Source organism: Salvelinus fontinalis, chromosome 28, assembly GCF_029448725.1.
Source record: "Salvelinus fontinalis isolate EN_2023a chromosome 28, ASM2944872v1, whole genome shotgun sequence".
Classification (NCBI taxonomy): domain Eukaryota; kingdom Metazoa; phylum Chordata; class Actinopteri; order Salmoniformes; family Salmonidae; genus Salvelinus; species Salvelinus fontinalis.
In genome coordinates, this window is record NC_074692.1 from 4,018,340 (window position 1) to 4,131,572 (window position 113,233).

Below are 113,233 nucleotides of genomic sequence, written 5' to 3' on the forward strand. Positions count from 1 at the left end.
TTATAATTTAGCAAACATTTCTAAAAACCTCTTTTTGCTTCGTCATTATGGGGTATTGTGTATAGATTGATCAGGAGAAAAAAAACAATTTAATCAAATTTACAACAAAGCCGTAACGTAACAAAATGTAACAAAAAGTCAAGGGGTCTGAATACTTTTCCCGAAGGCACTGTATATGCGGTACCAGTACCGAGTCGATGTGCAGGGTTGCAAGGAATTTGAGTTAGATATGTACATTTATGTAAGGGTAAAGTGACTAGGCAACAGGATAGATAATAGACAGTAGCAGCAGAATGTGTTGGCGTGTCAGTGTAAGTACTGTATGTGTGAGTGTGTGGGCATACTGTCTGAGTTATTGCAAAAAGGGTAAACTATTTAGCAGTCTTATGACTTGGGGGAAGAAGCTGTTCAGGAGCCTTTTGGTCCTAGACTTGCTGTGCGGTAGCAGAGAGAACAGTCTGTGACTTTGGTGACTGCAGTCGGACAATTTTTAGGGCCTTACTATGACACCAGCTGGTATAGAGATCCTGGATGGCAGGGAGTTCGGCCCCCGTGGTGTACAGGACTGTACGCACTACCCTGTGCAGCGCCTTGCGGTCATCTGCCGAGCAGTTGCCATATCAAGCAGTGATGCAGCCAGTTAAGATGCACTCAATGGTGCAACTGTAGAACTTTTTGAGGATCTGAGGGCCCATGTTTTCAGCCTCCTGAGGGGGAAGTGGCATTGTTGTGCCCTCGTCACGACTGTGTTGGTGTGTGTGGACCACGATAGGACAATGATCGGCAGACTTGATGATGGTGTTGGAGTCGTGCGCAGTCACTCAGTCGTGTGTGAACAGGAAGTACAGGAGGGGACTAAGCACGCACCCATGAAGGGCCCCCGTGTTGAGGGTCAGTGTGGCGGATGTGTTGTTGCTTACCGTCACCACTTGGGGTCATCCCTTCAGGAAATCCAGGATCCAGTTGCAGAGGGAGGTGTTCAGTCCCAGGAACCTTAGCTTAGTGATGAGCTTGGAGGCCACTATTTGTTGTTGTAAGCTGAGCTGTAATCAATGAACAGCATTCTCACATAGGTGTTCCATTTGTCCAGGGGAGAAATTGAGATTGCCTCATCTGTGGATCTGTTTGGGCGGTATGTGAATTGGAGTGGGTCAAGGGTTTCTGGGATGATGGTTTTGATATGAGCCATGACCAGCCTTTCAAAGCATTTCATGGCTACAGATGTGAGTGCCAGGGGCAATAGTCATTTATATAGGTTACCTTGGCATTCTTCAGCACAGGGACAATGGTGGTCTGCTTAAAACATGTAGGTATTACAGACTGCGTCAGGGAAAGGTTGAAAATGTCAGTGAAGAAAGGCACTTGCCAGCTGGTCAGTGCATGATCTGAGTACGCATCCTGTTAATCCGTCTGGCCCTGCGGCCTTGTGAATGTTAACCTGTTTAAAGATCTTACTCACATCGGCAAAGGAGAGCGTGATCAGCTGGTGCTCTCACACATGGTTCAGTGTTGCTTGCCTCGAAGCGAGTATAGAAAGCATTTCGCTCGTCTGCTAAGCTCATAAACTAAATAACAAAATTGGTTAGGAGCCCGATAATTGCGGCTATGCATCCAAGCGCCACCTTTATACAACAATTAGCAACTAAATTAGCGGGTTAGCATTTATTGAGATGACTCATGTACTGGATGCAGCTATGCAGTGGTCACAAGCTGCATAGCCACAAAGTCATAAAATCTGATTTTAAACCTAACCCTAACCACAATGTTAAACCCCAATGTCTAACACTTACAGTACCTTAAATTAAGTCCAAAAAGCACATTTTCGTTTTACGATATAGCTATTTTTGACTTTCCAGCTGGTCCGTCGAGCAGAAACCGCTCATTTCTGCCTCCAGGGCAAGACTCATGCCAATAAATGTCAAACTGAACTAAATTGTTCCTTCTTTGTGTGATTTTAAAATAATCAATTCAAGGTCATACATTTGGTGTATTAGAAGGAACTTTTGGTAACATGATTGTCTTTCAAACATTTATTTTATTTACACAAAGATTGACCACGAAGATCACCTTTTTAAAATCACTATAATAGGGGATACTGTTCTGTTCTAACGATGCCTGCAGTACCTGCGGTTGCCCTTGAACCTCCGTGGTTTCAATGAGGGGGCAGTTGCTTTCCCCTGACACGACACACACACACATTTTACTATCCTAGTGAGGACCAAACAACTGATTCACATTCAGAATCCTATTTTCCCTAATCCCTAATCCTAGCTCCTAAACCTAATTCTAACCCTAACTCCTAAGCCTAAAATAGCCTGTTTCCTTGTGGGTACCGGTGAAATGTTCCCACTTGTCTCACACACACACACACACACACACACACACACACACACACACACACACACACACACACACACACACACACACACACACACACACTTTCTAAAACATTTCTGTGCACAAGAAGCATCATTGAGAATTGATATAGAACAATAGGCTCAAAAGACAAAAGGACAAATAGATCATACTTTCTTAGGGTTTAATTAAAAGCCAGGTGAAACATTAAAATACTGAAACGGCAAAAAAATTATACTTTGTTTCCTTTTTCATTTCATTTTTTTTACAAATCAGTGGTTAAAAAATATTACAAAGGATTATTCAAAACATTTTTGCAAAAGCAGCAAAACATTCTGATTGTTGTCTTTTAAAAAAGCCCTTAATATTGTGTGTATGTGGTGTGTTGTGTGTTGTCTGTGTGCTTTTTCAGTTTCATAAACATATTAACACAAGCAGTTAATATCAATATTCATTTGAAATGAGAAGAGGGAAGCAAAAGTGCATATTAATACAATGTATAAGTCACACTGAAAATGTCACAGAGCAGAGATACACCTACAACCTACCAAGGCTTCTGTCCCTCCCCCTCCCAGCTCTCTCTGTCCTGGGCTAATGACGCCTTCATGTGCTAATTGGAACTATTAAAACTCTAAAATGTGCCACTTGCTAACTGGTTGTAGTTATACACGTGCCCCGTTCCACAAGTTAGCAAGTCGGAAATTTCGGAGTTTCCGAGTTCCGACTAGCAAGTGAACAAGTAACACACAGTTTTGGGTCAAACAAGTGGAGATTAGGTTTACAAAATTAACTGTAGAGTATCATTGCGGCAGAGGAGCAGTTCCGCCATTTTGTGTAAAAAAAATGGTAGACACTGTAGTGCTCAACATCACATGTTGTGGATGCTGTCTCCTTCTTTATTGGTGGGACTCCCCGCCCTACACCTTGGGAAGGTTCACAACATCTCTAATGAATAGCCCAGTTCTACACTAGTGCCATCTCTGCCACAAGGAGAGAGAGAGCGAGAGAGCAGGAGCCAGAGTTGGGTTGAAGCCATTTGTGACTGCTGAGGCAAGCTGGTAAAACTTGGTTTAATAATCCATTAGTACACACACGGTGTAAACTTAAGGCTACATAATAAACAGAAAGTGCATGCCTCGACAGACTGCCACGTGCAAAAGATCCGTGTGTTCATGAACCTGAAATCTGTTGGTTCTCAATGTCTTCTCAACAATTTAGTATCTACAGCCTAGCTTGGTTTGGATGATGTGACGACAAGGTTTGGGTGACATATTTGTAAAGCTCCAAGTCAGGGGCCTTATGCACTGTGTACCCCACAGCTACCGTAGACTACTGTAGGCCTCAACAACATATAGCTCCTTTGGTACACAGCATAGGATGGTAGAATCATTGGTCAATCCACAGGCACTAAGAGACAAGGAGGAAACCTGCCTGTGCTCATGTGTTTTTAGCCTGCATGGTGGGTGCCAACCTGAACCCAGAAGGCAGTGGTTTGGAGGCCCCTCCTCATATGTACAGTGAGCCTACAGAGTACCATGCTATGAGTCATAATCGTTTTTCCACCATTCATTTTTACCATGTTATGTATTATGTACTATGTAAACTGTCTTGTGCATGTTTTAAATTGACACAAAACCAGTTAGCAAAGGTGTCAGTTATAGATGACGTGCAGGAGCTTGCAGGGATTTGTAGTCTTGCATGATGTCTACTTTGATGCGGATTAGAAGTTTCGAGTCTGAAAGTAAACAGAGCTAAATATTAGTGATAAATGTTACCTTGTCCGACAGATATTTACATGGTTATCAAAACGCCAAGGCGGGGTAAGCCTAAACGAAACACAGCCCTTATTTTAAGTGTTTCTAAAATTCCCGAACAGAAAAATGAATGGTGGAAAAAACGATTGGAACCGTTTCCCTGTTTGACCGCTAGAGGCTCTACAGGAGGGCTAAGGGAGACAGGCAACAGCACGAGGTTATCTCGAAAGGCACAGGAGACGCCAGACTAGGGGCAAACAAAAAGAACAAGGGGTTCTCTGTCAGTAACCTTACAAATTAAGGTGATGTGAAAGTGACATCAAAAGAGTCTGGATTTAACGTTATGTTTCAAATTATAGTTACAGAAATAGGCCAATAGGGGGCAATGTGGGTCAACTATTGATAGCTGTTCAAAGCCAAACGGTAATTTGTTTCCTTGTGCATACATGCATTTCAGCCCAATCAAAATATTCCTCTCACTGTAGCTCCCAAGGCTGCCCGATTTATAAATAGGACATTCCCAAGGTGTATGAATTCATAGAGTGTTAGAACGTGAGCAGAAAATACGTACTCTACTGGCACCCGAGATGTCAAATCCTGTGGAAACCATGGTCCCACACCTGGTAAAATACTGCTTTAACACGGTACAAGAAGCAACACATCTTGCTAACGTCCATAACTACTGTCATTAGTTATTGACATGTACACATATTCCTGTGTACCCCTCAATGTTGTAATGAGATCCCAATGATGTTACATTTGGGCTGTACTCAACCCAACTGAACGTATGATGATAATATTATATACAATTACGATAGTATGATTGACTTGAGAGGCGTCACACATAATAGACAGAGGCTTCCATTTCAGCCACTAATACTACGATACTACAGCTGAGCACAGTTTGCCTTTGCATGTGAGCATGACGAGACAGATACACACTCAATAAAGCCCAGAAAGCCACATGGACAGTTAAGGGAGAAAGGAAGATCCCCATGCTACAAAATATCACATTTTTAAAAAACAACCTCGTTAAAGAATTGTCCACGCCAAGCACAAAAAGTCAGAGCTAAAAAGACACAAAAGGAAGGAGAGTGCAATCCGACACTGAAAACCTGCCAAAAGTGCCATTACAAAACCAAGATTAGGCCATGACGCAAAAATAATAACCACATCCCACAAGTGTTGAACAGCATTCACACAAGGCAACTAGTATTCTCATAGTAAGCTTTAGCATCCCCTAGATCACAGGTGTCTAAACCTTGGTCACTAGGGCATTACAGAGGGTAATCTGCTGGTTTGTAGTGGCAGACTAAATCAGTTTCCCCAAACAGAAACAGACTGAGAGACCTTACAATACTGACAGCCCCTTCACCTACTAACGTAAAGCCTGTGTTTTCACTGACCACCTCGAAGACCCAGAGACCCTCCGGGAGCAGCGCTGGGGTCTGCAGCCCCGGAGGGAGACTCAGACGTGGGAGGAAGACGAGGGAGAGACCTGCCTCTCTGGCCTGGGTGGGTGAGACTGGGTGTGTAAGCATTACCAGAGACTGAATCAATCAGCTCTACTATTATCCTTTGCAGAACCTGTCTGCAACTGTATACCACTACCCTACACTGTACATTTTGAGTATACTCCGCTTCCTAATAGTGGATGTGCACTTCCATGAGGGAAGGCTTTGTAGGGCATGTCTACCATTAGTAAGACAACTTTAATAGCTCATCCTAGGGGCATTGAAAGGTGTCATGGAAGTCAAATATCTCTATGTCCCCAAGTCAACCCCAGATGAATGTTCCAATATCCTAGTCCGAAATAGGGGCGTCAGGACTATTTCCGTGTTCCAATTCCAAATATGCAGGTTTGCAGGTTTTTTGGGGGGGTAAAAATCAGCCCAATTCTCACTTGGGTCTCGTGAGATCCTATCGCATAGCTATTTCAGTAGCTGTTGATGACTAGAACACGCATCCCGTGAAGAAAAGCTAAAAAAAAAAGAGCCACGCTTCACGCCATCCATCTATCTCCCACAGACACCTGGGTAAAGCCGGGGGGGGGGGGGGAGGTGGAAATCTCAAACCTGCAAATAGAACGACGGTGGTAAAGAAAAACGTGTCACAAAGTCTCCTCTTTTTCACATAACTACCACTTTTGTGCAAAAAGGCGGCAACAAAATACAGTAATAATGCTTTGTTAGTTATCGTTTTCTTCTTCTAACATGCCTGTTGTAATACACGATGTCTTGGATTGATTAAGATCTTGAAGGTGCAGCGGGTTATTGAGATGTGCGCAGCCGTCCGAAATCCAACTCCATAGCATTCAACTGAAAGATGGAGCTACACATTCCCTTTGTGAACAAATGGCTGAAACGGCACACTCCCTCACAATGAAAACAGAACCGCACTCCGCGGCGCAAGAAATTGAAAGCGAGTGAAATATTTGGTCTAATACAGCATTTGAAAACGACAGCATGTGGTTAAATAGATGGAAAGATTCAACTTTAAAGCATAGCTCTACTCATACTGAAAAGGCCAACAACTGAAATTCATAATACTATGAATATATTCACTATCCTAAAGTCTATTAGACACCTTTGAGTAAGAAAAAAAATAACCCTAGTGCATCACATCTGAACGTAACACTATATGTGTAGATTGAAAGATTTCCGTATATTAACACTGACGAAGGACTGGGCAGACATAAACCCCCCCCAAAAATTGTGGACCGAAAAGACAGGTACAAGTGTAAATTGTGTGTGTGTATGTATGTATGTTTAAAGTGTGTGTGTCATAAACATACTGTCATTTTAGTGGACATCCTGAGTACCATTTTCAATTCCAGCTAAAGGAGTAGAAGTCCTGCAGTGACACCTGGGTTTTACCTGACATTGCAGCTTTATAAAAACATGCTGAGGGGGATCAAAAAGTTATCTTCCTCTATTCCTAATACCTTATTCCCTTCCTCCCCATATTTGCCATGTTATGGAGGAGGCAAGGAGAGGATGGCAAGGAGACACAAGGGAGAGAACATGTCCCCAGCTTCATTTTTTTGGTATAATACATGTGCTTTCAACACTCAGTTGAGGACAAAAGACTACAGTTGACTTTCAAATACAGCTGTAATAAAATAAAGTTAAAAGAAACTAGAATTAAGGATATACGCAGGCAGGGGAGAAAACTCCTGTTTGCTCCCGGTGAGGGTCGATGATGGAACCCTGAGCAGTGCTGCCCCCTGTGGTACGGGGGAGTTAAGGCAGGCTGGCTGAGCGACACCCTAGTGGTCAATTAAGACAGAGCAAGAAGAAATCTGTTCAGTTCGGCTTCTTACTCCCTCCCATGGCAGTGGTATAAAAAAGCCCTCTGATCCAGAATTGCTATCAAGTGTTCACTTTGAATGTCATTGAGGGGGATTTGTTCAGCACTGTTGGCCTCTCCTCTTGGTGTTATGTGGGGGATCACGATGGGTGCTTGAACCGCAAACCACCACCTTTGCTTGAGCAGGTACCTAAACCCAGACTACCACGTCTACTGCCCCTCCCTTGCACAGCTGATTCTAGAACAGTCTAGGGCAACATTTGGGAATCAAACCTCCAACATGGAGCTTCACTGGGATGAAACCTGGGAGAAAACAAAAATGGTGTCAAACCTATCCAAAGTGGAGGACAAAGTCTCTGGAAGAGAAGTCAGACAGGCATAGGTGGTGGTCAGAGACTCTGAGGCAAAACACCCAACTCTGGGATGGGCTCTACTCTCATGTCAAATCCCTAAGCGAAATAAAACCAAACAAAGCATCCATCCGTGTATATTGAAGCAGAGCTGGCGCCCCCTGGCTGCTGGTCTTGTCCAGTGCGCTAACAGTCTAATAGACGTGAAGGCAGAGGTAACCTCCCCATAGGGGAGTCTTAGCAGTGGTCTGTGGAATGGTCTTTAGCTTCTGTGTGACTGAGGGGCAGAGAGAGAGAGAGCCCTTTTGTTCCCAGTCTCGTCACCCCCAGGCTGGGGGGTGGATCTCAGGGGGAGGAGGCAGCACTGGACTGGTCACTGAGGCCCAGCGAGGTGAGACCATCTTGGGCACAGAGAACTGCCCAAGCCTGGTCTATAACCACCCACTCACACACAATCGTACAGAAGGGAGACTTGGCTCTCCCGTCATGGAGAGGTGCTAGACTCATAGCTGGCTTCCTCAGTCTGGGGTGAGGGGTGAGAGGTCAGAAGCAGGAGGGGTCATGGAGGGGTGACAGCCTCAGGAGACGTGGGGCGAGGAGGACGGGTGTCTCGAGAAGCACCAGCCTCTCTTGGTGCGCAGCTTGCGTAGGATCTCCTCCTCGCGCTCGCGCTCCTTCTGAGAGCGCAGGTAGCGGTCCTCCTCCTTCAGGAACCACACTGGAGGCCACCGCTGCTTCTCAAAGTGCCTCTGGTTATCTACATGCAGAGAGAGAGAGGGGGGAGAGAACGTAAGAGACACATAAATAGATATAGAAAGAGAAAGAAAGCGTGAATATAAGGGACCAAAAAGTAACGTGAGAGACAAGTGAGAGATGGGGAGCGAAGTTGGGGATTGGAGGTGGGACTGGAGGTACAAAAGAGATGAAAAATGTAGAATAGAGCGGACGAGGAGACACACAAAGACGTAGACAAGAGAGAGGGAATGAGGTCTGTACCTGGAGACATGACCTTCATGTCTTTAGGGAACTTGCGACAGACGCTGTTGTAGTTGGTGCAGATGTGATGGAGACACCAGGCATACAACTGCTTGGCATTGTGGAACTGCAAGGGATGAATGAATAGGTGATCAGTCCATCAAAAAGGTCCAATGAAAAAAAAGACCTCAAACTTTCTTACTTTACAAATAAGAAAGATGAACTTGAATGGGAAGTGGACAAATGACTTTTAAAGATGAATGTCACCTGTCATTGTAGAACAAAGTTTTCTACAGTTGGGTATCTGATATAGGCCTGAACTATAGGGTGGTCCGATCCTTCTTGGATATCAATTAGAATGTTCTCTCCAGTGAAATAGTATTTTCCAAAACAACAAAATGTTGTATTTGTATTATGTGTATTGCAGTAACAGTGTCATCAGTACAACTGTCATTCAGAGTATACGGTACGTGTAAAGACTCACCTGAGCCAACTCCAGGTAAGCCAGCACCTGTCCGTCGATGTCCACTCCCTTCATCGCCCACTGGAGCAGCTCATTCACAGCATGCTGCTCTGTGAGGGCAACAAGGCGTGGCAGACACAGCCGGTTGGATAGAACGATAAGCTCAATAGGCTCCAGGTCAGGACAGGGCGAAAGCAGCCCACTGTACATGAACTCCAACACTGCACGCATACAGGAGCTACTGGTGTCAGGGATGGACACCTGGAGGAGGAGGAGAAGGGAGAGAAAGTTGGATAGAGAGATTCAAATTTTGTGAATTAGAAAATAATAATACTATATCTTCTAAACTCAGCAAAAAAAGAAACGTCTTCTCACTGTCAACTGCGTTTATTTTCAGCAAACTTAACACGTGTAAATATTTGTATGAACATAACAAGATTCAACAATTGAGACATAAACTGGACAAGTTGCACAGACATGTGACTAACAGAAATTAAATAATGTGTCCCTGAACAAAGGGGGGGGGGGGGGAAATCAAGTAACAGTCAGTATCTGGTGTGGCCACCAGCTGCATTAAGTACTGAGGTGCATCTCCTCCTCATGGACTGCACCAGATTTGCCAGTTCTTGCCGCAAGATGTTATCCCACTCTTCCACCAAGGCACACCTGCAAGTTCCCTGACATTTCTGGGGGGAATGGCACTAGCCCTCACCCTCCTATTCATCTGGTCCCAGACGTGCTCAATGGGGATCCGGGCTCTTCGCTGGCCATGGCAGAACACTGACATTCCTGTCTTGCAGGAAGGAAATCACAGAACGAGCAGTATGGCTGTTGGCATTGTCATGCTGGAGGGTCATGTCAGGATGAGCCTGCAGGAAGGGTACCACATGAGGGAGGAGGATGTCTTCCGTGTAACGCACAGCGTTGAGATTGCCTGCAATGACAACAAGCTCAGTCCGGTGATGCTGTGACACACCGCCCCAGACCATGAAGGACCCTCCACCTCCAAATCGATCCCACTCCAGAGTACAGGCCTCGGTGTAATGCTCATTCCTTTGACGAAAAACGCGAATCCGACCATCACCCCTGGTGAGACAAAACGGCGACTAGTCAGCATCACTACTCTGGACGGTTCTGACTTAGGTATTTGTAGTTGTCCACATATTCTAGGTGTCTGGTTAGACTGTAAACTCTCCTTTCAGACTCACATCGAACATCTCCAATCCAAAGTTAAATCTAGAATTGGCTTCCTATTTCGCAACAAAGCATCCTTCACTCATGCTGCCAAACACCCTCGTAAAACTGACCATCCTACCAATCCTCGACTTCGGCGATGTAATTTACAAAATAGCCCCCTACTCAATAAATTGGATGCAGTCTATCACAGTGCCATCTGTTTTGTCACCAAAGCCCCATATACTACCCACCACTGCGACCTGTACGCTCTTGTTGGAGCACGCGCTCCAGCAGATATATCTCTCTGGTCACTCCCAAAACCAATTCCTCCTTTGGCCGCCTCTCCTTCCAGTTCTCTGCTGCCAATGACTGGAACGAACTACAAAAATCTCTGAAGCTGGAAACACTTATCTCCCTCACTAGCTTTAAGCACCAGCTGTCAGAGCAGCTCACAGATTACTGCACCTGTACATAGCCCATCTATAATTTAGCCCAAACAACTACCACTTCCCCTAATGTATTTATTTAGCTCCTTTGCACCCCATTATTTCTATTTCTACTTTGCACATTCTTCCACTGCAAATCTACCATTCCAGTGGTTTACTTGCTATATTGTATTTACTTCGCCACCATGGCCTTTTTTTGCCTTTACCTCCCTTATCTCACATCATTTGCTCACATTGTATATAGACTTATTTTTCTACTGCATTATTGACTGTATGTTTGTTTTACTTCATGTGTAACTCTGTGTTGTTGTATGTGTCGAACTGCTTTGCTTAATCTTGGCCAGATCGCAATTGTAAATGAGAACTTGTTCTCAACTTGCCTACCTGGTTAAATAAAGGTGAAAAAAAAGCATTTTTTGCCAGTCCTCTCTGGTCCAGCGACGGTGGGTTTGTGCCCATACGCAACGTTGTTGCCTGTGATGTCTGGTGAGGACCTGCCTTACAACAGGCCTAAGAGCCCTCAGTCCAGCCTCTCTCAGTCTACTGTGGACAGTCTGAGCACTGATGGAGAGATTGTGCGTTCCTGGTGTAACTCGAGCAGTTGTTGTTGCCATCCTGTACCTGTCCTGCAGGTGTGATGTTCGGATGCACCGATCCTGTGCAGGTGTTATTACACATGGTCTGCTGCCACTGCGAGGACGATCAGCTGTCCTTCCTGTCTCCCTGTAGCGCTGTCTTAGGCGTCTCACAGTACGGACATTGAAATGTATTGCCCTGGACACATCTGCAGTCCTCATGCCTCCTTGCAGAATGCCTAAGGCACGTTCATTCAGATGAGCAGGGACCTTAGGCATCTTTCTTTTGGTGTTTTTCCAGAGTCAGTAGAAAGGCCTATTTAGTGTACTAAGTTTTCATAATTGTGACCTTAATTGCCTACCGTCTGTAAACTGTTAGTGTCTTAACGACCGTTCCACAGGTACATGTTTATTAATTGTTTATGGTTCATTGAACAAGCATGGGAAACAGTGTTTAAACCCTTTACAGTGAAGATCTGTGGAGTTATTTGGATTTTTACGAATAACCTTTGAAAGACAGGATGCTGAAAAAGGGCAGTTTCTTAGTTTAGTAGTTATTTAAGTGATAATGCCAGAGAAGCCGGTGTTTGGAGGATATATTTGCATGGGTGTTGTTAGGCCCGAGACTAAGTTTATGAGAACAACTTTGTTTACATCCCTGTTATTGTGCATTTCTCCTTCGCCAAGATAATCCATCCAGTTGACAGGTGTGACATATCATGAAACTGATTAAACAGCATGATCATTACACAGGTGCACCTTGTGCTGGGGGCAATAAAAGGCCCCTCTAAAATGTGCAGTTTTGTCACACAATAATGTGTGACAATACCTCAAGATGCCTCAAGTTCTGGTGGACATTCCTGATCACTGAAGGAATGTCCACCAGAACTGTTGCCAGAGAATTGAATGTTAATTTCTCTACCATAGGACCACCAAATCTGGCTTCTTTACCTGCGGGATCATCTGAGACCAGCCACCCGGACAGTTCATGAAACTGAGGAGTATTTCTGTCTGTAATAAAGCCCTTTTGTAAGGAAAAACTCCTTCTGATTGGCTCATGTGAAATCCATAGATTAGGGCCTATTAAATGTATTTCAATTGACATATTTCCTTATATGAACTGTAACTCAGTAAAATCGTTGAGATTGGTTCATGTTGCATTTATATTTTTGTTCAGTATAGATTGATATATAGTCCTATACTGTATATAGATGTCCTATCCTACCTCTTTCAGGTAATACATTCAATGCAGCATTAGCCTTATATTTAGCTAATTCATGATTGGTTATGAATAATAAGCTTCTAACGTATAGCCTCTGTCTCTTGCGCAATACACAAGCGCCTGTTCTCCGCTGGCCTCTCCTTAAAAAACACTCCTTAGCTCTTGGAGTCCCATGCAGGAAAAGCTAGACTAGAATAGCTTGCTGGACATCATTTATTTATTATTTTTTTCATTTCTTATACCAAGACTATTCCAAGGGAAGCACGCTCTGTTGTTTGCTGAATGTTAAATACAGTAGCCCAGTAGAACTCACGGGTAGTTTGAAAGAAGAACGAACGCGCGATGGCGGTAGGCTATAGCAGTTATTTATTCAGACCCATAGCCATTCCATCTTCGTTTAGAGAAGTGATCGACATCTGCATCTAATTCTAGCACTATATTGTAAGAATGTCATTAGAATGATGGACAAGGACAACACAACATATTCCATTTAACTGTTGAAAGCGAGGAAGGAAAGAAGCAACAAGAGACAGAAAGAGGAGGTAGGCTAATAGCATTAGGGGAAAAATTATGAAAAAGGTATATATGCGTCAACCTACTAATTATACAAATAGGCCCTATCATATTTCAAAATTAATATCAAATTCAATAGCCTATATTTGTAACTTTGTAGACAGCATGTGCTAAACCAGAATTGCGTGTTTTCTTCTGCTTTACCATGGTTTGAACGACGTGCGTAATTCCAGCCCATACAATACAGTAATACAGTTCACACTCAAAAATTAGCCTACTGGAGATGGTTTCATGTATTTACCCAGGAGAGATAGCCACATCTATGTGATTTTATGTTTTTCTTTGTGCAGTAGCCGAATGTGCAGTAGCCTACATCATATACAGTGCAATCGGAAAGTATTCAGACCCCTACATTTTTCCACATTTTGTTACGTCACAGCCTTATTCTAGAAGGGATTACATATTTTCTTCACCTCAATATACACATATTACCCCATAATGACAAAACAGAAAGAGATTATTTTTTTGCAAATGTAATAAACTGAAAAATGACATTTACATAAGTGCTTCACCATAGGGATGGTGCCAGATTTCCTCCAGACGTGACACTTTGCATTCAGGCCAAAGAGTTCAATCTTGGTTTCATCAGACCAGAGAATCTTGTTTCTCATGTTCTGAGAGTCTTTAGGTGACTTTTGACAAACTCCAAGCAGGCTGTCACGTGCCTTTTACTGAAGAGTGGCTTCCGTCAGGCCACTCTACCATAAAGGCCTGATTGGTGGAGTGCTGCAGAGATGGTTGTCCTTCTGGAAGGTTCTCCCTTCTCCGCAGAGGAACTTTGGGGATCTGTCAGATTGACCATCAGGTTCTTGGTCACCTGCCTGACCAAGGCCCTTCTCCCCCGATTGCTCATGGTGGTTCCAAACTTCTTCCATAAGAATGAGGGAGGCCACTGTGTTCTTGGGAACCTTCAATGCTGCAGAAATGTCTTGATACCCTTCCCCAGATCTATGCCTCGACACAATCTATGGACAATTTCTTTGACTTCATAGCTTGGTTTTTGCTGACATGCACTGTCAACTGTGGGTCCTTACATAGACAGGTGTGTGCCTTTCCAAATCATGTCCAATCAATTGAATTTACCACAGGTGGACTCCAATCAAGTCGTAGAAACATCTCAAGGATGATCAATGGAAACAGGATGCACCTGAGCTCAATTTGAAGTCTCATAGCAGAGGGTCTGATTACTTATGTAAATAAGATATATCTTTAAACATTTTAATACATTTGCAAAATTGTCTACAAACCTGTTTTTGGTTATGGGGAATTATGTGTAGGCTCTGTACTGTATTTGGTCTTTTTTGGGCTTGTGCTCATTAAATACCATTAATGTAGGGCTCATAAAATGTATTTAATATATGGCTCATCAGGCTCAGGTAGCATCAGGTTTGAATTTTTATGCTCTCATCAAATCCAGACATATTTATATGCTTTAATGCTTTTTAATGACATTTCCTGTTTTTGCGGGATATCTCGGGTTACCCGGGAGAAAAGTGATTTATTCTCGGGATGGAACATTTGCAATATCCCAGGAAAATATTCAACTATAACTTCAACCCTCAATATAAGGGCATTGGTGGGTGGATCTCGTAAGTAAAGTGATGTCAGAGTGATGTCACAGGAAGTAGCGTGGGTGAATGGGGTTGTGCAAGGTGAAGGGCAGTCCGTCTCCAGTTCGAGTAGAACCTTTTGATCCTGCCAGAGATGAAAGCCCCGGCCTGCCAGGGGGGCGTTGAAGCTAGCTAGCGCTGTAGCTAAGGGTAACAACCTCAAAGCACCCCAGAATAACCACACTGGGCCAGTTGCCGCACGTGGCATAGATGGCTTGGATGTCATTGTGGGACAGAGCTTGAAGCAGAGCTGTGGGATGGACCGAGGAGAAAACACCTCTGACTGGACCATTTATGTAAGCCCATCCAAAATGGAGCAGTACACACAAAACGAAAAGGCTAATGTGTCCCCACATCCGGATAAAACAAGTAGAAAAGTACAGCTACAGAAAATAAGGTAATATTCGCTCGCTGTTTGCTTCTCACTGTGTCCTGCTCCAATAAGATTGTCTGTTGTTGGAGCAGTAGCACACAGGCTGATCAGAGCTACCCATACAGGCAGAATGGGCTGGGCTGAGGTGCAATAGACATGTGGCTGTGTGGTTCTTTGAAGAGTTCGGTTCAGGAAAACATTTAACCTCATGCACACCGGATCAGTGTTAATTTTGTCAACAATAGTCATGATGAAAGATACTCGTCTACAACCTATTTTTCCTGACTAAAACTATGGCGACAATCAGACGAAATGCCCTGCAAAAAAACGATTACAAATCACTTCTCATTTTAGTTGACGAACATCTAACGAGACGAGAATTCCATGCGAGATCAGTGGACATATCAATTGACATGAAGCTGCTTTTCATCAGTTTTGTCCAATCCTAAACATGCATGCAGAACATCCTCTCATTGGCAGAATTGACATCTTTCAGCTGCAGGGTCAGATTGAGCTGATCTGCCCAGCCCTCCTACACAGCCCCCAGGTGGCCACTTATGTCACCCGTCAATCTTTTGAACTGATGCGAAGCCAGGACATTTGACTTGTAACTAACCTCAACTATACTTAACAAAAATATAAACGCAACATGTAAAGTGTTGGTCCCATGTTTCATGAGCTGAAATAAAAGACCCCAGTAATTTTTCATACGCACAAAAAGCTTATTTCTCTAAAATTTTGTGGACGAATTTGTTTACATCCCTGTTAGTGAGCATTTCTGGTTTGCAAAGATAAGGCACCGTCATTGAAATTGTTGCATGTCGCAATTTATATTTTTGTTAATATTTTTGTTCAGTATAGAAACAATGTTTAACCTCTCTCTTACTTTCATGTAGGCTATTTTCGCTTTGATCACATCCGAAGTTCTACTTTTCCATGTGAGCTTCTATTCATTAATCTGTGTTGCCGCTCTCGAGCTGCAGTCCTCGAATGCGAGTTGCGGTTGCCTTATTCTACTGGGAAAATGAATGCTATTTGCTGAATATTAGGAGGACAGTAATAGCGTTGGAATTTTTGGAAAGCTCAAATTCTACCCCTTAAGGAAACCGACTTATTTACCCCCTTGTTGGTTATGGCGGGGTGAAAATCAGAGCTGTTAATTGTATAACCTGTAGCCAAGGCTTTAAGCCTATATGGTTAACTATGGCTGGCATTAGTTACAATATCTATCTATACGAGGGGATAGTAGGCCTAGTTGGACAAGGCCATCTGCCTAAATATTCATTATTTAATAGAAAAAAATACATTGACTATTATGTGACTAAAATGGTTGTGACTAAAACTAGCCAAAAATGGTCTAGTTTTAGTCGACTCATAATGACTAAAACTAACAATGGATGAAATGACTAAAATGTGACTAAGACTAAAAGGTATTTTAAGACTAAAACTAAATCAGCTGCCAAAATGAACACTGCCACTGGAGAAAAGTGTCCGAGGAGAAGTTCTGTTAAGAAAATACCAGATTCCTGAAGACTACTCTATCCTTAGTGCAGTGTATTAGTTGACGATAGGCCATGACCCCCCCCCCTCCATCTTGAAACTTGTTCAGAACCTGGAGAGGGTCCAAGTGTGTTTCTCTCCTGAGAGGAGAGCAAACAAAAGGCACACTTATTCCCACTGCCACAGTGACGGCCAAGGAGTTTACAGGGGGCGATTTTGGGAGGGATAGAAAGAAAACTGCTGGGACTGCAGATTGCAACATCGGACCATTGTAAACCCCTTCTCTTCATCTTCTCCCACCCGCCCTCACACATATGCGCACACACATTTTAAAAAACGTTGCACCACTCTGAACGCTAGGGGTTGTTAAGCAATAAGGCACAAGGGGGTGCGGTATATGGCCAATATACCACGGCTAAGGGCTGTATCCAGGCACTTCGCAACATATGGTGGTGGTAAAAGTACCCAATTATCATACTTGAGTAAAAGTAAAGATATCTTAATAGAAAATGACTCAAGGTAAAGTGAAAGTCACCCAGTAAAAGTCTAAAAGTATTTGGTTTTAAATATACGTAAGTATAAAAGTAAAAGTATAAATAATTTAAAATTGCTTATAATATGCACATCAGACAAATTTTTTACAGATAGCCAGGGGCACACTACAATACGCAGACAAAGTATTTGTGTTTAGTGAGATCTGAGGCAGTAGGGATGACCACTCACTCTTGATAAGTGAGAGAATTGGACCATTTTCCTGTCCTGCTAAGCATTGAAAATTAAAAAGGTCATTTTGGGTGTCAGGGAAAATGTATGGAGTAAAAAGTACATTATTTTCTTTAGGAATGTAGTGGAGTAAAAGTACAAGTTGTCAAAAATATAAATAGTATAGTACAGATATAAAAAAAACTACTTGAGTATTTCTTACGTTTTATTTTATTTAACTAGGCAAGTCAGTTAAGAACAAATTCTTATTTACAATGACGGCCTACGCCGGCCAAACCTGGAAGACGCTGGACCAATTGTGCGCCGCCCTCTGGCACTCCCAATCACGGCCGGATGTGATGCAGCCTGGATTCGAACCAGGGACAACCCCCGAGGTGCCTTATTGCTATTAAAAACTGGTTATCAACGTAATTAGACCAGCAAAAATAAATGTTTATAATACATTATAACTGTGCTTAGCGTCAGGTAAGTTCTGACCAAGGTAGTGATTCAATTACATTTTCTGTTTTACATTTCATCCTTTCAGCTCAATATGTTGGTCAAAAGGTTGTATTAAAAGAACAACACATTTTATAAAGTCTCAGAGCAGTCTCAACACCACTATTGAGCAATGCCATGTGGTCTAGCCAGGACAGGGTTAGAGGTGGGTAGAGCTATGGGAACCACAGGGGTCCTTCCTCAGTCCCAGGGGTGCCCCTCACCTGCCTGTCTCTGTGCCAATTAGGAGAATGTCAGCATGGCAGTGACCCTTTATTATGGAGGAAAGTTCAAGGTAGAGACACAGGTGGACGCTCCTGTTCAAAGTTCTCTCGCCCAGACAGAGGAGCGGGGGAATGAAGGGACACAGCGCTAGGTCACCAGAGACACAGAGACAGGGAGACACAGGGAACGTTATGGGGGCCCAGGGCATTTTAGGGATGAGCTAGATTTTTCTGTCATTCAGCATCCTTTCCCTACTCACCCTCGTTGGTTTAAGAAGTGATTGGTTGACAGAAAAAGAGGAAATGGAGACAAGTAACTTTAGAGAACACGACAGAGAAAAGGTAGCCGGGGGGGGGGGGGGGGGGGTTGAAGTAAGCGGTGTCAAAATGTCAAACGGCACGTCGACAGAAACCAAACCGCCGTTACCACCACGAGAAAGATTTTGAAAGAGAAAGAGAGGAGAGAGAGGAGAGCAAGAGGAGCTGGAGCGTGGTGGCAGAAACGCCTCCTACCATTATACTTCTGTTGCAAACGTACCCTGTCTCTCCCTCCCTTCCTTCACCCCTTTCATCGTGTCTCCTGTAACTGTTAGTCTTGTGTGAGAGGAATGTGACAGGCTTTCACACTGAACTAGCCAGAGATAAGCCACTGGGGCACACAGACTCATATGGAAAACCACAGGAAGTTATTATAGTTTAGTGATTTTTCTATTAGCTTTAATTTCTATTCGTTTTTAAGATTTTTATTTTAAATTCTGTTGAGTTTCAGTTAGTTTTCAAACCTGATTTACTCGTTTTTATTTAGTTTGAGTTTTATAAAATAATTTCAATTTATTTTTTATTTTTTAGTGTTATGGACAGAAAGTACCCTTACATGCTGACCAGACAGGACACGTCGCATGCGCGAGCGTCGCAAAATACATTTAGAAATCCATGTTATTCAATTATTGCGCCCACACTGCTGGCGCGCGCCAACGAGCGTCTGCGACACCAAGGGCTAAAAATAGAAGTCTTTCCTATTTCTGACGCAGATCGCACTGAAAGTCATCTCCTCATTGGTTTATAGAAGCAGGTACCCACGTGCCATCTCCTCATTGGTTATACCCACGTGGGTGATTGAAAGACGAACTTTGTTGCCGGTTGTCGTGGTAATACAATGAAAGTTTAGATGCGGTCACCATATAAGTTCAAAGATGAAAAAGCCTGGAAGGAGGGAGAGATAACTAGAAACGATTCGGTTGGCCGTTTTATGTGTGGATTAATTGTCGGAGTAGATGTCCTTGTGCATTTCAGGTAAAATAAAAAACTCAATGTTTATATCCCAGGACAAATTAGCTAGCAACAGCAAGCTAGCTAAATAGGACACATTAACGTTAGCTAGCAAGTGCAAGCTAGCTAGCTAAGTTGCCATACATGTTTAATGCTTTTCGACCTGTCCCCAAATTAATGTCATTGGTTCAGTTTGTTTTGATATTTTAACCTGCGTGTCGTGATCGCGTTTGGTGTGGGGGGGACAAAATCAATGTATGCACGATGGCACACGCGCGCAGCCGGTTTGGGTTACGTGTGGGAGGCTAGGAGTCATTTATGTGTCGTAGGCCTATAAATGTCACTTCTTGCCACTGGGCGATGGGTCAAGTCATAAGTTTGGTTCGTAAAAAATACTAAGAGCTGATCCGGGAGGACCATGAACAATGAGCAGTAGGTACCAGTGTATATGGTTCCACTGCCACAGGTCTGTCCAGCAAGAACAAGTCCAGATGTCTTTAGAAAACATTTATTACAGATAACGGTTCTTTAATGGATTATTATTGTGACCGCACATTCTGTAGTGGTTGCTACCGGCCTTAAGCCAGCAACTAAGGTTTCTTATTACATTTATGGTCCTTTGACTCTCTACAACCTAACCCTATTTTCCAGTTAGGTTTAAATTATAAATCAATCTTAAACGTGACTTGGATGTAAAAGGATAATCGTCATTGTCCAACTAAGATTCAGACATTTCTGCCACGCCGTTCAAAGCTATGGCCAGCTCTGGAGGTTGAGCGATGCATGCTGTGCCTTGTTGGAGGAGGGGTGATAGAAGCAGGCTGATATGCCCATAAGCGAAACAGTCAGTCCTTTCTTGATCCATCGGTCTACACACAGGGTTATTTTTCATGGCTCTTTCAAGAATCTCATTAACTAACTGAGTTGCTGTATCCATTTGCAAAACAATCAACTCATTTACTCTAGCAGTGACAGGACTTTTACATTTGGGACCAAGTGTTTGGTAGAATTTTCTGAAGGCTGGCTAATCTTGTGGACTTGCCAGACTGGAAGAATAAATTAACCAGTGCTTCTTCTCTTTTTCAAACTAATTTGAATTAGGTTGTCATGTTTCTGCTCTTTAATTGCAAACTGCTAAAGTTGGTTGTCCTGACATGCAGCTACTAAAAACTTGTCGTTATCCTGCAATTGTTTGTATGATTCTTTGTGGGTGCTGTTCAGATGAACTTTGATGAACTCCTTACTCATCATCAGAAGGGCATTCAAACCAAACTATCCAATCAGGGAGGGGCTTATTGAGTTAATTGTTGGCAGGACCAGAATAGCAGTGTTTTCACAGCACTGCATGAACACGAAGAGTGAGTCTAAAATTACGTGTGAAGGAAGTGAAAGTGGAGTGTGGCGAGACAACTCAAAGAGAAAGGTGTTAAAGAAAGCACTGTGTCGGCTAATGGCAGACAGATAGAAATCCAGTCTCGCTCAAACAGAGGACAATTTTTTGTTGTTGTTGCTTTGCTTAGCAGCAAGGTCCTGGAACGACAGTTTTTTCAGGCTCCGCTCTATTCAGGAGGAAAAGAACTCCGAGGGGTGGTCAGGCTTGAAAAGAAGAAAGAAGAAGTGAAACTCGACACACTTTGAAACAGAGGCGCGAGATGAGTCACGGTACAGTACACGGTTTGGTCAGAGACTCCAAAGACGCACGCTTCTCCACGCGCAACCGTCGCTCTGACAAGTGCTCTGCCTCCCACGCCCTTTTTCAGAAGTCTCTTTTCAACCTCTCGCTCGTTTTGTTTTCCTTTCACTAGTCGAGCTTCACTTCTTCTTTCTTCTTTTCAACCCTGACCCCCTCTGAGTTATTTTCCTCCTGAATAGAGAGGAGCCTGAAAAACTGTCATTCCAGGGCCTTGCTGCCTAGCAAAGCAACAACAACAAAAAATCCCTCCTTTTGAGCGTCTGTGTTGAGTGCTACATCAAGTGCCTCGCCTCTGCTCCATTGAGGCTGGCTCAGAAAATAGCCAGACACTCACCAGTCAGATTTCAAATTTTTATTTCACCTTTATTTAACCAGGTAGGCCAGTTGAGAACAAGTTCTCATTTACAACTGCGACCTGGCCAAGATAAAGCAAAGCAGTGAGACACAAACAACAACACAGAGTTACACTTGGAATAAACAAATTATACAATAGAGAAAAAATCTATATACAGTGAGTGCAAATGAGGTAAGATTAGAGAGGTAAGGCAATAAATAGGCCATGGTGGTGAAGTAATTACAATTTAACAATTAAACACTGGAGTGAAAGATGTGCAGAAGATGAATGTGCAAGTAGAGATACTGGGGTGCAAAGGAGCAAAGAAATGAATAACAATATGGGGATGAGGTAGTTGGATGAGCTATTTACAGGTTCAGGTTCAGCTTCAGTGATTTTTGCAATTTGTTCCAGTAATTGGCAACAGAGAACTGGAAGGAAATGAGGCCAAAGGACGAAATATACCTGTTTGAGCGTGTGCTATGGGTGGGTGCTGCTATTGTGACCAGTGAGCTGAGACAAGGCGGGGCTTTACCTTGCAAAGACTTATAGATGACCTGGAGCCAGTGGATTTGGCAACGAATTTGAAGCGAGGACAAGCCAACGAGAACATACAGGTCGCAGTAGTGGGTAGTATATGGGCTTTGGTGACAAAACGGATGGCACTGTGATAGACTAAATCCAATTTGCTGAATAGAGTGTTGGGGCTATTTTGTAAATGACATCGCCGACGTTAAGGATCGTTAGGATAGTCAGTTTTACGAGGGTGTTTGGCAGCATGAGTGCACGATGCTTTGTTGCGAAATAGGAAGCCAATTGTAGATTGAATTTTGGATTGGAGATGCTTAATGTGAGTCTGGAAGGAGAGTTTACAGTCTAACCAGACACCTAGGTATTTGTAGTTGTCCACATATTCTAAATCAGAACCCGCCAGAGTAGTGATGCTGGACGGGCAGGCAGGTGCAGGCAGAGATCGGTTGAAGAGCATGCATTTAGTTTTACTTGCATTTAAGAGCAGTTGGAGGCCACGGAAGGAGAGTTGGCATTGGAGCTCATCTGGAGGTTAGTTAACACAGTGTCCAAAGAAGGGCCAGAAGTATACAGAATGGTGTCGTCTGCGTAGACATGGATCAGAGAATGACCAGCAGCAAGAGCGACATTATTGATGTATACAGAGAAAAGAGTCGGCCCGAGAATTGAACCCTGTGGCACTCCCATAGAGACTGCCAGAGGTCCGGACAACAGGCCCTCCGATTTGACACACTGAACTCTGTCTGAGAAGTAGTTGGTGAACCAGGTGAGGCAGTCATTTGAGAAACCAAGGCTGTTGAGTCTGCCGATAAGAATGTGGTGATTGACAGAGTCGAAAGCTTTGGCCAGGTCGATGAATACGGCTGCACAGCATTGTCTTTTATCAATGGTGGTTATGATATCGTTTAGGGCCTAGAGCGTGGCTGAGGTGCACCTATGACCAGCTTGCATAGCGGAGAAGGTACGGTGAAATTCAAAACGGTCGGTGATCTGTTTGTTAACTTGGCTTTCGAAGACCTTAGAAAAGGCAGGGTAGGATAGATATAGGTCTGTAACAGTTTGGGTCTAGAGTGTCTCCCCCTTTGAAGAGGGGGATGACCGTGGCAGCTGTACAATCTTTGGGGATCTCAAGACGATACGAAAGAGAGGTTGAACAGGCTAGTAATAGGGGTTGCAACAATTGCAGCGGATAATTTTAGAAAGAGAGGGTCCAGATTGTCTAGCCCGGCTGATTTGTAGGGGTCCAGATTTCACAACTCTTTCAGAACATCAGCTATCTGGATTTGGGTGGAAAGCATGGCCAGCCGTAGAAAAATGCTTATTGAAATTCTCAATTATCGTGGATTTATCGGTGGTGACAGTGTTTCCTAGCCTCAGTGCAGTGGGCAGCTGGGAGGAGGTGCTCTTATTCTCCATGGACTTTACAGTGTCCCAGAACTTTTTGGAGTTTGTGCTACAGGATGCAAAATTCTATTTGAAAAAGCTAGCCTTTGCTTTCCTAACTGCCTGTGTATATCGGTTCCTAACTCCCCCGAAAAGTTGCATATCGCAGGGGCTATTCAATGCTAATGCAGTACACCACAGGATGTTTTTGTGCTGGTCAAGGACAGTCAGATCTGGAGTGAACCAAGAGTTATATCTGTTCCTGGTTCTACATTTTTTGAATGGGGCATGCTTATTTAAGATGGTGAGGAAAGCACTTTTGAATAACCAGGCATCCTCTACTGACGGAATGAGGTCAATACCCTTCCAGGATACCGGGCCAGGTCGATTAGAAAGGCCTGCTCGCTGAAGTGTTTTAGGGAGTGTTTGACAGTGATGAGGGGTGGTTGTTTGACCGCAGACCCATTACGGACGCAGGCAATGAGGCAGAGGTGTATTTAGAGGGCAGGTTGGTCAGGATGATATCTATGAGGGTGCCCGTGCTTACAGATTTGGGGTTCTACCTGGTAGGTTCATTGATCATCTGTGTGAGATTGAGGGCATCTAGCTTAGATTGTAGGACGGCCGGGGTGTTAAGTATGTCCCAGTTTAGGTCTGAAGATAGATGGGGGGCAATCAACAAGCTCTGAAGATAGATGGGGGGGGTAATCAATTCACATATGGTGTTCAGTGCACAGCTGGGGCTGAAGGTGGTCTATAACAAGCGGCAACGGTGAGAGACTTGTTTCTAGAAAGGTGGATTTTTAGAAGTAGAAGCTTGAATTGTTTGGGCACAGACCTGGATAGTATGACAGAACTCTGCAGGCTATCTCTGCAGTAGATTGCAACTCCACCCCCTTTGGCAGGTCTATCTTGTCGGAAAATGTTATAGTTAGGGATGGACATTTCTGTTTTTTTGTGGCCTTCCTAAGCCAGGATTCAGACATGGCTAGGACATTCGGGTTGGCAGAGTGTGCTAAAACACTGAATAAAACAAACTTAGGGAGGAGGCTTCTAATGTTAACATGCATGAAACCAAGGCTTTTACAGTTACAGAAGTCAACAAATGAGAGCGCCAGGGGAATGGGAGTGGAGCTAGGCGCTGCAGGGCCTGGATTAACCTCTACATCACCAGAGGTACAGAGGAGGAGTAGGATAAGGGTACCGCTAAAGGCTATAAGAACTGATCGTTTAGTGCGCTCGGAACAGAGAGTAAAAGCAGCAGGTTTCTGGACGTGGAAGAATAGATTCAAGGCATAATGTACAGACAAGAGTATGGTAGGATGTGAATACAGTGGAGGTAAACCTAGGCATTGAGTGATAATGAGAGAGGTTTTGTCTCTAGGGACACCATTTAAACCAGATGAGGTCACCGCATGTGTGGGAGGTGGAACAAAATGGCTAGCTAAGGCATATTGAGCAGGGCTGGAGGCTCTACAGTGAAATAAGACAATAATCACTAACCAAAACAGCAATGGACAAGGCATATTGACATTAGGGAGAGGCATGCGTAGCCGAGTGATCATAGGGACCAGTGAGTAGCTAGGTGAGCTGGAGACACGGCGATTCAGACAGCTAGCGTGCTGGGGCGAGCAGAAGGGCCTTAGGGGGACGTTGCGAAGGAAGAGTCTGTTGTAGCCCCCTCGGACGGTTACGTCGGCAGACCAGCCGTGATGGATCGGCAGGGCTCCGTGTAAGCAGTAAAAGGGTCCAGGCCAATTGACAAAATAGGTATTGTAGCCCAAGAAATTAACTGATGGACCTCTTTAGCTAACAGTCCGATATGCTCTAGACAGCTAGCGGGCCGTGGTTAGCAGGCTAGCGGATGGGCCTTCAGGGGATGTCGCGACAGAGGAGCCTGTTGAAACCCCCTCGGGCGGATTACGTCGGTAGACCAGTCGTGATGGATCGACGAGGCTCTGTGTCGGCAGTAAAAGGGATCCAGGCCAATTGTCAAAATAGGTATTGTAGCCCAAGGAGTAGCTGATGGACCTCTTCAGCTAGCCGGGAGATGGGCCTAGCACGAGTCTAGTTCCAGGCTAACTGATGCTTGCTTCGGGAGGTGTGTCTCAAACAGCACGTGGAAATACATTAGTGACAAGGGGACCCATCTGCCTGCATCAGGCACAATGGCACTGCTCACAACCACAGCCACATTGGTGCCACCCCAACGGAGGTTTTGTCAATGCACCGCAAGGCCAGCCAGCTATGCAGGGAAAAAGAGGGATGTGTGAGGGTTTTTATGCCCGAGATTTCAAACTGAGGTGAGTGTGCAACCGTAAGCATCTAGGACTCTATCCCACTATCCTGGCTGCTCCACTATATAAAATCTCACATGCACACAATGACAGCTTCACATTGTCCAGTTTCTCAGTCTTTGTTAGATGTGCACCTGGCCACTGCACTGTGCCAGCGAAACGCCATAAAGAGTGCCACAATGGGACAAACATGAAGCTTTCAGGGTTACCATGGATACTGGCAAGCATCCCGGTAGCCTCCACTGTCGACCCCCACCCTCACTGCTTTTGGTGTTTTACAAATGTCCTTATAGACAAAATGACCCCCACCCTGCACCATGACCCTGTCCACTCTACCTTAACCCCCAACCCTCCCTCCCTGTAGATTCTGGCTGTAAGAGCATCTATCGGACCATGCCAGCGTCCTGGGGCTGCCGGCTTCCTGGAAGGGCTGTAACCCAAAGCCTGTAACCATACCTGGGGGATCTAGTTCGTCAGAAGGGCACAGGCAGCAGACAACCACAGCCCCCAGAGACAGGCGCTCCCTCCCTGGTTGGGTCGGCCCGGTCCGTAGCCCTGTCCAGGAGGAGTAGTGTTTCTAGAACCCGAGCCGTTAGAGAGAAACTGGGGGTAACCGGACACCCTGTACAGGGAATACTGACCTGGATAAGGAGAGGGATGCTGGGGTTCTGAGAATCCGGAACCATCCGGGCCACAGTTCCACAATATCCTGTGTTCTAGCTACTATATATAGCCTGTTGTGTGTTCCTGGATTGTTTCTCATGTACTGCTCATGGGTAGCTCTCTAACGTGAATGCATGTCATGTTACACTGTTGTCTTGGGGTCAAATGTCAAAGGAAAAAGAGCTCCCTTTGCGATACATACTGTTTGCTACTCTACCATCTCTCTCAGCCTCCCTCAATAGCCTCTTCTCGATCAGATGAGGCTGTAAAATGACAGTATGTTGATACCAGGCAGGAATGCGGGCGGTATGTGTGGTAATTAGGCTTCTCCAAGCTCTGATGCTGCTGATGGTCATTAGTAGCCTACCAAACTTGCTAACTGCCTGGAACTCTGCACTCTATTGTCCCTCTAATCACTCTGACATCAATGCAAATGTATTCAAACACCTCATGGGTGCCCATTAGCTCATGTTGCGCAACATTTCTATAGGCTATGTAATTGTGTGAGAAAACAGTTTTGATGGCCTCTATTAAAAAGAGGCGGATCCCATCAGCTTTCTATAGGCTAGGTTTACTCAATTTTGTTCATCAACTTTTCTAATATTAAAGCACATTGATTCGCTTTAACACAGGAACATAGCCTACCTGGCTGGCATGAAAACGAACCATGGGAAGAGCGTCCTCTATTCGCTATTTAAGTGCATAGATGACATGTATTTTTCTCTCATGCCCCTGTTCCGGGACAGGTGCATGATAATGGTCCATTCTAAATCAAAACTAATTTCACACATATTATTGTGAATTAAATTAAGAACAGTGTGATGGGTGACAATATTAGCCTATCACTTGTGAATGGTGTATTATCACTTGTGAATGATGCCCAGCTTGTGCATTAAGGCACGGAACAGCGCATGCCTTTTTCCCCCAATCACATTAATCCGCTTTATAACCAGTGTAGAGCCTAACTGGCATACATAGGCTGTGCATGAGTTTCACGTTTGGGGAAGATCATTTTCACCATAAAAATGCACCTTTATAATAAAGCATTACATGCATAATGACATTTGCAATCACTTTCGAGAACAGTTTCCCCGCTAATTGATAGCATTTTGGAACATTAGCCCTTTTAGCCTACTTTAGCCTAGTGCATATTGCTGCGCTTATAATGTGAAAATAAATGGCCTTAAAATTTTAAGCTAAACAATCAACCTCATTGCTTTTAAAAGTTTTTGGGATGCGAGTGGTTGTATTAATTTGGCATCTATCACATCCCACAACTGTCCCAGAGTAGGTTTGGAATATTTATTTATTGCACAGAAGTTGACCAATAGAAAAAGTTAAAAATAATGGCACAGAATTCTAAGCAAATATTGTCTGCTAAATGAAATAGTGTAGGCCACAGCCAGATGACATGGCCTTATGTTAGGCCCTGATCTGGCTAACTCAGAGTATGCTATTCTGTTCTTCTGAAATAGACTACATTTTCTTCATGTCATGTTTCTTTAGATCTGTCTAAAATAAATAATGGATTTATTGTGATGGTGTAGGCTATATCAAATGGATTTATTCTACTTTTTAAAATGTAGATGTTCCAAAGGTCTGGATCAGTAGCTTGTAGGCTGTGCGTGGAAGCCAGGAGATGCTAAACGTGTTTAAGCTAATTAACAGGTCAATTACCGTGAGACCGGCAGTTATTTGCTTGACAATCACCAGCTCATGTGTCCGACACAATAATAATTTCCCCACACATTTAGCTTTAGCTTTGGCGAACACTTTGATATTTCTCCTACTGCTAGGTTCAACTGGGAAATGTGTGTCTGGTTTGACATTGTAACCCCAGCATCTCTCTCTCTCTCTCGAAGGGCAAAGAATCTAATTGTGATTTAATTTCAGCAAATGTTGCGAATGGACTTGAACTGTGCTGCTTGAGTGACAGGGGGCGAGGCTTGGTGTGTGTGGGAAGCAGCCGCAAGAGGAGAGACGGAGACGTCAAAAAGAGTCAACTATAAAAATGGACGTTACACACGGCTGAGTGGCCTTTGAAAATATCGCATGCAATATGGATCTCTTGCGATATGGATATTTCGTATGTCAATATTGCAATTTCGATGTGCATTTCGATTAATTGTGCAGTCTTACTCACCTCCTCGATATAGCTCTCCATGAAGGATCCCCGGAACATGGCCGCCATCCAGTCGCAGCTGGAGATGAGCAGGGGCTTGTGGGCCGGCAGGTATCCATCGTCCAGGTGGAACACCACATCTAAAACCGGGGGAGGGAAAAGACTGAGCACTCATCTCGGAGTGAGCCACAGAGTCGAGGACACAGAAAGACGGGAAGACAGACAGACACACACACACACACACACACAGTCAAATGCAGACAGACAGATGCACACAGAGACATAGAGAGGGGTACACAGAGCAAGAGAGAAATTGACAGATAGACAGAAGTCTATTTGACAGACGGGAGGGATAGGGTGGCACACAGTGACAAGCAGAGTTGAGATACTAAGTTTGAAACCTATATATACACACACATTTGAAGGGCTCAAACTATTTATTCTGTTTGGAGGCCCAAAGATGTCCTCCTAAAGAAGAAGCATTCTATTAAAAAAATCTAAACCAAATCCTAGGGCAGACCTATAGGCCTCACCAATCTTCACAGGGCATAGAAACCACTAGAGCGTGTAAATAATTTATATTCAGGAGGTACACTACATGACCAAATGTATGTGGACACTTGCTTGTCGAACATCTCATTCCAAAATCATGGGTATTAAATATGGAGTTGGTCCCCCATTCAAGAATGCCCATTTCCCTTTATTCAGATTACAACCTCTCACTTTTGGTTATTTGAAAATGTAATTATCTCCAAAATATTGCTATTTTTAAAACAAGCCATAGAAAGTTGGTTGCAATTTCAGTTTAATACACCAGAAAATACAGACCATAAATTACAACAAATATTATGGTTAAACTAAAAATATACTAAATGAAGCTGGTTGAGAGAATGCCAAAAGTGTGCAAAGCTGTTATCAAGGTGGCTACTTTGAAGAATATCAAATATCAAATATATTTTGGTTACTACTTGATTCCATGTGTTATTTCATAGTTTCGATGTCTTCACTATTTTTCTACAATGTAGAAAATAGTTAAATAAAGAAAAACCCTGGAATGAGAAGGTGTGTCCACACTGGTACTGTATATGCAGTTGAAGTCAGAAGTTTACATACACCTGAGCCAAATACATTTAAACTCAGTGTTTCCCAATTCCTGACATTTAATTCCCTGTCTTAGGTCAGTTAGGATCAGCAGTTAATTTTAAGAATGTGAAATGTCAGAATAATAGTAGGGAGAATGATTTATTTCAGCTTTTATTTCTTTCATCACATTCCAAGTGGGTCAGAAATGTACATACACCCAATTAGTATGTGGTAGCATTGCCTTTAAATTGTTTAACTTGGGTCAAACGTTTTGAGTAGCCTTCCACAAGCTTCCCACAATAAGTTGGGTGAATTTTGGCCCATTCCTCCTGACAGAGCTGGTGTAACTGAGTCAGGTTTGTAGGCCTTCTTGCTCGCACACGCTTTTTCAGTTCTGCCCACAAATGTTCTATAGGATTGAGGTCAGGACTTTGTGATGGCCACTCCAATACCTTGACTTTGTTGTCCTTAAGCCATTTTGCCACAACTTTGGAAGTATGCTTGTCATTGTCCATTTGGAAGACCCATTTGCAACCAAGCTTTAACTTTCTGACTGATGTCTTGAGATGTTGCATCAATATAGCCACATAATTTTCCTGCCTCATGTTGCCGTCTATGTGTGAAGTGCACCAGTCCCTCCTGCAGCAAAGCACCCCCACAACATGATGCTGCCACCCCTGTGCTTCACGGTTGGGATGGTGTTCTTCGGCTTGCAAGCCTCCCCCTTTATCCTCCAAACATAACGATGGTCATTATGGCCAAACAGTTCCATTTTTGTTTCATCAGACCAGAGGACATTTCACCCAAAAGTATGATCTTTGTCCCCATGTGCAGTTGCAAACCATAGTCTGCCTTTTTTTCCCTGAGGTCTTGGCTGATTTCTTTTCATTGTCCCATGATGTCAAGCAAAGAGGCACTGAGTTTGAAGGTATGCCTTGAAGTACATCCACAGGTACACCTCCAATTGACTCAAATTAGGTCAATTAGCCTATCAGAAGCTACTAAAGCCATGATATAATTTTTAGGAATTTTCCAAACTGTTTAAAGGCACAGTCAACTTCTGACCCACTGGAATTGTGATACAGTGAATTATAAGTGAAATAATCTGTCTGTAAACAATTGTTGGAAAAATGACTTGTGTCATGCACAAAGTAGATGTCATAACCGACTTGCCAAAACTATAGTTTGTTAACAAGAATTTTGTGGAGTGGTTAAAAAACGAGTTTTAATGACTCCAACCTAAGTGTATGTAAACTTCCGACTTCAACTGGATTTGAGATAAACTGAACGAAAAAAGAAAAGTCCTCACTGTCAACTGCGTTTATTTTCAGCAAACTTAACATGTGTACATATTTGTATGATCATAACAAGATTCAACAACTGAGACATAAAATGAACAAGTTCCACAAACATGTGACTAACAGGCATTTAATAATGTGTCTCTGAACAAAGGGGGGGGTCAAAATCAAAAGTAACAGTCGGTATCTGGTGTGGCCACCAGCTGCATTAAGTACTGCAGTGCATCGCCTCCTCATGGACTGCACCAGATTTGCCAGTTCTTGCTGTGAGATGTTACCCCACTCTTCCACCAAGGCACCTGCAAGTTCACTGACATTTCTGGGGGGAATGGCCCTAGCCCTCACCCTCTGATCCAACAGGTCCCAGACGTGCTCAATGGGATTGAGATCCAGGCTCTTCGCTGGACATGGCAGAACACTGACATTCCTGTCTTGCAGGAAATCACGCACAGAACGAGCTGTATGGCTGGTGGCATTGTCATGCTGGAGGGTCATGTGCTGGAGGGTCATGTCAGGATGAGCCTGCAGGAAGGGTACCACGTGAAGGAAGAGGATGTGTTCCCTGTAACGCACACCGTTGAGATTGCCTGCAATGACAACAAGCTCAGTCCGATGATGCTGTGACACACCGTCCCAGACCATGAAGGACCCTCCACCTCCAAATCGATCCTGCTCCAGAGTACAGACCTCGGTGTAACGCTCATTCCTTCAGCAATAAACGCGAATCCCACCATCACCCCTGGTGACACAAAATCGCGACTAGTCAGTGAAGAGCACTTTTTGCCAGTCCTGTCTGGTCCAGCGACGGTGGGTTTGTGTCCATAGGCGACGTTGTTGCCGGTGATGTCTGGTGAGGACCTGCCTTACAACAGGCCTACAAGCCCTCAGTTCAGCCTCTCTCAGCCTATTGCGGACAGTTTAAGCACTGATGGAGGGATTGTGCGTTCCTGGTGTAACTCGGGCAGTTGTTGTTGCCATCCTGTACCTGTCCCGCAGGTGTGATGTTCGGATGTACCGATCCTGTGCAGGTGTTGTTACATGTGGTCTGCCACTGCGAGGACGATCAGCTGTCCGTCCTGTCTCCCTGTAGCGCTGTCTTAGCCGTCTCACAGTACAAACATTGCAATTTATTTCCCTGACCACATCTGCAGTCCTCATGCCTCCTTGAAGCATGCCTAAGCATGCCTAAGGCACGTTCATGCAGATGAGCAGGGACCCTGGGCATCTTTCTTTTTGTGTTTTTCAGAGTCAGTAGAAAGGCCTTTATAGTGTCCAAAGTTTGTATAACTGTGACATTAATTGCCTACCGTCTGTAAGCTGTTAGTGTCTTAACGTCCGTTCCACAGGTGCATGTTCATTAATTGTTTATGGTTCATTGAACAAGCATGGGAAACAGTGTTTAAACCTTTTACAACGAAGATTTGTAAAGTTATTTGGATTGTTACGAATTATCTTTGAAAGACAGGGTCCTAAAAAAGGGACGTTTCTTTTTTTGCTGAGTTTCTATATTAAAAAAAAAACAAATATATAGGGGATTGGAAATGAAGCAGACAATTACATTGATGGAAGCCACAATCTATTTGCTATATTAAAGCTGATCTGCTCCCTAAAAATACAAAAATAAACTTTACAGTTGGCACTATGAATTGGGGCAGGTAGCATTCTCCTGGCATCCGCCAAACCCAGATTCGTCTGCCATACTGCCAGATGGCGAAGTGTGATTCAGCACTCCAGAGAACGGTTTCCACTGCTCCAGACTCCAATGGCAGCGAGCTTTACACAACTCCAGCCGACGCTTGGCATTGCGCATGCTGATCTTAGGCTTGTGTATGGCTGCTCGGCCGTGGAAACCCATTTCATGAAGCTACCGGCGAACAGTTCTTGTGCTGACGTCTGGAACTGAGGACAGACGATTTTTACTCGCTATGCGCTTCAGCACTCAGAGGTCCCGTTCTGTGAGCTTGTGTGGCCTACCACTTTGTGGCTGAGCTGTTGATGCTCCTAGATGTTTCCACTTCACAATAACAGCATTTACAGTTGACCGGTACAGCTCTAGCAGGGCAGAAATTTGACTTACTGACTTGTTGGAAAGGAGGCATACTATGACGATGCCACGTTGAAAGTCACTGAGCTCTTCAGTAAAGCCATTCTACTGCCAATGTGTGTCTATGGAGATTGCATGGCTGTGTGCTATTTATTTTTTTACACCTGTCAGCAACAGGTGTGGCTGAAATACAGAATCCACTAATTTGAAGGGGTGTCCACAAACTTCTGTGTATATTGAAAAAGAAATACCCACGGAAACCAACACAATGACTATAAAATAAGGATTGTGGTATGCCAGCTGATGGTAGAAAAGTTTACAGTTACTTTAGAGATGGTATAGGACTCTCACCTTGAGGTAAACGCTATAGCCAACATGCACACAAACGAACCAGAAATAAGTGACGTAAAGAAACACATGGGCATGGCACACATACTGAGAAAGCAGAAAAGCTCAGCAACACATATTTAGACCGATGACACCAACTGAAGCACAGGACACACAAACAAAATATTGCATATAGGAAAAACAATATCATGGCCATAGATCCAGATGTGTGAATTCATGGGAGAATATTGTAATAAAGTGGGAATGCTAAATGTGCTGTGCACACACACACAAACGCACACGCATGCACACTAGCTCTGAGAACGCAGTATGTCAAGGCAAGTGGGGGCAGTGTGTTTACCGGCGAAGGTACCCTTGCTGAGGCACTCTTTGATGCGGTTGGCTCGGCGGACATGGAAGGCCTTGGTGATCTCCTGGTTCATGAAGCTTTCACGGTTCAACACGTTGGCCACCATCATCCTCAGGTCAAACACCTCCAGCAGCTCGGCGATGGTGGCCACCTGCATCAGGTCCCCTCGGCTCTCGTCCAGACTGCCTGTGTACAGGTACTGCAGCACCGCCTGGAACCACAGCAAAGTTGAAAAAATAATCAACACCCTCTCGGAATTGAGTATTAAGCCAAGCAGTGGTATAAATTAAGTTAATAAACACCATTTGATGTGTTTGGATTTACCTCACTTTAATGACCTTTAATTCTCCTTTAAAACGTCTATGTTGCCCTAAAATGTGTTATAGTTGAGATGACCAGTAGGAGACATTCTTCACAGTGAAATAAAATGATTATACAACCCTGGAACAGTGATGGGAATGGGAACCTCACGGTGTAGCTGGTTTTGCATGATTTAATATAGTGATTTAGCAGACGCTACTATCCAAAGCGTCTTGCAAGACTTGTTTTGTTGGTATCTGATCTTACCTGGAAGGGTTCTTCCTGTATGAGGCCGTCCATGGAGACCACAGTCATGAGGCGAAGTCGCCCCGTCTCAGGGTCAGCTATGTGCTCCAGGTACACACTCAGGAAGCCCCTCCCCCATCCCAAGAGGCCACGGCCGGCTCCCAGGGGCCCCAGAGGGCACTGGCTCCTGGCGGGGAGGGCGTTATCACTTTTGGAAGTCCTCAGGGAGCCCTGCTGGAGCATGGGTGGCCGTTTGAGTCCCCTGGCGCCCCCCTCCCCCTCCTTATCGATGTCCAAGCTCTTAGTGCGCCCCGCCTGCTCTTTGGCCCCTCTCCTGCTCTGCTCGTCCTCCTCCCCGCTCTCGGCTCGCTCCTCTCCCTCCCAATCCGACTCAGTTGCCAGCAGATCCAGGGTGAAGAGGTCATAGAACTTGGAGCAGGATGTGGCCAGGTAGACTTTGTGTGCGAAGACGCGCGTGGCACCGCCCTGGAGGAGGAAGAGGACGTCGGCGCACAGCGACTGGCAGAAGAGGGAGTCAGGGGCCTCTCCGTCGATGGGAGGGGGGTCGGGGATGCCAACCACAGGGCGAGGGGGACGGGGGGGCAGGAACGGGGCCTGGAGGAGGGGCCGCTGGACTCTCTTCAGGTGGGACTTCCAGAACTGGAGGTGGCGGCGGGAGATAAGGGCAGAACGGATAGCATTGTCGAACACATCCTTTACCCCAAACTGGGCCACGATGCTGGTCTCGAAGTAGGGAATGCCCAGCTCCTTTGCCACCTCGTGGCCTCTCTCTGGAGGTAGGATGTCTGTAGGCTTGATGGGTCTGAGGACAAAGGGAGAGGGTTAGAGAATTAGCAGAGAGATAGATATCTAATGAAATGATTGTGCTTTAACTGTGCTATCGTGGGCTGTAACTGAGTCAAGAATGTATTAGACAATAACAAGGAAAGAAACTATGAACAGAGAGAAGGCTGGACAGGTACGTTTGCGATTCAATCAAATGCCAAACATCCAGCCAATGGATGTGATGGGACTGCTGCGGTCAAGGTGGTCCAGACCTGGGTTCAAAAACAATTTTAAGTATTTCAATTACTTTCAAAGAGTCGAATATTTCCATGTATTTGAAAATACTGAAACACAAGTGTATTTTCAAACACAAATATTTAAATACTGCATTTGTTCCCTGGTCTGTTTTGTCCTATATTTGGAAACAAATATTGTTGACTATTTGAAAATAGTTTCAAATAGTAGGTCTATTTCTAGGAAATTATTTGAAAATACTTTCAAATACTGCAAATAAAAGTAGTTGGATTCTGGCACATTACTTGAAAATAAAAATGTAAAATAAAAAAGTAAATATGCTTATAATGGCGCCGGAGGGGATGGCTGACGATTTACAGGCTTCTAAACAACTGTGCTATTTTGTGTGTTTTTTCGTACATTATTTTGTACATAATGTTGCTGCTACCATCTCTTATGACCGAAAACAGCTTTTGGATATCAGATCAGCGATTACTCACCTTGAACTGGAGGAAGATGTTTTCTTTAATGAGTCCGACGCGAAGGATAAACTGCTTCTCCTAGACCAGGCCCAAATCCCCGTCATTCGCGTGAAGAAAAGATGGAAATACAGGGGGCGGAGATCGGGGTGCCTAGTGAGAATTTGTCGGCGAGTGGGTAACCCACCTCTACCACCCATTCTATTGGCCAACGTGCAATCACTGGGAAACGAACTTGATGATTTCCACACAAGACTATCCCACCAAAGGGACATTAAAAACTATAATATTTTATGTTTCACCGAGTCGTGGCTGAACGACAACACGGATAATATTTCAGTTGGCTGGGTTTTCCATGCATCGGCAGGACAGAACAGCTAGGTCTGGTAAGACAAGGGGTGGGGGTGTGTGTCTATTTGTCAATAACAGTTGGTGCGCAATGTCTAATATTAAGGAGGTCTCGAGGTATTGATCACCTGAGGTAGAGTAGCTCATGATAAACTGAGATCAAGAGAGTTTTCATCTGTATATTTTGTGTTCACATCACCAACAAACTATCATGTTCAAACACACCAAGACAGCTGTGAAGAGGGCATGACAAAACCTTTTACCCCCCCAGGAGACTGAAAAGATTTGACATGGGTCCCCAGATCCTCTAGAAGTTCTACAGCTGCACCATCGAGGGCACCCTGACCGGTTGAATCACGGTCTGGCATCCGACCGTAAGGCGCTAGAGGGTAGTGCATACTGCCCCCCCCCCGTGATTTTACACTGCTGCTACTCGCTGTTTATTATCTAGGCAGGCACTTCACCCCTACCTACATGTACAAATTACCTCGACTAACCTGTACCCCCGCACATAGCCTCGGTATTGTTATTTTCTTGTGTTACTTTTTACTTTAGTTAATTTAGTAAATATTTTCTTAACTCTATTTCTTGAACTGCATTGTTGTTTAAGGGCCTGTAAGTAAGCATTTCACGGTAAGGTCCATTTCGGTGGATGCGACAAATACGATTTGATTTTAAACCCAGGTCTGATGTGGACCCGTCTCAGGAGGACCAGGGTGATGGTGGTCTTACTTGGCCAGGGGTCTGCGGGCGCGGTTGACAGCCTCCAGGTCGGCGTAGCGCAGGTCCAGCTGGCAGCCCACCAGGATGATAGGGGTGCGGGGGCAGAAGTGCTTAATCTCAGGGTACCACATGGTGCGGACGTGGCGCAGGGAGTTGGGGTTGGCCAGGGAGAAACACAGCACCACCACATCAGACCTGTGCCACACCCAAATAAGAGAGGGAGAGATAGTTGGGGAAAGGAGAGAGGGTAATGTAGGAGGGGTGGAGTAAGAGAGAGAGAGATGGAAGTACGGAGGTCAAAAACATGTCTGAAAAAAGTCTGCACTAGTGCTGCTAGGCACAGTGAATATGGATGGCGACACTGAGCGGGCTGGGGTGTGAGGTCATAGGGTTGTGTGTGTGTGTGTGTGTGTGTGTGTCATGTCTACAGGCCTCTGAGGCTGGTGGGCTATGAAGCCCCTTTCTCTCTCTTACGTAAGCCCACTAAGGCCGTAAGGCAGCCAATACCACAGGAAGTGGCTAATTATAGAACAACACACACACAATAGCTACAGTGCCACATCAGCTACTTACTTCCTCAGCCAGTCAGTGTGATGGGCCAGTCTGACAACAGGACTTAAGGCCGTTCTCAACCACTAGTGTCTCTGAGGCACGGCTCTGACAGGCGTGTGTGTGGCTCCCCATATGTGAATGAATATGCCAGCTACCACATAACCAGCACAGCACTAAGGGAGCCTCTCCGCTCTCAGAGCACTCCGTTCTAGTGGCAATGGAAATGGACTTCAGTAAAGATAAATAGGCCAATTGTTATGTTTTTGGGGGATTTATCCGGGGTCAAAACATGGAATTCACTAAATATATTATAGTGATTTGAATCAATACGTAGGGCTGTGACGGTCATAGAATTTTGGATGACAGTAATTGGTATAATGGCATAATTGGGTGGACTGGCAGCCATTGCGAGTGTATCTATAGAAGCGAAGCAGGAATAAAAAAGCAGGAAGTCTAAGGAGGAAGTGTATCATCAGTAGGTGCTGATAATATTGTTGACTCAACTCAGACATCACAAAAAATACATTCCATTAAATGAGCCTCATAAGTCAACATAATTAGACTTAACATTCTACATTTCAGCACGGAGCAACAAAGTTTTAGTACGTTGTTAAGATTCCATGTTACTGCCCCGTTGTCCCGTCTTCAGTCAGCTGTTCGTTCCATAATCATTGGTTACACAGTTATACAGTAATTGTGCAAGCCCTAAGGCTAACAACTATGGTCAGATCAATGTTTTTTCTAATGAGTTATTAACCCATAAGAGTCTAAGCTGGGGGAGGAGTGGGGGGGGGGGGGGGGGGGGGTTTCTACTAAGCTATATGGCAGCCTTTCTTAAAGTATGGGTCGCGACATGTCAGAGTAAATGTATAATTATTTCATGAATTGATTTGGCCAAGTGCAACGGCACTCTCTGTTTAGCAGCGTTTTCTCTACTCAGTTTGGCAGCTGCGTGAGTGGACGAGAGATGCCTGTGTGCTTCGAGGTTTACCTGATCTTTTTTCTGCAGTTTTCTTGAAGCTCACTCCGCAGTACTGTCGTACAGCAGGAGACGATGGTGCGCCATCAGCCACTTGCCGTGTTCAAGACAACTGGGAACTCGGAAAAATACGAGGTCAAATCATGATTTCAGTGATCTTCAGGTTGGAAAGTCGTAGCTATAGAAAGAGGCCGAGTTAGATGACCGTTCAAATTGATTTGACCCAGTTGGAACTATCCCCCCCCCAAGAGTTCCCAGTTATTTTTGAACACACTGAAGCCGTATGTGGGAGATTTCCGAGTTCCTAGTTGTTTTGAAGCGGCAACTGAATTGTCATTCAGTTGGACTTGAATGGACTCAAGCTAGCAACAAGTTCTGACTGAGCTCAACTGTCCCGACCAAACATCCACAGCATGACGGTCAACCCAGGGAGTTATTTCAGAACAGGGCAGAATGCTTCAGGAAACAGTGCCTTGACAGTGGAAGACTAAGTCAGGTGATGATAAGCAGAAATAAGGGAGTACTCTCTCTCATAGTAGTCGATGTGAGTTTCTCTTTCAAACAATCCCCTTGTGCACAGCTAATAGCTATCTAACGTTAGCCAAAGCAAGCTAGCTAGCTACTGATAAAGAAATCATAAATAACAGCACCAATGAAGATAAAACATGATCAGGCTTACTGTATAAATTATTGTTGAAAACAAGTCTAGGTTGGAACTGTTGCTGTTTAAATAGAGGTCATATTTTTTATTCTGAACTGCTAACATTATAAACTAATTGAAGAAAGATGTTTTTGTGGCAAACACACACAGTTCTGGGTTGCTGATATTCAGCAGGAAGCGGTAGGTAATATGTAAATGTAAGTTCAAGTGACTATGCACAGATAGAAAGCAGTAGATGTTCTGACCTAGTTTGGCACCACATACTTATGTGAGACAGGGTTCTGGATTCTGGCATACTTAAAAAACAAGTACAGAAACAGATCCAATGCTGAGCATTACCTCAGGGTTGCACTGTCAAAAACTAAGCCCAGAATAGACATGCTTGTTGAAAACTTCAACCAGTCACACACCTCTCATTAGAACTGTGTGCTCGTGTGTGTTTTCTGGTCTATATCTGTGTGAGGCCTCAAAAAGCATCTTTCTTCAATCAGTTTATTCCAGTTTCGGAATGAAAATGATTTATTTGTTTTTAATAGCAACAGTTCCAACCTAGACAGATATGTAAGAATGTTTTTTAATGGGGAAAAACAAACCTGAATAGCTAATTAAATGGGTATTTCATTTCATTGTCATTTGTCTATATTGCATTTGTTTTAGGCAATTAAATGTGCCAATATTTACATATAGTTGCATGTTTTCATAAGCTTGGGTCCCAGGAAAACACAGACTTTCTCATTTGGATCCCAGGCTGACCAAGGATCATTCAGCTATTTGATTTTGAATTTGAAGACCACTTGAAGTATAAAAAAATATTTAAAAAATATGTTTTTGTGAGAACACCGATTTTCGGGATGTCTCATGGTCTGACAAACACAGCTCTAGCCCTGTCACTTTTCACCGCAGATGCGGAAATGTGACATAGGCAGATGCAGCATATGGAGACGTATCCAATGCAAAAAAAAAAAGATATCTCTAGCTTAAACTGACATATTTGTGAGGATTTTTGCATTATGCTAATTAGATGTCGGTGGTGCGCGGACATCAACCTTAGGGGTTAAATATGATAATGGAAGATGAAACATTCGGGGTATGAGCTCAAGTTCTACTGAAACGTAACCGGTCAACAGAGTCAACTAGGTTTAAACAACTAAGTGATGCACAGCCAACATGATAGGCTCAAGAAGCTAGATGGAGTAGTCGGCCAAATAGGCAACAGAATAACACCGGTTCCATAGACCACATCTTAACTTCCACCAAAATGTAACCTAGGGAAAATTACACCTTCTCTATATGTTCGACGTAATCTTGAGCTAAACCATGACATCATAGGGCTAGTATTGACACAGTACGCACAAGTACACACACAAACAGGAATTCCCATTAGCATCCTGTCAAAGTGTCATTACCAGCTCTAATCTATGTCAATGTGTACGTGCTTTTGCCCTTGTGGTAAGGGTTGTGACTATCCCCGCATCTGTCTGCGTGAATCTGTCTATGTGAATGTTCATACGTCCATGTATGAACGTGAGTCAGAAAAGAGGAGACAAAACACGCCGACACACATTGGGAGTCTATATAGCTCACTGATACCGTTGGCCAATCATTTACCAACTGCACGTGAATAAGAACTATGAGGTTTTTTGTTGTTGAAGGTTCCCCTGGGTACAGATCTAGGATCAGCTTCTCCTCCCCCGAACCTAACCTTAACTATTAGTGGGGGGAAATCCAAAACTGACCCAAGTTCAGCATCTAGGGGCAACTTCACCCCACTCTGTCATTGTCAAGTCAATCTACAAAGATCAGCAGGGCTGCTAGCTAACCTTATGTAACCAAAGCTGGGTGTTAAGTGTTTTTACAGGATATAGAGCGAGGCTGAGCTCAAACTCCTGACTGACTGGCTGACTGCTTGGTGTATACACAACCCAGCAGAGATCCCAAGATACAGACACATACTTCCCACTGTTATTAGAGATCTTGCAAGCACTATGTCACTCCATAATGGTGACATAAGGGTTAATAACTCACGTGTTCAGTCTTTGGAATGACATACTGTAGGCATTACATCAATAATAGGCTAACTTCTTGATAACGTCTTGATAGCAGTCTTCAAATAATACAATTATATACACACACACACACACACACACACACACACACACACACACACACACACACACACACACACACACACACACACACACACACACACACACACACACACACACACACACACACACACACACACACACACACAACCACTCAAAAGTTTGGAGTCACTTAGAAATGTCCTTGTTTTTGAAAGAAAAGCTATTTTTTGTCCATTAAAATAACATCATATTGATCAGAAATACAGTGTAGACATTGTTAATGTTGTAAATGACTATTGTAGCTGGAAAAGGCAGATATTTTTATGGAATATCTACATAGGCGTACAGAGGCCCATTATCGGCAACCATCACTCCTGTGTTCCAATAGCACGTTGTGTTAGCTAATCCAAGTTTATCATTTTAAAAGGCTAATTGATTATTAAAAAAACCTTTTGCAACTATGTTAGCACGGCTGAAAACTGTCTCACCGTCAACAGTAAAGTAAAACAGATGCCTCACAAATCCTCAACTGGCAGCTTCATTAAATAGTACCCGTAAAACACCAGTCTCAACGTCAACAGTGAAGAGGCGACTTCGGAATGCCTGCCTTCTAGGCAGAGTTCCTCTGTCCAGTGTATGTGTTCTTTCGCCCATCTTAATCTTTTATTTTTATTGGCCAGTCTGAGATATGGCTTTTTCTTTGCAACTCTGCATTGAAGGCCTGCATCCCGGAGTCGCCTCTTCACTGTTGACGTTAAGACTGGTGTTTTGCGGGTACAATTTAATGAAGCTGCCAGTTGAGGATTTGTGAGGCATCTGTTTCTCAAACTAATGTACTTGTCCTCTTGCTCTGTTGTGCACCGGGGCCTCCCACTCCTCTTTCTATTCTGGTTAGAGACAGTTTGCGCTGTTCTGTGAAGGAAGTAGTACACAGCGTTGTACGAGATCTTCAGGTTCTTGGCAATTTCTCGCAAGGAATAGACTTAATTTCTCAGAACAAGAATAGACTGACGAGTTTCAGAAGAAAAGTATTTGTTTCTGGCCATTTTGAGCCTGCAATCAAACCCACAAATGCTGATGCTCCTGATTCTCAACTAGTCTAAAGAATGCCAGTTTTATTGCTTCTTTACGGACAACAGTTTTCAGCTGTTCTAACATACATAATTGCACAAGGGTTTTCTATTGATCAATTAGCCTTTTAAAACAATAAATTGGATTAGCAAACACAATGTGCCATTGGAATATAGGACTGATGGTTGCTGATAATGGGCCTCTGTACGCCTATGTAGATATCCCCCCCCCAAACAAAATCAGCTGTTTCCAGCTACAATAGTCATTTACAACATTAACAATGTCTTCACTGTATTTCTGATCAATTTGATGTTATTTTAAATGGAGAAAAAATGTTCTTTACTTTCAAAAAACAAGGACATTTCTAAGTGACCACAAACTATTAAACGGTAGTGTAAATATATATATTTGCCCTATGATCAAATAACAACCCTATCCAATACTCTTGTACACAGAGAGGACAGTGTGAGCATGCCTATAAGTAGTTGATTGGGGGAAGTTAGGAACCAATATACACAGGCAGTTAGGAAAGCAAAGGCTAGTTTTTTCAAACAGAAATTTGCATCCTGTAGCACAAACTCCAAAAAGTTCTGGGACACTGTAAAGTCCATGGAGAATAAGAGCACCTCCTCCCAGCTGCCCACTGCACTGAGGCTAGGAAACACTGTCACCACCAATTAACTCCACGATAATTTAGAATTTCAATAAGCATTTTTCTACGGCTGGCCATGCTTTCCACCTGGCTACCCCTACCCCATTCAACACCGCCGAAATTGTTGCAACCTCTATTACTAGCCTGTTCAACCTCTCTTTCGTATCGTCTGAGATCCCCAAAGATTGGAAAGCTGCCGCGGTCATCCCCCTCTTCAAAGGGGGAGACACTCTAGACCCAAACTGCTACAGACCTATATCTATCCTACCCTGCCTTTCTAAGGTCTTCGAAAGCCAAGTTACACAGAGCACGGACCATTTTGAATCCCACCGTACCATCTACGCTATGAAATTTGGTTTCCTCAGCCACGCTCTAGGTCCTAAACGATATCATAACCGCCATCGATAAGAGACAATACTGTGCAGATGTATTTATTAACCTTGGCCAAGGCTTTCGACTCTGTCAATCACCACATTCTTATTGGCAGACTCAACAGCCTTGGTTTCTCAAATGACTGCCTCACCTGGTTCACCAACTACTTCTCAGACAGAGTTCAGTGTGTCAAATCGGAGGGCCTGTTGTCCGGACCTCTGGCAGTCTCTATGGGGGTGCCACAGGGTTCAATTCTCGGGCCGACTCTTTTCTCTGTATACATCAATGAGGTCGCTCTTGCTGCTGGCGATTCTCTGATCCACCTCTACACAGACAACACCATTTTGTATACTTCTGGCCCTTCATTGGACACTGTGTTAACTAACCTCCAGACGAGCTTCAATGCCATATACAACTCTCCTTCAGAGGCCTCCAACTACTCTTAAATGCAAGTAAAACTAAATACATGCTCTTCAACTGATCACTGCCCGCACCTGCCCACCTGTCCAGCATCACTACTCTGGACGGTTCTGACTTAGAATATGTGGACAACGACAAATACCTAGGTGTCTGGTTAGACTGTAAACTCTCCTTCCAGACTCACATTAAGCATCTCCAATCCAAAATTAAATCTAGAATTGGCTTCCTATTTCGCAACAAAGCATCGTGCCCTTATGCTGCCAAACACCCTCGTAAAACTGACTATCCTAACGATCCTTGACGTTGGTGATGTCATTTACAAAATTGCCTCACTCTATTCAGCAAATTGGATTTAGTCTATCACAGTGCCATTCGTTTCGTCACCAAAGCCCCATATACTACCCACTACTGCGACCTGTATGCTCTCGTTGGCTGGTCCACGCTTCATATTCGTCGCCAAACCCACTGGCTCCAGGTCATCTATAAGTCTATGCTAGGTAAAGCCCCGCCTTATCTTAGCTCACTGGTCACCATAGCAGCACCCACCAGTAGCACGCGCTCCAGCAGGTATATTTTACTGGTCACCCCCAAAGCCAATTCCTCCTTTGGCTGCCTTTCCTTCGAGTTCTCTGCTGCCAATGACTGGAACGAATTGCAAAAATCTCTGAAGCTGGAGACTCATATCTCCCTCACTAACTTTAAGCACCAGCTGTCAGAGCAGCTTACAGATCACTGCACCTGTACACAGCCTATCTGTAAATAGCCCATCCAACTACCTCATCCTCATACTGTTATATGTATATTTTTTCTCCTTTGCACCCCAGTATCTCGACTTGCACATTCATCTTCTGGACATCTATCACTCCTGTGTTTAATTGCTAAAATGTTATTATTCCGCCACTATGGCCTATTTAGTGCCTTACCTCCCTTATCCTACCTCATTTGAACACACTGTATATAGACTTTTACTATTGTGTTATTGACTGTATGTTTGTTTATTCCATGTGTAACTCTGTGTTGCTGTTTGTGTCGCACTGCTTTGCTTTATCTTGGCCAGGCCGCAGTTGTAAATGAGAACGTATTCTCAACTAGCCTACCTGGTTAAATAAAGGTGAAATAAATAATACAAAAATCTAATTAAAATAAGGATGCTTGCATGGGGTGGCATGGCTATCTGATAGTGGGTTTAGAGCAAGATGTTGAGCCCCAGAGCGCCCAAACAGACGGGCAGAGACGGGCAGGCAGAGAACAGCTGAGCTGGCACTGTGCTACCAGCTGACTGCAGGCTGGCTGAGCACACACAGACAATGAGTCACTGACAATTTGAAAAGGCGCAGAGCCACACACACACACACACACACACACACTCTGTCACTCAAAACATCCTGCTCAGTCAGTGAGTGTGTGTGTGTGTGTGTGTGTGTGTGTGTGTGTGTGTGTGTGTGTGTGTGTGTGTGTGTGTGTGTGTGTGTATATATTTGTGCGTGTGTGTGTGTGGATTAAGTCCTGCTAGCTGGCTAGGTTAGGATCAGTGCTATGTCTGAAAGGTCTGGGTAAGAGGGATAGAGATTATCCCATCATGTCTGTCTGATAGAGCAGAGTCGATATACATGTACGTCTTCCTTGGCAAATAAAAATACCCAGCACTGGAATGAGTAGGTGTGTCCAAACTTGTGACTGGTACTGTATGCATGTATGTACAGTTGAAGTCGGAAGTTTACATACACTTGCTCCCAAGGATGATCCAGACTTGTGGATGTCTACAAAAAAAATAATAATAATCTGATGTCTTGGCTGATTTCTTTTGATTTTCCCATGATGTCAAGCAAAGAGGTACTGCGTTTGAAGGTAGGCCTTGAAATACATCCACAGGTACACCTCCAATTGACTCAAATGATGTCAATTAGCCTATCAGAAGCTTCTAAAGCCATGGCATCATTTTCTGGAATTTTCCGAGCTGTTTAAAGGCACAGTCAACACTAAACTTCTGACCCACTAGAATTGTGATACAGTGAATTATATGTGAAATAATCTGTCTGTAAACAATTGTTGGAAAAATTACTTGTGCCATGAAAATTGTAGAATATCTCCTTTCTAATGATCTCAACTTTATTTATCAACCCCTAGTATTGAGCAAATTACAGTCATTGGAGCCAATTACACTCACTGGAGTGTTTGACATAGGCTTTGAAAAGCACCCACAAATAGGCGGCCAGTGCGGCAAGTGCTGGTAAGCTTTCTCGACTTGGGCATACATTTTTGCCTTCATATGGCTAACCTTTGTTTAACCAGCTAAACAGCTGCCCTTAGCGAAAATGTATTTGGAGTTACCTTCCTAGTAGCCTTAACGCGAACCAGGCTTCCCCAATGTGACAACGACGTGATTGTGGAGGTATGGCAACGTGAGACGTTTGTAGCTATTAGGCTATGTCATACATATGGTATGAGGTTGGCCAGTCTCCCCAAAACCATAGCCCTAACCTTAACCACTTGGAATTAATGCCTAACCTTTGAGTTGTTTCTGTTTGAACTCTGTAACCACGCAGAATGAATGCGTCACAAATAGAAGTTCATCCATAATATGTTGCATTTCGAAGGGAAACTATGAGATCTTGTTGATACTGTTTCTAGCTTTCAGTACGCACATATCAGCCACTATGGCCACGTGTGACAGTGCCTGTGTTTGTGTAATAGTGTGTATGTGTGCGCGCTTTAGCCCAAAAGCCATATCTCAGTCTCCTGAGGTGAACGGTGGGGAATTTGGGTAGATTTTAGCCAAATTAAATATTGCCAATCCTTTACAATGCCATGGCCTTAGACACTGGAGAGGGGGTCGCATTATAGCCAGGCAGGTTGAGTTATTAGGTCAGTTACCAGAATCTGCCTGGACAACAAGTACCCTGACCCGAAAGTAGCCACGGCCTCTCAGTGAGTGTGTGTGTGCATGTTTGTGTGCCTCCTCACCTGCCGTACGCGAAGCGTCTGTCCTTGTGATGGTCACCGAAGGTGTCCCATAGTCTCAGGGACACACTGACCTCATCCACAACATCCCGTGACCTCTCCAACACCTAGACGGACAGGCACACACCACACCACAGCATGAGACAATTATTTTCAGTCTGTGTGTGTGTGTGTGTGTGTGTGTGTGTGTAGCGTGGGTCCATGCCTACCTCCTGGCACACACGGTACTGGTCAATGGCCCAGACAGTTGGCACGTGGGTGGCGAGCAGCTGGTACTGTGTGAGGGTGGCATTGCAGGCGCGGGCACAGATGAGCCTAGTCTTGCCCACCGCGTTGTCCCCTACCACAACACATTTAATGGTTTCCACATTGGGCCGCTCATAGTCTGTGTCTATATCCATGGAGAGGGCCCTGGGAGAGAGAGGAAGAGGGAGGAGGAGAGAGCGGGGGTTAGAAAGTAATTCTGGTCATTGAATATAGAACTACACATTGACACATCCATACCAAAGCGGAATGTTTAAAAAAGACTTACTAGACACCAAAGTTCCGGAGCATGTCTTTGAGTGAAGTATTCAGGTGCAAGCGGAACAATACTGAACAGCTTTTGCCCAAGACAACGGGTAGGGTAGCTCCTAAATCAATCACCAACAGAAAAGCTTGGCCAAGGCTAGAAGCCCGAGTCCGTACTGACCAGTAATGAGCAGCTCCAGCCAAACTCCTCCAGAGTGAACACATGGTACGGGGGCAGAGAAATAAAAAACTGAGTGGCTATTTATGTCATAACAGAATGAGAGAAAGTGGGAGAGACAGAGAGAACAAGAGGCAACTATATAAACCAGAGCATAGCCCCAGTGGAAGATGTTATTTTTGGAGGAGTGAATGATGATCCCATCTGCTGAGGGGCACTCATGAGAGACACCACCACCCCATCCCCCAGCTGATATTGATACAGCTGATATGGGCAGACCAAACCTGCAATCCTGTCCTACCACTCTGAACAAACCATGGTCCCATAAATAGGCCGTTTGAAAGATTCATAGGCTTATTATTATTCCATTGACGTAGATGCCGGCGGTGTAGCACTTCGTCCCTGCAGTGACACACATTAGCGGCAAAAAAAATGGCACCCATTCATCGGACACATGAGACGATGGACAGCGGCAATTCCGCTTGCCCCCCCCCACCCCCACCCCCACCCCCCTACCCACACCTCAACTCATTCCCACCAACTCCTGCTCCTCTCATACATTTTATGTCCCCTTTGTTACAGTTCGAGACTATATTGTTACAGGCCTAAACAAACAATGTCAGGTCTTGCTTAAAAGCTACAAAAAAACAACATGTTCCCTTTGGAATATTCCACGTCCATTGAGGTCCTAGAGCTGCCAAAGACACTGAGCAGCAGGTGTTCAGGTGCAGGGCCAAAAGAAATTGTACTGTACAGCCTACCTTAGTCTATGTGAGTAGGGAAGAGAGTGAGCCAACCCTGAGAGATTCCGAGGGAACTGAGGGAGTAGTGGCTGTCTACTCTAGGCTTTATCTGTGCTCCCTCCCTAGTTCACCCTTCCTCTGTCTATCTAAGACACATAGTGAGGCACGTGGGTTTACATCAGTATCGCAATAGAGGGAGTCGTAAAAGTTACTATATCTTATCCTTATGTAACAGTTCTTCACGTAATGGCCAAAGCAGCTGCAAGAGGAGTGGACAAACAACAGCTCTCTCTAAGAGTTGTACATGGACAAATAGGAGGGAAAGAAGGAGCGGGAGAGAGATCACAATATCAAATCAAATGGTATTTGTCACGTGCACCGAATACAACAGTGAAATGCTTACTTACAAGCCCTTATCCAACAATGCAGTTAAGAAAAAACAAGTATTAAGTTAAAAGTAACAAATAATTAAAGAGGAGCAGGAAAATAACAATAGCGAGGCTATATACAGGGGGGGGGGGGGTGACGGTACAGAGTCAATGTGCGGGGGCACCGGTTAGTCGAGGTAATTGAGGTAATATGTAAATGTAAGTTAAAGTGACTATGCAAAGATAATAAACAGAGAGTAGCAGCAGCGTAAAAGAGGTGGGGGGGACAACGCAAATAGTCTGGGTTGCCATTTGATTAGCAGTTCAGGAGTCTTATGGCTTGGGGTAGAAGCTGTTAAGAAGCCTTTTGGACCTAGACTTAGCAATTCGGTACTGCTTGCCGTGCGGTAGCATAGAGAACAGTCTATGACTAGGGTAACCAGACAGGATGCTCTCGATGGTGCAGCTGTAGAACTTTTGAGGATCTGGGGACCCATGCCAAATCTTTTTATTCTCCTGAGGGGGAATAGGCTTTGTCGTGCCCTCTTCACGACTGTCTTCGTGTGCTTGGACCATGTTAGTTTTTTGGTGATGTGGACACCAAGGAACTTGAAGCTCTCAACCTGCTCCACTGCAGCCCCGTCGATGAAAATGGGGGTGTGCTCGGTCCTTCTTTTCCTGTAGTCCACAATCATCTCCTTAGTCTTGATCACATTCAGGGAGAGGTTGTTGTCCTGGCACCACACGGCCAGGTCTCTGACCTCCTCCCTATAGGCTGTTTCATCGTTGTCGTTGATCAGGCCTACGACTGTTGTGTCATCGGAAAACTCGATGATGGTGTTGGAGTCGTTCCTGGCCGTGCAGTCATGAGTGAACAGGAAGTACAGGAAGGGACTGAGCACGCACCACTGAGGAGCCCCCTTGTTGAGGATCAGCGTGGCGGATGTGTTGTTACCTACCCTTACCACCTGGGGGCGGCCAGTCAGGAAGTCCAGGATCCAGTTGCAGAAGGAGCTGTTCAGTCCCAGGGTCCTTAGCTTAGTGATGAGATTCGAGGGCACTATGGTGTTGAACGCTGAGCGGTAATCAATGAATAGCATTCTCACGAAGATGTTTATTTTGTCAAGGTGGGTAGAGCAATAAAGAGACATGTCGTACAGTCATTCCTATGGGATCAACACCACCACAGAGTTGAGAATAACTTTTATTGAATTTTTTTGTATGTTTACGTTTTTTATAGTGACGTTAACGGTTAATCGTTATTTGACCGGTCATGCTTATCGGTCTATAGGTTAATTTGTAGAATTATGTGGATAAAATTGCCGCGTGTTAGTCACAATGCATTTTATTTATCACACGCACACTACATAGAGAGGTTGAGGAGTGGAATAGCCTATCACCTGTCAGAGAGTGTGAGAGTAGCTCTTCAAAAAGGCTACTGGAGTGAAGCCTGCTTTTGTAAGCGCAACAAATAACAATTCTAAATGCAATCGCGTGTTAAAACTTGGTGGCCTCCTCCCGATTGGCGCAGCGGTCTAAGGCCCTGGCCTGATTTGTGGAGTGCTGCATAGATGGTTGTCCTTCTGGAATGTTCTCCCATCTCCACAGAGGAACTCTAGAGTTCTGTCAGTGATCATCGGGTTATTGGTCACCTCCCTGACCAAGGCCCTTCTCCCCAGATTGCTTAGTTTGGCCGGGCGGCAAGGTCTAGGAAGAGTCTTGGTGGTTACAAACATCTTCCATTTAAGAATGAGGGTGGCCACTGTGTTCTTGGGGACCTTCAATGCTGCAAAAATGCTACCTTTCCCCAGATCTGTGCCTCGACACAATCCTGTCACGGAGCTCTACGGACAATTTTGTCGACCGCAACCGGGAAAAATAAATACGGCAACTTCACCGCCTGCAACCGCAGGGCTCTCCAGAGGGTGGTATGGTCTGCCCTATGCATCACCGGGGGCACACTGTCTGCCCTCCAGGACATGTACAGCACCCAATGTCACAGGAAAGCATCAACCACCGAGCCATGGCCTGTTCACCCATCGGCATGGCCGATTAATTAGGGCCAATTTTAAGTTTTTATAACAATCGGTCATCTGCATTCTGGACGCCGATTATGGCCAATTACATTGCATTCCACGAGGAAACTGCGTGACAGGCTGACTACCTGTTACGCAAGTGCAGCAAGGAGCCAAGGTAAGTTGCTAGCTAGCATTAAACTTATCTTAGAAAAAACAATCATTTAAAAAAAATGTTTTACTTTACTTTATTTTAGTAAATACTTTAACACTTATTTTTCTTAGAACTGCATTGTAAGTAAGCATTTCCCTGTAAGGTCTATTCGGCGCATGTCGTATTCGGCGCATGTGACAAATACAATTTGATTTGAAATGCAGTTAACAGATTGTTCAAAAACAAGAACGATGCTGCTTTCCACTTTGCTTCATAATATAAGTCATTCCATTTCTATAATTCCAACAGTTCACCCAAGTGTTTTGGTGTATATCGCAAGTCAAATCGCAACTACAATATTTGAAAGAAATATATGATACCATTCGCCCATGTCCTGCAGATCTACTGTGTGTGTGTGTGGTGGTGGGGAGTCGTAGGTCTGGCCTTTTAATAGGCTTAGCAGTGGGAGCAGTGGAACTGGGAGCAGTGGACAGTTTCTCAGGGGGATCAGACAGAAGTTCTGGAGCACTACACCCTCGCCCTGACTATGCAGAGGTCTCTCACTCACTCGCACCACACGCACCTGCCTCTCACAGCCAAGCCGTAACTAGACACTGCGAGAGCAGTGTAGGGTTTCATTCACAGCCACTGACCGATACTATAGATATCATGAGTAAAGCAGCAGTCTAGACATCATTTGTTAGGCTGTCACCTGTATTACAGGGATTGCAAATGAAAGTGGAAAGCAGACACACTGAGGAAGGTGCAGGCCAATACTTTGGGTGTGCTACTAGGACATGTTGCCGTGGAAAAGAGCATACACAAATCCAAATATCTAATATATCTCTATATCAGTGCTGGCCTTATTTAAACCTCTATATTAACAGATTGTTTCAACTTCGTCTGATAATGGAAAAGTGAGTAATGAAAAGGTGGTATTAGATGGGCATGGCTCCATGTGAATGAGAATCCAGTTGTTTCTCTGGTTTGATCAGCTTCCCTTCCCCCAATCCTTACCTTAACTATTAGCGGGGAAAATGCTAAATTGACCCAAGAGCAATTTCTAGGGGCAACTTCACCTTACACACCCTAGATGCCTGTGATGTGGCGCAGCGGTCTAAGGCACTGCATCTCAGCGCTAGAGGCATCACTACAGACCCTGGTTCGATTCCAGGCTGTATCACAACTGGCTGTGATTGGGAGTCCCATACGGCTGCATACAATTGGCCCAGCGTCGTCCGGGTTAGAGTTAGGATGGGGTAGGCCGCCGAGTTAAATAAAGGTTCAATAATTATTGACAGACGTCAGACTGCAGTGAGAGGATCACTGTGTCTAGATCTCCCTGCCTGCTGCCCCCTTCATCCACACACTTAAGCTACAAACCTTCTGCTACACTCCGTCTGGCCAAGGAGCACATGCACACATACACACGCGCACACACACACACACACACACACATACACACACACACTAGGCTTGGGCGATATACCGTTTATCATGGTATTTAGAAATACCGACTGTATGATTTTCAATACCGATTATCAATAATGCGGGATGCGTGCTACGTCACTGCTTATAAGTTAAGCATAACTAAAAGAAATCTATGATGTGTTAAATAAATTATATTCAGCTCAGGGCTCCAGCTATGCATTTGGTTTGCTGACTTGCAAGCTAAGTGGCTAGATGGCAAGAGCAAGCTTCTTGGTTAAAGAAGAGACATTCAATCCCCTCCTAGATCAAGTTCTCTGTTGCCCCCCAAAAAATGTGCATAAAAAAATAAATCTAAAATAGCACTTGTTTGCTCCACCCGGTAATACAGTGTTTCCGCTGCAGTCATTTAACTGTGGCGCCGCGCCACGGCAAATTCATTGCCGCCACGCCCCCAAAAAATGAAAAATGAAAAAATATCTGTTGAGGTGCACTTTAAAAACGCTAGGAACGATCCATATTTACTTTTCCTCTGCAAACGAGTAATGAAGAGAAAAATCTGACAACCCCATATTAGAATTATCTATTTACCTAGTCGGCTTGTTGTAAATATCCCTCTCTCGAGGCGCAATCAAGTTACGATAGGGACCTGCAACCTGCATTCTGACAAGCAGTTAATGCACAACAATTCTTGCAATCGCAGGGAAAACAGTAGTTTTAATGGCTTTGTTAAAAAGAGGGTGATCTCAGCTTTCCATTCCTACTTTATTTATTTATCAACTCCTAAATATGCGGGAACTGCACCATTTTAAACCATTTTTTTTTTTTTTGCAGCATCATGGTGAAGCACTTTACAATTCCCCTTGAGTGCATAGGGGAGAGTGGGGCTAAATCTAACATGTGCCAATTGTAGGGTCACTTGGGGTAAAATGCCACCCTACCTCAAAATCTTTATTGAGGGGGGGGGGGGGGGGGTGACTTAAATTGTGATGAGAAAGATTCGATTTATAGTTGAGCAAGAGTAGTGGCAACCAGGGAAGGTGTTTAAGGAAAAAATGTGACATGATGTGGTTTCCGTGAGAAGTACAGGCAGAGGTGCCACACCCCAAGTTACCCTAACATGTAGGCTTAAATTACATACATTGCGTTTATGCATGTTTTTTGGGAGATACTAATTAATTAAAATATCTGAGGGGACCCCCAAAACAAAGGGGGGAGGGAACTCCCCTTCAATGCAACGCCCCCATCCCCTAACCACTGGGCCATAGTACTACTGTCACTGTGCAGGTGGTCTGTGCAGATAAAGAACAGACAAAGACAGCCTCATGCATATTTGAGAGGAGTGTCTCAGTACAGGTTTGGGTCAGTGCAGTGGGGGCTTTCATAGAGAAAGACTGAACAACTCAGCTCCCCACCTCCTCAACTCTCCCAATGCTCACTCCCTTTCTCCATCCACTACTCTTTCACTGTTTCCATTGCTCACCATCCTTATTGCCCTTTTCTCTCACTAGGCTCTAATTTTACTCTCTGTCCTTTCGACACCCACCATCTCAGATTGTTCAGAAACTGTTCTGTAGTTAGAAACAGATAAGATTAGCATTCCTGAAACACAGTCAATCTAAAGTGTTCTGTTAGCTAGCTAGGTTCATTGTTTACCTACAGTTGAAGTCGTAAGTTCACATACACTTAGGTTGGAGTCATTAAAAATCACTTTTCAACCACTCCACACATTTCTTGTTAACAAACTACAGTTTTGGCAAGTCGGTTAGGACATCTACTTTGTGCATGACACAAGTAATTTTTCCAACAATTGTTTACAGACAGATTATTTCACTTATAATTCACTGTATCACAATTCCAGTGGGTCAGAAGTTTACATACACTAAGTTGACTGTGCCTTTAAACAGCTTGGAAAATTCCAGAAAATGATGTCATAGCTTTAGAAGCTTCTGATAGGCTAATTGACATATTTTGAGTCAATTGGAGGTGTACCTGTGGATGCATTTCAAGGCCTACCTTCAAACGCAATGCCTCTTTGCTTGACATCATGGGAAAATCAAAATAAATCAGCCAAGAACTCATAAAAAATCAATTGTAGACCTCCACAAGTCTGGTTCATCCTTGGGAGCAATTTCCAAACGCCTGAAGGTACCACATGCATCTGTACAAACAATAGTACGCAAGTATAAACACCATGGGACCACGCAGCCGTCATACCGCTCAGTAAGGAGACGCGTTCTGTCTCCTAGACATGAACGTACTTTCGTGTGAAAAGTGCAAATCAATCCCAGAACAACAGCAAAGGACCTTGTGAAGATGCAAGAGGAAACAGGTACAAAAGTATCTATATCCACAGTAAAACGAGTCCTATATTGATATAACCTGGAAGGCCACTCATCAAGAAAGAAGCCACTGCTCCAAAAACCCCATAAAAAAGCCAGACTGCGGTTTGCAACTGCACATGGGGACAAAGAGCGTACTTTTTGGAGAAACGTCCTCTGGTCTGATGAAACAAAAATAGAACTGTTTCTCCATAAGGACCATCGTTATGTTTGGAGGGAAAAGGGGGAGGCTTGCAAGCCAAAGAACACCATCCCAACAGTAAATCACGGGGGGTGGCAGCATCATGTTGTGGGGGTTCTTTGCTGCAGGAGGGACTGGTGCACTTCACAAAATAGACGTCATCATGAGGAAGAGAAATGATGTGGATATATCGAAGCAACATCTCAAGACATCAGTCAGGAAGTTAAAGCTTGGTCGCAAATGGGTCTGCCAAATGGACAATGACTCCAAGCATACTTCCAAAGTTGTTGCAAAATGGCTTAAGGACAACAAAGTCAAGGTATTGGAGTGGCCATCACAAAGCCCTGACCTCAATCCCATAGAACATTTGTGGGCAGAACTGAAAAGGCGTGTGCAAGCAAGGAGGCCTACAAACCTGACTCAGTTACACCAACTAGCCACTTTAAACAATGCCACTTAATATAATGTTTACATACCCTACATTACTCATCTCATATGTATATGTATATACTGTACTCTATATCATCTACTGCATCTTGCCATCTTATGTAATACATGGACCACTAGCCACTTTAAACTATGCCACTTTATGTTTACATACCCTACAGTACTCATCTCATAGGTATATACCGTACTCTATACCATCTACTGCATCTTGCCTATGCCGTTCTGTACCATCACTCATTCATATATCTTTATGTACATATTCTTTATCCCTTTACACTTGTGTGTATAAGGTAGTAGTTGTGGAATTGTTAGGTTAGATTACTTGTTGGTTATTACTGCATTGTCGGAACTAGAAGCACAAGCATTTCGCTACACTCGCATTAACATCTGCTAACCATGTGTATGTGACAAATAAAATTTGATTTGAAACCTGACTCAGGTACACCAGCTCTGTCAGGGAGAATGGGCCAAAATTCACCAAAAATTCACCAAAATTCAAATTATTGTGAGAAGCTTGTGAGAAGCTTGTGGAAGGCCCCCCGAAAAATTTGACCCAAGTTAAACAATTTAAAGGCAATGCTACCAAATACTAATTGAGTGTATGTAAACTTCTGACCCACTGGGAATGTGATGAAATAAATAAAAGCTGAAATAAATAATTCTCTCTACTATTATTCTGATATTTCACAAAATAAAGTGGTGATCCTAACTGACCTAAAACAGGGACTTTTTACTAGGATTAAATGTCAGGAATTGTGAAAAACTGAGTTCAATGTATTTGGCTAAGGTGTATGTAAACCTCTGACTTCAACTGTAGCTAGCTAGCTATATGTCTTAAGCTGAAGTGTACTGTTGGCTAGCTAGCTAACTTTAGCTGGCTGGCTCCCTAGCAGAGGTTATTATTAGTTTCCCAGACCTGTTTGCTTTTCTAGTTAGAGCCTAATGTTAGGCAGTGTTGGCACTTTGTTCATTGTTGTTTAACTAGCTAACGTTAGCTGGCTGGTTCGTTAGCTAATGTTACGTGACGTGTGTACAACACCTTTTGAATATGGCCGGTGTCAGTAAATGTCTGCAAAAAAGCATAATGAAATTGTTACCAGCAGAGCTGGTTAGGCTGTTTTCATGTTATTTAGAGGTAAACAAATCATTGGCCAGAGCGTCAAGTGTGCGCTCCGAGAGTGAAATGAGATGGGTGGGGCTAAAGCTTAAGAGGGTGTGAACGATGCTGAATGCGTGTAGACAAAGAAGAGCTCTTCACTAGATACCAAAACATTCAAAGGCGATTTTCTCAAAAGTGAGATTTTCAAGTTGATCAACTTTCAAAGCAGAATTGCTTACCCATTGTTCCTCAAATGCAGTGTATGATATGCCATTTTGTAGCTCTGAGTCTCTCCTTTTATCCAATGTAAAAAACACAATTTCACATTTTACTACATAAGACCAAATCCAGGTGGTGAGTCACAATTGTAAAGTGCTTCACCATGATGCTGCTAAAAAAATAGTGCAGTTCCCACATATTTAGGAGTTGATACCATCACCAAATACACAGGGAATACATTACAAAGGTTGAAGAAGCAATACTCCAAGCAGCAGCTCCATATTGTCAGACATAGAGAACTGATCCTGTATACTGGTTGTTGGGGTGGGATTGGCTTCGGGGGTCTGTGGGTGGCTATTGATCATTTTATTGGATTCCTCGGGTATTACTAATTGTCAAGAAGAATTATGGTCCTAATCGGATGTTAGGTACAATATTTATTTTATATTATATGAATACTGTACATTAAAAGTGGCCAATTTGGGTGCAAACAATTAGCTTAAATATCTCAGAGATCAAATGATATATTAAATAATGTCACAGGAATGCTAATCTGATCTTTTTCTAGCTACAGAAACGATTTCAGAGCAATCTGCGATGGTGGGTGACATGGCTTGCTAAAATTACATGGAATGACCCATTTCTCTTTCCACCATACTCCCCTCTGTTTCTCTCTCTCTGTGTGTCTCTCTCTCTGTTAGGGCCATGCGATGAGCAGCAGGCAGACGCGTCTCTCTCCACTCCCTCATCTCTCTCACTTTGAGTTATGTAACCGTTCCAGTGGAAGCAGCCGTTCGACCCCAGCGCTCCATAAACCCGATCTCTCATCCTGCTCTTCCTCCCCCACCTCCTCCTCTTCCTCAGGGCTAGAGTTCACCCTAACACCATGACACAGCTGGCTGCCTGTAACACCTCTCTGAGGATGACCTCCCACCTCTCTCTCTCACACACACACACACACACACAACAATCCCAAGTATGGAAAGACAGATGTGTTATTTTAAATGTATGACATTTGCAGAAACTTGGGACATTTTAAACTGACTGTTAATTCTCCTCCCTTCATGGAAAATTACTAATCGCTGATAGGTAGGACGCTCACACTTTCGCAAAATGTGAACCATAGGCAATGCATTGATGCAGTTCTGCATACAGAAGAGCAGGTATGTGTGTGTGCCGTGTCTGTGGATCTGTGCACCTCTGTGTGTGTGTGTGTGTGTGTGTGTGTGTGTGTGTGTGTGTGTGTGTGTGTCTGAGAGAATACAGACAGAGGGATCTGTGGAGACAGCGGCTGCCACAGGCGAGGGGGGCACAGACTGGTTATATAAGGCGGTAGTCTGGTCTAGTCTGCTGCCTTTGCCTGGCTGTATACAGGTCCAGGGGAGAGGCAGGGGCACCCAGCTACATCATCCTGTACTATTAAACTGCCCTGGGGTTTTGGCACACACACACAAATGCATGTACACAATACACACGTCAATACACACATTCACACTTCAATATGCATGCAGTGCTTCATAAGCGCCAGGTACACGTCACGTGACCAAAACATCACCTGGGACTACCACTAACTGCTTAGGCATATGTAAACACCAAATACAGTTTGTGTGTTTTTAAGTGCAACTGTCATTGTCATCTCAAAAGAGGCGACTTATCATTAGAAGAACCTCCCTCGCAACACTCACACTTCTGTCCGCTTTTAAGGTGAACGCATTGCACTCACAAATGTACCAGGAAACCAACTGCCCACATGAACACAAGTGTTACCTCAACTGCAGGATATGTGTCACTCTTGTGTCACTCCACTCAGCTCAGGCCTTCAGCTTGGGTGCCTCTGCTCTGTCAGGGTTGGCAGTCTCAGCCTCTGGCATTGGGCATGACTCTGCCTGTCTGCCACAGTCACCCTCACTAGCCTCTCTTTCCCCTCGCTCTCTGTCACTGCGGTAGCCAGTCAAGCCACACACTGCTGGCTGCCTCTTCCATGTGGGTCAATGCAGCATGTTATCTCCTAACTGTTGACACAGACAGAACAGGCCCTGGTCACTATAGTGGCTTGCTTTGTCCTGTATCCTCTAGAAGTAATACATATGATAAGGTATAGAATATAAACTAAAAGGCAGCCATTCAATGACAGCAGTAGCAGACCATTTTATTTTTTAGCACAATGTTAAATGCTACTTCCTGAGCACAGGGCCTAAGCGGATGGAATCCTATGTGTTTATAACAACATATTTGGGGAGTACACTACCTCTCATGTCCTCCCTGAGCAAATGTCACCTTTCCGCACATCACATTGGTTTGGCCAACATATAATCAAAGCTCATTCTAACATGGGATTTGGAGTAGAGTCTCCTTAGCTGTGACACTGGTACAGCCACATAGTGTCATCTAACCCTCTTAATGACCTGGATCACTATTACGGGCAGATTGTGTGTCATGTTGATCATAAATCAACAATACATTTGAACTGGTACTTAGATGTTCTATGATTTAGTGCATGTTAAAACATTGAGGGGAAACAAGAAACTGCTGCAGACCATTACATCAATGGAGGGTGTTTTGACTGATCGTCTGTGCAGCCATTCATAACCAGGCATCTGGCTCATTTGTATTTTTCTACTGTATGAGACCCAGTCTTGTAGGAAACTGATAGACTACTTCATTGCATTTCCAGTGCTGACAAGAATGATCCCCAAAATATACAGGAAACTACACGAAATCCAACGTCCATCGAGTTAGAATTGATAGACCAAAGCATGTTAACGTAGAGGGTAAGTGGGCTACAGCCCAAAATAGATGCATTGATACTCTTGCGTAACGGACCCAGCCTATTGCTGCACCACAACGAAATGCAAGCAGCAGGACACCTGTGCACAAAAAACACTACCGTCATTATTCCTGTTACATTGAAGCCTACAAGTCTCCCGGAGTTAAGAGGCTAATTTTAGCCTATTGTTGACGGTTCCAATTTTTCGGAACCAGTGAGATTATTTCATAATCTCCTAAAGCAAACCGAAACACAAAGTGAACACGTGACCATATGCATGCAAAACTGTTGTACTGACGTTTCCCCCCTACCTTCCGACTGTTCCGGTATTGACCCACATGCCACTCCGCGCGTAGTTCGACCGAGCACGGGAGACGAGTGGAGACAAGAAGAGTTGGCAACTAACTCAAGGGCCTTGAGAGAACTAACGTTAGTGTGAATGTTGCACAAAAACTCAGCGCTGTCACAAAGATAGCATCTTCCTTCTTCTCGCTGTTCTCTTACAATGATTCCAGGCTGCTCACTAACTCATTTGCATCTAGCTAAAGCACTAACTCTGAACTTTTACCTAAAACTGCTGTTATTTGGTGAAATATTAACCATTGCTAGTTCTAACTATGTCACCTATGAGGCACCCGTCTGTGTTTTTGTTTCTCCAGCTGATTTCTTCTAAAGCACACCCCCATGGGTCTGCGTCATGATATCGGGATGGATGGGAGCCAATGGTAAGGAGCTGAGCTCTTCCTGTACCGCCCCGAAGCACTTTCCCCGCCCCGTTAACTCGAAACACGCCACTTCTGTCTTCGGTCTTTCCGCTTCATTAACAGCAATGCCACAAATTCAACCGGTGTCTTTTGACGCACACTGTAGATGTAAACAGTCAGGCTGAACATCTATCATTTTGAAATACTTGACACAGTCTATTACACAGTTCTTGATGTCGCATTACTTTATCTAATATTGCAAGCGAACCAAATTACTATCGGGTACTTCACTCGCCAAAAACAACACAAAAACATTTCAAATTCAGCTAAATGTTTGCCAAACATCACTGTGAGGCTCTCTGGCTAGTTATGTACGTTCAATGGTATGGCAAATACATACCACACACAGTGACACCAACAGTCATGTGCTCAGCCACCGCTGTAAATATAGGAGTGCATATTGTAGATGGCACTGTAGATGAGAAAGGTAAGCCTCCCCACCTGTATAATTAATTAGCCATTCTTTTGCCATGGACGGAACGTCTGGGAATTCAATGCCTGGAATGTTAAGCTTTGCCACAGGGGAATAAATGCCCAAAATAAAAAAGAATCTAACGGAATGCATTACTTTGTATTTTCATTATTAGGGAATAGATTTAACACTTAACTACCCATACACTGTGACCAGACAATGTGTCCTGTAGGATGTTCATTTTGGCATCGCAGGTCATAAGGTCATTACTATGGCCTATTCATGACAGTGCTGAAGTTGACCCAATATTGACAATGTGCTCATCCGAAACCTGCGCGTCCAATGTTTGATCAAACACTATAACCTTGTCCAATATTCAAAGTAAAACGCCTGTGGTCATACATTTTGGACTATGCATACATAAGTGTGTAAGTGCTTGACTAATGATACATACAAGCACAGAAAGACTCTCACACCGTATGCTACTAATTACCCTCTTTAATGAAATCAAACAGGACCTGAGGAAGATGACCTCTGACCTCTTGATGAAAATGTTGTCATTAAAGGTGGGAATTAGGACCAACATTTAAATGAGCTACCCAAAAAGCCTTCTCTACTGCAGTGTTTCCCAACCCTGGTCCTCAAGTACCCCCGGCAGTACACCGTTTCATTGTAGCCCTTGACAAACACACCTCATTCAACTCATTGAGGGCTTGATGATTAGTTGACAAGTTGAATCAGGTGTGCTTGTCCAGGGTTACAATAAAAATGTGTACTGTTGGAGGTACTCGAGGACCAGGCTTGGGAGACACTGCTCTACTATGTATAAGGAAAAGGCTGACATCTCCTGGTGGATCTAGCTACTGCATGTTCCAAAAGAAAGGCTTGAGGAGTGTAGCCTGTTATTGCTAGGGAACAGCTTAGTTTACGCCCCCTGTTCCCACAGTCTTGTCAATGCATTCACTCAGCCCTGTCCGTCAGCCGACACACACACACACACACACACACACACACACACACACACACACACACACACACACACACACACACACACACACACAAAGCCCTCACCATACAGGAGTGGGAGCAGTAGAGGTGCAGGGGTAAAATCACAGAGGAAGCCATGCCAAGCCAGTAAAAAAAAGCCATATTACAACCTATGTTGTGATAATTGCGTGTTTGCTCTATAACCCATTCGTTCATACGCCACCGTGATATACAATAAGGCTGTGACAACAGAAAGACAACAGTCACACAGTGGCAGAATAAATTAAACTACACATATGTCACAAAACCGGAGAGCAACATCTGTTCTGTGAAGTCCACAAAGCAAATATTGCATGTATGGGGCCTCCCGGGTGGCGCAGTGGTCTAACCCAGAGATTCTGGGTTCGTGCCCAGGCTCTGCCGCAGCCGGCCGCGACCGGGAGGCTCATGGGGCGACGCACAATTGGCCCAGCGCCGTCCGGGTTAGGGAGGGTTTGACCGGCAGGGATATCCTCGTCTCATCGCGCACTAGCGACTCCTGTGGTGGGCTGGGCGCAGTGCAGGCTGACCAGGTCACAAGGTGTACGGTGTTTCCTCCGACACATTGGTGCGGCTGGCTTCCGGGTTGGATGTGCGTTGTGTCAAGAAGCAGTGTGGCTTGGTTGGGTTGTGTTTCGGAGGACGCATGGCTCTCGACCTTCGCCTCTCCCGAGTCCGTACGGGAGTTGCAGCGATGAGACAAGACAGTAACTACTACCAATTGGATACCACGAAATTGGGGAGAAAAAGGTGTAAAATATTTAAAATGAATAAATAAATAATAATCCAAAATAAACAGGTATATGACCTGCAGCATGGTCAAGTAAGTTAATGTTTTCGACAGTTTTACTAAACAACTACTGATTTAGAACCTCCAACTCAGCACAAAGATTAAATGGAGCACTGTCTAGCAAAACGGTCTATGGTTCTGTCATATAATACGCTTTCAGTTATAATTGTCATGGTCTACCGAGCTAAAACGTTTGCCAGCCTAACTTCCTCACATGGGCATCAATGAAGCAGCTAAGTTAGCTAACTAGTTAACTTGTGCCTACTAGGCTACATATTGAACTTCAATCGTCTCAGGCCAGCGGCCTAGCATACTAAATGATCTGAATCGGAAGAGACAGAGGGGCGCTGTTTCCCTCGCTCGGATGATTTCTCCGGTGAGATTCAGCCACTTGCTAATTGACTGAAAATTATGAGAACACAGTGATACATTTTTTATATTTTCTATTGGTCAAATATTTGGAGAAGCCTGGCTTCCCTTGGCATCCATGAATACATGCCACTGACTGGGAGTGCCTATAGCAGTGCCCACAGCAGCCAGCCCTGAGAAAGTGATGCCCCCTGGCCCCTCTGGCATGGCTCAAATTGAACGCCATGAATGATGGGGTTGGAATGTTGCATAAAACGGGGGGTCTTGGTTTTGCAATAGAATTTGGAAAGGCAGCGCTTGTTAAGGAGAGACCTTGCGAGCGAACTTTCAAATGCATGCTGTGTTTGTGGCTGCCCTATTTCAGTTGCAAGAAGCACTAGGCTTGTATCAGTGTTTTATGACTATGTTATTAAAATTGCAGGCCTGCATAACATTATCTTTAAATGTGTGTGTAAATGTCTCCTTGCTGGTGTACTGTCATGAACTGTGGGTTGAGAATGAGATGAGGCCATAGATCAAGGAAGGGAGTTATATTATCGAAACAAAGTCAATTCTTTAAAAAAAACACAAGTGGGCCTTAATATGCTCTGCCATATTTGTTGATTTAGCTCTCTTCAGTGCGCGCGGACACATACACACACACAGAGACACACAGAGACACACACACACACACACACACACACACACACACACACACACACACACACACACACACACACACACACACACACACACACACACACACACACACACACACACACACACTACATCAAGGGTTGGAAAACATACTGTATTCCCAGGCTGCTGGAGCAGTAGGGGTGCTTGGATGACCGGGCCACAGAGGTCAGTAGACACTGAGCCTGTCTCTGTTATACTGTATGTTCTAGTAATGTCTGTATCTCATTCTCTCTGTGCCCAGAGAGCTCCTGACCCCGAGACATACGCCCCGGAGCTCACCAAAAGGAGCCACATTCTTTCACACACAGACACTACTCTCCGAACCCTGTCAGCTCACTCCAAAGCCCATACTGAAGCATACATCTAGCTGTCAAAACACCAAGCATCTTCCACCACACCCACAGAGAGCTTCCCTCAGACAAACACTATGCGATAGCCAGCGGCATCATCCACACTCTGACACAAGTAGGTCAGTGCCAAAGTGGGCCATCCAACAGTCCCCCAACACTAGAGGATATTTCGAAGTCAGTAGGGAGAGAGCTTGTTTTTTTCTTGCACAGGGAAGTGGAGGTTGCTGCTTGCTTGTCCTCAGGGAAACTTAGAGGTCAAGGGTGAAGGGTGACGATGGTGATACTGGAGGGGCAGGCGACCCTGTGGAAAAGAGTGAAGCTGGCATTCATAAATACGCACACACAGGCACACACACACGCCGCACTGGGTCTGAACCCCCCTGTGCAACTGGGTCCTGGACTTACTGATAGGCCAACCCAAATGATGAAAGTAGGCAACAACCTCCACCACGCTGATCCTCAACACAGGGGCCCCACAGGGGTGCGTGGTCATCCCCCTCCTATACTCCTTGTTCACCCATGACTGTGTGGCCACGAATGTCCACAACTCAATCATCAAGTTTGCTGACAACACAACAGTGGTTGGCCCGATTACCAACAACAATGAGACAGCCCACAGAGAGGAGGTGAGGGCCCTGGCGGAGTGGTGCCAGGACCATAACGTTCCGCTTTAAATGACTTTCAGCTCATAAAGCCTTCATAATGCCTTCATAAACACTACATAAGTGTTACAAAGCATATATAACTGTATGCCATGCTTTATAAAGGGTTCATAAATGTGGCATAACTGTGTCACATAATCATCAATGTCAACTGTAACATTAAATCAAACTTTTTGTCACATGCGCCGAATATAACAAGTATAGACCTTACCGTGAAATGCTTACTTACAAGCCCTTAACCAACACAGTTCAAGAAGAGTTAAGAAAATATTTACCAAATAAACTAAAGTAAAATATCATCAAAAGTAACACAATCAAATAACGAGGCTATATACACGGGGTACCGGTACAGAGTCTGTGTGCGGGCGTACATTTTAGTTGAGGTCATTTGTACATGTAGGTAAGGGTGAAGTGACTATGCATAGATAATAAACAGCGAGTAGCAGCAGTATACAAAACAAATGGAGGGGTCAATTTAAATAGTCCGGTGGCCATTTGAATTTGTATTTATTTTTTCAGCAGTCTAATGGCTTGGGGGTAGAAGCTGTTAAGGATCTTTTGGTCCTAGGCTTGGCACTCCGGAACCGCTTGCCGTGCGGTAGCAGAGAAAACAGTCTATGACTTGGGTGACTGGAGTCTATGACCATTTTATAGGCTTTCCTCTGACTCTGCCTATTGTATAGGTCCTGGATGGCAGGAAGCTTGGCTCCAGTGATGTACTGGGCGGTACGCACTATCCTCTGCAGCGCCTTACGGTCAGATGCCAAGGAGTTATCATACCAGGCGGTGATGCAACCGGCCAGGATGCTCTCGATGGTGCAGCTGTAGAACTTTTGTGGATCTGGGGACCCATGTCAAATCTTTTCAGTCTCCTGAGGGGGAAAAGGTTTTGTTGTGCCCTCTTCACGACTGTCTTGGTGTGCTTGGATCATGATAGTTCATTGGTGATGTGTACACTAAGGAACTTGAAACTCTCGACCCACTCCACTATCCCCCCATCGATGTTCAGCCCGCCTTTTCCTGTAGTTCACGATCAGCTCCTTTGTCTTGCTCACATTGAGGGAGAGGTTGTTGTCCTGGCACCACACAGCCAGTTCTCTGACCTCCTCCATATAGGCTGTCTCATCGTTGTCGATGATCAGGCCTACCACTGTTGTGTTGTCAGCAAACTTAATGATGGTGTTAGAGTCGTGTTTGGCCATGCAGTCGTGGGTGATCAGGGAATACAGGAGGGGACTAAGTACAAAACCCTTGTGGGGCCCCAGTGTTGAGGATCAGCGTGGCAGACGTGTTGTTGCCTAACCTTATACCTGGGGGAGGCCTGTCAGGAAGTCCAGAATCCAGTTGCAGAGGGAGATGTATAGTCCCCGGGTCCTTAGCTTAGTGATGAGCTTCGTGGGCACTATGGTGTTGAACGCTGAGCTGTAGTCAATGAACAGCATTCTCACATAGGTGTTCCTTTTGTCCAGGTGGGAAAGTGCGATTAAGATTGCGTCATCTGTGGATATGTTGGGGTGGTATGTGAATTGTAGTGGGTGTAGGGTATCCGGGAGGATGCTGTTGATGTGAGCCATGACCAGCCTTTCAAATCACTTCATGGCTACCGACATGAGTGCTACGGGGCAGTAATAATTTAGGCAGGTTACCTTCGCTTCCTTGGGCACAGGGTCAGAGCCGGTCAGAGCCGGTGTAGTAGGATTCAATCTTAATCCTCGATTGACGCTTTGCTTGTTTGATGGTTCGTCTGAGGGCATAGCGGGATTTCTTATAAGCGTCCGCTCCTAGAATGCGGCAGCTCTAGCCTTTAGCTCGATGCGGATGTTGCCTGTAATCCATGGCTTCTGGTTGGGATATGTATGTACGGTCACTGTGGGGACGACGTCGTCGATGCACTTATTGATGAATCCGGTGACGGGTGGTATACTCCTCAATGCTATTGGATGAATCCCAGAACATATTCCAGTCTTTGCTAGCAAAACAGTCCTGTAGCAGTCCAGTCCCTCCCCTATACCCTAAACCCTACCCATCTGACCACTTCCTTATTGAGCGAGTCACTGGTGCTTCCTGCTTTAATGCTTGCTTGTAAGCAGGAATCAGGAGGATAGAATTATGGTCAAATTTGACAAATGGTAGGTTGGCGGGAGCTTTGTACGCATTTCTGTGTGTGGAGTAAAGGTGGTCTTGAGTTTTTTTTCCTCTGGTTGCACATGTTTTGTGTGGTAAAACTGATTTAAGTTTGCCTGCATTAAAGTCCCCGGCCACTAGGAATGTCGCTTCTGGATGAGCATTTTCTTGTTCGCTTATGGCCTTATAGAGTTGGTTGAGTGCGATCTTAGTGCCAGCATCGGTCTGTGGTGGTAAATAGATGGCTACGAATAATATAGATGAGAACTTTTTTGTTAGATAGTGTTGTCTACAGCTTATCATAAGGTACTCTACCTCAGGCGAGCAATACCTTGAGACTTCTTTAATATTAGACATCCCGCACCAGCTATTATTGACAAATAGACACACACCCCCACCCCTCGTCTTATCAGACGTAGCTTCTTATCTGTTCTACCGGTGCATTGAAAATCCCGCCAGCTCTATGTCATCCGTGTTGTTGTTCAGCCATGACTAGGTGAAACAATAGATATTACAGTTTTTAATGTCCAGTTGGTAGGATAATCGTAATCGTAGGTCATCAATTTTATTTTCCAATGATTGCACTTTAGCCAGTAGAACGGATGGCAGGGGGAGTTTACTCGCTCGCCTACGTATTCTCAGAAGGCATCCCGACCTGCAGAAGTGGGGCAGAAGTGTCTGGGATCCGTCTTTTCTTCACACAAATGAAGGGGATTTGGGCCTGTTCCCGGGAAAGCAGTATATCCTTCTCATCAGACTCGTTAAAGGAAAAAGCTTCTTTCAGTCGAGGTGAGTAGTCACTGTTCTGATGTCCAGAAGTTGTTTTCAGTCATAAGAGTTGGTAGCAGCAACATTATAGAAAAAAAATAAGTTACAAACAACGCAAAAAAACGAACGAAATAGCACAGTTGGTTAGGAGCAAGTAAAACGTCAGCCATGCTCTTAGGCGCCATCTTAACACACCAACTATGTCGAATATGATATAAACATGTACTTTATGAAGGGTGACATGTTGAGTTGAAGGACAGCATATACTCTAAAGTGAAGTTATGTTAGTCACATTACACCTAATCTCGTTCGGTTAGTGCTATCCGAGATCCTTGGGACGTCCCTCCCCTAAACCCTAACCCCTACCCTAATCTTAACCATTACCTTAACCTAATCCAAACCTTAACCATTTTACATTTCAACTTCAATGGGGTAGGGACCTCCCAAGGATCCCCGAATGGCAGAGAAACAATCACATTGTTTCTCTGCCATTCACATTGTTGCTGGACCAACACATCAAACTTGGCCTTTGTTAACCAATACAGAGTGCCGGTAGAATCTCCCGGCGCATTACTCGTTGGCTTAATCTACCAACCAATCATCTCCCACAACACTTTCCCCCATGTGTCTTGTGCATCATATCGGTGCGACATCTTGTCAACAAAGAGATTGTGTTTGTAACTCTTATTGGGATGGTTTTCCCCACAAGCGTGACACACATCGAGCACAGATTTTAAGGGTGTAATCTTTCTTCTTCTCGGTGGAGCCACTAGCTAGCTAGCTATGTCCTTTGCTAATAAGATAGCTGGAAGGTAGGACCCGGACCTGTTTTTCTTTATCCCTTGAGGCCAGGGGGAATGGCTTCCACTAGATAGCACAGCCACAAAGTCAAAATTCGCTAATATCGTAAAGATTTATGAAAACAAAAATTAGCTTTTTGGTCTTAATTTAAGGTTAGGCATAAGGTTATCACTGGTTTTAAGGTTAGGATTAAGGTTAAGGTTATGTTTAAAATAACATTTTAAGAAGATACGTTTTGGAAATGGGCGGGGTTTAGCCATAATTATGACTTTGTGGCTGTGTTAATTAGTGACGACCGGGGGGAATGTTTTTACTAGCCTGATGACAAATACTTTACCTAGTAAGGTCACACCCATAGAATAATATGGTCACACCCACTAATGCCAACTTTGACTGGTTGATATCCCAGGCTTATACAGTGCATTCGGAAAGTATTCCGACCTCTTGACTTTTTCAACATGTTGTTGCGTTACAGTCTTATTCTAAAATAGATTAAATCGTTTTTTCCTCATCAACCTATACACAATACCTCATAATTACAAAGCAGAAACTGAAATAGGACATTAACATAAGTATTCAGACCTTTTACTCAGTACTTTGTTGAAGCACCTTAGGCAGCGATTACAGCCTTGTGTCTTCTTGGGTATGACACTACAAGCTTCGCACACCTGTATTTAGGGAGTTTCTCCCATTCTTCTCTGCAGCTCCTCTCAAGATCTGTCAGGTTGGAAGGGGAGCATCGCTGCCCAGTTATTTTCAGGTCTCTCCAGAGATGTTCGATCGGGTTCAAGTCCAAGCTCTGGTTGGGACACTCAAGGACATTCAGAGACTTGTCCCATAGCCACTCCTGTGTTGTCTTGGCTGAGTGCTTAGGGTCATTGTCCAGTTGGAACCCCATTCTGAGGTCTTGAGCACTCTGGAGCAGGTTTTCATCAAGGATCACTCTGTACTTTGCTCCGTTCCTTTCCCTCCCTCTGACTAGACTCCCAGTCTCTGCTGCTGAAATACATTCCCACAGCATGATGCTGCCACCACCATGCTTCACCATTGAGATGGTGCCAGGTTTCCCCCAGACTTGATGCTTGGTATTCAGGCCAAAGAGTTCAATCTTGGTTTCATCAGACCAGAGAATCTTGTTTCTTGTTGTCTGAGAGTCCTATAGGTGCCTTTTGGCAAACTCCATGCATGTGCTTTTTACTGAGGAGTGGTAGTTCTATCTGGCCACTCTACCATAAGAGCCTACTTGGTGGAGTGCTGCAGAGATGGTTGTCCTCCTGGAATGTTCTACCATCTCCACAGAGGAACTCTGGAGCTCTGTCAGAGTGACCATCGGTTCTTGGTCACGTCCCTAACCAAGGCCCTTCTCCCCCGATTGCTCAGTTTGGCCAGGCGGCCAGCTCTAGGTCTTGGTGGATCCAAACTTCTTCCATTTAAGAATGATGGAGGCCACTGTGTTCTTGGGGACCTTCAATGATGCAGATATTTTTTGGTACCATTCCCCAGATCTGTGCCTGGACACAATCCTGTCGCTGTGCTCTATGGAAAATTCACTCAACCTCATGGCTTGGTTTTTGTTCAAACATGCACTGTCAACTGTGGGACCTTATATAGTGCCTTTCCAAATCATGTCCAATCAAGATTGTTTACCACAGGGGAACTCCAATCAAGTTGTAGAAACATCTCAAGGATGCTCAATGGAAACAGGATGCACCTGAGTTCAATTTCGAATCTCATAGAAAAGGGTCTGAATCCTTACGTAAACAAGGTATTTCTATTTTTAATACATTTGCAAAAATGTCTAAAACCCTGTTTTCGCTTTGTCATTATGGGGTATTGTATGTAGATTGATGAGGGGAAAAATCCATTTAATCCATTTTAGAATAAGGCTGTAACATAGCAAAATGTGGGAAAAGTAATGGGGTCTGAATACATTTGCGCAGTCTTACACAACTTTTTCCCCCTGGCACATTTTCTGGCTGGCACTAGCATTGCCTTCATTGTTGTTTTCCTTAAAAATAATAACTTTGGACATGTGTGCTGTCATGAATCTCCTGTGAAGATCTGAAGGATCAGGTTACAGTCGGTCCGCTCTACAGCGCCCTCACTCTCCCGTTTCTGGCCATTTTGAGACTGTAATCGAACCCACGAACCCACAAAACAATTTCAGCTGTGCTAATATAATTGCAAAAGGGTTTTCTAATGATCAATTAGCCTTTTAAAATGATAAACTTGGATTAGCTAACACAACGTGCCATTGAAACATAGGACTGATGGTTGCTCATAATGGGCCTCTGTACGCCTATGTAGATATTCCATTTAACATCATCCGTTTCCAGCTAAGATAATCATTTATGACATTATCAAATGTCTACAATGTATTTCAGATCAATTTGATGTTATTTTAATGGACAGAAAAATAGCTTTTCTTTCAAAAACAAGGACATTTCTAAGTGACCCCAAACTTTTGAATGGTAATGTATGTATGGAGCATAATGTATTTACAGTTTTATTCACGTTTTCAAGTACTGTGGACAATTCATGCATGCCGATTATTGCATAGATTGTAATGGACACCTACGTGTGCAAAATACTTTTTTGAAGGTTGTACTGATTATGATAAGCTAACGCTAAGCTATTTGCCAGCTATGTGTTATGCCATGTGTGTTGACATTATACACTGCATTCTGGGTGTCACATAAACGTCTGTCAGACCAAAGGTGTTATAAGAAAATGAGGTGAAGGAATGGTTCACTCATCTTTCGAGTGAACTTCCGGAAATGAATGAAAGGAAGTGAATGATCGTAGACGGCACACCCCCTTCAACATGCATACTGCAAATAGACCAAACTCATCTTGTCTCCTCTTTTTATCTTTGGTTGATGCCAAAAAACAAACATTGTGGCACGCATAAACTACCCATCGTCGGTTTTTACCCCCCCCCCCCCCCCCCCCGCCCCTCCACATGTTGAGGGTCAGTCCCAGGGCCCGTAGCTTGGTGATGAGCTTGGAGGGGACTATAGTGTTATGGACAGCATTCTCACATAGTTATGTCCCCTCTTATCCAGGTGGGAGAGGGCAGTGTGAAGTGCAATTGAGATTGCGTCATCTGTGGATCTGTTGGGGTGGTATGCGACTTGGAGTGGGTCTAGTGTGTCTAGGATGAAGGTGTTGATGTTTGTCATGACCAGCCTTTCAAAGCACTTCATTACAGATGCGATAGTTATTTAGGCAGGATACCTTGGAGCTCTTTGGAACAGTGACAATGGTGGTCATCTGGAAACATTTTGGGATTACAGACTGGGACAAGTATAGATTGAAAATGTCTGTGAAGACACTTGCCAGCTGGTTTGGGAATGCTTTGAGAACGCGCCTTGGTATTCTGTCTGGCCAGGTGGGATTGTGATTGTTAAGCTGTTTAAAGCGTTTTTCTCACATCGGCCACGGAGAGCGAGATCACACAGTCAACCGCGTCTGCTTCATATGACCACTTCCGTATTGAGCGCATCACTGGTACTTCCTGTTTGAGCTTTTGTCTGTAAACAGGAAGCAGGAGAATGGAGTCATGTCAGATTTGCCAAAGAGAGGACGAGGGAGGGCGTTGTATGCGTTACTGTGGGTAGAATACAAGTGGTCTAGAGTTTTAGCACCCCTAGTGGGGCAGGAGACGTGTTGGTAGAAGTGAAGTAGGACCGTTTTAAGTCTCCCCGCGTTAAAGACTCCACCCAGCAGAAAATCTGCCTCTGGGTGAGCGGTTTCTTGCTTGTTTATGGCCCCATATACACACACACACAGGGTGTCTGAGACATGTTGGCAGAGCAGACATGCTGGGACTTGAGTGTTTTGCTGATTGGTGAAGAGCATGTGAGCATCGTGTGAAAACAACAAACAGAGTTTGATAAGGCCAGAGAGAGGGCGAAAGGGAGGGCAAATGGGAGGAAAGAAAGAGAGAAAAAGATGGAGAGAGATGGTGATGACATGGATAGGGAGGTGGGGGGAAAGATGTGGAGAGATATAGAGAAAGGAAGAGTAAGCGAGTGACAGAAAGTGAGCTAAATAAAAAAACGTGAAACGTTGTTTAATTGGTGCTTTATCTCATGCAGATTGCATTATCGACAGTCAATTTCAAACTCTCTGTGTGTGTGTGTGTGTGTGTGTGTGTGTGTGTGTGTGTGTGTGTGTGTGTGTGTGTGTGTGTGTATGTGTGTGTGTGTGTGTGTGTGTGTGTGTGAGCAACCGGTGGGTAGGACAGCTGTCAGTAAACATAGTGTGTCTCACTGTGTTTTTATGGAGACATATCAGTCACTGCACACAACACAAATCCTTTATGATACAGGAAACACGCTTACATTTGACTCCTATATACACTATATATACAAAAGTATGTGGACACCCCATCAAATTAGTGGATTCGGCTATTTCAGCCACACCCGTTGCTGACAGGTGTATAAAATCGAGCACACAGCCATGCAATCTCCATTGACAACCATTGGCAGTAGAATGGCCTTACTGAATAAGTCAGTGGCTTTCAACGTGGCACCGTCATAAGATGCCACCTTTCTAAAAAGTCAGTGTGTCAAACTTTTGCTATGCTAGAGCTTCCCCGGTCAACTGTAAGTGCTGTTATTGTGAAGTGGAAATCTCTAGGAGCAACAACGTCTCAGCCGCGAAGTAGCATGCCACACAAGCTCACAAAACGGGACCGTCGAGTGCTGATGCGCATAGCGTGTAAAAATAGTCTGTCTGGGGTTGCAACACTCACTCACGAGTTCCACAATGCCTCTGGAAGCAACGTTAGTACAAGAACTGTTCGTCGGGAGCTTCATGAAATGGGTTTCCATGGCCGAGCAGCCGCACACAAGCCTAAGATCACCACGCGCAATGTCAAGTGCCGGCTAGAGTGGTGTAAAGCTTGCCACAATTGGACTCTGGATCAGTGGAAACGTGTTTTCTGCAGTGATGAATCCCGCTTCACCACCTGGCAGTCCGACGGACGAATCAGGGTTTGGTAGAGGCCAGGAGAACGCTACCTGCCCGAATGCATAGCGCCAACTGTAAAGTTTGTTGGAGGAGAAACAACGGTCTGGAGAAATGTCCTCTGGTCTGATGAAACAAAAATAGAACTGTTTGGAAATAATGACCATCGTTACGTTTGGAGGAAAAAGGGGGAGGCTTGCAAGCCGAAGAAGACCATCCCAACCGTGAAGCACGGGGGTGGCAGCATCATGTTGTGGGGGTTCTTTGCTGCAGGAGGGACTGGTGCACTTCACAAAATAGATGGCATCATGAGGCAGGAAAATTATGTGGATATATTGAAGCAACATCTCAAGACATCAGTCAGGAAGTTAAAGCTTGGTCGCAAATGGGTCTTCCAAATGGACAAGGACCCCACGCATACTTCCAAAGTTGTGGTAAAATGACAACAGAGTCAAGCTATTGGAGTTGCCATCATAAAGCCCTAAATCCAATAAAACATGTGTGGGCAGAACTGAAAAAGCGTGTGCGAGCAAGAAGGCCTACAAACCTGACTCAGTTACACCAGCTCTGTCAGGAAGAAGGGGCCAAAATTCACCCAACTTATTGTGGGAAGCTTGTGGAAGGCTACGCGAAACGTTTGACCCAAGTTAAACAATTTAAAGGCAATTCTACCAAATACTAATTGAGTGTATGTAAACTTCTGACCCACTGGGAATGTGATGAAAGAAATAAAAGCTGAAGTAAATAATTCTCTCTACTATTATTTCACATTCTTAAAATAAAGCGGTGATCCTAACTGACCTAACACAGGGAATTTTTACGATGATTAAATGTCAGGAATTGTGAAAAACTGAGTTTAAATGTATTTGGCTAAGGTGTATGTAAACTTCCGACGTCAACTGTATGTGTATGCCTCTTGTTCAGTAAAAGGCCTCTCTGGATAAGATCTTGGCCCATATTCACAAAGCCTCTCAGAGTAGGAATGCTGGTCTAGGATCAGTTTTGGATACGGCCCTGCATTACACTGCTAGATGACTATAATCCAAATGTCCAGGTCCGTAGCTGTGATGAGAGGTTGTGATAGGGGAGCTATGCAGGGAATGTGAAGTGACATTAGAGGGAGGGGGTTGTGTTGCGTTTAAATACCTTGTGTCTCAGTGACATAAAACAGGCCTCTGATGATGATGCCAGCGGTGAGTTTTATCAGAGGTATCATCCATGCCAAGCAGAGCTGGGTGCACAACCAACTGGACCCAACCCCCCGGCATACCATAGAGCAGAGCAGGCAGTCCTGTCACACCAGGGGCACTGCCCATTTATGTGGCATCTCTGCTCTCTTACCCTCATCCTTTAGGGGAGGGGGAACATAAACATAAACACTTCAGCCAGAGACTCCAGACATTTTTTGCTAGCTAAATAGTTCCTGTTTTGCTTCAGTCTTTGAAATGCCACGGCCCTGAGCGCAAAACAGTTTATAACAAGGAATGGGATAGGGGAGGTAGAGGCGGAGGGGGTTTGAAGTGGATGCTCTGAATTCTTGAGAGGCACAAAGCTGCTTTGATAGAGACAAACTGCACGGGACGATGTCTGTGGATGGCCTGCCGTTTGTCTGCATCAACCCCCAACTCACTTACACACAGACACATACCCCACCCTATACCTACTGCCTAGAGGGGAACGAGGTTGGTCAGGCAGGTCTTATAGGGACAAACACACACACACACACATCATCCACTCAGCGGGGAAAGGGACACACAGGTCAGCAGAGGTGCTCCTTATTGCATGGCCCGGTCAAGTGGCAGGTCGAATCTGATTAAGGATCCACTCAGCCTCTGTTCTAGGGGCTTAATTACCTAATTATCACACACACACACACACACACACGTTTGTTTCACTGTCCTTGTGGGGACCAAACAATTTATTCCTATTCAAAATCCTATTTTCCCTAACCCTTAACCCTTGACCTTAACCATAACATTACCCCTAACTCTTAACCCTAACCCTAAACCTAACCCCTAAGTCGAAAATAGCCTTTCCCCTTGTTAGGACCGGTGAAATGTCCCCACTTGTCCAAATGTTCTTTGTTTAACTATCCTCGTGAGGTCTTCTGGTCCACACAAGGATAATAAAACCAAAAACACACACACATGCAACCATACACACACACACACTCGCAGAGCCCCACAATCTGCTTCTGCACTGGACACACACACAAAATGCTCATTGGGTATCTCACCCAGGTAGGCCCAATGTATGATGCAAGCCAGCCAGGGACACACCCACAACTCTCAGGTTTAGTGATCAAAACATCTACGTCCAAAGATGAGTGTTTAACAAGTACAATCCAGTGAACATGTTACTTCTATCGGCCTGCATAAAAACCACACACTAACCACTCGATCCATGCGTCCAGAGATCAGACCTGAAATTGAGATAATCTACTAGAATTGTTCCCTATCAACCTCATTTAGTACATCCTTTAGTTGAAACATCACCGTGTAGCCACTTGACATGGGCAGCCGTGTCATCTGCATACTGAGAGGTTCCTGACACAAGCAACCCTGCTTCTGGGCCTTTAATCTTTCCACAGGCCTGGTTCACCATGCACTTAATAAGCATTTGCAGGCCTGTGCTACTTGTGGGATTGTCGGAATGTTCTTAACCAGTGTGAACTTCGGACAGATCCAAGCCGCTCATCACACTTTGGCGAGGACGTGTCACAGTAAACAGTAAGCCGGGGTTGAGACGATACAACAGACGCAGAGACAGTGAATCTAGCACTGGGGTTGAGAGATAGTGAGAGATAGTGAATCTAGCACTGATGTTGCTTTACCCCACCCTGACCATCCAGGATGAGGAAGAGAATGATACGATGCTGCTGGACTGGGACATGGTTGATGATAAATTGTCCCTTATGTCATAGTGATGAAATGATGATCGACCTATTGATGTGTTTAGGAGGGGGAGTTGTGTGCTACCTCTGTAAAAGTGAGTGAGAAGATTAATAGCTGAACAAGTACTACCGAGGAAGATCTGAGAGAAGGAGAGAAAGAGAGATGGGGGGGGGGGTGGCGAGGTAAAGAAAGAGAGAAAGAAGGCGAATGAGAGAGAGAGAGAAAGGGAGAGAGAAAGACTGAGAGAAACATACTGATGAAGAAAGGGAGTAAGAGTGATATTAATTGAAGAAAAGAAAATGTGCTAGAGAGACAGCTATAGATAGAGGCCTTGGAGAGCGGGGCTCAAACACCTCTGCACTTCAGCCTGGTGGACCCACTGATCAGGCTGTACATACTCACAGGCCTTCACACAGTACAGCTCTTTATTCACCCTAACACACTCAGGCCTTAACACACTGCAATGTTTCAGAGACAGTCTACAGAAAGAGAGAGAAAAATAGAGAGACAGGGGAGAGGAAGGGACAAGGGAGTGAGAGAGATGGGGGAGAGGAAGAGACAGGGTACAGAGAGATAGGGAAGAGGAAGAGAGGAGGGAAACAGAGAGAGAGAGAGAGAGAGACAGACAGACAGAGAAAACATACTGTATCACCAGATAGTCTAGTTCAGGAAGAGAGACCCCAGTCCCCCACTGCAAACAGGAAGTGCCTTTGTTGTGATTAGGCCAAATAGCTTGAGTGTTGTTTGTCTGATTCTGTTGCTCTGTTAGTGTATGTTCCTCATACTCTCCTCTACACACACACACACACACACACACACACATACCGGCACACACACAAACACTTATTAGACAAACACACGCACAGCTACATCTCGTTCATTGACAGTCTGGTGCACTCGGCTACACATTCAGAGTGAATGGTACGCTCAAAAAAGAGTAATGGAAAAATCTATACTGGAGTCCGGATATTTCTGGACCAAGCGGTCGCCTGGCGCTCTTCATTGGCTACCGACGGTCACCACACACTGTGACCACATGTCAATGACCGCGACACTGAGTGCACTGGGGCAGAAAGAACCAGATTATTGTAGGCCTACACAAAGACCATTAGGCTATGGTTGCAGTAATACTATTTCACTATGATTTATGACACATTTGTATCTTACAGTTTGCATTTCGGATAACAATTTACTGTAGGTGTCTTATGCATGTATTCATGTCAAGCCTTTATAAATAGTTATGAGTCAAGGCATGAGATGTAATATGACCGTTTATAACGGGTGTTAAAAATGACTGTTCATCCAGTCATATGGTCTAACATCCAACTGTTAATAACAACTGCAATTGTACAGTCTGCATGACAACATACTTGTTTTTACATGCTACACAAGAGTCTACATACCAGGGTGTCAAGTCATTTACCAACCTCTGTGTCACATTAATACATTGAATGGATGATGGGCACCATAACCATGTCATACGCCCTTATAGAGTGTGTACAGACAGCTTAAGTAAAGTGCTATTCATTTGAGGGGTTGTGAAACAATGAATGTGCTTAGATCAATTCCTCACTACACACAGCATGTCACCCGGAACGCCTAGTAAATGTACCGTTAATCCCTGTCATTTCGGTAGATCGGTAGAAATGGTCGGATTTTTATTTATTTATTTATTTTACCGTTATTTTACCAGGTAAGTTGACTGAGAACACGTTCTCATTTGCAGCAACGACCTGGGGAATAGTTACAGGGGAGAGGAGGGGGATGAATGAGCCAATTGTAAACTGGGGATTATTAGGATAAATTGGAAGCTTCCGCAAACTTGAAACTCACACTCCTATGGTTTTTACTATAATATCCTTTTTTAATATTTTTTATTGTGTGAACAAGGTCTTGTGAAAAAAACGTGCCCCTCACCTAGGGAAATCAAATGCCCGTCCAACTGATTTGTTCTGGTGCCTGCCCTAAATCCCACTCTTCTTCTTCCAATTTCAGCAATATGATTAGCTGAAACAAGAGCTCTCAATAACTTTACATCGGATCTGCAAATTGTCTACTTGTGTCGGCGAATCATATAGCTGAAATTTCATGAACAGTTTGGAGATCCATTGAAACGTTACAGAGCTTTTGTGCCAGCGAATCATATCGCTGAAATCGGGAAGAAGGGTGAGATTGACATTAAATGGGAGAAGAGTTACTGGCTCATGTTGCAAACCTAGCTAGCTACTCAGCAAATAACATGGATAGCTAACAATAGCTTGAGTTAAATAACGTGTATTAACACGAAACGGTCATTGCGTTTAAAGTGTAGGAGGATGCTAATGTGCTACAGAGGAGTATGTTTTTTAATTCCAACTGTAGCTAGTGAAGTTAGCCAGCTAGCTAGCCATCGGTAGGTTGATGTTGCAATTCTTAAGTACATCTGTGCTCCCATCTGCCCATGTTTTTCACTAGTGTGTGATGCGGCCCACAATTCCGTGCGTTCCTCCATGTAGGGATTCCTGCATCTGCAAAGCTGTCATCAAGGAAAAGGGTGGCTACTTTGAAGAATCTCAAATATAAAATAGATTTGGATTTGTTGAACACTTTTTCTGGTTACTAAATGATTCCATATATGTGTTATTACTTAGTTTTGATGTTTTCAAATTATTCTACAGTGTAGAAAATAGTAAAACATAAATAATAAAAAACACTGGACTGGTACTGTATATTTAGTATACTCTATATACACATATCAAATATTACTGCCCACTAAAGCTTCACATCTTTTCCTTCTTTCATGGTGAATACGATCTGTATGATGTTGTATAGGTACAGTTACACAAGCTAGTAGGAGTCACCATAGACCTGAATGACCAGAGAGCTGACTGAGCCTATTACCAGAGCGCTGGAGATTTATGAGCAGTAAAAATCTGTATTCACACAGAGGATATTACTCACAACTATATATAGTGCTGTGTGACTTTGGTCACTACACCTGTGCTATACCCTAACCCATGGACACTGTTTTTTATGTTAACCAGGGGCCCTCCTTTACTTTTTATCCTACATGGTAATGCAGAGATTATAGTTGTTCCACAGTGACCTCCCACTAGTACCGGCTGGGTTGGGAGTCGACCACAAAGCCAGACAGAGAGAGAATGTAGGAGTCTCTCCCACTGAAGAGACTCTCCCACTCAGTGGGATGACGGCGCCCTCAGCAACACATCCAACCTGTGGTTTGGGGGTCTGACTCATTCACCGTAGCAGTGATGTTACATCAGTCTTCCCAATTAAAACAAGTGCCCTCTTACACAAGCTTGATTAGGAAGGCCAATCTTCTGGTTTCTTGGATGGCTTGAGTTCGTGCATGCATGCACGTGCACGTGTGTCCTTTCAAAATCCTGTTTAGTTTTTATCTTGGACAGCTGAATATGGCCAATGTCTTGTCAATGCTGATTGGTGGTAATTGCCAACCTCCTGATTGTCAAACACTATTATTGGCGCAATTCCACTGGATGAACCAAACCGTGGCGGGCCGTGCCGGAACCAGAACAAACTAGCCTTGTTGGTTCTTGTTTGTTTTCCATTTGCCGTTGAACTGTAAACAGGACTAGGTTTAATTTTCGGGAAAAAACTGAAAATTTTAAGACAGCGACCGATGACGCAATTCGACAGCGACATTGTTGTGATCCTCGGTGACTAGCATTTTTAAGTATGGAGGAGTTAGCCGGGCTATTTTGTGCCATCCTTTTAATTTGTATTAATGGGCAGCAATCTAGACTGAACGAGAGGAGACAGCTGAAAAGAGATGGAGAAATACACAATGTAAGTGATCATCATGCGAGGATCGCTTCAGCCGGTTGAAAGACCAGCTTACGAAACAAATGCTCCGTCAGAGGTACAGTATGTGCTTGTATCTGGTTAGCTAGCTGTTGTGTATCCGTCTTTGTGAATTCTTCAAAACTTATTTGGAATGAGGCCAGCCATTCGTTTCTTGCAATAAGATGCAGTCCTGCAATACGGTCTTGCAGTATGCTGTGTGTGATAGATACATTGTGCATACTTCCTAGGGTCCTAGCTAGCTAGCTACATAATGTGTATCCGTCTTTGTGATAGATATACATTGTACATACCTAAGCCTACATATTGCAAGAGTAATAATGCAGGACTGCACCTTATTGCAAGTGTAATAGCTAGCTGTCCTCCTTCAATACCGCAAGAGTAATTTAGCATTCTTATGAGAAACACTTCTTGAAGTAATCAACCCAATCAACTATTATCTCCAACTACTATGGTGAGTTGATGTCCCATTGACAAACAAACACAATGTTTAATGACAGATTTTCTCTTTTTTCCTCCTTTATGATTTGCTCAGACGCCCAACTCCACCAACACAGTTTGGACAACAAAGCGCCTGGACCAAAACCGAACTATTAGCATGACAGACCAAGCCTGGCCACTTAGCTCAGTGGGTCTCTCCTTTTTTTGGTTACTATACCCCCTATCACATGGTTTTACCCTTAGGGATTAATAAAGTACTGATATACTCCCTTATGTTCATTTTACCATTAGACATATGTTCTTATGAGTTTCGATTTTTTTTTTTACTTCCTGTGAATAACCTACTACACAATTGTATCTTCTATGTTCGACCAATGTTTGTTGTTTAATACAAGTGTGTAAATCATGTCTCATCTTTATTTCCTACATTTAAAATCAACACAAGCATGTTTAAGAAGTTTATTGCTCCAAAGAATGTATATTATTAATGTATATTATTTTAATTGTTTAACAGTAGGCTAAATTCAATTAACAGTAATTGAAAGCCACATTCACAATGCTTTTGGTGTAGCTCAAATTTAAGAAAAAAAAAAAAAAAGTATTTTACACAGGAACTTCAGCCAGTTTTGTCTAGTGACATGTCTGATCACCTTTTATGGCTTGGACAACCTGTCCAAATACAGCTATGTAGTAATTAAACAAGGCGTTCTGCGCCATCTCAGCAGCCCCGGCTGCCCTGTCTGCTGCACTGGCTGCTGCCTCATCTTCACACAGCTGATTAAAGAGCTGATCTTGCTGCTGACACTGGGCCTCAAGTGTCTCTGGGTATGAGTCCTCAGTCTTACTCACGAAATGCAGGTATTCACTGGTTTTGCTTGCAGTGTGTTTTCTCCTCCCCTGGAGAAATATTTAGGCAGAAGTAATGACATGTAAAGGTCAGGAATGATGAGGTACACACTCCAAAGCAAACCTGAGGGCAGCAAGTGTGAGTGCAGTTTTGTTCTCCAACCGTAACTGTCTCATCAAATGTATTAAATATTTTTCAGCAAAGTCCAGTGTAGGGCCAACCAGATCTACTGTACCAACCAGATATACCAATGATGGTATATTGGGTATTGGGCCATAATTTGATTAATTGAATCAGTGTTACAGTATTATATATAAATTCCTAGATCCACACTCCTTGAATAATGTTTAGGAGCATAATCCTGCCATGACAAAAGCCCTCTGTGGATGAGTTTGCCCACCCCTGTTGAAGACTGCTGTCGAACATAGAAGATACAAAGGTGTGATTAGGGCGAAGCAATTGACAGTGAACTGTTGACCAACCAAGAATGGACCCTTGGTGCCTGGGGGTGCACGGCTCAGGGGTTGCGGGAGCATTGATTGTGTCGATGGACGCTGGGGGTGCAGAGCTCCGAGGTTCTAGGTTCACCAATCCTAGTAAAAATGCACTGTCTTAGGTCAGTTAGTATCACCACTTTATTTTAAGAATGTGAAATATCAAAATAATAGTAGAGAGAATTATTTCTTTCAGCTTTTATTTCTTTCATCACATTCCCAGTGGGTCAGAAGTTTACATACACTCAATTAGTATTTGGTAGAATTGCCTTTAAATTGTTTAACTTGGGTCAAACGTTTCGCGTAGCCTTCCACAAGCTTCCCACAATGAGTTGGGTGAATTTTGGCAAATTCCTCCTGACGGAGCTGGTGTAACTGAGTCAGGTATGTAGGCCTACTTGCTCGCACATGCTTTTTCAGTTCTGCTCACACATTTTCTATGGGATTGAGGTCAGGGCTTTGTGATGACCACTCCAATACCTTGACTTTGTTGTCCTTAAGCCATTTTGAAACCACCACTTTGGAAGTATGCTTGGGGTCACTGTCCATTTGGAAGACCCATTTGCGACCAAGCTTTAACTTCCTGACTGATGTCTTGAGATGTTGCTTCAATATATCCATGTCATTTTCATGCCTTATGATGCCATTTATTTTGTGAAGTGCACCAGTCCCTCCTGCAGCAAAAAAACTCCACAACATGATGCTGCCACCCCTGTGCTTCATGGTTGGGATGGTGTTCTTCGGCTTGTACGTCTCCCCCTTTTTCCTCCAAACATAACAATGGTCCTTATGGCCAAACAGTTCTATTTTTGTTTCATCAGACCAGAGGACATTTCTCCAAAAAGTACAATCTTTGTCCCCATGTGCAGTTGCAAACCGTAGTCTGGCTTTTTTATATCGGTTTTGGAGAAGTGGCTTCTTCCTTGCTGAGCTGCCTTTCAGGTTATGTCGATATAGGACTCGTTTTACGGTGGATATAAATACTTTTGTACCTGTTTCCTCCAGCATCTTCACAAGGTCCTTTGCTGTTGTTCTGGGATTGATTTGCACTTTTCGCACCAAAGTACGTTCATCTCTAGGAGATAGAACTCGTCTCCTTCCTGAGCGGTATGACGGCTGCGTGGTCGCATGGTGTTTGTACTTGCATTCTATTGTTTGTACAGATGAACGTAATACCTTTGGAAATTGCTCCCAAGGATGAAGTAGACTTTTCTGATGTCTTGGCTGATTTCTTTTGATTTTCCCATGATGTCAAGCAAAGAGGCAATGCGTTTGAAGTTAGGCCTTGAAATACATCCACAGGTACACCTCCAATTGACTCAAATTATATCAATTAGCCTATCAGAAGCTTCTAAAGCCATGACATAATTTTCTGGAATGTTCCAAGCTGTTTAAAGGCACAGTCAACTTAGTGTATGTAAACTTCTGACCCACTGGAATTGGGATACAGTGAGTGAAGTGAAATAACCTGTGTGTAAACAATTGTTGGAAAAATTACTTTTGTCATTCACAAAGTAGATATCTTAACCGACTTGCCAAAACTGTAGTTTGTCAACAAGAAATTTGTGGAGTGGTTGTAAAAACGAGTTTTAATGACTCCAACCTAAGTGTATGTAAACTTCCGACTTCAACTGTATGTGATTAACATGAATGTAAGCTTTCATGCAGGATATACAGTACATGCATTTGATACGTGTGTGTGTGAATATATGAATGTATAGTATTACAAACGGTATATTTGTTTTTAAAATATGCAAATCAAAAAATATGTATGTATTGGAAAGGCAGCGTGTTTTGTAGATGTGTTATTACTTAACTATGCACAAAGTTGTGTAGTAGCAGCTGCAGTTGCCTCAGACCTCTGAAACATACAAAGTAACTGAGTGTCCTGAATAATGAAATTCAGATGTCCAATGGACCCCTAAGAGGCCCTACTTTTTAAGGGGCTAATCCAAACTTCCACTGAAGTCTTCCTACAAATTTTCACTTGGTCATGCATTAATATCAATGGGAGACTGAGTGAAATTAGGATTCGCCCTGAAGAGCAGAGGACGTTGGAAAGAACTAGATAGCTAGCGGCCTACTACTGTAAGAGACATGGCAAGTAGATTACCCTAGTAATGTCTGTCTGTTACGCACAGCATTGGATTTTCTATGTTTTTGCACAAGGTGTTGGAACTGACCTAGTGCCCGACTCCCAACTCCCACAATATACTGTATTGGCAAAACAAAGGCTTTTCCTATATCTAGCCCTCTTGTCTCAGTGTCCGGTTGTGTGTTACTCTCTGTTCTCTGTTGTTCCCCAGGCCATCTTACCCCAGAAACCCAAACATGTCCTTTCCCTCGTCCTCAGGATATGTGCTCCTTCTTTCCTCTGTGGGCAGACACTGTCCCGGCTCCAGCTCTCCTCTCTGCTACCATACAAACGCACACACACACACATACACACGCACACACACACACACACACACACACACACACACACACACACACACACACACACACACACACACACATACACACGCATGCTGCGCACACATTCTTTGCACACGGACACCCCTGTTTAAAAAAACTAAACCGGGTGGCAGCCAAAAAAAGAGAGAAAGAATAGAACAGAAACTGTATGACTGCCATCCCTCTCTCGCACAATCACCTGCCTCTCTTCCCCCGCCTTCTCTCATTCTCTCCCTCTCTCTGAGACGACATTACTGCAGCAGAGAGACAAACATCGTGTGGTTTAGAGAGAAGAACTAACTTTGACTTGGCGTATCTTCGCGAGTCTCTCTGCGAGTGTTTGATTGCCAAGGTGACAAGGGGTATGTATGTGTGAGAGAGTTTCCACATGTGTGCACTATGCAGTCTTTGTGTGTGTGTGTGTTCCTTTGCCTTGCCTGTATCTTTCCAAGACTGAATCAGACTGTTATGAAACATCCCTTGGTTTTGGCAGCTCTCTGTCCCTTGATAGAAAGTAGAACGCACACACACACACAGACACACACAGCCCTCCCCACGTCCTCTTGCCCCATGCATTGGTCGGGGTGTGCAGAGTTGAACAGTGGTGGGGGTCGTAGGGTGTGTGTGTCTGAATGTGTGTGTGTGCATGCTATTGCTCAACACACAGAGAAACAGGGTCTTATATGGTTCCCATCTGTGCGGAGCTGGCCCGCTAACCCTCCATCCAGCAGCCTGGAATGTTTGGTGATCAACCCCACTGGAAAGCTCCATTTATCAATACACACTCCCAGCCCCCTCAGGAGACTAACATATTCCACAGAGCAGGAAAGGCCTCACCCAAGGAAGAGAGGTTCAAATTCCACAGCTGATAGAAAAACAGAGCAGAGGAACTGATGTCAACACTATCTGAACATCCCACCGTTCACATCTCATGAAGTGGAAAGTCAGACAGGGAGACAGGGAGAGAGAGACAGGGAGAGAGAGACAGGGAGAGAGAGAGGGAGAGAGTGAGAGAGACAGGGAGAGAGACAGGGAAAGAGAGAGAGAGACAGGGTGAGAGAGACAGGGTGAGAGAGACAGGGTGAGAGAGACAGGGAGAGAGAGAGAGAGAGAGAGAGAGACAGAGAGAGAGACAGGGAGAGAGACAGAGAGAGAGAGAGAGAGAGACAGGGAGAGAGAGACAGGGAGGGAGAGACAGGGAGGGAGAGACAGGGAGAGAGAGAGAGAGAGATTTTGGTCACACATGCTCCTAAATATTTGACCAAGTGGTCATAAATGTCCATTTCGAAAAACTTTTTTTGATCCTTCTGAAACTTTAGTACTATGTCAAGCAACAAGTTGTTGACAAAAAAAATCTGAAAACATAAATATGGAGCTATCCCAGATTTGGCCCCTTTGGCTCTCCAGAGGGTAGTGAGGTCGGCAGAACGCATCACCCGGGGCAAACTACCTGCCCTCCAGGACACCTACACCACCCGATGTCACAGGAAGGCCATAAAGATCATCAAGGACAACAACCACCCAAGCCACTGCCTGTTCACCCCGCTATCATCCAGAAGGCGAGGTCAGTACAGGTGCATCCAAGCAGGGACCGAGAGACTGAAAAACAGCTTCTATCTCAAGGCCATCAGACTGTTAAACAGCCACCACTAACATTTAGCGGCCGCTGCCAACATACTGACTCAACTCCAGCCACTTTAAAAATGGGAATTGATGGAAATTATGTAAAAATGTACCACCAGCCACTTTAAACAATGCCACCTAATATAATGTTTACATACCCTACATTACACATCTCTTATGTATATGTATATACTGTACTCTATATCATCTACTGCATCTTGCCATCTTATGTAATACATGGACCACTAGCCACTTTAAACTATGCCACTTTATGTTTACATACCCTACAGTACTCATCTCATAGGTATATACCGTACTCTATACCATGTACTGCACCATTGCCTATGCCGTTCTGTACCATCACTCATTCATATATCTCTATGTACATATTCGTTATCCCTTTACACTTGCGTGTATAAGGTAGTAGTTGCGGAATTGTTAGGTTAGATTACTTGTTGTTATTACTGCATTGTCGGAACTAGAAGCACAAGCATTTCGCTACACTCGCATTAACATCTGCTAACCATGTGTATGTGACTAATAAAATTTGATTTGATTTGATTTAGGGCTTGGCAGCCACTATAACAAAGAAAAATATATATACATATATATAATAATTCAAATACATATTTAGCTCCCAGTCAATGTCAGTATACCAAGACGAGAGTCTCATCTTTCAGATGCAATTGGAACCGAGTAGATTGGAACTGAACGGGCTAAGACAGAGCTAAAAGTCTGATGGCACCGGCGCCCATATCGCCTATATCGCCCATATCAGTGGCCATCTTAGGTCGCACTGGTATGTCAGATTAGCTCAATTTCTCAGCCTCTGAGTGTAACAGAAACACAACACTTTGAATGAATAACAGACAAATGTTCATAAGAAGTGGCCATGGATGACATTTATAAAAAAATAAAAAGATCTGTACAAAACATGAAAAACATGTATATGTTGAAATATCACATTTTGCAATTGTGACATTTTTTATTTTTTATTTATTCATTTAGACCTACTTCCTGTCTGTTTGACAGAAAGTGTATTTTTGCCATCATTTACAATTTGGGGTAATAAAATGTTAAAGGACTCACTATTCATAGATAGTGTCATACAGTGGTGAATAATTATAAAGTAGGCCTCGCTAATTGGTACACAACACAAAATAAAAAAAGTTGCGTTTAATTATTCATTTAATAGCCTAAGGTAGGTTGCAAGTAACAGCAAAATATAGGTGTATTCAACATGCTTAAACGGTTATGCAATCCAATGGTCAGTTACTTCTGTTTCGTTTTTGGTGCATTGTTTATGATTGTGATAAGACCTAGGCTAAATTCTGTAATTATGGCACTTACCTTCAATGGTCATTCGCCTCTGGAATCTTTAGTGTTCTGCGTTGTCCACTTCACAATCCTCGCGTTCCCTTTATTTAAGTTAGTTTGGACAGCGCTCGTCTATTTCTCTTTCCATTTAGCTGCAAGGCACAACACACAATAACTATTCAGTAAGCTACATTCCTGTATGATACGACATTTGTGAACACTTAATTTCTACTGGCAAGTTTTCCTTCTTGTCGAGACTTGACCCCTGTCTTTAGAAGTCTTTTTCGGAGTGGTTTTGCTGAGACCACTACGCTCTGAAACACTCCGGACCTTTCAGACGCCAGAAGGAATGTAATTACATGGAGCCTATTGCATATTGCAAAAAGTGCAGACAATTTGTATTTTCCGGATATAGTATTAAAATGATGAAAGTGTCATCCAATAACAGTCGCTATCAGGGCTGTCGACTCAGTCAACGCTGGCTGTTTTTCGTCTGTCTCTCTGTCTGGGTGTTCACTGGTGCTGATGCGAGTTTTTCCACTTTCCTTTTGTTTCTTTCAAACCTAAACAGGGGCTTTGTAGAAGCTTGCGCCCTACTTTCCTTGTCTAATTCATTATCTTGCCTCTACCAAGACAACGCTGAAGACTACATATCATTTTTCGGATATTTCTTATTCGCCTATTATCTATTCTAACCAGTGACTGGTCTTTTACAACGTTCATCCAAATCGAACAATTGCCTATGCGCAAATGTGATTGCAATTAAGCCTATGACGAAAGCAAACGTGGTATCCACACCGTGCATTGCTTTTACCTAAATAAAGGCTATACCAGTAGTTATTTGTCAATGATGTAGGCTAATTTTGAGACAAAAAAAAGTACATCTCAAGTCCTTGTTTCACCGCATCCCTTCTCCAATCACACCCCATTCAACGCGATAGTGCATGCGTTGCAAGACTGCCATGTATCCTCACCAAATTGGCCCGAAGTTCCTCGAGTCTCTGTGGTCTCGCCGTCCTGTCTCTCGCTCTCTGTTGCCACATGCTGTAGATGAACCCAGTTTCGCTCCAGCCCAGCCAGCGACGAAACGCCAGTGCCTATCAACGAGAGCCGTGACGGTGACGACAGCCTGGCGCCAGTGCGCGAACGATTGGTTCTTTTTGAACGACTCTTTCTACTGACTCTAGAGTCATGATTCGTTTTTCTGAGTGACTCGTTAATTTTACCCGTTTGTTCGATCTGCTGGCCGCAATGAATTATACAGCAGGGTTAATACTCGCCCATCCGTTGACTCTAGAGACGTGCTCCAACCAACAACTGGCTGTCTGGTCCGGCGTTATGGGTCTGGCTCGCCCTACCGTACCGTGTTGCCCGTCGAAATTAAATATTTAAATATTTATCCGTTATTTGACCGAGACGCGCGCGGCCAGAAAGACGCATAAATCTCAGTTAAAGCGTCCGAGCGAGCGAAACAGCGCCCCTCTGTCTCAGTATGTGTAGACTATGTATCTGATGCTGTCTGGACAAAAAGAGCAGCCTGTGGCATGCCATACTATTTCTGTCCAGACAGCATCACATAGATGGACTACATATAGTAAGACAAGAGGTGCACTGTTTCGCTCGCTAGTTTCAGCAGAGATGAAGAGGCGAAAGCGAGCAGGCTCACTCTAGCCAAAATCTGTCCAGAATAAACCCAATGCGTTTCTATGGGCATAATATTCAGACCTAAACTTGTCGCCTGCATTTCCTCCTTTGGTACAACGACTCCCATTTTTAGGGCTGGTAGTAATACAGTCATACCCTGTTGTATTTGTGGTTGGTTGTTGGAGAGAGAGGTGAATTAAACCTGATCTAAATGCTCAAGCTATAGCCTACCAACTATGCCTATGGCCGGATGACATCTTTATAGTGACTATGCTTAATCAATCGAATTCACACCACCTCTGTCATATTCTGTACCTCAGGATAAATACATTTGGCCTAGTATGCATCCTGAGTATGCATTCTGCATCATTATTTATCTCTCTTCCTTGCTCAACCCATGTGTGTGTGTGTGTGTGTGTGCAGTGAAGACATGCCCACATTTTATCAAAATTATTTGTAATTAGTGTCATTGGAAGGAACCCCCAGTAAGTAACAGAACAAAGAAATGCTGGGCAGATCGTTAGATACTCAAGTGTGTGCAGTATCGTCAGTGGAGGAGGAGAGAGAGTGTAAAGTGAAACACAGCGTTTGGTTTGATTTTAGATGCCGGTGATGTGCAGTCCTCACAGGATTTGTGTTAATAAATTAATTTGATCAAGCTACAGCATGTAGTCTATTAACTCCTTTTTGATTAATAAATAAACTGAAATGTTTTGTTTTTTCTCTGTAATACTAGCCATCTAGCAATTTTATGAAGTTGGCATACACAGCAAATTTAAGATCAGAATTTTAACACCAACAGTGTTACGTTAAACACTTTCTTAGTGTGTATGTGTGACCCACTGAAATAGTCTTAATACTTCTTAGGGATAGCCCCCTTTTTTTCAATTTTCGCCAAAATGACATACCCAAATCTAACTGCCTGTAGCTCAGGCCCTGAAGCAAGGATATGCATCTTCTTGGTACCATTTGAAAGGAAACACTTTGTAGTTTGTGGAAATTTGAATTGAATGTAGGAGAATATAACACAATAGATCTGGTAGAAGAAAATACTAAGAAAAAAAACAACTAACCAGTGTTTTTTTATCACCATCTTTGAAATGTGAGAGAAAGGTCACAGTTATAGTCATCACTCTGATTGTAATTCCGGTAGTGTTCACAGGAATGCAGCAGTGTATGTGCAAAGTTTCAGATGGATAACTTGAAGTATGACTGAACCTCGAGACTTTTAGTGTGAAGTCCCCAGGTACATTTGGGCAAATCGTGAAGGAGACATTCAAATTCATATTCCATTTTTTCTGCAAGAATATCATCAAATCTGTATACTTGGACTTTGATTTAGCTTTTCCAGTATTAGTAGCCATATTATAAGTTCAACATTTGCAAAACAACCAGTTTTCATAACTCTGAATATCCTTTTAATTTTTGTCTTAAATGAAAAGGCATGCTGTCGTACAAGGTTAGTTGCTACATTTTACGACATATACATGGTTTCTGGATACTTCCATAAAGCCCAGCTCATTGGCTATTTAGCTAGATTTGTTTGACCCCGATTTGTGCTTATTTGACAAAGATACAGTCGTTCAAGTGATGGCCGCCCGCGTCATTTGCGTGCCATGAAGGCGTCGCTCTCTGACCAAATACGGTGTCCTATAGGATATACTACACCCCTAATGAAATAGTGAAGTCTGGTTACGTTCTAGGATCTCTGAGGAATATATACAAATGTGATTTGACTCATTGAAACAACGTTTAGGGTGAGATTTTCACAGATTCCTTTCTTTGCAAATTGAACGAGTGGAAATACAAAATCGATCATGCATGCTATATGGACCTTTTTAGGATATGAAAAAGGATTTGATCAAACAAAACGACACTTCATGTTATCTCTGGGACCCTTTGGATGATAAATCAGAGCAAGATTTCAGAATCTCAATTTCACCTTCAGAGGTGAATTTATCAAACCTATCACGGTGAAAACACTGTTTTGTTGTTAGGAGCTCTCCTCAAACAATAGCATGGCATTTTTTCGCAGTAATAGCTATTGTAAATTGGACAGTGTAGATATATTAACAATAATTTAAGCTTTCAGACGATATAAGACACTTACATGTACCGACATTTGTTGTTTCTCTAAAATCTGTGATCTTGACACAACGCGCTGCATGATTTACAACTGTCTGATCCTTAAGATTAGACTAACACCGCAAGAGTGTTGGGTTCCTAACAACATAAATTAACACATTAATAGAGCTGATGCTGTTACACGCTCTTAGTGTTAGGAAATTAACAGCTGTGGTGTTACAGTAAATCGTTTTGGGATGTTCTTTTAACACTGTAGGTGTAAAGCCATATTTGCATATTTATTTCCCAGGGTGCTTTTCGAGTGAATTTTAGAGCTACCTGTACCACCCATGACTATGTTTCATATTGACATTGGTTGAAGTAGGTTGTTGGTTGTTGTGTTCATGACTTGCAACACTGTAGCCTTCACCTAGATTAATATTTTATCAGAAATGTTTATTTATTTATTACTAAACATACCTTTTTTATACCATACCTCGACAGCCTAGTGTTACCCTAACACAGTGGTTTGAAACTCCTGGTTTGCAGGCCACATTGGCCGATATATTACGCTGGCTTGTTAAATAGTTTATATCAGAATCCAGACAGAGTTAGGATATCCAACAGTTGGAACTTTGCCTCACTCGCAATCTTCAGTTAGAATGGCTGCCAAGGTAGGGAAGATTCATATATGAGACTACCTAAACCCCTCAACCTCAACTCTGAACCTCGAAGCCAGTTCCACTGCTTGTTTTCATTGTTCCCCTCTAATCAGGGTCTTTAAGACCTGGCACACCATGTGGTCGCAATTCATTATCAGATAGAACAGAAAACCAGCAGGGACCAGACTTCATGGAGTAAGAGTTGAATACCCCTGACCTAAACCATCTAAACTGGAAAAAAACATCCCCATTACAGGTGAAATACACTATACATACAAAGTTTGTGGACACCCCTTCAAATTAGTGGATTCGACTACTTCAGCCACACCCGTTGCTGACAGGTGTATAAAATCAAGCACACAGCCATTCATTCTCCAGACAAACGTTGTCAGTAGAATAGCCTTACTGAAGAGTACTGTTATTGTGAAGTGGAAATGTCTAGGAGAAACAACGGCTCAGCCGCGAAGTGGTAGGCCATACAAGCAAAAATCATCTGTCCTTGGTTGCAACACTCACTACTGAGTTCCAAACTGCCTCTGGAAGCAACATCAGCACAAGAACTGTTCGTCTGGAGCATAATGAAATGGGAATCCATGGCCAAGCAGTCGCACACAAGCCAAAAATCACCATGTGCAATGCCAAGCATCGGCTAGAATGGTGTAAAGCTTGCCGCCATTGGACTCTGGACCAGAGGAATAGCGTTCTCTGGCATGATGAATCCCACTTCACCATCTGGCAGTCCGACGGACGACTGTGTTTGGCGGATGCCAGGTGAACGCTACCTGCCCGAATGCATAGTGCCAACTGTACATTTTGGTGGCGGAGGAATAATGGTTTGGGGTTGTTTTTCAAGGTTCGGGTTAGGCCCCTTAGTTCCAGTGAAGGGAACGCTTAACACTACAGCATACAAGGACATTCTAGATTGGGAACCTATCTCCCAACCTCATAACTAGCTACCAAGGCATTTCATGCTATCAATCAAGCTACAGTAGCTTGGCTAAATATCTTGCATGCTGGCAAGTTTGCTAGACTTTAGAAAAGCAAGCAATTACTAAATGTACTGAATAAGACACATTCCTTTCAATATTTCACCCAGATTTTAGCAGAGATGCAAAGAATGTAATTTCTTCAAAAAAGAACTACCAGGATACAGACAGCTCAGAAAAAATACTTTGTTGAAATGTAATCTAGCACCTTATGATAATATCATATTTGTGTATGAATTATGATGCGTGTTATGATCCCATGTACTGTGTTCCAATTTGGATGTAATATCCTAGTCATGTTCGTGCAGTACATTGAGATGTGTGATTTACAACAGTCAGAATGACATCCTCATTAAAAGGATAATTGGACACGTATGCAGAAGAAATAAAAACATACACTACGGGTCAAAAATGTCAGAACACCTAAATCATTCAAGGGTTTTACATTGTAGAATAATAGTGAAGACATCAGAACTATGAAATATTTGAGATTCTTCAAATAGACACCCTTTTCCTTGACAGCTTTGCACAGTCTTTGCATTCTCTCAACCAGCTTTAACTGGAATGCTTTTCCAACAGTCTTGAAGGAGTTCCCACATATGCTGGGCACTTGCTGGCGGCTTTTCCTTCACTCTGCGGTCCAACTCATCCCAAACCATCTCAATTGGGTGGAGGCCAGGTCATGTGATGCAACACTCCATCACTCTCTTTCTTTGTCAAATAGCCCTTCCACAGCCTGGAGTTGTGATGGGCCATTGTCCTGTCAAAAAATAAAAGGTAGTCCCACTAAGCGCAAACCAAATGGAATGGCGTAACGCTGCAGAAAGCTGTGGTAGCCATGCTGGTTAAGTGTGCCTTGAACTCTAAATAAATCACAGACAGTGTCACCAGCAAAGCGCCCCCATACCATCACACCACCTCCTCCATGCTTCACGGTGGGAACCACACATGCGGAGATCATCCATTCAACTACTCTGTATCTCACAAAGACTCATCAGACCAAAGGGCAGATTTCCACCAGTCTAATTTCCATTGCTCGTGTTTCTTTGCCCAAGCAAGTCTCTTCTTATTATTGATGTCCTTTAGTAGCAGCAATTAGACCATGAAGGCCTGATTCATGCAGTCTCCTCTGAACAGTTGATGTTGAGATGTGTCTGTTACTTGAACTCTGAAGCATTTATTTTGGCTGCAATTTCTGAGAGTGTAAACTCTGGGTCTTCCTTTCCTGTGGCGGTCCTCGTGAGAGCCAGTTTCATCATAGCGCTTGATGGTTTTTGCGACTGCACTTGAAGAACTTTCAAAGTTCTTGAAATTTTCCAGATTGACTGACCTTCATGTCTTAAAGTAATGATGGACTGTCGTTTCTATTTGATTATTTGAGCTGTTCTTGCCATAATGGACTTGGTCATTACCAAATAGGGCTATATTTTGGATACCACCCACCCCTACCTTGTCACAACACAACTGATTGTCTCAAACACATTAAGAAGGAAAGAAATTCCACAAATTAACTTTTAACAAGGCACACCTGTTAATTGAAATTCCAGGTGACTACCACATTAAGCTGGTTGAGAGAATGCCGAGAGTGTGCAAAGCTGTCATCAAGGCAATGGGTGGCTACTTTGACGAATCTTACATTTAAAATATATTTTGATTTGTTGAAACCTTCTTTGGTTACTACATGATTCCATTTGTGTTATTTCACAGTTTTGATATCTTCACTATTATTCAACAATGTAGAGAAAAACCATTGAAGGAGTAGGTGTGTCCAAACTTTTGAATGGTACTGTATATTCTTTACATAGAATTAGGCATACTGATTATGGCTATAGATTGCCAGAAAAGTATGTTTCAGGTGTTTGGAAAATGCAAAATTCTCCAACCACCCCCCCTAAATCCTTACGTACTTAGTACCCCCTCTAAAATAATGGAGGCATGTCGCCCCTGTGTGTGTGTGTGTTGTGCATGTGTGAGTGTTTGATCTCTGTGTAATCTATGTGCAAGCATGTTTATTTCAAACTAATGCAAAGCCCGATGTCGTTTTCGTTACACATACAGTGGCTTGCGAAAGTATTCACCCCCGTGGAATTTTTCCTATTTTGTTGCCTTACAACCTGGAATTAAAATTTATTTTTTTGGGGGGTTTGTATCATTTGATTTACACAACATGCCTACCATTTTGAAGTTGCAAAATAAAAAAAATTGTGAAACAAACAAGAAATAAGACAAAAAAAAACAGAAAACTTGAGCGTTCATAACTATTCACCCCCCAAAGTCAACACTTTGTAGAGCCACCTTTTGCAGCAGTTACAGCTGCAAGTCTCTTGGGGTATGTCTCTATAAGCTTGGCACATCTAGCCACTGGGATTTTTGGCCATTCATCAAGGCAAAACTGCTCTAGCTCCTTCAAGTTGGATGGGTTCCGCTGGTGTACAGCAAACTTTAATCATACCACAGATTCTCAATTGGATTGAGGTCTGGGCTTTGACTACCATTCCAAGACTTTTAAATGTTTCCCCTTAAACCACTCGAGTCTTACTTTAGCAGTATGCTTAGGGTCATTGTCCTACTGGAAGGTGAACCTCTGTCCCAGTCTTAAATCTCTGGAAGACAAACAGCATGATGCTGCAAACGTCATGCTTCACTGTGGGGATGGTGTTCTCGGGGTGATGTGAGGTGTTGGGTTTGTGCCAGATATAGCGTTTTCCTTGATAGCTAAAAAGCTCAATTTTGGTCTCATCTGACCAGAGTACATTCTTTCATATGTTTGGGGACTCTCCCACATGCCTTTTGGCAAACACCAAACGTGTTTTCTTATTTTTTTCTTTGAGTAATGGTTCTGTAAAGCCCAGCTCTGTGGAGTGTATGGCTTAAAGTGGTCCTATGGACAGATACTACAACCTCCGCTGTGGAGCTTTGCAGCTCCTTCAGGGTTATCTTTGGTCTCTTTGTTGCCTCTGATTAATGCCCTCCTTGCCTGGTCCGTGAGTTTTTGGTGGGTGGCCCTCTCTTGGCAGGTTTGTTGCGGTGCCATATTCTTTACATTTTTTAATAATGGATTTAACGGTGCTCCGTGGGATGTTCAGAATTTTGGATATGTTTTTATAACTCAACCCTGATCTGTACTTCTCCACAACTTTGTCCCTGACCTGTTTGGAGAGCTCCTTGGTCTTCATGGTGCCACTTGCTTGGTGGTGTTGCAGACTCTGGGGCCTTTCGGAACAAGGGTGTATGTATACTGAGATCATGTGACACTTAAATAAAGTCCACCTGTGTGCAATCTAACTAATTATGTGACTTCTTGTAACGACTGTCGTAATCCTCCTCGTCTGAGGAGGAGCAAGGATCGGACCAAAGCGCAGCGTGGTTTGAATACATACTTGAATTTATTAAACGACGAAGACGAAACGAAACGAACACTATACAAACTAAACAAAAACAACAAACTGACAGAAGGAACCGAAAACGCTACAGTCCTGAACCTGAGAACATAAAACACATGAACGCACGAACAGGAACAATCACCCACAAACAAACAGTGAAAACAGGCAACCTTAATATGGTTCCCAATCAGAGACAATGACAAACACCTGCCTCTGATTGAGAACCATATTAGGCCAAACAAGCCTTTTTAGTTTCTCGTGTAAATAATTGATATTGTGGGTTTCTCGTGTGTATTCTTAGTTAGCATTTTTTCAAATGACCTAGCTAGCTAGCTACCATCGCATTTTTTTATTAGTACATTTTTTTAAATTACCCTTGCCTTGGTAGCTAACTAGCTAATCTTAGGTCTCTCTGTCAATCATAAGCAAGGATGGTTTTGTGCTATGTACCAAATTGTAACCACTACTCTGTAAGTGAGAGGCGTCGCTGGAGCTGTGTGATAAAGTAAGCTCTGTTTGCTAGCTGCTAACAAGCTATTTTGGTTAGGTCAAAGATCTGTGGTTAGCTAGATGTGTTTGAAAAATGAGTGCACCTTGCCTTCCTTACAAGTAAAAAGAAATCCAGCATAGTCTAGCATAGTGACTATTATGACCTTTTAATTTTGACAAGTCCTTTGTGAGCTAGCCAGCTAGTTAATGTTTGCTTCACGGTTTGTGTAGTCATACTTTTTCACATGGAGACATGATAACTAATAGCCCACCAGGGAAGGGATATAGCTAGCTAAATATTGCCAGGTGGGATAGCTAGTTAGGCACCTTGGTTGGCTACATTAGCTAGTGTTAGGTAGCTAACGTTTCACCGTATCTTACCATGGTGTAGTCGGACTTTGGTGCCCTGGTGGGCGAACATTATCTAGCATGTCTGTGTAACAGTATAGCTTCCGTCCCTCTCCTTGCCCCTACCTGGGCTCGAACCAGGGACCCTCTGCACACATCATCAACAGCCACCCTCAAAGCATCGTTAACCATCGCTCCACAAAAGCCACGGCCCTTGCAGAGCAAGGGGAACAACTACTTCAAGGTCTCAGAGCGAGTGACGTCACCGATTGAAACGCTATTAGCGCGCACCACCGCTTACTAGCTAGCCATTTCACATCGGTTACACTCACCCCCATTTTGACCTCGTCATTTTCCGCAGCAACCAGTGATCTGGGTCAACAGCATCAATGTAACAGTATAGCTTCCGTCCCTCTCCTCGCCCCAACCTGTGCTCGAACCAGGGACCCTCTGCACACATCGCTCCACAAAAGCCGCGGCCCTTGGGGAACAAGTACTTCAAGGTCTCAGAGCGAGTGACGTCACCGATTGAAACGCTATTAGTGCGCACCACCGCTAACTAGCTAGCCATTTCACATCGGTTACATCTGTCACAAGGTGGAGAAGTGTGACTACATGAACGGTGAGCTAACGTTAACTAGCTGGCTAGCTAGCTCACAAAGGACTTGTGGGCCCAATATTTTCCCATAGAAAACACAAATCTGTTGTACATGACTAATCAAAATGACCTGTGAAACCAGTTATACATGTCAGCAGGGATGGAAATTAAGCTAGCCCGAGGCTGGTACTTTTCGGACTGGGCTAGTAGACAATGTGCCAAACTAGCCTGACACAGTAGTGAAATGGCTAGTAGAAAATGTGCAAACTAGCCTGACAGTAGTGAAATGGCTAGTAGAAAATGTGCAAAACTAGCCTGATACAGCAGTGAAATTATGCATTTACAAACATTGCATGCCACAGATTTAGGGCCTGAATGTTACCCAGGCTAGCAGAAATCGTGGTCTGCTGCCCAGTGCCCAAAATCCTTATGTTACATCCCTGCATGTCAGTCCCTTTCAGACAATCCCTCATATCACTGTTGGTCCTCCTCAGTGACCTCACAGCTGAGGGATTTAACTTTCCTCTTTAGAATTAGAATCAGAAGTACAGTAGTGTAGCTCATCGCAGTACTTCACCTCTTCAGGTAAATAGTACCCTAGACTGTCCTGATCATCTAGTTGAGCATTCCAGATAATTCCTCCATCCCAGTAGGAATGTCTCATCCACATAGTAGGATTTTAGATGTGCAGATAGACCAAAGCCCAGTCTATTTTACTGTTACTATAGTCAAGTCTGTGGCTTATGTTTTTTTAATAACGATGTTACCATTTTACTAATCAACTGAGCTAGCTAGTAAAAGCTATTCATTTTTTGATGGCCGGACTGGAAACCCAGTGACAACATTCGGGCCTACAGCAGCCATTTTCCGATAGGAAAGAGCAATGGCCCTGTATTTACCAGAAAAGGAATCTCCTCCACCATGGCAGAAGAGGAAGATCCAGACTGTTGATTGGGAAACAAGAACAAACAACGAGACACGTGGATTGGGTGTGGAGGGATCACTTGTCAATGAATTTGTAGCTATATCTGCGCCCTGTTTGTCATGTTTGTGTAAGGTTCTCATGACTTAAGATTGGGTGTTAATGAAATGCATGTGGTAATGTAAATAAAGTTTGATTTAATTGATGACATTACAGCTGTAGAATATTTAGTAAACTGACATTTTCACATGAGGACAATGCAGTTTTTCCATAAACTTGTAATTGATATCTTGGGATTTTATCACTTGACATATCAATCATATAGTGGGAAGGATCCTATAAATCAAGACTGGGTGAATGCATGTCCCACATCGAATAAATAAATACTGTGCCTTTGAAGATTTGTCTCTGGTCATGAAACTACAATACTGTATAGCGTGTCATTGTGTAGCTTACCACCTTCACCTTTGAAACTTATCTTCACATCTTTTTCATACCCAAAGATTATATAGATGACAAAATGTAAAAAAAAATCTAAACAAAGTCAATTCTGAATGTCAATAGATTTGATTAATTCTCATCAATGACAACATTCTAGAACTGAGTTATAACTCGTCTAAGTCTAGTATCTGGGGTAATCTGGTTAATGATTATATAAATTATTAAGTGGCTCTTTCCTTGTAGAATGTTGACAGATGTATAGAACACATTGTTTTTGCTAAGATGCTCAAACTTAATAGCTACACTCAGATAAACTTTATCTGTCATGCTGGCCCTGACCAAACCGGTAAGTTGCCCCTCACCAATGTTCCCTCAAAAGAAAATTGTCACTGAGCAAATTTCAGGTCTGCTGAGTGCAAACTTGATTGTGAAAATTCTGTACAACTTCCGGTGCGCGTTTACTGTGAACACTGAAGCTGTTTCTGCTTTAAGTTAGTTATTACAGTAGTCAAGTTGGCTACTGTGGCTATTTAATCATAATGTAGCCCTACCAGTGTGGCCTACCATCAAAAACAATGGAGAACAATGCATCCCATAACATTTTAACATAGAAATAGCTGTTCTATCGTTCAGCCTACAGTAGCAGCCAATATGTGGTGTTTAATGTGGCCTACATCAAATCCAATTTTATTTGTCACATGCCCCAATTACAACAGGTGTAGACTTTACAGTGAAATGATTACTTACAAGCCCTTAACCAACAATGCAATTAAGAAAAAGTGTTAAGAACGTATTAAATAAAATAAACTGAAGTACAAAATATATAAATAAAATAAAAAATAAGATGTTTTAAAAATGAATTAAGGAGCAACAATAAAGTAACAGTAGCGAGGCTACATGCAGGGGGTACTGGTACAGAGTCAATGTGCGGGTGCACAGGTTAGTCAAGGTAATTGAAGTAATATGTACATGTACAGGGTAGCGGTAAAGTGACTATGCATGGATAATAAACAGAGAGTAGCAGCAGCGTAAAGATGGGGGTGGGTCTGGGTAGCCATTTGGTTAGCACCGATTGGCTTGTGGGTAGAAGCTGTTAAGAAACCTTTTGGACCTAGACTTGGCGCTCCGGTACCGCTTGTTGTGCGGTAGCAGAGAGAACAGTCTATGACGAGGGTGGCTGGAAGTTTTGGCAATTTTTAGGGCCTTCCTCTGACAACGCCTGGTATAGAGGTCCTGGATGGCAGGAAGCTTGGCACCAGTGATGTCCTGGGCCGTACGCACTACCCTCTGTCGTGCCTTGCGGTTGGATGCTGAGCAGTTGCCATACCAGGCAGTGATGCAACCAGTCAGGATGCTCTTGATGGTGCAGCTGTAGAACTTTTGAGGATCTGAGGACCCATGCCAAATCTTTTCAGTCTCCTGAGGGGGAATAGGCTTTGTCGTGCCCTCTTCATGACTGTCTGCGTGTGTTTGGACCATGTTAGTTTGTTGGTGTTGTGGACACCAAGGAACTTGAAGCTCTCAACCTGCTCCACTACAGCCCCGTCGATGAGAATGGGGGTGTGCTCGGTCCTCCTTTTCCTGTTGTCCACAATCAGACATTCCATGATACTTTTGAAAAAATTAAATGTTTATCCACTTTTACTTCAGACAATGAGGTGACTGAAAATGTTGTTTGGTTGTTTGCTACCCTTTGCCTATAGGCTATTTAGCATATTCGAGTCTGTCTCAAAATAAAACACTGCCTCTTTAAGACAAAAAAAGCTCTACACCTGACTAGCTTTTCAAAGATGTCTAGAAATGCACATTTTGTGATCTTGTAGGATGCAATCACTTCCCATTTCTGACTACAAATGATCTTTACCTGGGCTAATAACTCACTAACTAGCAAAGGATATTAACAAATGTACAAATGTGCACACGTCGCTACATATAGCTCTCGCTTTGATCTCAAAACAAGCGCATCTACTCAAGACCGCTCATGCTGTACAAACAGGCACAGATCCATATATGGCAATGGTCTATTTGCATATAGGCCTACTGCAGCTCTGATTGGTTATGGCGCCAGTTTGTGTAGAGTACAGGCCTGAGTAGTGCCTGTCAATGCAATAGAATCCTACTAAGATGCGTTCTGCCTACAACAAAATCTCCTGCACAGTTAGTTTTTGCATTCTTGCATAGTTCGTAGTTGCAAGTCTTGCATAGTTCGTTTTGCTTTCGCTAATATTGCATTGATTCGATCACAGTTCCCACAGTAAAGGGAAATGTTGATAGTGTTAGTTAACACGGAGAACTCTAGAAAGCTGAGTGAAGTTCAATCTTGTGCTTCTCTGCGCAGGCTGATATTTCTTCTGCACTGCAATCCTGGTTAGAAGGAACATTGCCCCTCACTATAGCTGCACTTTTACACATGGCCAGACATAGTGGTCTTCTCCCCTTTTCATGCTCTTCTGCTCATCTTTGAAAAATGCCATAAGGTCTGAATTAGACACTGAAGTCGACATACTGTACAAGTTTAAGTAATACCATTTTTTGTTGATCTACTGCTATGCTAACTGTCTAGCTGAAGTGTAGTCAGTGGCTAGCTAAGACAGAGAAAGGGGATGGAAGAAGACCAACACTTTGTTCAATTCATTTCAATACTGCACATTGATTCATCATGGATTGGGCACAGGTCTCCGATCGTGCTGGTGAACGGTAAATGACAGTGTCGGCTAGAGATGACGTGCAGGAGCTTCCTGCAGGGATTTGTCTCGCTGAGGTCTTTGTTGTAAATTAGCATTTTAAATTTGAGAGTAAATTGAGGCGAATATATTGATCAAATTCACCTTGTCCGAGAGAGAATTACACAATTATCAAAATATCACGCCAAGGTAAAGCCTACACCAAACACATACTTAGTTTGAAGTGTTTGTAAAATTCATAATGTGAAAAATTATTGGAACCATTTCCGTGTTTGACTGCTAGGTTTGATGGGTATTTCTCCAAGTCGCAGTTGAGCTTCAACACCGGCGTTCGTCCTTGTTTCGCTGCCTATACGACACTTATCTTTGAATCTACATTTTTCTCCAAACCGCTAACCCCACCGTCTCCCTCTCCTGTGTGGAGGCAAACTGCAGATTCCATGGGAAAGGCCTGCATCGGCTAAATCCAACAAAGCTGGGGTGGCTCGTGCCACACACATGAAATGGTGGTACTAATCCCACCCAGATTGACTTCACTCAGAAACTCTTTCTGTGCCTCAGAGCCCAACCTATTCTGTCTGCTGATCCCTCTGACAAAGCAACGTTACAGAAGTGCCAATTGAGCTTGAACAATCGCTTACAAAAAGGGAGGCACTCACTCGGCCCGACCCTACTGACCATACACACTGGGTAGCAGCCAGCCAGCCAGCCCTGTGTGCTAGGGGGACTGGGTGCCAATGTTCACTGTTCAGCTGAATTAGATCATTCTGCCCATGTGTGTGACACACCAATTGATTGGAGATGGATAAGCTAGTAAGTCAATGTGTAAGAGAGAGCTAGGCCCTGAGTCACTACCGTAAAACTGACTCACAGCCAGGCGAAAGGAACAAATACAATCTATTCTACAAAATCAAATGTGATCCTGGATGCAATCCAGAGCCTGAGGTCCCCCTTTGTGATTGAACGCTCATAGGATTTGGGTCATAAGCTCTGTGACTAGACATAATACATTCTGTCTCTGTAGGGCAGTACGGAGAGCAGGTGTCACTCCTAGAGTCTGGAGCAGGATCAGAGTGAGAAAGAGATCAGGCCCACGCCGTGTCCCTTCGTACACCTGCCCACTGCCACACCACCGCCTGAGCCCTCGTCTGGGCTCCAGAGAGGGGGGTATCAACCACCCTCGTCAGGCCCCAGCATCTGAGCCCAGTCCTGGCTCGGTGTAGAGTGCTATGAATAGCCACGCTCATGAGAGGAGCCAGGTTTTGGCACGTGCGGTTCAATGCCGCTCAGCATAGCGCTCCCAGTCGTGTCACTACTTCAACAGTACTTTGGGGTTGCCATGGAAACAGGGACCAGTACCGCTGCCACTGCCCTGACATCGTTGCACGAGCTGACTGAAGATTCCTATTTCACGTCGAGACGCTCTCTCCCGCTCTCCCTCTATTCTCTTCCTCCTTTATCTCCTCTCCCCCATGTACTGCTGCCACTGCCCTGACATCGTTGCATGAGCTGACTGAAGATTCCTATTTCACGTTGAGACTCTCTCTCTCTCTCCCTATATTCTCTTTCTCCTTTATCTCCTCTCCCCCTCTCTCTCTCTCTCTCATCTCACCAAACTGGTGGGATTAAGACTTGTGAAGCTCAGAGAAGAACTAGAGATTTGAAATGTTTTCTGGGGGTTATCTACTCAGTGTCTCTGTCACTATGTGTTTCTGGGTGCATAGCTGTAGTGGTATGGCATGTTCTTTCTGTGAAACTGAAAGGAGCACACCTGAGAATGCTCATGATGTGTGTATGAGTATGTGTTCAACAAGCCGTTGAACAGGAGCTTCTCAAACTCCACAGACACATGGGGGACTGCCACGTTGCTCTCTTTCTCCCTCGTTCCCTGCTTGCTTGCTTCCTTCCTTCCACAGCCACACAGAGTACGAGGGATCCCCCTTAATGGACATCTCTGTGTGTTTCAAGCTTTGACCTTTTATTGATGTCTAGCAGTTCCCCCTGTGTTCATTTGTTTTGTATGGCTCTGAGGCCAGGCTGTGTGCTCAGTGCATGCATTGCTAAATTTCCAGATTTAAATATTATCACTAGTGTACCCTGGCAGGCAGGAAGGGCAGGAAGGTATGCAGACAGATAGAGCAGTGGTGTCAAACATACAGCCCGGGAAGTCCAATCCGGACCAATGGCTCTTCAGTGCAGCCCTCCGGACCTCTTTGAAGTCCAAATACCACCCCCCCCCCCCCCCCCCCATGGAAAATGAATTTGACACCCCTACCGTAGAGTCTGGTTCCACTCAAAGTTTTATACCGACCAAGTGGCATTTTCCTTTCCACCCTCACCGTGGCTAGTTCTTTTGATGGTTTAGTGGCTACACTCTAGGCACACCGTGCTATTTCAATATTTGGTTGAGACGCTGATCAATGATATTGCAACCTATAAAATCACCCACTCAAAATGACAGACACAAGTTAGTTGAATTTCCAATGTTTTATCACTATGCGTTCAACCACTTAAAAACAATGTCTGATTTTTGGTTTAGTTGTCACCCAAATGTCTTTCGCTGTGCAGTCAACCATTTAAAAGCACAGCCAAATTAAAATGTCAGATAATTTCTTTATTTATACAAAACAGATTGTGTTAGCACTGCGATTCATCCAATAGCAGAACCAAATGACCTGGATTGCAGTTGAGATTATATTAAAAGCTATGGTGCAAGTGATCAATGCCGTTCAAGATTCTGCGCAGACCTGGGACGGCCTATGCATGCAATCTAGAACATGCACGCTTTATATGATTACATAGGAAGAAATGTATAGTTAATAAAGTAACCTCTATCAAATAACATTACTTGAATTTACAATCCTCATATCTATCTAATGCCCCTACTACCCTCTCACCTAGTCGGAGGACTTGGTGGAAAACCTTAAAATCATATACTCTTATAAGTATGGTGACAGAGAGCAACCTTGTTTAATGCCTTGACAATTCAAAGTTCTCAGAGAAATAACCAATATTTCTGAATTAACATAAAGGATTGTTAATACATTACTTCTACACATCTGAGAGATTCTCCAAAATTGAAAAAAATCCAGGGGCCTCATTTATCAATAATGTGTCGGCACAAATCTCTGGGTAAACCATGCGTGGGATCATTTCCACGCAAAGTGTGAGATTTATCAACATGAAAGTTTGCTTGAGAGTGTGGGTAACTTTAGGCACAGCCATGACCATGCACAGTGCCAAGTGGTGGAATAAAGGAATTAGAGGCATGTGTGAAAGTGAAACCATTGTTGAAATACTAGAAAAGACAGACAGTGGGAAATCGAATGAGAGGTGGCTGATCTTGCGCTGAGACAACCTGAAAATCGAAAACATTTGTAGCGTCCGAACGGTTTGGCCTACTAATTAATATGGAAAGAGACTCTCACAAACACCATGTTCTCCGCTTTGCTGTATGACCACCCACGGGACTAGTGTGAAGTCAGTAACCCTGATGTGCCAATTTCCAAACCGTTTGGGCTACACATTAATATGACCCCACTGTGTAAAGGGGAGACTCTCACGAAGGTGTTCTCCCTGGATTGCTCTAGACCAGTGGTTCCCAAACTTTTTATAGTCCCGTACCCCTTCAAACATTCAACCTCCAGTTGCGTACCCCCTCTAGCACCAGGGTCAACGCACTCTCAAATGTTGTTTTTTGCCATCATTGTAAGCCTGCCACACACACACACTATACGAAACAATTATTAAACATAAGAATGAGTGTGAGTTGACGTCACAACCCGGCACATGGGAAGTGAGAAGGAGCTCTTATAGGACCAGGGCACAAATAATAATAATCAATTTTGCTCTTCATTTAGCCATCTTAAATATAAAATCTTATTTGTTCATAAAAATGGTGAATAACTCACCACAGGTTAATGAGAAGGGTGTGCTTGAAAGGATGCACATAACTCTGCAGTGTTGGGTTGTATTGGAGAGAGTCTGTCTTAAATCATTTTCCAAACAGTCTGTGCCTGTATTTCGTTTTCATGCTAGTGATGGCCGAGGATCCACTCTCACATAGGTACGTGGTTGCAAAGGGCGTCAGTGTCTTAACAGCGCAATTTGCCAAGGCAGGATACTTTGACCGCAGCCCTATCCAGAAATCTGGCAGTGTCTTCTGATTAAATACAATTTTCACAGAACCTCTTGTTGCAATTTTGATGAGGCTCTCACGTACATTGAATATAGTTGCGGAGAGTCCCTGTAATCCTAGGTTCAGATCATTCAGGCAAGAAAAAAACATCACCCAGATTGACCAGTCATGTGAGAAACTCGTCTGACCGCTTGCATGATGACAAGTGAAAATAGTCAGGAAAGAAAACTTTAAGCTCATCTCTCAATTCAAAAAAACGTGTCAATAATTTGCCCCTTGATTTGCCACTTGATAACCAGCGCACTTCTGTATGTTGTAAAAGTGTTACATGATCGCTGCTCATATGATTGCATATTGCAGAAAATGCATGAGAGTTCAGGGGCCTCGCTTTAACAAAGTTAACCATTTTCACTGTAATGTCCAAAACGGTCTTTCAAGCTGTGAGGCATTCCCTTGACAGCAAGAGCCTCTCGGTAGATGCTGCAGTGTACCCAGTGGCATTGGGAGACAATGTTTGCATGCGCATTACCACTCGCATTACCACTCCACTATGGTCTCTCTGTCATGGCTTTTGCGCCATCAGTACAGATACCAGCACATCTTGACCACCAATGTCCATGTCACAAAGCTGTCAAGTACTTTAAAAAATATCCTCTTATGTTGTTCTGGTTTCCAAAAGAGGATGTCTTAAGGGGGCCTTAATTGGCCCCCCATAAAAACAACGACATATACCAGGAGCTATGCCAGGCCCGCCACATCTGTTGACTTATCCAGCTGTAACGTATAGAAATTCAAAACATCTCCTGTCATGTCACTGATGCGTCGTGAAAAAGCGTTGATTGATGAAGGCATTGTCTGTATCATTTTTTGGGCCTTTTCCCTCAGCCATATCTGTGGCAGCAGGAAGAATTAAGTCCTCCACAATAGTATGGGGCTTGTCTGTCCTAGCCACTCAGTAGCTCACCATATAAGACACTTTTAGCCCCTTCTTTTATTGGTGTTTTTTTACTACTTGAAAGTTGTCTTAATTCTCGCTCAAAAACCTCCCGTGGCTTATTTTTCAAATTGGCATGTTTTGTTTCTAAATGTCTGCGCAAGAGTGAAGGTTTCATCGAGATGTGAGATAGTACTTGTAACAGTCCTGACCTGTTTTATGTTGTTTTTATGTGTTTATGGTCAGGGCGTTAGATTTGGGTGGGCAGTCTATGTTATTTGTTTCTATGTTGGTTTTGGTTTGCCTGGTATGGCTCTTGATTAGAGGCAGGTGGTTTGCGTTTTCCTCTAATCAAAAGTCATATTTAGGTAGGGCATTCTCACTGTGTGTTTGTGGGTGATTGTCTCCTGTGTCGTTAAATGTATTTTCCATACGGGACTGTTTGGCTGTTCGTTTCGTTTCGATGTCGTCTGTTTCCTGTACGTGAGTTTATGTTTAGTTATGTAAGTTTATGTTCAGGTTTCGTCAACGTCGTTTTCTTGTTTTGATGTTTTGAAAGTGTTTTTGTTTTGTTTCGTATTGCCGTCGTATTTATAATAAAGATGGCTTATTTCCCAAATGCTGCGTTTTGGTCCGAAGATCCTTCTCTCCTCACCTCGTCCGAGGATGAGGAGAGCACCAGCCGTTACAGAATCACCCACCACGCTAAGACCAAGCGGCAAGGGAAAAATAAACGGAGTAAGGGACAGGAGAAAAACAAGGATTTCTGGACATGGGAACAGATAATGAATGGAGAAGGTCCCTGGGCTAAGGCAGGAGAAAATCGCCGTTCTCAGGAAGAAAGGGAGACAGCTAAAGCCCAGGAGCGGTGGTTTAAGGAGGCAGCAAGGAGACGTGGCTGGAAGCCCGAAAAGCCATGGGAACAGGTGGAGGCACTGAGGAGAGCAGAGGCTACCGAGGAGAGGAACCGGAGCTATGAGGGAACGCGTCTGGCACGGAAGCCGAAAAAGCCCGTAAGTAATTCCCAAAAATTTCTTGGGGGGGGGCTAGGAGGTAGTGGGCCAAGGGCAGGTAGGAGACCTGCGCCCACTTCCCAGGCTTACCGTGGAGAGCGGGAGTACGGGCAGGCGCCGTGTTACGCAGTAGAGCGCACGGTGTCTCCTGTACGAGTGCATAGCCCAGTGCGGGTTATTCCACCTCCCCGCACTGGTAGGGCTAGATTGGGTATTGAGCCAGGTGTCATGAGGCCGGCTCAACGCGTCTGGTCTCCAGTGCGTCTCCTCGGGCCGGCATACATGGCACCTGCCTTACGCATGGTTTCCCTGGTTCGCCTACATAGCCCGGTGCGGGTTATTCCACCTCCCCGCACTGGTCGGGCAACCGGGAGTATTCAACCAGGTAAGGTTGGGCAAGCTCAATGCTCAAAAGTGCCAGTACGTCTCCACGGTCCGGTATTTCCGGCACCACCTCCCCGCCCCAGCCTAGTACCTACAGTGTCTACACTACGCACTAGGCTACCAGTGCGTATCCTGAGCCCTGTTCCTCCTCCACGCACTCTCCCTGTAGTGCGTGTATCTAGCCCGGTGCCTCCAGTTCGGGCACCACGCACTAAGCCACCTGTGCGTCTTCAGAGCCCTGAACATACTGTATCTTCTCCCCCTACTAATCCTGATGTGCTTGTCCTCAGCCCGGTGTCACCAGTGCCGGTACCTCGCATCAGGGATAGAGTAGGCTTTGAGAGTACAGTGTGCCCTGTTCCTGCTCCCCGCACTAGTAGGAAGGTGCTTATCCTTAGCCCGGTGCCTCCAGTTCCGGCACCACGCACCAGGTCTACAGTGCACCGTATCCGGCCAGAGCCATCCGTCTCCCCAGCGCCATCTGAGCCATCCGTCTCCCCAGCGCCATCTGAGCCATCCGTCTCCCCAGCGCCATCTGAGCCATCCGTCTCCCCAGCGCCATCTGAGCCATCCGTCTCCCCAGCGCCGTCTGAGCCATCCGTCTGCCAGGAGCCTGCAAAGCCGCCCGTCTGCATTGAGCCTGCAAAGCCGCCCGTCTGCCATGAGCCTACAGAGCCATCCGCCAGACAGGAGCCGCTAGAGCCGTCAGCCAGACAGGAGCCGCTAGAGCCGTCAGCCAGACAGGAGCCGCTAGAGCCGTCAGCCAGACAGGATCTGCCAGAGCCGTCAGCCAGACAGGATCTGCCAGAGCCGCTAACCAGACAGGATCTGCCAGAGCCGCCAACCAGACAGGATCTGCCAGAGCCGCCAACCAGACAGGATCTGCCAGAGCCGCCAACCAGACAGGATCTGCCAGAGCCGCCAACCAGACAGGATCTGCCAGAGCCGCCAGCGAGCCATGAGCAGCCAGAGCCGTCAGAGAGCCATGAGCAGCCAGAGCCGTCAGAGAGCCATGAGCAGCCAGAGCCGTCAGAGAGCCATGAGCAGCCAGAGCCGTCAGAGAGCCATGAGCAGCCAGAGCCGTCAGAGAGCCATGAGCAGCCAGAGCCGTCAGAGAGCCATGAGCAGCCAGAGCCGTCAGAGAGCCATGAGCAGCCAGAGCCGTCAGAGAGCCATGAGCAGCCAGAGCCGTCAGAGAGCCATGAGCAGCCAGTGCCGTCAGCCTGCCATGAGCGTCGAGAGCCGTCAGCCTGCCATGAGCGTCGAGAGCCGTCAGCCTGCCATGAGCGTCGAGAGCCGTCAGCCTGCCATGAGCGTCGAGAGCCGTCAGCCTGCCATGAGCGTAGAGAGCCGTCAGTCTGCCATGAGTGTCGAGAGCCGTCAGCCTGCATGGACCTGCCAGAGCCGTCCAGCCAGGACCTGCCAGAGCCGTCCAAACAGGACCTGCCAGAGTCCTTCAGCCGGGATCTGCCCCTTGTCCCGGTGCTGCCCCTTGTCCCGGTGCTGCCCCTTGTCCCGGTGCTGCCCCTTGTCCCGGTGCTGCCCCTTGTCCCGGTGCTGCCCCTTGTCCCGGTGCTGCCCCTTGTCCCGGTGCTGCCCCTTGTCCCGGTGCTGCCCCTTGTCCCGGTGCTGCCCCTTATTCCGGTGCTGGTCCTTATCCTGGTGCTGCCCCTTGTTCCGGTGCTGCCCCTTGTCCCGGTGCTACCCCTTGTCCCGGTGCTGCCCCTTGTCCCGGTGCTGGCTGTTTATTTAGGGGAAAGTAGTTTTAGGGTGGTCAGTGGAAGGGGTAGACAGAAGAGGGGAGTGACTATGGTGGTGTGGGGACAGCGTCCTGAGCCGGAACCACCACCGTGGTCAACTGCCCACCCGGACCCTCCCCTGGACTTTGTGCTGGTGCGCCCGGCGTTCGCACCTTGAGGGGGGGGTACTGTAACAGTCCTGACCTGTTTTATGTTGTTTTTATGTGTTTATGGTCAGGGCGTTAGATTTGGGTGGGCAGTCTATGTTATTTGTTTCTATGTTGGTTTTGGTTTGCCTGGTATGGCTCTTGATTAGAGGCAGGTGGTTTGCGTTTTCCTCTAATCAAGAGTCATATTTAGGTAGGGCATTCTCACTGTGTGTTTGTGGGTGATTGTCTCCTGTGTCGTTAAATGTATTTTCCATACGGGACTGTTTGGCTGTTCGTTTCGTTTCGATGTCGTCTGTTTCCTGTACGTGAGTTTATGTTTAGTTATGTAAGTTTATGTTCAGGTTTCGTCAACGTCGTTTTCTTGTTTTGATGTTTTGAAAGTGTTTTTGTTTTGTTTCGTATTGCCGTCGTATTTATAATAAAGATGGCTTATTTCCCAAATGCTGCGTTTTGGTCCGAAGATCCTTCTCTCCTCACCTCGTCCGAGGATGAGGAGAGCACCAGCCGTTACAGTACTTTTGTACATATAAACACACTCTGGCTGAGCAAAGGCACTACTCCCAATATAAGTGAACCCCAAATCAATGTAGTTCTCATCATATTTGCGTCTCTTCGATGGGCCATCTTCCCTGTCTGTTGTTCGGTGCTTTCCCGAGTAAGGAGGCAGTAGCTCTTCGTTACAACAGATTCACAATTGTCACTGTGTCCATGCTAGCAACAAATGTAGAATTACTGATGCTAGCATTGGATGTGCTCGTGGAAGCAGAACAACTTATGGTCGGCGACATGTGCAGGTGTAGTACTGCTGGTAGTAGCAGTACTACCATTAGAGTTGGTATGTTTCTCTGTGGATGCGGGTCTTACTTTTTTTTAACCATTTATCAATTTTCGAGCTAACGGAATGAGCAGCAGCTACGTTTGTCTACATGCGGACCGTTAGTGGAATTCCCGCGAGAGAGTAACGGTTAATGTGATTGAATGTTAATTATATGACATTAAGGCTACCTGTATTTGACATTGTGTTGTTATTTCACTTTTTGGCAGTGAAACGAGGCTACTCAGGCGAGAGAAATAAACATCACCCAAATGTATAGCCCCCGGTGGAAAATCTAAATGGACTGTTTGAAAATGTGAATCACATTTTTATTTGGCGTACCCCCGACAGCATTGCCGACAGCACTGTATCTCTAAAAGGTTATTAATGATGTAAGGTACAGCGGGAGTTTTTGTAAGCAAGCTTTCTAAATGAAAAGAGATCAAAGCATCAACCTACATGACAGAGGGACAGACTATTTTCTGGTAGAGAATGTACCGATGTGTACTAAACCTGTTGCCCATAATAAAGCGAAAAGCACCACAGTAAACTGCTTTAAACGGCTTTAATGAAGTGGCTGCTGTATTCATAAACATGACTGAATGGTGCACGTCCTACTATTAAGCGAGAGGCATGACCTATTTCTATAGAAGAAGCCCATTTTTACTCTCAGCTTCTTAACTTACTCATCAATATGCTTTTTAAAAAGATCGCTTCCCGTCTATCCAGATGCCTAGATATTTGTAAGCAGGGACACGATTAATGTGGGCACCATCCAAAGTACATATTGTATGCTTAAGTCATTGTCATGTGCTTTAAAAAACAACATTGTTTAACCCGCATTTAATACTATTTTAAGGGAAAAAAAGGACAGTTTCCATTTATGCCTTTCGGAGACTAGTGTGTAGTATGCACGTACAAGCGCACACACACACACACACACACACACACACACACACACACACACACACAAACACACACACACACACACACACGGTGTGAGTGGCAGAGCAGCTGGGACATGAGTTATGTAATACCTGAGGAGGGGCTCCATTCTGTCTGACTTGTGTGCTGCTGGATCCCAGGAACCTACAGTAATATGTGTAGGAGCCTCATATGAGACAGAGACTCATCTGTGAGGAGAAAGAAACTATTATTGAGTTCATACAATGCCTGAGCAAGTGACCTTGAAATGAATAGTGTGAGCATACATCCCTAGCCATCCAGGACCTTTCGCCTGCCCTTTGTCCATACAGTGCCTTGTGAAAGTATTCACCCCCCTTGGCATTTTTCCCATTTTGTTGCCTTACAACCTGGAATTAAAATAGATTTTTTTGTTTGTATCATTTGATTTACACAACATGCCTACCACTTTGAAGATGAAAAATATTTTTTCTTGTGAAACAAAAAAAAAACTTGAGCGTGCATAACTATTCACTCCCACAAAACTATTCACTCCCACAAAGTCAATACTTTGTAGAGCCACCTTTTGCAGCAATTACAGCTGCAAATCTCTTGGGGCATGTCTCTATAAGCTTGGCACATCTAGCCACTGGGATTTTTGCTCATTCTTCAAGGCAAAACTGCTCCAGCTCCTTCCAGTTGGATGGTTTCCGCTGGTGTACAGGAATCTTTTAGTCATACCACAGATTCTCAATTGGATTGAGGTCTGGGCTTTGACTAGGCCATTCCAAGACATTCACTGTGGGGATGGTATTCTCGGGTTGATGAGAGGTGTTGGTTTTGCACCAGATATAGCATTTTCCTTGATGGCCAGAAAGCTCAATTTTAGTCTCATCTGACCAGAGTACATTCTTCCATATGTTTGGGGAGTCTCCCACATGCCTTTTGGCAAACACCAATTGTGTTTGCTTATTTTTTTCTTTAAGCAATGGCTTTTTTCTGGCCACTCTTCCGTAAAGCTCAGCGCTGTGGAGTGTACGGCTTAAAGTGGTCCTATGGACAGATACTCCAATCTCCGCTGTGGAGCTTTGCAGCCCATTCAGGGTTATATTTGTTCTCTTTGTTGCCTCTGATTAATGCCCTCCTTGCCTGGTCTGTGAGTTTTGGTGGGTGGCCCTCTCTTGGCAGGTTTGTTGTGGTGCCATATTTTTTAATAATGGATTTAAATGGTGCTCTGTGGGATGTTCAAAGTTTCAGATATTTTTTTATAACCCAACAATCCTGATCTGTACTTCTCCACAACTTTGTCCCTGACCTGTTTGGAGAGATCCTTGGTCTTCATGGTGCTGCTTGCTTGGTGGTGCCCCTTGCTTAGTGGTGTTGCAGACTCTGGGGCCTTTCAGAACAGTTGTGTATATATACTGAGATCATGTGACACTTAGTTAAAGTCCACCTGTGTGCAATCTATGTGACTTCTGAAGGTAATTGGTTGCACCAGATCTTATTTAGGGGCTTCATAGCAAAGGGGGTGAATACATATGCACGCACCACTTTTAAAAACACTTAAAAAATAAAGTTATTTTTTAAATTTCGCTTCACCTATTTGGACTATTTTGTCTATGTCTATTACATGAAATTCAAATAAAAATCGATTTAAATGACATGTCGTAATGCAGCAAAATAAGAAAAACGCCAAGGGGGATGAATACTTTTGCAAGGCACTGTAGCTATTGTAAAGCGGATATCCAACTTTTTTGTATTTGTTTTCCATCACTCACAAGAGAAGCAAATGTACTGTTGTGTCCTAAATATTCTACCTTGTAAAATATAGCAGGGTTTAATCCAACAGTGAGTAGGACATTATTTATTTTGAGACTGTTCGAAACATCTGACTGGGCAGATTGATAAGTGAAACCAGTTCAAATGATCAATTCAGTCTCCCTTCAGTTAAGGCATTTGGATAAAATGTTCTGACGTTTGCGCTGTTCTTATCTCGATAAATTAGCCATTTACGATTTGAGTTCAGCTCCTCTAGAAACGCCCCAGTGAATCATGCCCAGCATCTTGTATAAGAGTTTGACATCAGTCATTCCATATCCAGATAGGGAATGCATTGGTTACGTAAAATCGGTGCCCCCCCCCCACCCGGGATGGTTAAGCTAATGTGATTAGCATGAGGTTGTAAATAACAAACAAAAAAATCCCAGGACATAGACATATCAGATATGGGCAGAAAGCTTAAATTCTTGTTAATCTAATGGCACTGTCCAATTTACAGTAGCTATTACAGTGAAATAATAAAATGCTATTGTTTGAGGAGAGTGCACAGTTATGAACTTAAATGTATTAATAAACCAATTAGGCACATTTGGGCAGTCTTGATACAACATTTTTAACATAAATGCAACGGTTCATTAGATCAGTCTAAAACTTTGCACACACTGCTGCCATCAAGTGGCCAAAACT

General features: G+C 44.1%; 1 protein-coding gene across 5 annotated transcripts; it reads right to left on the reverse strand.

Moving 5' to 3' along the window:
• Positions 1-2,522: 2,522 nt before the first annotated feature.
• On the reverse strand, positions 2,523-87,835 carry LOC129825975 (rho-related BTB domain-containing protein 2-like). Of its 5 annotated transcripts, XM_055886168.1 has the most exons (12): positions 87,426-87,835; positions 86,485-86,603; positions 57,842-58,086; positions 46,600-46,801; positions 46,394-46,497; positions 36,645-36,830; positions 34,087-34,888; positions 33,511-33,730; positions 28,419-28,537; positions 9,228-9,467; positions 8,765-8,870; positions 2,523-8,525 (listed from the first exon to the last, which is right to left on the reverse strand). In XM_055886168.1, exons 4-12 carry the CDS (start codon positions 46,789-46,791, stop codon positions 8,347-8,349), a joined length of 2,148 nt encoding a protein of 715 aa, XP_055742143.1. In that variant the 5' UTR covers positions 46,792-46,801; positions 57,842-58,086; positions 86,485-86,603; positions 87,426-87,835; the 3' UTR covers positions 2,523-8,346. The 5 variants fall into 5 exon arrangements, with proteins under 5 accessions (XP_055742143.1, XP_055742142.1, XP_055742145.1 ...); XM_055886167.1 differs by lacking the exon at positions 57,842-58,086 and having other exon boundaries at positions 87,426-87,834; XM_055886170.1 differs by lacking the exons at positions 86,485-86,603; positions 87,426-87,835 and adding an exon at positions 59,153-59,778.
• Between the last annotated feature and the right edge of the window lie 25,398 nt (positions 87,836-113,233).

Coding starts and splice junctions, on each gene's coding strand:
- LOC129825975 (XM_055886166.1), bottom strand. CDS start 59,181: ATGTGGGTCAATACCGGAACAGTCGGAAG. Junction 36,831..46,393: donor AGACGCTTCGCGTACGGCAG/GTGAGGAGGCAC, acceptor GGTGTGGCACAG/GTCTGATGTGGTGGTGCTGT. Junction 8,871..9,227: donor CTTACCTGGAGTTGGCTCAG/GTGAGTCTTTAC, acceptor CATCCCTTGCAG/TTCCACAATGCCAAGCAGTT.